Below are 144,179 nucleotides of genomic sequence, written 5' to 3'. Positions count from 1 at the left end.
CCATCTTTTTGGATTTCTGTAAATATTTCTTACTCAACCTTGGATTTTTACCCTGCCATATATATGAAGAAATTTTGGAATCAATACTATCAAAAAAAGATTTAGGAATAAAAATTGGTACTACCTGAAATAAATAAAGAAACTTAGGTAAAACTACCATCTTAATAGCATTGATTCGGCCAACTAATGATAAGGACATTGGAGACCATTTAGTTAATAATTGTTTAATATGATCAATTAAAGGTAAGAAATTAGCCTTAAATAGGTCCAGATTTTTCTAAGTAATTTTAACCCCTAAATACATAAAGTGATCTGTAGCCAATCTGAATGGCAGACTTCTGTAAATTAACGTTTGCGTATCTAATGGGAATAACTCACTCTTATCAAAACTTAATTTATAACCAGAAAAGCTACTAAATTGAACAAGTAATGATATTACTGAAGGAAGGGATTTCGCTGGATTAGAAATACATAATAACAAGTCATCTGCTTATAAATATACCTTATATGTTTTGTTGCCCCGCATAATGCCAAATAAATTTGGTGAATCTCAAAAAGTAATTGCCAGGGATTCTAAAGCAATGCCAAATAGTAAAGAACATAAAGGGTAGCCCTGCCTAGTACCACAAAAAACCCTAAAAAAGGGAGATCTCTGACTGTTTGTAACTACAGAGGCCAAAAGAGTGTGATATATCATTTTAATCCAAGATATAAACTTTGGACTAAAATTAAATTTCTCAAGTGTATAAAACAAATATTTCCATTCAATTCTGTCAAATACCTTCTCAGCGTCCAATGAAATAATACAATCTGGAATTTTAGGTGAGGAAGTATATATAATATTCAACAATCTCCTAACATTAAAGTATGAGTAATGATTTTTTTTATAAATCCTGTCTGATCTTAGAACCATAGAACCATAGAACATTACAGCACAGAAACAGGTCTTTTGGCCCTTCTTGGCTGTGCTGATCCATTTTCTGCCTAGTCCCACTGACCTGCACCCGGGCCATATCCCTCCAAACCCCTCTCATCAATGTACCTGTCCAAGTTTTTCTTAAATATCAAAAATGAGCCTGCATTCACCACTTCATCTGGCAGCTCATTCCACACTCCCACCACTCTCTGCATGAAGAAGCCCCCCCAATGTCCCTTTAAACTTTCCCCCCTTCACCCTTAACCCATGACCTCTGTTTTTTTCTCCCCTTGCCTCAGTGGAAAAAGCCTGCTTGCATTCACTCTATCTATACCCATCATAATTTTATACACCACTATCAAATCACCCCTCATTCTCCTACGCTCCAGGGAATAAAGTCCTAACCTATTCAACCTTTCTCTGTAACTCAGTTTCTCAAGTCCCAGTAACATCCTTGTAAACCTTCTCTGCACTCTTTCAACCTTATTGATATCCTTCCTGTAGTTACGTGACCGAAACTGCACACAATACTCCAAATTCGGTCTCACCAATGTCTTATACAACCACACCATTACATTCCAACTCTTATACTCAATACTTTGATTTATAAAGGCCAATGTACCAAAAGCTCTCTTTATAACCCTATCCACCTGTGACGCCACTTTTAGGGAATTATGAATCTGTACTCCCAGATCCCTCTGTTCTAATGCACTCCTCGGTGTCCTACCATTTACCTTGTATGTTCTACCTTGGTTTGACCTTCCAAAGTGCAATATCTCACACTTGTCCGCATTAAACTCCATCTGCCATTTTGCAGCCCATTCTTCCAACTGGTCCAAATCCCTCTGCAAGCTTTGAAAACCTTCCTCACTGTCCACTACACCTCCAATCTTTGTATCATCAGCAAATTTGCTGATCCAATTTGCCACATTATCATCCAGATCATTGATATAGATGACAAATAACAATGGACCCAGCACTGATCCCTGTGGCACACCACTAGTCACAGGCCTCCACTCAGAGTAGCAATCCTCCACTACCACTCTCTGGCTTCTTCCATTGAGCCAATGTCTAATCCAATTTACTACATCTCCATGTATACCTAGTGACTGAATCTTCCTAACTAACCTCCCATGCAGGACCTTGTCAAAGGTTTTACAACATCCACTGCCTTCCCTTCATCCACTTTCCTGCTAACTTCCTCAAAAAATTCTAATAAATTGGTTAATCATGACCTACCACACACAAAGCCATGCTGACTTTTTCTAATAAGTCCCTGTCTATCCAAATACTTGTAGATCCTATCTGTTAATATTCCTTCCAATAATTTACCTACTACCGATGTCAAATTTACTGGCCTATAATTTCCCGGCTTACTTTTTGAGCCTTTTTTAAATAACGGAACTACATGAGCTATCCTCCAATCCTCTGGCACCTGACCCGTGGATATCGACATTTTAAATATTTCTACCAGGGCCCCTGCAATTTCAACACTAGTCACCTTCAAGGTCCGAGGGAATACACTGTCAGGTCCTAGGGGTTTATCTACTCTGATTTGTCTCAAGACAGCAAGCACCTCCACCTCTTTAATCTGTGTAAGTTCCATGACCTCCTACTTGTTTGCCTCATTTCCATAGACTCCATTCCAGTTTCCTTAGTAAATACAGATGCAAAAAACCCATTTAATATCTCTCCCATTTCTTTTTGGTTCCATACATAGCCAACCACTGTGATCTTCAAGAGGACCAATTTTCTCCCTTACTATCCTTTTGCTCTTAACATACCTGTAGAAGCTCTTAGGATTATCCTTCACCCTGACTGCCAAAGCAACCTCATGTCTTCTTTTAGCTTTCCTGATTTCTTTCTTAAGTATTTTCTTACTCTTTTTATACTCCTCAAGCATCTTATTTCCTCCCTGTTGCCTATACATGTTATACATCTCTCTCCTCTTCTTTATCAGAGTTCCAATATCCCTCGAGAACGAAGGTTCCTTATTCTTGTTCGTTTTGCCTTTAACCCTGACAGGAACATACAAACTCTGCACTCTCAAAATTTCTCCTTTGAAGGCCTCCCACTTACCAATCACATCCTTGCCAGAGAACAACCTGTCCCAATCTACGTTTTTTATATCCTTTCTCATTTCTTCAAATTTGGCCTTTCTCCGGTTTAGTACTTCAACCCGAGGACCAGATCTATCTTTATCCATCATCAGGTTGAAACTAATTACGTTATGATCACTGGAACCAAAGTGTTCCCTACACACACTTCCGTCACCTGTCCTAACTCATTTCCTAAGAGGAGATCTAATATTGCATCCTCTCTAGTTGGTACATCTATATATTGATTTAGAAAACTTTCCTGAACACATTTCACAAACTCTAACCCATCTAGACCTTTAACAGTATGAGGCTCCCAATCAATGTGTGGAAAATTAAAATCACCTACAATCACAAATTTCTGTCTCCTGCAGTTGTCTGTTATCTCTCTGCAGATTTGCTGCTCCAATTCTCGCTGACTATTGGGTGGTCTATAATACAACCCTATTAATGTGGTCATACCTTTCCTTTTTCTCAGCTCCACCCATATGGCCTCAGTAGACAAGCCCTCTATCTGTCCTGACAAACCACTGCTGTAATATTTTCCCCGACTAGCAAAGCCACCCCACCCCCCTCACCCTTCATCCCTCTGCCTCTATCACGTCTGAAACATCAGAACCCTGGAACATTGAGCTGCCAGTCCTGCCCCTCCTGTAGCCAAGTTTCAGTAATGGCTATGATGTCATAATTCCATGTGCCAATCCAGGTCCTCAGATTGTCTGCCTTTCCCACAATACTTCTCGCTTTGAAATAGATACACCTCAGAAGATTATTACCACCACACACAACCTTACTATTTGTGAGTTTGCATGAATTACTAACATCATTTATTTTTACCCCCGTTCCACTATCTACTCTAGCACTCTGGTTCCCATCCCCCTGCAAAGCTAGTTTAAACCCTCCCCAATAACACTAGCAAATCTCCCTGCAAGTATATTGGTCCCCCTGTAGTTCAGGTGCAACCCATCTCTCTTGTACAGGTCCCAACTGCCCCAGAAGAGGTCCCAATGATCTAGAAATCTGAAACCTTCTGAAACAATTTTGGGTATGTTTCCCAATCTAATTGCCATTATTTTAGTGAGAATTTTAAAATCTACATTCATCAAAGATATTGGTCTGTATGAAGCACATGCAGTAGGGTCTCTATCTTTTTGAAGAATTAAGGAAATAGATGCTTCATAAAAGGATTGTGGTAGTTTACCTATTAATAACACATCTTTAAAAGTTCTACTTAACCAAGGAGAGAGTAAATCAGAAAAACATTTTAAAAATTCTACTTTAAATCCATCTGTACCAGGGGCTTTACCGGAGTTCATTAAAGAAATTGCTTTCTGTATTTCTTCTTCCATAATCAGTGTATCTAATAGTAAACTTTCATCAGATGATAGTTTGGGGACATTCAATTTCCCTAAGAATTCATGCATTGTAGTAGTATCATCAGGGAATTCTGATTGATATAAAGAGGTATAGAATTCATGAAAGGATTTATTAATCTCATCATGGTCAAATGTAAAGTTGCCATCCTGTTAAGAAACTTTAATAACCTGGTGTTTAGCCAAGACAGTTTTCAATTGATTGGCCAATAATTTCCCTGATTTATCACCATGGACATAAAATTCAGATTTAGTTTTAAGTAACTGGTTTTCAATGGGATATGTTAATAACAAACTATGTTGCATTTGAAGTTCAACTCTCTTTTTATAAAGCTCCAAATTAGTAGTAACTGAATATTCTTTATCAATTTCTTTAATCTTATCAACCAATATAGGCATTTCATTATTATTCCACTTTTTTAATCCAGCAGAATATGAAATAATTTCTCCATAAATATATGCTTTAAAAGTTTCCCATAATATCTCGCTGGAAAATCCTTCAGTAGACTTAGTTGAAAAGAAAAAAAAGTGATCTGTTCTTTAATGAAGCTAACAAACTTTAAGTCTTAAAGTAAGGTCGAGTTGAACCGCAATTGTCTAATTCTAAAACTTACATCAGCTAATTTAATTGATAATTCCAGAGGTGCATGATCAAAAATATTGATTGCATCGTAATCACAAGTGATGACCGATGGTATGAATTGGGAGTCAATAAAAAAGTAATCAATTCCAGAATAATTGTGATATACATGAGAGAAAAAAGAAAACCCTTTATCATTAGGGTGTAGAAGCTGCCAAATGTCTGATATTCCAGAGTCCACTAAAAAAGAATTAATAAAAAATACAGATTTATTTGGTAGAATTTGTTTAACTGAAGACCTATCCATCAAAGGATTCAAACAGAAATTAATGTCACCACCCATTATCAACTTATATTCATTTAAGTTAGGGAGTAATGCAAATAATTTCTTTTAAAAATTCAGGATAATCAATATTTGGAGCATAAATATTAACCATAATAAATTTTTGATTATAAAGTAAACTGGTGATCAACAAAAATCTACCAGTTGGGTCTGAAATTCTCTCATAATGAACAAATGGAATCGAAGAATCGATAAATATAGAAACACCTTTCACCTTTGCAGATGAGTTGGAATGAAACTGCATGCCTCTCCAAAATCTAAAAAAACCTTCATTGTCCTTCTTCCTCACATGAGTCTCCTGTGCAAAAATAATTTGAGCTCTCAGTCTATTAAATAATTTAAGTTATTTTTCCACTTAATTGGATAGTTCAAACCAATAGTATTCCATGAAATAAAATTAATAGTTTTATATAATGTATAAAGGGTTAGTCCTACTGTAGGGAAGTCATGTTCCCAATAAAAGGAAAACAAGTCAAAAGAGGAACCGGAAGTCACGACAGCCAGACATATTTGTAGTTTCAATCCAGACCAGAAAAAACAGAAAGAAAAAAGAAAACACCCCTCCCCCACCCCACAGAACCCAGAAGCTAACCAAAAGAAAGTTAGTAAGCAAACTACCCCAGATACTACCCCTATCTCTCTAGTGATAAAATTCCAAAATTTAAAAAAAGGATTCATACCACTCACATTTTGAGCATTCACCATTTTACTAGGTGTTTGTAAAAAGTCACAAAAAGCCAGTTTCAAAAAAAAAGAAGGAAAAAAGTGTTAATAGATTATTTATGTTTCACAAATTCAAAAGAGGACAATCAGTCCATTAGAACTCAAATCAAGCACAGTTATTTTAAATAGTCACAAGGGGAAAAATCAATAAAGAATGGCTTTATCATAAAGATATAATGAATACTCTTAATTCAAAGCTGAAATAACTTTTACTAAAGCTAGAAGAGAGAAAAAAATTCAAACAATGAAAGTCCAGATTTATAATTTTTTTAAACTTAAACTGAGTGTATGTGAAAACATAATAATAAGCAACATTAATCTTTATTCTGTAGAGGACTGCCATGTTTTAAATTTACACCAGTTTGAAATAGAAAGAATTCCTTCAAATAGACTAAACAAAGTAAAAAATAAGTGTGCAACAGATGATCGGCCATTTTAAACTTTTTAAAGAATATTTCAGAAAGCCATTTTAAAAGGCAAGAAATAATTATCTTAAAAATATGGCAAATACTTATAATTCAAAGCAGAAAACACATTTTACCAGAGCATAAATAAAATAAAACCTATGAGATCTACCATTAAACTGTAGACTGTAGCAAATTACCATTTTAGTTTAAACTACAGAAAGCAGTTTTTAATCATTGAAACCATTAGACAGTCACAGACTGTCGACTTTATTCACTAGGCAAATAAACTCTATCATTAAACTATGGAAAATTGTCATTTTCTATCGAGGACAATTTTAAATCCACATAACCGTTAAACTAGATCGAAACTATCGAACTTGCATTTAAATCCTCGAAAAACTTTTGAGCCTTTTCAACTGAAGTGAACTATTTGAGGGATCCATCAGATAGGATTGTTCTGCGATAGGCGGGGTATAATAACACAGGTCAGAATTTAACATGATACAAATCACTCATCACTGAATTAAACACCGATCTCTGAAGCATTACTTCGGGACTATAGTTCTCTACCATTCGAAATTTGTGGTTTCCATATTCCATAATTTTTTCTGACGGGCAAGTTGAATTAACTGTTCCTTAATATGTACATAATGAAATCGTAAAATGATATGCTTTGAGTTGGAACCCGATGCCCACCTCATTCTCGGAACCCTACATGCGTGATCGAGAATCAGTGACTTTGGGAACATTTCCGAGCCAAATACCTTCCTTAAAAATTGAGAGAAAAATTCAGTGGGGTCTTCTCCTTTTTCAATATCTTCAGGTAGGCCAATTATTCTAATATTTTGTCTGCAATTTTGACCATCCATATCAATCACCTTAATTTTCTGTTGCTCCAATGTTTGAATAGCTGAATACAGTTTCCTTTCCAGTGACTCGACTCTGCCTTCCATCTTCTTGTCTACTTCTTCAAGTTCAAAGACACGTCCCTGTAATGCCTTGGTCTCCTGTTTAAATGTTTCCATTGCATTATTAATCATCCTTAATGTCAAATCCACGGCATCAATTTTTTCTTCCAATTTCAAATCTCTCTGCTCGATTTTCTTGTTCAATAATTTTGAAATTTTCATTTCCAGTTTCAGATTTTTTTGTCGATTTTTTCATCCAGTAGTTTCAATATTGCATCCAGGGTAAGCTCGCACTATCCACTGCTTTCCACTAGTTTCTTTTGTTCTGTGGTACTTATTTTCTCTAAATAAGGATCAGAATTTAAGTGTGTATATATATATTTATGCTTTAGTATAAGCAAGTAATAGAAAAGTGGTAAAAGATTGAAAAGTTTAGGAGAAAGCTTCAACTCAACTCACTCCATCAGGTACCACCCAGAGACTCCAGCAGTGTTTAATAAATGTTTATTTGTTTATAAATCTGGACTCAATTCTATACTCATTGTTGATGTATCGTAACAATTGGGGGCTCGTCTTGACCTGAATCCATTTTTGTGCTTAAGTGCTTGTTTACTTACCAGTCTGATTTGGAAAAGGTAAATGCCTGATTCTTTAGTTTGATTGGTTTGTGGGTGGTATTCGGCAACAATGAATATTGATGACTTTCTGGCATTGCCAGACGTGGAGTTATTACTGAAGGTGAAAAAGAGTGATGTATCTGAGATTGCTAGCAGGTTGGAACTTAAAGATATTTAGAATGATACAACAAAGCCTGTAATTCAGAGGAAAATCACGGAACACTATATAGATTCAGATGTTTTGGATGAAGCGGGGTTAGATAGGTTCCCTGTGAGTAAAGCAGTGATCCAGTTACACCTGGGACAGGTAGCATTAGAAAAGCTTAGAACAGAAGCTGAGTTAAAACAGAAACAATTGGAAGCTGACTCGAAACTAAGTCGGTTAGAAGCTGAAAATAAAAAGAGAGAATTTGAACTTGCTATGGTGAAATTAAGGTTTGAGAATCAGTCCTCTGGTTCTAGGAAACAGTTTGCTGCTAGTCGAGAAGTTATATTAGCTCCTCCATTCAATGAAACAGAAGTGGATAAATATTTCCAACATTTCGAAACTGTTGCTCTGATTTCAAAGTGGCCGAAAGAGAAATGGCCAGTGATGTTACAGAGTGTAATTAAAGGCAAAGCACAACAAGTTTATCCAGCTTTAACTGCTGAGCAAGCACTTGATTATGATATTGTGAAGCAGAATGTACTGAAAATGTATGAACTGGTTCCAGAATCTTATAGAGAAAGATTCAGAAATTTGAAGAAATCTGTGGAAAAAACTTAAGTGGAATTTGCCTACGATAAAGCTGTGTGTTTTGAGAGATGGGTTTCCTCTAAAATTGTGAATGGGGAGTATAATAAATTGAAAGAGCTGATTTTAATCACAGAATTTAAAAAGAGCATCCCTGTTGAAGTAAGGACATACTTAAATGAGAGGGACACTGCTACATTGCAGGAATCTGCTAAATTAGCTGATGAGTATGCTTTAATTCACAAGAATAAATTTCCTCAGTGTAGAACTTTTAAAAGGAAAAATAGCACAGAGAGTCAATGTAAACCAGAAATTAAATCAGAAGTTAGTGAGAAAGGTAAGGATGAAGGAAAACCTGTGAAGGAAAGACAGTTTGGTCCCATTTGTAATTATTGTAAGAAACTTGGTCACGTAATAGCTAACTGTTTCCATTTGAAACAGAAGGAGAAGGAAGCAGTCCCAGATGCTTGTGTGCTACATACTGAAACACCTGTAAATCCACAGGGTTTGACAAATACAAATGAAGCTTCATTAGAGTCTGACCAAGTTAAGAGGAGATATGATCATTTTATAACTGAAGGATTTGTATCCTTGAAAGAGGGATTCACTTCAGTGCCAATAAAAATCCTTAGGGATACTGGAGCTTCTCAATCACTGATGTTAGACAGTGTGTTAAAGTTTAGTGATGAGTCTGACACTGGTGAGGTAAACTATATGCCAGGTGTTGAGACTGCCCTTATGCCTGTATATTTGCATAGAGTAAATTTAAGGTCAGGGTTAGTTACGGGACTTGTTAAATTCGGACTACAACCTAGCTTACCCGTGAATGATGTTTCTTTATTCTTACGAAATGACTTGGCAGATGGACAAGTTTTTCCTGAAGTGTATTTCACAATAAAATCAGAGGAACCACGAATGAATTCTAACACAGATTCCTCCTGTGTTGTAACTCGAGCTATGGCTAAAAAGGTTGATGTGCAGGATGAGGTTGTTACCCATGACTGTTCAACTCGGGATTCGAATTTTGAGGATGTGTCAGGAACTTTCTTACCTTGATTGTTTGAACAAGATTCTTGGAGTAAGTCTGACCCTGAAGATTTGTCTCTGTCTCAGAAGGAGATGTTAGCAGAGCAGAGTAGAGACCCTGAGATTATCAAATTAAAGGAACAAGCTCTTCCTGATAGTGAAATTGAGAAGGTGACAGTAGGATATTATTTTAAGAAATATTATTTTAATGAGGAAGTGGAGATCGCTTACAATTCCTGCAAGTGATGGATGGAAGGTTGTTCAGCAGGTAATAGTTCCTAAAGTTTATCAAAATGAGATTTTAAATTTAGCTCATAGTGTGGACATCAAGGGATGAAGAAAAGAGTGAACAAGGATTTTAAACATTTTTACTGACCTGGTTTGAGAAATGATGTGGCAACATTTTGCAGAAACTTGCTGAATTGTGGGTAAACCTAATCAAGTTACTCCAGTGGCCCCACTGCAACCAATTCCCACATTCGGTGAAATGTTTTCCAAAATTATTATAGATTGTGTAGGACCATTACCAAAAACAAAAACTGGCTATCAATACTTGTTGACCATCATGTGCACTGTGTCTAGATTTCGAGAGGCAATACCACTTAGGAATATAACAAGTAAAATTGTAATAAAGTCTCTTATAAAATTCTTTACTTATTTTGGGTTGCCTAAGGAAGTACAATCTGATCAAGGTTGTAATTTTATGTCTGGATTGTTCCAACAGATAGTTTATAAACTGGGAGCTAAGCAGATTACCTCATCTGCGTAACATCCAGAATCACAAGGAGCCTTGGAGAGGTTTCATTCTACCCTCAAGACTATGATTAGGACGTATTGTGTGGAAAATGAAAATGATTGGGATGAGGGCATACACTACTTCCATTTGCAGTATGGGAGTCAGTACAGGATTCATTAAGTTTTAGTTCATTTGAAATTGTGTTTGGGTATAGAGTAAAAGGACCTTTGGCCTTATTAAAAGAACAATGGATTAATAAAGAGGTACACACTACTTTGCTCGATTATGTTTTAAAATTTAAGGATAGATTACATAATGCTTGTAGCTTAGACAGGGAAAATTTAAAATCGGCTCAGGAGAAAATGCAAACCTGGTATAATAAAGAAGCTAGAATGAGGTCATTTAAGCCTGGAGATAAGGTGTTGGTTCCTTTCCTGGTGCATGAATGCTTTATAAGCTAAATTTAAGGTCCTTATGAAATTATGTCAAAAGTTAATGATGTGGATTATGTGATAAAAATTCCAGATTGAAGAAGGCCAGCATGACTTTGCCATATAAATATGATAAAACCATATTATGAGAAACAGTCTGCTACTATAACTGTTGTGGTCAATAATACTGAGTCTGATCTCACTAGCAACTTAATGGATGATTCATCTGAAACTCATTCTAAACCCAACATTGTTTTTGCCAGATTACCAAACTCAACTGTTCTGGAAAATATTAATGAGAAATTAGCTCATTTACAGCCAGAGCAGAAGCAGCAGATGAAGCAATTAATTTTTAAATACAAGGATTTATTTCCAGATGGTCCTAGCTCATCTAAGAACACAGCACAGTAGTAAGAACAGCACAGTAGCTTCACATAATGTAGATGTCGGGGATGCCAAACCCATAAAGCAACACCTATACAAGATGAACATGGAAAAATGTGAACTTACTGAGAAAGAAATTAAATATATGTTAGAGAACAATATTATTAGACCTTCTAATTCAAATTGGAGTTCACCTTGTGTCCATATATACCTAGCGACTGAGTCTTCCTAACTAACCTCCCATGCGGGACCTTGTCAAAGGCTTTACTGAAGTCCATGTATGCAACATCCACTTTCAACCTTATTAATATCCTTCCTGTAGTTAGGTGACCAAAACTGCACACAATACTCCAAATTCGGTCTCACAAATGTCTTATACAACCACACCATTACATTCCAACTCTTATACTCAATACTTTGATTTATAAAGGCCAATGTACCAAAAGCTGTCTTTATGACCCTATCCACCTGTGATGCCATTTTTAGGGAATTATGAATCTGTACTCCCAGATCCCTCTGTTCTAATGCACTCATCAGTGTCCTACCATTTACCTTGTATGTTCTACCTTGGTTTGACCTTCCGAAGTGCAATATCTCACACTTGTCCGCATTGAACTCCATCTGCCATTTTTCAGCCCACTCTTCCAACTGGTCCAAATCCCTCTGCAACCTTTGAAAACCTTCCTCACTGTCCACTACACCTCCAATCTTTGTATCATCAGCAAATTTGCTGATCCAATTTGCCACATTATCATCCAGATCATTGATATAGATGACAAATAACAATGGACCCAGCACTGATCCCTGTGGCACACCACTAGTCACAGACCTCCACTCAGAGTAGCAATCCTCCACTACCACTTTCTGGCTTCTTCCATTGAGCCAATGTCTAATCCAATTTACTACATCTCCATGTATACCTAGTGACTGAATCTTCCTAACTAACCTCCCATGCGGGACCCTGTCAAAGGTTTTACAACATCCACTGCCTTCCCTTCATCCACTTTCCTGCTAACTTCCTCGAAAAATTCTAATAGATTGTTTAACCATGACCTACCACACACAAAGCCATGCTGACTTTTTCTAATAAGTCCCTGTCTATCCAATTACTTGTAGATCCTATCTCTTAATATTCCTTCCAATAATTTACCTACTACCGATGTCAAATTTACTGGCCTATAATTTCCCAGCTTACTTTTTGAGCCTTTTTTAAACAACAGAACTACATGAGCTATCCTCCAATCCTCTGGCACCTGACCCGTGAATATCAACATTTTAAATATTTCTGCCAGGGCCCCTGCAATTTCAACACTAGTCTCCCTCAAGGTCTGAGGGAACACCCCGTCAGGTCCTGGGGATTTCTTCTTTGATATTAGTCGCCAGCTTCCTTTCATAATCCATCATTTCCTTCCTAATGAGCTTCTTAGTTTTCTTCTGCAAATCTTTAAAAGCTTCCCAATCCTCTATCTTCCCATTACCTCTGGATTCCTTGTATGCCATCTCTTTTGCTTTTAATCTGCCTTTGACTTCACTTGTCAGCCACAGTTTTGTCCTTACTCCATTCGACAACTTCTTCTTATTTGGAATATATCTGTCTTGTACTTCCCTCATTTTTCACAGAAACTCTAGCCATTTCTGCCCTGCTGTCCTTCCTACTAATGTCCCTGTCCAGTTAACCTTGGCAAGCTCCCCCCTCATGCCATTGTAATTTTCTTTATTCTACAGAAATTCGGACACATTGGAATTTATTTTCTCCTTCTCAAATTTGAAAGTGAACTCAATCATATTGTGATCACTGTTCCCTAAGGGTTCCTTAAACTTAAGCTCTCTTATTACAGCTAGATCATTGCACAACACCCAATCGAGCACAACAGATCCCCTAGTGGGCTCAACAGCAAGCTGTTCTAAAAAGCCATTCCTTAGACATTCTACACGCTCTCTCTCTTGAGGTCTAGCACTGGCCTGCTTTTCCCAATCCACCCTCATGTTAAAGTCCCCAACAATTATCATGACATTGCCCTTCTGACATGCCTTTTCTATCCTCTGCTGTAATTTGTAATCTACATCCTGGCTGCTGCTTGGAGGCCTGTATACAACTGTAATTAGGGTCCTTTTACCTTTGAGACTCTACAACTTCTGAACCTATGTCATCCCCTTCTAATTATTTAACATTATTTCTTATACACAGTGCCACACCACCTGCTCTGCCTACTGACCTATCTTTCCAATACACCATAAATCTTTGGACTTTCAGCTCCCAATGGCAGCCATCCTTTACCGAAGTTTCAGAGATGGTCACAATGTCATATTTGCCAATCTGTAGCTGAATTTCAAGATTGTCCATTTTATTCCTTATGCTGCGTGCATTCAAATATAACACTTCCAGTCCAGTATTTGTTGCTTTCTGTTTTAACTGCACCATGCCTCTATTACCCTGTAACTCATCCCACTGGTTGTGATTAAGCCTCATCTCCTGCCTGTACTTTCTATCATCTCTATTGCACACTATCTTCAATTTATTTCTGTTCTCCCCTTCCTCAGCCCTATCACCCCCGTTCCCATTCCCCTGCCAAATTAGTTTAAACCCTCCCTTGTACTATTTGTACTATGAACGGTAGAGCACAAGGAATGTAATGGAATAGAGGGATCTCGGAGTACAAGTGTATAGTTTGTTGAAGGTGGCATCACAGGTGGTCAGCTTGGTGAAGAAAGTATTTAGCCATCAGCCAGGACATTGAGTGTAAGAGTTGAGGAAGGATGTTCTACATGTGTAAATTATTGGTGAGACTTGGAGTATTGTGTACAGTTTAGGTCACTCTGTTAGCAGAAGGACGTTGCCAAGCTGGAGACAGTGCTGAAGAGATTTATGTGGATGCTGCCTGGATGAGAGGGCCTGAGTTACAGGGAGGTGTTGGCCACACTCGATCTTTATTCCCTGGAAAACTGGAGAATGAGTGGTCACCTCAAAGAAGTTTATAAAATCATGAAGAGTATTGATAATTTGGACAGTCCAGTCATTTCCCGAGAGTTGGGAAGTCCAAACCTTGAAGAGACGGGTACAAGATAAGAGGCATTAAAAGAGACCTGTGGGGTAACTTCTTCACACTAAGGGTACTTAGTACCTGGAACGAGATGTCAGAGGACGAGGTCAAGGTGGATCCAATTGCATCTTCTAAGCAGTTTCAGTTGGTGCTTGGAGGTTTATGGTCCAAACACAGGTAACTAGGACCAGCAGGAAGGATGCTGTAATCAGCATTGATCAGTCAGGCTGAAGGGTCTGTGTCTGTGCTGTATTACTCTGGCACTAATGCCAGAGACCCTAGTGAATGAAACCTTGGTTTCAAAAGATATTGAGGGCCTTGTTCAGAGAATAAAGGTTTATAGCAGGTATAGGCAGGTAGGAACACATGAGGTGCTTATGGTGCATAAGAAATGCAAGAGAACACTTAAGAAAGAAATCAGGAAGGCTAAAAGAAGGCATGAAGTTGCAGACAAGGTGAAGGAGAAGCCTAAGGGATTCTACAGGTATTTTATGTAGGGTAACTTTTCATGTTTTACAACATTGAACCACAGAGGATTTAATTTGGCTCTTTAGATGCTGGTCAATGGAAAAGACCTTTTCATTTCAAACTGAAAACAAAGATCTACAAATCAGCCTAAATTTATTGCAGTTAATAAACACAAAATAATTGATTGCATAATTACTCATTCCTTCAAGTCTGTATTTGCTAGATTGTGAGTGAACATCTCTTTTCAAGTCCAACCACAAAGGCTCGATTGGTTTGAGATCTGGACTCTGACTTGGTCACTCCACAATGTCAACTTTGTTGTTTTTAAGCCACTCCTACGTAGCTTTGGCTTGATGCTTAGTGTCATTGTTTTGCTGGAAAACTAGTCTTCTCCCAAGTTGCAGTTCTCCTACAGACTGCATCCTGTTTTCCTCCAGGATATCCTTGTATTTTGCTGCATTTGTTTTACCCTCTACCTTCACAAGCCTTGCAGGACCTGCTGCAGTGAAGCATCCCTAGAGCACGATGCAGACACCACCATGCATCATGGTAGGGATAGTGTGTTTTTGATGATGTGCTAAGTTTGGCTTATGCCAAACATAACACTTAGTCTGATGGCCAAAAATCTCAATTTTGATTTCATCAGGCCATAGAACCTTCCTCCAGCCGATTTCAGAGTCATTTATATGCCTTCTGGCAAACTCTGTCCAAGATTTTATGTGAGTTTTTTTCAACAGTGCCTTTCTCTTTGCCACTCTCCTATAAAGCTGCAACTAGTGAGGCACCCGGGCAACAGTTGTTGTTTGCGCAGTCTCTCCCGAATCAGCCACTGAAGCTTGTAACTCCTCCAGAGGTATCATAGGTCTCTTGGTGGCCTCGGTCACTAGTCACATTTTTGCATTGTCACTCAGTTTTTGAGGACAGCCTGCTCTAGGCCGGTGTACAGCTGTGCCATATTCTTCCCTTTTCTTAATGATTGATGTAACTGTACTCCAAGGGATATTCGATGACTTGGAAATGTTCTTGTATCCTTTTCAATAACCTTTTCATGGAGTTGCTTGGAGTGTTCTTTTGTTTTCATGGTGTAGTTTTTACCAGGATACTGATTCACCAGCAGCTGGACCTTTAGATACAGGTGTATTTTTACTATAATTGAAACAACTTGACTGCACACAGTAATCTCCATTTAACTAATTATGTTACTTCTGAAACCAATTAGCTGCACCAGTGCAGATGTGGTGTGTCATACTAATGGGGATAAATACTTATGCAATCAATTATTTTGTGCTTTACATTTGTAATTAATTTAGATCACTTTGTCCGCATCTGTTTTCACTTTGACACAAAAGAGTTTTTTTCTGTTGATCAGTGTCAAAAAACCCAAGTAAAATGCTCTGTGGCTCAATGTTGTAACACAATAAAGTATGAAAACTTCCAGCGGAGGTAAATAATTTTTATTGGTCCTGTATAAGAATTTGGATAGACATGGACTGATTCAGGATAGTCAGCATGGCTTTGTGCATGGTAGGTCATTTCTAACTAAACTCACAGTGTTTATTGAGGAAGTTAGCAGGAAAGTGGATGAAGACAAAGCAGTGGATGTTGTCTATATGGAAATTAGAAAGGCATTTGACAAGGTCCCACAAGAGGGTGACTGGGCAAAAAGGTTCAGTCATTTGGCATTCAGGATGGGGTAGTAAGGGCGTTGAGAATTGGCAGTATAAATGGTTTTGACATAGTCTAGGTGGGCTGAAGGACCTCCTTCTATGTGGTACTATGTGCTTCTATGACTCTATGACTGTTTCTTCTTTCTTTATCAATCTTTTTATTAATTAAAAAAGTACATATATATATAAACAAGAGAAGAATTATCTCAAATATCTACATTGAGAACAATTCATATAAAAGGTAAAATATACATTATCAAAATCATGTATAGTATTAATCTAAAAGTATACAATAAAAAATAAGATAATCGATTCTCCTCTTGTCATTCCATGAAAAGAAAAAAGATAAAGAAACTTTTATAATTTTTATATACATAAAAAAACCCCACTAATCAAAAAAAGAATAAGAAAAAGAGAAAAAAAAAGAACTGGGCATCTCATACTGAGAGGAAAAGCAAGTAATAAGAGAAATATTCTGATCAAATCCAACATTTTGAGAAAGTAACTGGAAGAGCAATGAATCAAACCATATGAAAATATTGAATAAAAGGTCACCAGGTTTCTTCAAATTTAAAGGATGTATCAAATGTTTGACTTCTTATTTTCTCTAAACTTAGACAGGACATAATGGAAGTAAGCCAATAAAAAGCAATAGGTGGATTAGAGTCCTTCCATTTAAGCAAAATGGCTCTCCTAGCCAATAAAGTTGTAAAAGCGATCATCCGTGGAGCAGAAACAGGAATATAACCTGCTTCCGGTGGAGTGATCCCAAAAAATTGTTGTAAGTAATTTTGGTTATAGGTCCAAATTCAAGACTTTTGATAAAGTTTTAAAGACGTCTTTTCAAAAATTAACTATCTTGATACAAGACCAAAATATATGTGTTAAAGTAGCCACCTCAATATTACATCTGTCACAAATAGGATTCATATTGGAATAGATACGAGCTAATTTATCCTTTGACATATGTGCCCCATCTACTACCTTGAACTGTATCAAGCAATGATGGGCACAAGTAGATGAAATATTTACCAAATGAAAAATTTTATCCCATTGATTATCTGAAAGTGACTCTCGAAATTCCATTTCCCCCGCAGCTTCAATTTTATTGTTAGATAACTTTCGCAAATTCAATAACCATTTATAAATGATAGCTATCAGTCCTTTTTGAAATGGTTTAACCTGAAAAAGAGTATCTATTCTATTGGGTGAATAAGCAGAAGGAAAATTTGGAAGTAAACTACGTAGAAAATTCCTAATTTGTAAATATCTAAAAAAGTGTGCATTAGATAGGTCATATTTGTCCTCTAACTGAGTGAAAGTCATTAAACAATCCCCCATAAACAAGTCTAAGAAAGTTATTATTCCTTTGGTTTTCCAAAATAAAAAGGACTGATCAGAAATTGATGGTTTAAAAAAATAATTAAGATGGATTTTACCAGAATGAACAAAATTATTCAACTCAAAGAATCTAGGAAACTGAAACCAAATTCTTAATGTATGTTTAATAATGGGATTGCAGTCTTGACTACCAATCTTAGAAAGCAAGAAAGGAAGAGGAGCTCCCAGTAAAGAGGCCAAAGAATATGCCTTCACCAAGTTTTTCTCCATATCCACCCATAAAGGACAGTCATGTATATCTGAGTAATGAATCCAAAAAGAAATACATCAAATATTAATTGCCCAGTAATACATTCTAAAATTTGGCAAAGCCATACCACCATACTTATTTAATTTCTGCAATAAAGGTTTACTCAATCTAGGATTTTTATTATTCCAAAGGTAAGATAGAATTTTAGAGTTTATTCTATCAAAAAACAGTTTAGGAACAAAGGAAGGGATTGCTTGGAATATATGTCAGAATGTCGGTAACACTATAATTTTAATAGCTTTAATTCGACCAATTAATGATAATCTCACAGGAGACCATTTAGAAAGTACTTGTTGCATGTATTCAATTAATAGAAGAAAGTTATATTTATACAGGGCCTTAAAATTTTTGGTAATTTTAATAGCAAGATAAGTAAAATTATTTTTAGCAATGCTAAAAGGAATTTCATCATATTGATCCAAGTAATTATTAATAGGAAATAACTCACTTTAGTGCAAATTTAATTTATATCCAGAAAAGCTAGTAAATTCAGAAAATTGAGATAACATAGCAGGAATAGATTTATTAGGATCTGAAATATAAACTAACAAGTCACCTACATACAACAAAGCCTCAAGCACTTTATCTCCTCTCTTAATACCTTGAACCTTGCTGGAGTCCCAAAGAGCAATAGCAAGAGGTTCTAAAGCCAGGTTGAATAACAGCGGACTAAGAGGACAACCCTTCCGGGTACCTCTGTATAGCCTAAAAGAAGGAGATTTTTGATTTCTAGCTATAACTGCCACCATAGAGGATTAATAGATCAGCTTAATCCAGGAAATAAAACCTGGACCAAAATTAAATCTTTCTAAAACTGTGAATAAATAGGACCATTCTACCCTATCAAAGGCTTTCTCTGCATCAAGGGAAACAACACATTTGGATTTTTTAAATGGAAAGGAGTGAATAATGTTCAATAATCTCTAATATTAAAATATGAATATCTATTCTTAATAAATCCAGTTTTATCCTTAGAAATAACCGTAGGTAAAAATTCTCAAGCCTGTTAGCCAAAATCTTAGAAAAAATATTAGAATCCACATTTAATAAGGAAATTGGTCTGTAAGATAAATCTTTTTCTTTTTTGGGAATTAATAAAATTGATGCCTCATAGAAAGTTTTTGGGAGGGTCCCAGAAGATATAGAATATAGAATCAGTGAAAATTTGGCATAAATAAGGTGTAGGTATTTCAGTAAATGTCTTAAAAAATTCTACAGTAAATCCAGCCGGTCCTGGAGTTTTACTTGATTGAAAAGAGGATATAGCCCTTGCTATTTTCTCTCATTTAATAGGTGCATCTAATGTTTTCATATCTTGAATAGAAAATTTGAGTATATTCAATCTTTGCAGGAATCTATTCATAAAAGTAGTGTTGTCTGGAAAATCAGATTGATAAAGGTTAGAGTAAAAATCCAGAAATACCTTATTAATTTCCTGACAATCTGATATTTCAGTTCTATCATTTCTTCGTATTTTCAAAATCTGCCTTCTAACCGTAGTTGCTTTAACTTGAGCGGCCAACAATTTACCTGACTTATTTCCATGTATATAAAATTGACTTTTAGATTTCAAAAGTTGCTGCTCAATGGGAAAAGTCAAAAGCAGATCATGCTGTGTTTGAAGTTGCACCCTTTCCTTATATAGATCTTCACTAGGTGTTACTGAATAAACTTTATCTATTTCTTTAATCCTGTTAGTAATTACTAAAAGCTCTGCTTTAGTTTTCCTTCTTAAAGCTACTGAATATGAAATTATCTGTCCTCTAAGAAAAGATTTCATTGCATCCCGAATAACCACATATCCTCAGTAGTATTTAATTCAAAAAATAAAGAAATTTGCACTTTAATAAAACTTACAATTGCTGAATTATGCAGCAGTGTAGCATTAAATCTCCACTGAGGTGCATTCCGAATATTATCAAGGAACGTCAGTACTAGTTTCGTGGGCGCATGATCCAACAGCGCAATAGCATCATATGCAGTCAGCAACAAAAGGCACTAATCATGTATCCAACAAAAAAATAACCAATTCTTCAATATTTATGATGCACACATGAAAAAAAGAAACATCCTTATTTTTAAGATCAAGAAATCTCCAAATATCGATCAAACTGTATTCTAGTAAAAAGGAATTAATACAGGACGCAGCCTTATTCAGAAGGCACGGATTGGTTGATGACCTAACAAACGAGGGATTGAGACAACAGTTAATGTCACCGCCCATAATCAACTTATATTCCTTTAAATTCGGCAATGCAGAAAATAACCTCTTAAAAAATTCAGGGCTACCTACGTTAGCAGCATACACACACACCAAAGCCACCTTTTGACCACAAAACAAACCAGTAACAATTAAGTATCTTCCAATTGAATCAGTGACAGTATTAAAATGTACAAAAGAGATTTTAAAATTAATAAAAATAGAAAATAAAAAAAATACCACTCTAATTTTAGTTACTGATGAAGAATGAAACTGAGAGCTCCTCCAAAATAATAAAAAAATGGTTTTCATCCTCCATACAGATATGGGTCTCTTGCGCAAAAATAATATCAGCTTGGAGTGTTTTTAACTTCTTAAAGATCTTTCTACATTTAATATTTTGGTTTAAAGCCATTCAGGTTCCAAGAAGTTATATTAATTTTATTAACATCCATAATAAGGTTTTAATTTAAGTTTTTATAAAATAAGTTAGTACTCCAACACAGACCAAACCCATAGTGAAGAACAAATTATGGATTTGATCAGAGAAAAAAACCCAACATGATTGATAGGGAAACCGCTCAGAACTGCCCAGTCAATAGAGCCTAAGCTATTAGTCCTACCCCTCTCCCCCAAGCCAGAAAAAAAACATCCACTAGTCGGACAGCATGCTAAACTAAACACCCTAAACCCTTTGTCTCTAATAGGCAGACTCTTTAAAAAAAATATTATATGCTGACACTGCTGACTAAAGACACAACAACAGATATGTAAAGAAATAAACAAATTCCAGATGTTTTAACATCTAACAGAGGCTAGAACGTAGTTAGCAGCGATCAACTTAAATTCATTTAATAAAAATTGAACATATATTCAAAAAAAGATAGATCCAACTAGATAATATGTTATGACTGGTGTTAAACTCTTACAAATCCTAAAGAAACAAAATAAAACAATTGGATGGTCTATAATATATTTCCATTCATGTGATCAGCCATTTCCTAATTGTCTTTCCACCCATATAGGTTTAGTAGATGAGTTTTCGCATCTGTCCTGACTGAGCAATGCCGTGTCATTTTCCTGACTAGTAATGTTATCCCACCCCCTTTAATCTTCCTCACTCTTTCACATCTAACTCTTTCACATCTAAAACAACAGAACCCCAGAACACTGAGCTGCCAGTCCTGCCCCTCCTGCAACAATCTCACTAATGGCCACAATATCACAATTCCACACACTGATCCATGCCCTGAGCTCATCTGCCTTTCCTACAATACTCCTTGCATTGGAATATGAGCAGCTCAGAACATTAGTCCCATCATGTTTGATTCCTTACTTTGCATGTGGGCATCGCAATATCATTCTCCGCAATCACTCCATTAGCTGCCCTGGCAGCCTGGTTCCCATCCACCTGCAACTCTAGATTGGATTGAAAACTGGCTTGGCCATAGAGGACAGGGAAGTGGTGAAGGGCTGGTTACTGTGACAAGTGGTTTCTGAAAGGGCCTCTATTGAGGCCTCGGTTTCTTAGTGATATTGTTTGAAAATAAATGTGGGCTGATATGTTAGTTTGCCGATGACACAAAAATAGAATTATGTGGCATTGTGGTTTGTTTAGAAGAGTGTCAATGGGTGCTGAGGGATCCAAGCTGCAGATTGCAGCTGAAGAATGGGAAAGAGAGATCAATCTGTACGAGCGTGAGTTGCTACACTTTGGGAGGTTAAATCTACGTGACAGTGTACGGTAACTGAATGGACCACTTGGTGTATTGGTGTACAGGGGAATCTCGTGGTACAGATTAATTGTTCCCTGAAAGTGGCAATACAGCCCTGAAGAAAGGTCTCAGCCTGAAACATGGACTCTTTATTCCTCTCCATAGATGCTCCCAGACCTGCCGAGTCCCTCTAGCATTGTGTGTGTGTGTTGCCCTGGATTTCCATTATCTGCAGAACCTCTTGTGTTTATGGTTGCAAGTAAAGAATGCATAAGGCTTGTTTGCCTCATTGTCAATGTGCTGATCATGGAGTCATGCAGCAGCTGGGTAAAGTTCTGCTTGGGAAACATTTCCTGTTCAGTTCTGGTTGCCTCATTACAGGGAGGTTGTGGAGCCTTTGGAGAGGAGGCAGAAGAGGTTCACTACGATGTGGCCTGGATTGCAGAGCTTTAGTTATATGGGAGTTCAGACTGACTTGGATTGCTTTCTCAGGTATTCAGAGTCTGAGCTGTGTCTCTGTAGTTAAGTAAAACATAGAAAGGGTCAATAGAGACACATGGGATTCTGCAGACCATAAAACTTGAGAAAGCCTGCAGATGCTGGAGTAACATATAAAATGCTGAAGGGTGTCAGCAAGTCAGGCAACATTTATGGAAATGAATACAGTAAACAGCTGATGTTTCGTGTAGAGACCCTTCATCAGGCCTGGCAAGGAAGGAGGAAGACGCCAGAATAAAAATATGGAGGGAGGGGAAGGAAGATATAGAAGGCAATAGGTGAAGCCAGATGGGTGGGGAAGATAACAGTGTAGAGAAGAAAGAATCTGATAGGAGAGGAAAGTGGACCATAGGAGAAGCGGAAGGAGGAGGGGACGCAGGGGGAGGTGATAGGCAGGTGAGAAGAGGGAAGAGGCCAGAGCGCACAATAGAAGAGGGGGGTAAAATCCTGCAGTCATTGAAAAAATAGTCTAAAATGCACAATACTGGGGGTGGGTTTAGCAGATCTGGCAGTATTTCTGACGAGCAAAAAAGTCTCAACATTTTGACCCAAGTCCTTTCATTAGGACCTCAGTCCAAAATGTTCACTCTTTCTTCCTCTCCATAGATCTTGTCTGATCTATTGAGTTCCTCCATCATTTTGTGAGTTTAGCTGGGTACAAATGTCAAATACTAGAGTGCATAGGTTTAAGATGAGAGGGAGAAATTTTATTGATGTTCTCCAATACTAACACATATTTTCTTAGATAAGGGGCCAAAATCTCCTCATAATACATTGTTTGAATCATGCCTTCAATCCAGTCTATGTCCTGCTTTATTCAGATGGTATCTGCAATTACGCTGGGTGCTTCTGTTTTTCAGCACCTGAGGCCATACAATGGTTGTCCCTCACCTTGCATTCATCTATTCACAGGACACAAACATCACTGGCAATACCAGCATTTATCCTCTTTCCCTGATTACCCCTGAATTCAAGAGCCAGTGAAGAGTCATCCACTTCATTTAGTAAAAAATCCATTTGGCCTACTCTTTATTCTGCAGCAGAAACTAATATTAACCAGTATTTCTATAAATCTAAAAACATGGTGTCATTGTTATTTGTACAAAAACATGACTCAAAATACAACCAACATGAATTACTCACTGGTCACATTCAGCTGGGTTCCCTTTCCAAAGACCTTCCCCCAAATGCCACAGATGTAAAGTTTAGAGTCGGTGATCCTCACGTTGCTGATGGTCAGTGAGTAGCTGTTAGTGCTGACATTCCTGGAAACCTGAAATCGATCAGAGATGCCATCTGACCTGTGAGCACGGCCAGAAATGTAAAGACTAACTACTCGTCCTTTAGCTGTCAGTTTATTGTGTGAGTTGTACCAGTGTACATCATATTTATCCACAGTGTAATCCACATTGTCACTCTCCAGGTCACACTGTATCAGCACCATTCCACCTTCACGCTCCTTCACAACTCCTGGTGATTGGATCAGGACTGTCTCTGCATTTACACCTGTGGGCAGTAAACAACTGAAGGTTAGGGCAGATAATGAACTCCAAAAACCATCATATTGTAATAATTTGAAATTCATAAAAAATATTTATGAATATTTTGTGCATTGAATATCAACTTGCAGTGCAACTGTTTCCATCCTGAGGCTCAGTTCTTTCACCTTGTTCTGAACTGTCCTACAATCTCCCGATTGCTGCAGCCAACACCAAAGTAGAAATATTGAACATGAATGCAGAAATCTTGGCCAATGTAAAATTTTATAGACTGCACTCAGAATTGCAAATGTCACTCCATTCTTCAAGAAGGGAGAGAGGCAGAAGAAAGGAAATTATAGTCCAGTAAGTTTGACCTCAGTGGCTAGGAAGATGTTGGCTTTGATTGTTAAGGATGTAGTTTCAGGGCATTTGGAGGCACATGCTAAAATAGGCAAAAGTCAGATGGTTTCCTGAGGGAAAATCTTGCCTGAGAAATCTGTTGGAATTCTTTGAAGCAAAAACAAGCAGGCTGGACAAAACAGAATCGGTGGATGTTGTGTACATGGATTTTTGAAGGCTTTGACAAGCTGCCACACATGAAGATGCTTAACAAGTTAAGAGCCCATGGTATTACAGGAAAGATACTAGCATGGATAGAGTTTTGGCAGGAGGAAAAGAGTGGGAATATAGGGAGGCTTTTCTGGTTGGCTGCCATTGACTAGTGGTGTTCCACAGGGGTCTGTGTTGGGACCAATCCTTTTTATGTTAAAAGTCAATGACATGAAAGATGGAATTGATAGTTTTGTTGTAAAGGTTGCAGACAGTATGAAGGTAGATGGAAAGGTGGGTAGTTTTAAGGAAGAAGAGAGGCTACAGAAGGACTTGGGCAGATTAGGAGAATGGGCAAAGAAGTGGCAGATGAAATACAGTGTCAGAAAGTGTATGATCATACACTTTGGTAGAAGAAATAAAAGGGTGGACCATTTTCTAAATGGAGAGAAAATTCAAAATCTGAGCTGCAAAGGGACTTGGGAGTTCTCATGCAGGATTCCCTAAAAGTTAATTTGCAAGATGAGTTGCTGATGAGGAAGGTCAAAGCGATGTTAGCATTAATTTAAAGAGGACCAGAATACAAAAGCAAAGCTGTAACGTTGAGGATTTATAAAGCACTGGTGAGGCCTCACTTGGAGTATTTGGAACCCTTATCTAAGGAAGCATGTGTTGATATTGGAGAGTCTTTAAAGGAGATTCATGAAAATGATTCTGAATTTGAATGGCTTCTCTTATGAAAGGTTTTGATGTCCCTGTCCCTGTATTCACTGGAATTCAGAAGAATGGGTGGTGACTTCATTTAAACCTATTGAAAGTAGAAAGGCCACAAAAGAGTAGATGTGGAGAGGGTGTTTCTTATAGTGGGAGAGTCTAAGATCAGAGAACACAGCCTCAGAATAGAGGGGCGTCCTTTTAAAATGGAGGTGCAGAGGAATTTCTTGAGCTAGAGAATGATGAATCTGTGGAATTTGTTGTCACTGGTAGCTGTGGAGGACTTCTTTATGTGTATTTATGGCAGAGGTTGATAGATTCTTGATTAGTTAGGGCATGAAGGGATAAAGGGAGAAGGCAGGAGATTTGGCCTGAAAGGAAAATAGATTAACCATATTTATATGGTGGAGTAGACCCAATGGGTCAAATGGCCTAATTCTGGTCCTACATCTGATGGTTTTATAGTCTTAATTGTGCATTATGTTACAGTAAATCAGAATCAGAATCAAGTTAAATATTGCTGACGTGTTGTGAATTTGTTGTTATGTTGCAGCAGTACATTGCAATACTGTATTTAATTATAAAAACTATGAATTACTGTAAGAAGTATATTGTTACGTACCTGTGACACGTGACAGTGGTACCCTTGTCACGTGACTGGGGTTGAAACTATACTGGACTTGAGGTAATGGTCTTGTGATGGTGGAGTGACGTCATTTTCCCACCAGTAGAGATCATGTGACAGGTTTTTTTTACAGGGTATAAAAGGAAGACCCCACCCTGTGAGGTGGGGCAGTTCGTGGCTGAATTTGCCAAGTTGACTACATGCCACTGCGTGATTTAATGTGATGACGCAGTTTAGTTGAAAAATGAAGTTTTATCTAATACCTAAAGTTTAAAAGGTCATTGCCAGCAGTTTCTTTACAATACTGCTAGTGGAGAGTGAAGATAGGAGTTCGGGTGTTAAAGATCGAGGAGAATCTATTTACGACGGGGAAACAGGTTCGACCTTATCTAATCCTTATTCAGAAGGATTTCATTGACTGTTCTCGTGTTAATCTCTGCGGGATAGCAGAAGATTGAGGACAGTGTGATAAAGGAAAGGTCAGTGCCTTTAAGCCGTTATGTTTCATAAAATTCTTCATAGGAAGAGTTTGACGCCGGGGATTGAAGGAAAACGACGTGGAAGAGATTTTAAATCGTCTTAAAAAGTCTCTCCTTTTAAATGGCCTGTGAGCATTTTGAACTTTTGGCAATATCGCTTTAAAGAACTGTTTTTGCAACATCGCTTTAAGAACTATCTGAGATGCATCGCTTTAAGAACTGTTAAGCTGCTGCACAGCAGCTGTTTTCCGGTTACGTTAGTGTTTGTTTACTTTTGGGGGGTTTGTTTTCAGTGTTTAATAAACGTGTTATTTGTTATAAAAACCCTTGCCTAACTCATCTGTTCATTGTTGACTGAATACGTAACAATATATATATCTTAAAATTAAGTTAAGCAGTACAAAAGGAAAAAGAAACAGTAGGAAGATCGTGTTCATGGGTTCCATGTCCATTCAGAAATTGGATGGCAGAGGGGAACAAACTGTTCCTGTATCACCGAGTGTGTGCTTTCAGTTTCCTGAACCCCATCCTTGATGGTAGCAATGAGAATGTGGGCAGAGGGGGTGGGGTGGCCCTGTTGGTGAGGAATGAGATTCAATTCTTTGCAAGGGGTGACATAGGATCAGGAGAAATAGAGTCTGTGTGGATAGAACTGAGGAACAGTAAAGGCAAAAGGTCCCTAATGGGTGTTGTCTACAGGCCACCAAACAGTAGCATGGATATTGGGTGCAAGTTGAATAGGGAGTTAACATTGGCATGTGGCAAAGGTAATGTCGCAGTAGTTATGGGGATTTCAACATGCAGGTGAATTGGGAGAATCAGTTTGGTGATGGACCCCAGGATAGGGAGTTTGTAGAGTGCTGAAGGGATGCATTCTTGGAACAGCTTGTACGAGAGCCAACCAGGGACAAGGCTATTCTGGATTTAGTGTTGTGTAATGAACAGGATTTGATAAGCGATCTTGAAGTAAAGGAGCCATTAGGAGGTAGTGACCATAATATAATAAGTTTTTATCTGTAATTTGAGAAGGATAAGGGCAGATCGGAGGTGTCAGTGTTGCAGTTGAACAAAGGAGACTATGGAGCCATGAGGGAGGAGCTGGCCAAAGTTGACTGGATGGATAGCCTAGCAGAAAATACAGTGGAACAGCAATGGCAGGTATTCTTGGGAGTAATGCACAAGGTGCAAAATCAGTTCATCCCCCAGAGAAGGAAGGATTCAAAGGGGGGAAAGGGGCTACAGTGGTTGACAAAGGAAGTCAGAGATTGCATAGCATTAAACAAAAAAAGAAGTATGACAGAGCTAAGGTGAGTGGGAGGACAGATGATTGGGAAACTTTTAAGGAACAACAGAACTTAACTAAAAAGGCAATACGGGGAGAAAAAATGAGGTACGAACGCAAGCTAGCCAGGAATATAAAGGAGGATAGCAAAAGCTTTCTTAAGTATGTGAAGAGAAAGAAGATAGTTAAGAACAATGTTGGGCCCTTGAAGAATGAATTGGGTGAAATTGTAATGGGAAACAGAGAAATGGCAGAAGAATTTAATAAGTACTTTAGATCTGTCTTCACTAAGGAAGACACAAGTAATCTCCCAGATGTATGGATGGGCCAAGGACATAGGGTAACAGATGAAATGAAACAGACTGCCATTAGGAAGGAAATGGTGATGAGTAGACTGATGGGACTGAGGGCTGACAAATCACCAGGTCCAGATGGTCTGCATCCTAGGGTACTAAAGGAGGTGGCTCTGGAAATTTCGGATGCATTGGTAATCATTTTCCAATGTTCCTTAGATTCAGGATCAGTTCCTGAGGTTTGGAGAATGGCTAATGTTATCCCACTTTTTAAGAAAGGTGGGAGGGAGAAAACAGAAAACTATCATCCTGTCAGCCTAACATCAGTAGTAGGGAAGATGCTAGAGTCCATTATTAAAAATGAAATAGTGGCATATCTAGATAGCAGTGATAGGATTGGGCCGAGCCAACATGGATTTACCAAGAGTAAATTATGCTTGACTAATCTATTGGAGTTTTTCGAGGATGTAACCAGGAAGTTAGACAAGGGAGATCCAGTGGATGTAGTGTACCTTGATATTCAGAAGGCATTTGATAAGGTCCCACATAGGAGATTGGTGGGTAAAATCAGAGCTCATGGCATTGGGGGGAAGATATTGACATGGATAGAAAACTGGTTGGCAGATAGAAAGCAAAGGGTAACGGTGAATGGGTGTTTCTCGGAATGGCAGGTGGTGACTAGTGGGGTGCCACAGGGCTTGGTATTGGGACCACAGCTGTTTACGATTTACATCAACGATTTAGATGAAGGCATTGAGAATAACATCAGCAAGTTTGCTGATGATACTAAACTGGGTGGCAGTGTGACATGTGATGAGGATGTTAGGAGAATACAGGGTGACTTGGATAGGCTGAGTGAGTGGGCAGATACTTGGCAGATGATGTTCAATGTGAATAAGTGTGAGGTTATCCACTTTGGGAGTAAGAACAGGAAGGCAGATTATTATCTGAACAGTGCAGAGTTAGGTAAGGGAGAACTACAAAGAGAACTAGGAGTCCTGGTTCATTAGTCACTGAAGGTGAATGAGCAAGTGCAGCAGGTAGTGAAGAAGGCTAATGGAATGTTGGCATTTATTACAAAGGGAATTGAGTACAAGAGGCAGGAAATCCTTTTGCATTTGTACAGGGCCCTGGTGAGACCACACCTGGAGTATTCTGTACAGTTTTGGTCTCCAGGGTTAAGGAAGGACATCCTGGTTGTTGAGGAAGTGCAGCGTAGATTCACAAGGTTAATTTCTGGGATGTCCGGATTGTCTTACGCAGAGAGGTTAGAGAGACTGGGCTTGTACACGCTGGAATTAAGGAGATTGAGAGGGGATCTGATTGCAACATATAATATTATTAAGGGATTGGACAAGATAGAGGCAGGAAATATGTTCCAGATGCTGGGAAAGTCCAGTACCAGAGGGCATGGTTTGAGAATAAGGGGTAGGTCATTTAGGACAGAGTTAAGGAAAAACTTCTTCTCCCAGAGAGTTGTGGGGGTCTGGAATGCGCTGCCTTGGAAGGCAGTGGAGGCCAATTCTCTGGATGCTTTCAAGAAGGAGCTAGATAGGTATCTTATGGATAGGGGAATCAAGGGATATGGGGACAAGGCAGCAACCGGGTATTGAGAGTAGATGATCAGCCATGATCTCAGAATGGCAGTGCAGGCTCGAAGGGCTGAATGGTCTACTTCTGCACCTATTGTCTATTGTCTATTGTCTATTGAGAAGAAGTTTTGTCTCAGCAGATGTGGGACCTTCATGAAGGATTCCACCTTGTTGTGACATTGCTCATTGAAGATGACCTGGATGCTGCAGAGGCAGAACATCCAGGACAAAGCTTTGCTCTGTATATCTTCCAGACAAATCTTTCCAAACACGGGCACATCAAGAAATTGCAGCAACTGCATTGCAGAAAATAGCATCAAAGTTACAGAGAAAGTTCAAGTTTCAAAGTTCAAATTGAGATTTATTATCAGAGTGCATAGACATCAGCACATATAACCCTGTGATTCTTCTTCCGTGGGCAGACTTAGCAAATCTATAGAACATTAACTGTGAACAGGATCAATGGACAACAAACTGTGCAGATGCAAATATAAATAAATCGCAATAAATAATGAGGATGAAATAACAAATAAAGAGTCCCTAAATGAGTATAATTATCCCCTGAGGAAGGAGAGATGCTGTTGTGCTTTCTTTGCAATTATATTTATGTGGTGTTTCCAGGATAGTTCTTCTGAGAAAGTGACACACTTGAATTTAAATTTACTGACAATCTTCACCTCTGATCCTCCAATGATTACTGGCTTATGGACCTCTGGTTTCCCTCGCCTGAAGACTACAACCAGTTCCTTGGTGTTACTGACATTGAGTGAGAAGTGCAGGGTAGGTAGGCATAAATGTGACATTAGAATGAGAGATCAAGGGTAAGTCTTTATTATACAAGAGGTCCACTCAAGAATTTTATCAAAGAATATAAATTGTGCTACACAGGTTTTTTATCCCCAGTATCTTTTTTCCTATCGGGACTGGGCAGACTATAAGTATGTCCAGGGTAGGAGGGGTTTTTGATTAAGTTGTCTGCAGTTCTTACTGAGTGCTGTGTACAATGTACTACCAACTCCAACAAACCTGCGGTACTGGGGAACAGAAGACCCTACGTGCCATCTGTGCCAGAAACCAGCCAACCTAGAGAATAATCTTTCTTCATGCCAGGTTGCCATTTCCCAAGAACGGTACAAATGCAAACACGATCAGGTTTTGAGAGCACTTGCCCACACTTTGGAGACAGAGAGGAAGAAGGACCACAAACAGGATAGCCAACCAAACTTCATCAACTTCATCAAGACCGGGGAACATGCTGCAGCAACAAACAAGCGCAGAGACAGTATCCTGAGAATGGCAAACGACTGGGAGATAAATGTCGATCTTTTTTTTTATTCGGAGCAAGAAGGCAGCGGGAGAGCACCTGAGGATTTCCAGCGGGAAGACATTTTGAGTTCTCAGGGGAAGAGAGAGGCCAGACTGTGTAGGAGCATGACATCAGCCAGCTGAGCATAAACAGTTTAAAAAGAAGACAGCCATATCCTGCGGGCAGCATTGGGAGCAGGTAACGGAGTGAGAGGCAGCAGAGTGAAAGGGCTTTGGCTCCACGGGTTTCAGCGGTAATGGGACGAGGTGAGTCAGTTGTTGATTGCAAAAGGAGGTAGTATGTGTGTGAGGACAGTTTTCTGTGGTCGGTGTCAGATATGGAGGTCCTGGATTCTCCTAGCGTCCCGGAGATGTCTGCACCCGGTGCATCGAGATGCAACTCCAGGACAAGTCTTAGAATTAGAGGATACCCATTTAAAACAGAGATGAGGAAATTTTTTTTTAGCCAGAGGGTCGCAGATTTATGGAATTCATTGCCACATACAGCTGTGGAGGCCCAGTTATTGAGGGTTTTTAAGGAGGAGATTGACAGGAATCTAATTAGTCAGGGTATCAAGGAAATTGGGAAAAAAGCTAGAAATTGGAACTGGACAGGAGAATAGTTTAGCTCATGTTGGAGTGGCGGAGCATACTCGATGGGCCGAATGGCCTACTTCTGCTCATTTGTCTTGTGTTCTTGTGATCTAAGGGACCGTGTTAGGGAACTGAAGCTGCAGCTGGATGACCTTCGTCTGGGCAGGGAGAGTGAGGAGGTGATAGAGAGGAGTTACAGACAGGTGGTCACTCCAGGGCCACGGGGGACAGAAAAATGGGTCACAGTCAAGAGAGGGAAGGTAAGAGTCAGGTACTAGAGAGTATCCCTGTGGCTGTACCCCTTGACAATAAGTACTCCTGTTTGAGTACTGTTCTGGGGGAAAGCCTACCTGGGGGAAGTGACAGTGGCCGTGCCTCTGGCACAGAGTCTGGCCCTGTGGCTCAGAAGGGTAGGGAAAGGAAGAGGAAGGCAGTAGTGATAGGGGACTCTATAGTCAGGGGTTCAGACAGGCAATTCTGTGGGCGCAGGAAAGAAACTCGGATGGTAGTTTTCCTCCCAGGTGCCAGGGTCCGGGATGTTTCTGATTGCGTCCAAGATATCCTGCGGTGGGAGGGAGAACAGCCAGAGGTCATGGTACATATTGGTCCCAATGACATAGGTAGGAAAAGGGAAGAGGTCCTGAAAGAAGACTACAGGGAGTTAGGAAGGAAGTTGAAAAGCAGGACCTCAAAGGTAGTAATCTCGGGATTACTGCCTGTGCCACGCGACAGTAATAGAATGAGGTGGAGGATAAATGCGTGGCTGAGGGATTGGAGCAGGGGGTAGGGATTCAGATTTCTGGATCATTGGGACCTCTTTTGGGGCGGGTGTGACCTGTACAAAAAGGACAGGTTGCACTTGAATCCCAGGGGAACAAATATCCTGGCAGGCAGGTTTGATAGAGCTGTTGGGGAGGAATTAAACTAGTTTGGCAGAGGGATGGGAATCAGAATGTGAGTGCAGGGATTAAGGTAGAAGACAAGAGCATGATGCTAAAAGTTCTGAGTTGATGAGGAAGGACAGGCAGGGGACAGAACATAATTGTAGCCAGTTAAACGGGTTGAAATGTGACTTTTTTTTTGTAATTCATTTTTTTATTGAAGTTCATCAAACAAACATTTCCATAAGATGTAAAAGGTACATAAATAATATTGATAACCCATGGGTGAAATTGACTCTTAAAATATGGGAAACTACTATAAAAGAATATAATCTAGAGGGAGATACTGCATTTCTTAAATGGTGTGCATATGACTCGGATTTTACACCAAATAAATTGGATGCTAGATTTAAGGACTGGACAGCTAAAGGAATAACAGTTCTTTGCAACATAATGAAAGAAGGAACACTGTTCAGTTTTGAAATGCCAAAAGAGAAACACATATTAGAAAAACAAGATCTTTATCAGTATTTACAGATGCGACAAAATGTTAATAAGATGCTTAAAAATGTAACCCAGGCAAATACATGCTTGATAGAACTCCTTAGAAAAGCATATAAATCAGATAATGGTAGTAGAATCATTTCAAACATGTATAAGGGGTTGTCAAATCTTCAAATACATTCGACTTCATACATTAAAACAAAATGGGAGAAGGAAGGAGGGATAATTATATCTGAGGAAGAATGGACAACAATATGGAGGTATCAATGGAAGTGTACCAGTTCACAGAAATGGAGGGAGTTTGGATGGAAAAACTTGATGATATTTTATTACACCCTCTCAGAAATCCCATTATGATAGAAATGTGACTATTTCAATGCTAGGAGTATTAGGAACAAGGAGGATGCCACTCCTGATGAAGGGTTTTGGCCTGAAACGTTGTCACTTCCTCCTCCCATAGATGCTGTCTGGCCTGCTGAGTTCTGCCAGCATTTTGTGTTTTTATTAGGATGAACTTACAGCATGGATTAATACATGGACTATGATGTTGTGGCCATTACTGAAACTTGCTTGGAGGAAGGACAGGATTGGATGATGCAGGTCCCGGGGTTCAGGTGTTTTAAAAGGAATAGAATGGGAGGTAGAAGAGGGGGGGAGTGGCATTGCTGCTCAGGGATAGTATCACGGCTATAGAAAGGGAGGACGCTGCAGAAGGAGTGTCCACGGAGTCAGTCTGGGTGGAAGTCAGAAATAGGAAGGGATCAATCACTGTGCTGGGAGTAGTCTATAGGCCCCCAAATAGCCCTCGGGACACCAAGGAGCAGATAAGCAGGCAGATTTTAGAATGGTGCAGGAAATACAGGGTAGTAGTTATGGGTAATTTCAACTTCCCTCATATTGACTGGCACCTCCTGAGTGCAAGGGGGATAGATGCGACTGAATTTGTCAGGTGTGTTCAAGAAGGATTCTTGACACAGTATGTGGACTGGCTGATGAGAGGAGAGGCTATACTGGATCTAGTTCTGGGTAATGAACCTGGTCAGGTGACAGACCTCGTGGTGGGGGAGCATTTTGGTGAGAGTGACCACATTTTCCTTAGCTTCAGCATAGCTATGGAAAGGGATAAAATCAGATGAAATGGTAAAGTGCTTAACTGGGGAAGGGCTAACTTTGAAGGGATGAGGCAGGAACTAGAGAGAGTAAATTGGAAACAGATGTTCAAAGGGGAAAGCACAGAAGTAATGTGGGAGAAGTTTAGGGACCACTTGAGCTGGGTTCAAGATAGGATTTTCCCACTGAGGCAAGGAAAAAAATGGTAGGAAAAGGGAACCGTGGCTGACGAAACACATGAGGCAACTCATCAAGAGGGAAAAGGAAGCATATGTTAGATATTAGAAGCAGGAAGTAGGAGGGGCTTATGAAAAATATAGGGTAGCCATGAAGGAGCTAAAGAAAGGACTTAGGAGAGCTCGAAGGGGGCATGAGCCGTCCTTGGCATGTAGGATTAAGGAGAACCCCAAGGTGTTCTATGCATATGTGAAGAATAGGAGGATGACGAGAATGAAGGTGGGACCACTAAAGGATAAAGAGGGCAACATGTGACTGGAAGCAGAGGAGGTTGGGGATGTCCTAAATGAATACTTTGCTTCAGTATTCACAAGTGAAAAGGATCTTGATCAGGATGAGGTCGAAGTAGAGTAGGCCTGTGGTGGTCAATGTAGAGATTAAGGAAGAAGAAGTGCTGGATCTTCTTAAAAACATTATGATTGATAAATCCCCAGGGCCGGATATGATACACCCCAGGTTGTTGTGGAAATTGAGAGAAGAGATTGCAGGAGCATTAGCTAGATCTTTGAATCCTCTTTGGCTGCAGGGGAAGTGCCAGAGTACTGGAGGATGGCAAATGTAGTTCCCTTGTTTAAAAAAAGTAATAGGGAGAAACCTGGGAACTATAGACCGGTGAGTCTTACGTTGGTGGTATGCAAACTACTGGAAAGGATTCTTAAGGATAGGATCTGTGAGCATTTGGTGAAGTACAGTCTACTCATGGATAGTCAACATGGCTTTGTGAAGGGAAGATCGTGCCTCACGAGCCTGATTGAGTTTTTTGAAGAGGTAACAAAAGAAATTGATGAGGGTAGGGCAGTGGATGTGGTCTACATGGACTTTAGCAAAGCATTTGACAAGGTCCCTCATGAGAGACTCATCCAGAAAGTCATGAGGCATGGGATATGTGGAACCTTGGCTGTTTGGATAAAAAATTGGCGTAAAGGAAGAAAGCAGAGGGTAGTTGTGGAAGGAAAGTATTCTGCCTGGATGTCAGTGACTAGTGGAGTGCCACAAGGATCTGTCCTGGGACCTCTGCTATTTCTGATTTGAATAAATGACCTGGATGAAGAGGTGGAAGGATGGGTGAGTAAGTTTGGGGATGGCACAAAGATTGGAGGAGTTGTGGATGGAGCTGTAGGTTGTTGAAGCTTACATAGGTTATGGGGTAGTGTGTGTTTAGTACTTTTTTTTAGGATTATATGCGTCGGCACAACATAGAGGGCTGAAGGGCCTGTACTGTACTGTAGTGTTCTATGGTTGTATGGTTAAAAGAAGCTGGAGTTCCCACCAATAGCAGAGACCACACTTCGACCAGATGTTTTACTATTGTCAGAGAGTGCAAAGAAGCTCATGGTGATAGAGCTAACAGTACCATGGGAGACCCAATGCCAAGAGGCCCACGAGAGGAAGCTGGTGAGGTATGAAGACCTGGTGAAGGCTGGCAGACGTGGAACTTCCCCGTTGAAGTGGGGGCAAGAGGATTTCCTGCCATGTCATGCTGGAAGATGATGGCAGCTTTAGGGATACAAGGGAGAACCAGGAAGAGAGCCGTTAACACCATGGCTCAAGCAGCAGAGAGAGCATTCATTTGGCTTTGACTGCCAAGGGACGATAGTAGCTGGAAGTCTGACCGTCGGGGGTAGATGACTGATCATCTTCTGCTGTCCCACCATCCCGAGGATGTTCCGCGTTAGGGGATGAAACGTCTAGAGACGGATGGACCCGGCTGATGTCTCGACGGTCCAGCAGCAGAAACATCACAGCTGTTTAAGGTAATTCTGCTCTCCCGAGGCATAGAGAATTGTATGGAGGAGGGTGGATTTTGCCAGCAACTGAGTTGTCTTCATAACTCTGCAATTTGAATACTGTCTTGGAGAGAGCAGTTGACGTATGAGTCTGTGATGCATCGAGGTTACATCAGGAAGGGGTCAATAACCCTACTTTTTTTTTATAGGCTGCCCAATAGTAACAGAGATATCGAGGAGCAGAAAGGGAAACAGATCCTGGAAAGGTGTAATCATAACAGAGTTGTCCGGCTGGGACAGATTAATTTCCCAAATATCGATTGGCATCTCCCTAGAGCAAGGGGTGGAGTTTGTTAGGTGTGTTCAGGAAGTTTTCTTGACACAATATGTAGATAAGCCTACAAGAGGAGAGACTGTACTTGATTTGGTATTGGGAAATGAACCTGGTCAGGTGTCAGATCTCTCAGTGGGGAGCATTTTGCAGACAGTGATCATTGCATTGGAGAGAGATAGGAACAGACAAGTTAGAAAATCTTTTAATTGGAGTAAGGGGAATTATAATGCTATCAGGCAGGAACTTGGAAACTTAAATTGGAAACAAATGTTCTCAGAGAAAGGTATGGAAGAAATGTGGCAAATGTTCAAGTGATATTTGTGTGGAGTTCTGCATAGGTACATTTCAATGATACAGGGAATTTGTGGTAGGGTACAGGAACCATGGTGTACAAAGGCTCCAGTAAATCTAGTCAAGAAGAAAGGAAAAGCTTATGAAAGTTTCAAAGAGCTAGGTAATGTTAGAGATCTGGAACATTATAAGGCCAACAATAAGAAGCTTAAGAAGGAAATTAGGAGATCCAGAAGGGGCCATGAGAAGGCCTTGGTGGGCAGGATTAAGAAAAACCCCAAGGGATTCTACAAGTATGTGAAGAGTAAGTGGATAAGACGTGAAAGAATAGAAGCTATCAACTGTGACAGTGGGAAAGTGTGTATGGAACCTGCGGAAGTAGCAGAGATAATTAATGAATATTTCATTATTCACTGGGGAAAAGGATTTTGGTGATTGTAGTGATGCCTTGCAGTGGACTGAAATGCTGAAAAGCTTGAGCATGTAGATATTAAGAAAGAGGATGTGCTGGAATTTTGGAGGGCATCAAGTTGGATAAGTCACCAGGACCAGATGAGACGTACCCCAGGCTACAGTGGGAGGCAAGGGAGGAGATTGCTGAGCCTTTTACAATTATCTTTGCATCATCATTGTGGATGGGACAGGTTCTGGTAACTGGAGCGTTCCAGATATTGTTCCCTTATTCAAGAAAGGGAGTAGAGATAGCTGAGGAAATTATGTACCAGTGAGTCTTACTTCAGTGGTTGGTAAGTTGATGGAGAAGATCCTGAGAGGCAGGATTTATGAACATTTGGAGAGGTATACTATAATTAGGAATAGTCAGCATGGCTTTGTCAAGGGCAGGTCGTGCCTTACGAGCCTGATTGAATTTTTTGAGGATGTGACTAAACACATTGATGAAGGAAGAGTAGTAGATGTAGCGTGTATGGATTTCAGCAAAACATTTGATAAGGTACTCCATGCAAGGCTTATTGAGAAAGTAAGGAGACATGGGATCCAAGAAGATATTGCTTTGTGGATCCAGAACTGGCTTGCCCACAGAAGGCAAAGAGTGGTTCTAGATGGGTCATATTCTGCATGGAGTTTGGTAACCAGTGGTGTGCCTCAGTGATCTGTTCTGGGATGCTTACTCTTTGTGATTTTTATAAATGACCTGGATGAGGAAGTGGAGGGATGGGTTAGTAAGTTTGCTGATGTCACAAAGGTTGGAGGTGTTGTGGATAGTGTGGAGGGCTGTCAGAGGTTACAGTGGGTCATTGATAGGATGCAAGACTGGACTGAGAAGTAGCAGATGGAGTTCACCCCAGATAAGTGTGAAGTGGTTCATTTTGGTACGTCAAATATGATGGCAGGATATAGTATTAATGGTAAGACACTTGCCAGTGTGGAGGATCAGAGGGATCTTGGGGTCCGAGTCCATAGGACACTCAAAGCATCTGTGCAGGTTGGCTCTGTGGTTAAGAAGGCATACGGTGTATTGGCCTTCATCATTGTGGAATTGAATTTAGGAGCTGAGATGTAATGTTGCAGCTATCTAGGACCCTGGTCAGACCCCACTTGGAGTACTGTGCTCAGTTCTGGTCATCTCACTACAGGAAGAGGTTTGAAAACTATAGAAAAGGTGCAGAGGAGATTTACAAGGATGTTGCCTGGATTGGGGAGCATGCCATATGAAACAGGTTGAGTGAACTCTGCCTTTTCTCCTTGGAGCAACAGAGGATGAGAGGTGACCTGATAGAGATATATAAAATGATGAGAGACATTGATCATGAGGATTGTCAGAGGCTTTTTTCCAGGGCTGAAATGGCTGCCACAAGAGGGCACAGGTTTAAGGTGCTTGGGTGCAGGTACAGAGGGGATGTCAGGGGTAGGTTTTTACGCAGAGAGTGGTGAATGCATGGAATGGGCTGCCAGCAACGGTGTTTGAGGCAGATATGTTAGGGGCTTTTAAGAGACTTTTGAATATGTACATGGAGCTTAGAGAAATAGAGGACTATGAGTAACCCTAGTAATTTCTAAGGTATGGACGTGTTTGGCACAACTTTTTGGGCCGAATGGCCTGTATTCTGCTGTAGGTTTTCTATGTTTCTATGAGACAGACTGCTCTGTATAAAAATTAGTGAGGGTCTTTGGGAATACGTCAGATTTCATTAGACTTCTGAGGAAGAAGACATGATAATGTACCTTCTTCAACATAGCATCTGTATGGTTGGTTCAGCGAGGCCTCTCGAAACTTAGAGCTAACCACCATCTTCACCTTGGCATCATTGATTCATGTGGGGATGTACACTGCATCTGTTTCCTCAATAATCAGTGCTTTCATTTTGCTCCCGCTGAGTAATGGTCATTGTCCTGACCCAATACCATTCAGCTTTCAACCTCCTTCCTGTCCTCTGTCTTGTCATTGCCTGAGATCTAGCCCACTATAGTGGAGTCATCTGCAAACTTGTGACTGAAGTTCTGTTGACACTGGCCATTTATAGTAAAGAATGGTGTCTCTATGAGTTTGAATTTTAAAGTGAGATTTTGACTGCAGAATCCTGTAATGCGTTGGATTGTTTCTGGTTTGTCTTGGCATTTTCTGCATTTATCATCTTGAAGTTGTTGATTTTTTATTATATATTTTATGTGTGTTAACCACCTGGTCATATTGCTATAAGGAATTCCTCTATTTTTCAGAAAAGGTCTCCAATGCTGAGCCAGATGTTCGATATTTCCTTGTCAACATCTAGTCTGATTACTTCATGGGGTTGTCTTGCATGGAAGATATACTCTTCCACTGCTTAACTTTTCTTCTCTAGTGATAATTTCTTCATTTTCTCTGGGTCGTGCTCTCAGTTAAGTTCAGTGATCAGAATTCCATTTGCTGTGTGGAGGACTGAATCCTATTTTCATTGATGAAAATATATACTTAGAAGTTTTAGTAATACACACAAAATGCTAGAGGAACTTAGCGGGCCAGACTGCTGCTCTGTAAGTTTTTTTATTTCTATTATTTTTCTTCCTTTTCCTGTCCATGGTAGTGTAAATCTAAGCATATTTTAGTGTATATTTTGCTTTCTAAAATCTTGTCATTTCAGTATGTAAATTATCCAGATGAATTTCAGACCAAGATATTCTGTCAAAAGAATACATTAATATGGGCACAGTGAAAGTGTTTATTGCCTTTGTTTTCCCTTTAACAGAGTTTGATCTTTTTTCTTTGCTTGTTGATATCCCAGATCGTTACTGTATATTCATCCATCGGTGTATTGTATCCTTCTTCTCTGTTTTGTATTCTACTAGTTTGATTACACCTCCCTTTATGTTTAATGTCCCGTACTTGTCCAGTCCAAAGTTCATGCTTATATCTTTAGAAAATTATGATGATATTTTTCCTTTGTATTTGCACAGTTTGTTGTCTTTGACGCACTAGTTGGTGTGGTCATTCATTGGTCCTATTATGTTTATTAGATTTATTGAGTATGCTCAGGAGAAGATGAATCCCAACATTGAATATGGTGACATATATGAACTTCATAATCAATTTACTTTGAATTTTGGGATTATGGTATTGAAGTTGCATTAGTGTTCAAAAATGGATGTATGTGTCTTTATTACCCAGATGTTCTGGAGAGGGTGTCTGGTGTGGACTTGTTTTGGCAGCAGGTGAATTGCAGTGTTTGAGTTTGTCTGGGAGGGTGGAGCTGATATGTGTAATGACCAGCCTCTGGATGCACTTCATGATGGTGGATATCAGAACCATTGGCTGGCACATTAGCTTATTTTTCTGAGGTACCAGGATGATTGTGATTTCTTTAAGTAAATCAAACTATCATATTGGAGGAGGGATAAGTTAAAGACACCTCCTCATACCTCCCCCTTGAGGAGGACACTCCTCCAGACCATCAGAAATTTCTCTCTGACACCATCACTGACCTCTTCTTCTCTGAGGAATTTCCATCCACTGCCACCAAATTCATAGATTCCTTACCCCGAAACTGCCCACTTCTATCTCCAACTGAAGATACACAAAGTGAACTGTAGGGCTATTCATTCTGTCTGTTCCTACCCCACTAAAGTCATATCCTCATACCTTGATTCCATTCTATTCCCCCTTGGTTCAATCCCTTCCCACTTACATCTGCGGCACTTCTGCCATCCGCGATCTCATCAGTGACTTTCAATTCCCTGGCCCAACAGCCTAATTTTCACCATGGATGTTCAGTCCCTGTACACTACTATCCCCCATCAAGAAGACCTCAAGTCTTTCTGCTTCTTTCTTGACAAAAGAACCAATCGATTCCCCTTCAACTCTACTCTCCTCTGCCTGGCAGGACTGCTCCTCATTCTCTACAAATTTTCCTTCAGCTCCTCACACTTTCTCTAAATTCAATAGGTAGCCATGGGCACCTGTATGGGCCCCAGGTATGTTGCCACTTTGTTGGCTACATAGAACAATCCATGTTCTGAGCCTTCCCAACAATACTTCCCAACTTTTCTTCTGCTAAACTGAGCACTGCATTGACAACTGCATTGGTGCTGCTTCGTGCACCCATGCTGAGCTTGTCAATTTCATCATTCTGGCCTCTAACTTCCACCCTGCCTTAAATTCACTTGGTCCATCTCTGACCTTTCCTCCCCTTTCTCAATCTCTGTCTTCATCTCTGGAGACAAGTTGTCAACTGACACCTTTTATAAACCTACTGATTCCATTAGTTAACTTGACTGTGCTATCACATGTAAAAATACAATTCTTGGCGCATGGCCAAGTGGTTAAGGCGTTTGTCTAGTAGATAGATAGATAGATAGATAGATAGATAGATAGATAGATAGATAGATAGATAGATAGATAGATAGATACTTTATTCATCCCCATGGGGAAATTCAACTTTTTTCCAATGTCCCAAACACAAACAAAGTAATCAGAAGTTTGCTAGTTTGAGCCTTGGCTGAGGCTGTGTGTGTGTCCTTGAGCAAGGCACTTAACCACACATTGCTCTGCAATGACTCTGGTGCCAAGCTGTATGGGTCCTAATGCCCTTCCCTTGGACAACGTCGGTGGCGTGGAGAGGGGAGACTTACAGCTTGGGCAAGTGCTGGTCTTCCATACAACCTGGCCCAGGCTTGCGCCCTGGAAACTTTCCAAGGCGCAAATCCATGGTCTCACGAGACTAATGGAGGCCTACAAAAAAAAAATACAATTCCTCTTTCCTCTGTTCCTTCACCTCTGCCACATCTGTTCCCAGGTCTCATCTTACCGATCCAGGACATCAGAGATGTCTTCCTTCTTCAAAGAATGGTGTTTTCCTTCCTCCACTATTGATGCTGCTGTCACCCACATCTCCTCCATTTCCCAAGCATCTGCTCTCCTCCCATCTCCCCACCACCTTAACAGTGATAAATTTCCTCGTCCTTGCCTACCACCCCATCGGTCTTCACATCCAACAGATCATGTTTGACACTAAACACTAGAATACTACAGCACAGTACAGGCCCTTCGGCACTCGATGTTGTGCCGACCCATATATTCCTTAAAAAAAGTACTAAACCCACACTACACCATAACCCTCTATTTTTCTGTCATCCATGTGCCTATCCAAGAGACTGTTAAATACCCCTAAATTTTTAGCCTCTACCACCATCCCTGGCAAGTCATTCCAGGCAACCACAACCCTCTGTGTAAAAAGTTACCCCTGATGTCTCCCCTGAACTCCCCTCCCTTAACTTTGTACTGCCCTCTGGTGTTTGCTATTGGTGCCCTGGGAAACAGGTACTGGCTATCCACCCTTTCTACTCCTCTCATAATCTTGTAGACCTCTATCAAGTCCCCTCTCATCCTTCTACGCTCCAAAGAGAAAAGTCCCAGCTCTGCTAACCTGGCCTCATAAGACTTGTTTTCCAATCCAGGCAACATCCTGGTAAATCTCTGCACTCTCTCCATAGCTTCCACATCCTTCCTATAATGAGGTGACCAGAACTGAACACAATACTCTAAGTGCGGTCTCACCAGAGATTTGTAGAGTTGCAAAATGACCTCTCTAATCTTGAACTCAATCCCCCTATTAATGAAGCCTAGCATCCCATAGGTCTTCTTAACTATCCCATCAACCTACACGGCAACCTTGAGGGATGTATGGATTTGAATCTCAAGGTCACTCTGTTCATTCACATTCTTAAGTAACTGACCATTAACCCTGTACTCAGCCTTCTGGTTTGTCATTCCAAATCCATCACCTCACACATCCAGATTGAACTCTATCTGCCACTTTTCTGCCCAACTCTGCATCCTGTCTATATCCTCTTGTAACTTTCAACAACCTACAGCTCCATCCACATGCCATTGGGAGCATCTAATAGGTAGTGGGAGCTTATCCCCATTATCATCCTCAGATATAGCAACCTTAAGGAAATATTGATTGTAAAAGGGAACTTTCTGTATTTGGGTAACAGGGGCAATGTACTTTTCAGTATTGCTGGAGTGACTGTAAGTGCTGTCTTTAGATGTGCCTAGCATTCTGAATACAGTGAACAACCTCATGGTGCAATTAGAGATTGATCAGTATGACGTTCTGGGCATCACGGAGTCATGGCTGAAAGAAGGCCATTGTGTGTGTGTGGCCTCCACTGGTCGTGGTCGATCATGGGTACTGCGCCTCTGGTAGTCACTGGTTTGTTGAGCAGCGTCAACTGTGGCTATTGAGGCCAATCCTGGAACAGTAGGCTCTGCCACAGTTGCTGCATGTGGAGGGCATCGTGGAATCATTGTCTGCTGTCCGCTGTGCTCTCCATTTAGCTCTCCGCTCCGCAAACTGACTCAGGATCACTCTTTCGCCTTGCTCTAGGTGTTGCTGAAGAGTACCTCACCATTTGTTGTGGTCATCTGCTGTATCCTCCCAGCACTCTGTGTTGATTTTTAAGGCTTTCATGTCACGCTTGCAGAGGTCCTTGAAGTGAAGGAGGGGTCTACCAACTTTCCGCTTGCCTGTTGCTAGTTCTCTGTAGAGGATGTCCTTTGGCAGTCTACCATTCTTCATACAATGGACATGGCCCAGCCAGTGCAGTCTGTGTTGTTTTAAAAGTGTGAACATTGTGGGAAGTCCAGTGCGGGGGAGGACCTCAGAGTTTGGGACTTTGTCTCTCCAGGTGATGCTGAGGATGCAGCGAAGGCTGCGCAGGTGAAAACTATTGAGTTTTCTCTCCTGTTTGAAGTAGATGGTCCAAGTCTCGCTAAAGTACAGGAGGGTGCTGATGACACACGCATTGTACATGGCAGTCTTGGTCTTTGTAATGAGTTTTGGATTCTCTCAGACCTGCGAGGAGAGTCAAGCAAGGTTCGATGTTGCTTTACCGATATGCCTATTGATTTCAGCATCGAGGGAGAGAGTGTCGCTAATGGTCAACCCCAAGTATGTGAACTCGTGGACAACTTCTAGATCATAATTGTAGTTGGTAAAGACTGGTGCCTCCACTATGTTCTGGGCAAGGACATTTGTTTTCTTTGGGCTGATGGTAAGCCCAAAGTCCTTGCATGTCTTAGGGAAGTGGTCCATGAGAATTTATAGTTGCTGTTTGGTGTGCGAGGTTATAACAGCATCATTGGCAAAGAGCATGTCACATATTAAGATCTTTCGCACCTTTGTTTTTGCTCTCAGGCATGCAGGGTTGAACAGCTGCCCATCAAACCTGGTGTGCATGTGCCAGTAGATGCCTTTTGTCGATGTCCCAAATGCGTGATTCAATAGCTTAGAGAAGAAGATGCCAAATAATGTTGGGGCCAACATGCATCCTATTTGACTCCACTACAAATAGCGAAGGCTTCTGATGAGCTGCCATTGTTCTGAACAGTAGCCCTCATGTCGTCATGGAATGCCTTGATGATACTTTGGAGTTTCGGGTACAGCCGATCTTGAGGAAATTCTGAAAGAGTCCATCCCTGCTGACAAAGTCAAATGCCTTGGTAAAGACAATGAAAGCAAGATAGAGGGGTTTCTGTTGTTCCCTGCATATCTTCTGGAATTGGTGGAGTGAGAAAATCATGTCGACAGTTGACCTCCTTGCGCGAAAACCACATTGGGACTCAAGGTAGACCCATTCTGCCAGAGTTTGTAGATGTGCCAGAGTTACATGAGCAAAGAGTTTGCCAACAATACTCAGGAGGGAGATACTTTCAGAGTCCTGAAAGAGGTTGCTGCAGAGATAATGGGTGCATTGGTCTTGATCTGTCAAGAATCACTCAATTCTGGCATGGTCCTGGTGGACTGGAAGATTGCAAATGCCATTGCATTCTGAAAGAAGGGAGGAAGGCAAAACAAAGGAACTGATAAGCCAGTTAGCCTAAATTCAGTGGTTTAGAAATTGTTGGAGCCTATTATGAAGGATATGGTTTCGGGGTACTTGGAGTCGAATGATAAAATAAGTCAAAGTCAGCATGGTTTCTGAGAAGGGAAATCTTGTGTGACAAATCTGTTAGAGTTCTTCAAGGAAGTAACAAGCAGGGTGGACAAAGAAGAGGCAGTTGATGTAATTGGATTTTCAGAAGGCATTTGATAAGGTGTCACACATGAGGCTGTTAATAAAGATAAAATCTTATGGTATTACAAGAAAGATACTTGCATGGATAGAGGAATAGCTGAAAGGCAGGTGGCAGTGAGAGGGAATAAAAGGTATTTTTCTAGTTGGCTGCCAACGATTAGTGATGTTCCTCAGGAGTCAATATTGGGACTGTTACTTCTCATGTTGTTAGTCAATGCTTTGGATAATGGAATTGATGGCTTTGTAGAAAGTTGCAGATGATATGAAGATAGGTAGAGGGGTTGGTAGTGCTAAGGAAGCAATACAATTGCAGCAGGACTTAGACAAATTGGAAGAATGAGCAAGAATGTGGCAGATTCAATACAGTGTTGGGAAATGTATGATAATGCATTTTGGTAAAAGGAACAATAGTGTGGAATATTATCTAAATAGGGAGAAGGTTCAAATATCAGAGGTGCAGAAGGACTTAGGAGTTCTTCTGTAAAACTCCCAGAAGGTTAATTTACAGGTTGAGTCTGTGGTAAAGAAGGTAAATGCAATGTTGGCATTTATTTCAAGGGGAATAGAATATAAAAGCAAGGAGATAATGCTGAGCCTGTATAAGACACTATTCAGGCTGCACCTGGAGTATTGTCAACAACATTGTGCCCCACATCTTAGAAAGGATGTACTGTCATTGTCCAGAGGAGATTCACGATGATGATTTCGGAAATGAAAGGGTTCCGACATGAGAAGCATTTAACAGCTTTGGGCCTGTACTCACTGGAATTTAACTGGAAGAATGTGTGGCAATCTCATTGAAACCAACTGAATGTTGTAAGGACTAGACTGGGTGGAAGTGGAGAGGATGTTTCTTATGGTGAACTAGAGGGCACAACCTCAGAATTGAGTGACAACTTTTTAGAACTGTTGCAAGGACATGGTTGGGGATGAACTCAGGTGCAGGACACAGGCACTGAGGCAGAGTTGTTAGGCATTAGCACCACTGCGAACGGATAGTCGGTATCTCTGGGAGTCTTTATACAGAGACAAGGTTCACGTGGAGAATCCAGAAGGCAATGCAGAACTTAGAACTAACAGTACTAAAAGACCATGAAACGAGATTACTCATACAAGAGTTGACCAACAAACTGACGAATTGTTGTGATTCCAGGGTTTTTGTCCTGCAGTTACTGATGGGAAGCAGGTGTGTATAATTTGCTGAACTGGGAATGATTGAAAATCAGGCAAGGTGGGTTAGGGCCCATTTAAAAAGGTAATGGGGAATTGCGAGACAGGACCATGACAAGAACACAGATAAGGAGGAACTTTTTCAGGCAGAGAGCAGTGAATCTAGCACAGACTGCAGTGGAGTCCAAGTCCATGGGTATATTTTTTTTTTTTTTTTTTATAAACTTTTTTTATTGTTTTCAAATTGTTACAGAATAAATGTGCATGAAAAAAAAAGTGTTACCCAGCCCCCTCCCCTTAACCCCTCCCCCCTAACATCCCTATTAAGAAAATAAGAAAGAGAAAAAAAAGGAAATGCCTGGATGTTGGAAGATCCCCACATGCTCCACGGAGTTCTCATTTTTTTTAAAATATATGTTAAAGTTCTTTTTCTTTTCAATCTATAATAATACCTAATCTTTCCACTTTCGTGGTATCCTGGGAAATCTTTATAAAAGTCTCCATGTTGCTATGTGTGTCCCCACCATTCATCCAGGCAAAAAGATAGAAAAAAATTAAAATATAAAGGAAAAAAAAAAATACCCCCCTACTAATGTTGTGGAAAAAAGACACAACATTACCCCCCTCTGCTGTACGGGTCATGGCAACCGCCATGATTACACACGTGAATCCCGCAGTAACCGATCCACAGCCTCCCAGCTCCCCCGCAACATAAAAAAGTATATGTATAAGAAGAGAAAAAAAAATACTATTCTCATTTAGTATTTCTAAAATTTTGCTTTTCTCTTCTGTAATATCCATAAATGTCCATCACTTCTGTTCCTTGGGTCTATCTACATCTTTAATCCATTACGTTTGGAAGCCTCTATGTGTAGTTAGCGAATAGATGGAAGTTCTTGTACAAACTCCTCCGCTTTTCGATAGTCGGAAAAAAAAAATTTTCTGTCCTCCAAAAAAATTATCAGTGTTGCTGAATGACGCATTGTAAATTTATAACCCTTTTCCCATAAGGCTTTTTTCGCTGGGTTAAATTCCTTCCTTCTCTTCAACAGGTTGTAACTTATATCAGGATAAAAAAGAATTGGTTTCCCTGCTATCATCAGTGGCCCGTTTCTATTTTTGGCACTTTGGGCAGCGGCCTTCAGGATCTTTTCTTTGTCTTGGTATCGTAAGCATTTTATCAAAATTGATCGTGGGTTTTGGTCAGCTCGAGGTCTTGACCTTAAAGATCTATGCGCCCATTCAATCTCAATTGGAGTTTCTCTTTCCATTTTCAATTTTTTAGGGATCCATTTTTGAAAAAAATTTATTGGATCTTCTCCTTCTATATCTTCTTTAAGTCCAACAATTTTAATATTATTTCGTCTACTGAGATTTTCAAGCTTATCAATTTTTTCCATAAATTGTTTTCTTTCTGATGTCCAAGCAGTATTTTCCTTTTCCATTTTGTCCATTCTTTCAACCATGTCTTCCGTTGTAGTTTCCAAGTCCGTAATTCTTTTTTCCATTTTTTCCTGTCTCTTTGTCATTTTATCAAGCATAGTCTCCATATTGGTCATTTTTTTTTCGAGTTTTTTTTGGTTATTTTTAATTACTTTTAATGTGTCTAATTTACGCATTATTTGCCTCAAAGTCTTTTCTATATTTCTAGAAGGACTTTTACCTCCTTCAGCTGATCCTTCCGAGAGATTTGATTCTCCCTCCGATTCGCTATCACTTTCAGTTGCAGTGGTAGCTGGGCTTTGTAGTTCTTTTTGTTCCTGTTTGCGCATGCTCCATCCTTCGCGTTTGCGCAGTTCACGATGGTTTTTTCCTTTGGAAGTGGCAAGCGTTGCCACCATCTCCTGTTCAGTATCACCGGCGATACAATGTACCTGAGATCGCGGCTCCTCGGTAGACGTGGGCCTCGCTCTTGTTCCAACTTGCGTAGTCTTCCCGGTATTAGTTTTCTTCATCTTCTTTCCTTGAGGCATAGCTTGACACAGTCCGGAGTCGTTTATAAGCAACTTTTAGAGAGTATTGACTAACTTTTCTTCATTTAAAAATTAATTTATTAACTTTTTACGGGAGAGCTGGGTCCCTGCGTCTCGATCCTACGTCATCACGTGATGTCCCCCCCCTTGTTCCCTTCTTAAGTAGAAGTACAACATCAGCCACTCGGTAGTCGTCCGAGACCTCAGCTGTGGCAAAGGAGGACATGGAGATACTGGTCAAGGTCCCAGCAATCTTGTCTCTTCCCTCTTTCAATAACCTGGGGTAAATCCCATCAGGCTCTAGAGATCGATCCACCTTAATACTCCGTAGGAGGCCCAACACTTCCTCCTCCTTGGACTCTAAATGCTATAACGTATTCATACACTCACCACTGATCTCTTGATCCTCTATTTCCTTTTCCTTGGTAAATACTGAAGCAAAGTTCTCATTAAGTACCTGACTCACTTTTTCTGCATCCAAGCAAATGTTCTCCCTGTATCTTTGAGTGGTTCCAACCTCTCCCCTGTTATCCTCTAACTCTTGATACCTTGGTCTCACCTTAATCAAACTTGCCACTGACATTTCATGACATCTGCTAGCTTTCCTAATTCCCCTTTTTAGTTCTATTCTGGCTTCTTTCTACTCCAGTGCTTTCTATGATCCCAACTTCCGAAGCTTTACAAACTTTTCTTTTTACTTCTTGATGAAGTTCATCACCTCTCTGGACATCCAAGGTTCTTTTGTCTTTCCATAGCCATCCTTCCTTCCAACAGAAACATACCTTCCTTGTACTCTGTGCAATTGATCTTTAAACATCCTCCACATGTCTGATGATGACTTGCTGGTATCATAAGGTGGGTGTTGAGAGCAGACCCAAATGCAAGACACAGACACTGAAGTATGAGGAACAGGACTAGGTGTGTCAAGAAAGCAAGGGGAATGGGGAAGAAACTACGCTGGACAAGACACAGGCCTTGGACGAGACTAGGGCACCGGGCCTGGGCTAGGACTAGACTAGGAAAGTGGGACCTGGACTAGGAACTAGGAACTTGGAACCTGGACAAGGACTCCAAGCCAGAGACTGGACAGGGAACCGCAACCTGGGTCTTGACTCAGGCTCAGACTCCAGACCTAGGTGAGGACAAGACACGACAAGGCAACAGGACTAGAAGTGGGGGCTGGACACGGGACTCCTGGGCTGGATGAGGACATGAAGCTCAGACTTGGTCCTGAGAGACAGGAATGCAGAACACAGAGCCTTGGTCCTGGGAGACAGGAACATGGAACACAGAGCCGGGACCCCTCCTTGGGAACAGGACGTAGGGCGGGGACTCATACACAGAAAGCTGAACACAACGAGACAGTTCTCAACACTAGGTAGCGGCAAACGGCCAGACTCACCTAGTGAAGGCGAATACACAAAGAGACAGTTCCAAACAATGAAAGGTGGTTCCTTATCTAGACACAGCAAGGCTCCGGTCTTGGTCCGGCGGTAGAACTTGACAGCGAGAATAGGCGAGGACAGAGGTGAGGCTCCAGGCGAAAGGTAGCAGGCAAGGCTTCAAACAAGGGCTACAGAAAGAAGGGGAAGGAAAGGGAGCAGTCCAGCCTCAGGGTAACAGCAAAGACAGCATGCCTTACCCAACAGAGGCAAGGACAGGAAGGGACAGATCCAACCACAGGGTAACAGCAAAGACAGCCTGGCTTACTCAACAGAGGCAAGGACAGGATACTTACAAGACAAACCAGCACCCACACTCGAACCCAGGGCCACTTATATTCCCAGCCGTAAGACGGAATCCCTGACCCTGAGGTACTTACCAAAGTGGGCCTGCTCTGTATCTACACCATCCTGGTGCAGTCCCCGTTACACTTGGCAGGCCATGTAGCTCATATGCCAGACCATCAACTGCCTAAGAGATTGCGTTATGACGAATTACAGAAAGGAAGGTGTTCCTGTGGACGCCAAAGGAAACACTGCAAAGACCCCCTGAAAACATCACTAAAAGCCTTTGGCATTAACCCAGAGATGGGAACATATCGCTCAGGATCAGGGTGTGTGGCACTCCTCACTCCATAACGGTGCAGAAAGGTCGATGGCAGCAGAGAGACGTAGGCTGGCCAGGGAAGCCGGGCCTGCAACCACAACTGTCTGGAAGGACTGTTTGGGGCCCTGAATGGTGGCAAGGGAGGAGGTGTAAGAGCAGGTGAGGCACTTGTCTTGTTTTCAGGGATAAGTGCCAGGAGGGAGGGAGATCAGTGGAGAAGTTCAAGTGGACAATAGACTCACATAGAGAACGATCCTTATCGAAAACAGGGATTTTGAGGGCTTTTAGAAGGAGAGATGTGTTTAGGTGGGATCCCTTTGTAAATGGTAGAAGTTATTGGGAATGATGAGCTGGATACTGAGGTTTGTGAGCTGGTAGGTAAGGACAAGAGGAACCCTATCCCTGTTATGGCAGCAGAAGAATGGTGTGATGACAGATATGCAGGAAATAGAGGAGATGCTGTAGAGGGGAGCATCGATGGTGGATCGTTCTTTAAAAAAGGAGTAAATCTCAGATGATCTACAATGAGAAATCTCACCCTGAGCAGATCCAATGGAGTCAGAGGAACTGAGAGAACAGAATCGTATTTTTACAAGTGACTGGGTGGGTGGAAGCAAAGTCAAGATATCAGTGAGAGTCGGTAGGTTGATAAAAGATATCAGTAGATGGTCTGTTTCCAGAGATGGAGACAGAGAAATGGGCATTCCACATACGGCCTCACTAGAATTATATAAAGCTGCAACATAAATTCCTGATCCTTGATTAATAATGGCAAGCATGTCATATGCCTTCCATTCCAAGTCAATAGCTTCCTGGAATTGGGTACACAGGTTGTGGCAAAGAAAGTATTGTGCAGCATTTTCCTGGTTTCCTTCTTGAACAAAGGAACTACATTAGGAACTTGTCAGTTCGCCAGGGCCTCACCGGTGGCTGCAGAGGATAGAAAGATCTTGGTTAATGTCCCAACAATTTTATCTCTTGCCTCCCTCAATAACCTGTGCTATATCCCATCATGTCCTGGGGACTTACTTTTCTTTAAGAGACCTTTTTGTTATATCAGAATGTCCCAAATGAATTTCATTCTCCTGCACAATTTTTCCTTAGTAAATACTCATGCAACTTACTCATTTCGGAATGTCTGACTATCCAACACCAGATCCAATTTGGCAAGTCCTCTATCACTTACCATCAACATCTCCAGGGTTTCAGCCACGATGCAGCAATCTCACTTGCTCCAGTGATGCCTGGGCCTTTAAATTTCTCTAATGTCCTCTCTTTCCTACCTATACTTCACAACTTAGTATTACTTCCTAACTGCCTTTCAGAGAATCAACATCTCTTCCTTCTGACTTCCGGTTATGTCTGAGGGGAGAAGTCAGGAGTTGATGTGAGATGTCATTTTACCCTGTTTGTTTCACAATCAGTCTCTCTGTCCTCTGAGACTCAGTGCTCCAATGATTTAAGCAGTTATTTCACTCTCCCAGTCTTTTTCCCTCTTGCTACATTAACTCTGTCACGATGCCTTTGCTAGGAAGATCTGCTTGTCCAAAACACTATGCCTTTTGTGCGTTCTCAAAGTCAAAGTGGAGTTTATTGTCATATGATCAAGTCCATGAGTGCACAGGTGAAATGAAAAACTTAATTATTAATTTGTCAAAAGCAGATCGTGCTTTACAAGCCTGATTGAATTTTTTGAGGATGTGACTAAACACATTGATGAAGGAAGAGCAGTAGATGCAGTGTATATGGATTTCAGCAAGGTATTTGATAAGGTACCCCATGTAGGGCTTATTGAGAAAGTAAGGAGGCATGGGATCCAAGGGGACATTGCTTTGTGGATCCAGAACTGGCTTGCCCACAGAAGGCAAAGAGTGATTGCAGAAGGGTCATATTCTGCATGGAGGTTTATCACCAGTGGAGTGCCTCAGGGATCTGTTCTGGGACCCTTACTCTTCATGATTTTTATAAATGACCTGGATGAGGAAGTGGAGGAATGGGTTAGTAAGTTTGCTGATGACACAAAGGTTGGAGGTGTTGTGGATAGTGTGGAAGGTCGTCAGTGTTTACAGCGGGACATCGATAGGATGCAAAACTGGGCTGAGAAATGGCAGATGGAGTTCAACCCAGATAATTGTGAAGTGGTTCATTTTGGTAGGTCAAATATGATGGCGGAATATAGTAAAAATGGTAAGACTCTTGGCAGTGTGGAGGATCAGAGGGATCTTGGAGCCCGAGTTCATAGGACGCTCAAAGTAGCTGCGCATGTTGACTCTGTGGTTAAGAAGATGTACAGTGTATTGGCCTTCATCAAATATGAAATTGAGTTTAGGAGCCGAGAGGTAGTATTGCAGCTATATGGGACCCTGGTCAGACCCCACTTGGAGTACTGTGCTCAGTTCTGGTTGCCTCACTACAGGAAGGATGTGGAAGCCATAGAAAGGGTGCAGAGGAGATTTACAAGGATGTTGCCTGGATTGGGGAGCTTGCCTTATGAGAATAGCTTGAGTGAACTCGGCCTTTTCTCCTTGGAGAGACAGAAGATTTGGGATGACCTGATAGAGGTGTATCAGATGATGAGAGGCATTGATTATGTGGATATTCAGAGGCTTTTTCCCAGGGCTGAAATGGTTGCCACAAGAGGACACAGGTTTAAGGTGCTGGGGAGAGGAGATGTCAGGGGTAAGTTTTTACCTCAGAGAGTGGTGAGTGTGTGGAATGGGCTGTCAGCAATGGTGGTGGAGGCAGATATGATACGGTCTTTTAAGAGACTTTTAGATAATTACATGGAGCATTGTAAGATAGAGGGCTATATGTAAGCCTAGTAATTACTAAGGTAGGGACATGTTCGGCACAGCTTTGTGGGCTGAAGGGCATGTATTGTGCTGTAGGTTTTATATGTTTCTATGTTTCTAACAGCAATGATGCCATTGCAGAATGTCATTTGGGGCAATTGGCAGTGTTTTTGTGTGTGCAGTTGAGGTTTTCCTTTGACCGCCATGGTTTATTTTTGCTTTGTGGCTCTCTTGAGAAGATGAGTCTCAGAACTGCATACTGCAAACATACATACATAATGAAATTAAATTTTGAACCTTTTCTCATATTACCAACATTCACAGGAAAGCATAAAACATGCATGTTTTACAAGAAGGAACACAATTAGAAATCAACACAAAACAATGTTTATTTAAAGAGGTCCCAGTGTTGCTAAACTGTTGTGGTTAGTGTTATTGCTAAACTGTTGTGGTTAATGGTTCAACAACTGAAAGGCTTAGAGGAAGTGACTATTAATAAACATGGTGGTGTGAGACTTTAACCTTCTGTACTCCTGCCTTTCACTATTTCTCTACTGCCGGTCGCTGTACGAAGGTCACATGACTCTGAAAGTGCGGATCTTTGATGGTGGATGCTAGCTCTTGAGGCAGTGACTCCTGTAGACACTACTAATGATGTATAGAGATATGCCTGTGAGGTAGGTGACCAAAACCACACACAATACTCCAAATTATGCCCCACCAATATCTTATACATCTTTAACATTACATCCCATCTCCTGCACTCAGTACTTCGATTTACAAATGTGCCAAAATCTTTCTTTACAAAACTATTTACCTACGCTGCAACTTCTCATGAATTATGGACCCGTGTTCCAAGATCCCTTTGATCTCCTGCACTCCTGAGTGACCCTGCCATTCACTGTGCAACACCTACCCTGGATGGTCCTCTCAAACTGCAAAACCTCACACTTGTCTCTATTAAATTCCATCTGCCATTTTACCTGCTTGCTCATCTCTAATAGTCTTCCTCGCTGTCAACTACGACCCCAATCTTGGTATCATCCTCAAATTTGCTGATCCAGTTAGCCACATTATCATCCATCTCATTGATAGAGATGAAAACCATCAAAGGACCCAGCACCGATCCCTGTGAAACACCACTAATCACAGGACTCCAGTCAGAAAGGCAATCATCTACTACCACTCTTCTTCTTCTTCCACAGAACCAACGTCTAATCCTGGTTACCACCTCACCTTGAATGCCAAGTGACCGAATGTGCTTGATAAACCTTCCATGCGGGACCTTGTCAAATAGCCTGTAGAAAACGTCCACTGCCTTGCCTTGATCAGCTTTCCTGATCAAAAATCCCTACAAAACTGGTTAGACATAACCCCGCACACACAAAGCCAAGTTGATGATCTCTAATCAGTCCCTGTCTATCCAAATACACATATATCTAATTTTGCAGGGAACTGGGAACTGGACAATGCGGTCAATAAGGGAAGGATTGGACTGGAAGGTAGATGTCAGGGAAACTCTAGAAAGGTAAAACTGAAACAACAGTTTTGATGGGTCAGATAATTTGAATCAGCTACATTTTAATGCTAGGATGGGTAAGGATCGGGAGCGGGAGCATGGAACTATGATGTTGTAGGCACTACTGAAACTCGGTTGAGAGAGCATCATCAGTGGCTGCTTAATGCACTAGATTTTCAAAGTTTTAAAAAGATTGAGTAGGAGGTAAAAGAGTAGGGTGGAGAGTGTGTTTCACTAATAATCAGGGACGAGATATTCAGGGGACAGACACTGAGTACATCTGGGTGGAACTCAGGAACAGGAAGTGTGTGATCACACTGATGGGATTATACAACAAACCCCTAATAGCCACTGGGACATTGTGGAACCAAAATCTAATCAGATTAAGGAAATGTGTAACAATAATAAGGAGGTTCTCTTGAAGATTTCAACGTCACTAATAAAAACTGGGACCTTCTTAATTCAAGGGGTTTTAATGGGGCAGAATTTGTTAACCGTATTCTGGAAGGTTTCTTAAATCAATATGTGGATGGCCCAATGAGAGGAGGAGCTGTACTGGACATGACGTTGGGTAATGAGCCTGGCCAGGTGATTGACCTTATAGTGGATGAGGACTTAGGGAACAGTGACCAGAAATCCTTACCTTTCAGGATAGTAATTGATAAGGGTAAGGATTGGAGTAGGGCAAATTATGAATGCATTAGGCAGGAACTAAAAAGTATTAATTGGGAACATATCTGACATGTGGAGAGAGTTTAAAGAACAATTGCACAGAGTAGAGGAAAGGTATGCTCCTGTTATAAGGAAGGATGGGGATTTAGAGATAAGAGAACATTGGATGTCCAGAGAAGTGATGTATTTAGTCATGAAGTAAAAGAAAAAGTATGCATAACTTTGGAAGTTAGGATCAAGGGGAGCACAGGAGGAGTATAAAGAATCCAGAAAAGAACTACAGAAAGGAATTAGGAAAGCCAGGAGGGAACGTGAATTCCCATCAACAATCAGTATACCGTTTTGGATACTGTTGGTGGGGATGACTTACCAGGGACAAGTTGCAGTGGTTGCGTCTCCGGCACCGAGACTGGACCCTCAGCTCAGAAGGGAAGGAGGGAAAAGAGGCAGCTGTAGTGATAGGAGATTTGATAGTTAGGGGGACAGATAGGAGGTTCTGTGGAAGAGATCGAGAATCCCGGATGGTCTGTTGCCTCCCTGGTGCCAGGGTCCACGATATCTTGGATTGACTTCTCAGTATTCTCAAGAGAGAGTGTGAGCAGTCAGATGTTGTGGTCCATTTAGGGACCAATGACGTGGGTAGGAAGAAGGAGGAGGTCCTTAAAGGTGAGTTTAGGGAGCTAGGTGCCAAGTTAAAGGACAGGACCTCCAGGATAGCAATCTCAGGATTACTACCAGTGCCACGTGCAGGTGGGTTTAGAAATAGTAAGGTAGTGCAGATCACCATGTGACAGGAAGGAGGGCTTCAGATTTATAGATAATTGGGCAGTTTTCCAGGGAAGGTGGGACCTGTTCTGGTGGGACAGTTTAAAACTGAACTGGAGGGGGACAAATATTCTTGCAGGGAGGTTTGCTAGAGAGGCTCCAGTGGATTTAAACTAGATACGAGGGGGGAGGGGAACCAGAGTGTAGGAACAGATGTATGGGAGAAGGAAGAAAAAAAAGACAGTAAAGTTCTTTGTACTGTTAGAGATAAACAGAGAGGTGGAGGTGGAGAATTTCTTAAATGCATTTATTTTAATGCTCGGAGCATTGTAAGAATGGTGGATGAACTTAGAGCATGGATTGATACCTGGAAATATGATGTTGTAGCTATTAGTGAAACATGGTTGAAGGAGGGGTATGATTGGCAACTAAATATTCCTGGATTTCATTGTTTCAGGTGTGATAGAATCGGAGGGACAAGAGGGGGAGATGTTGCGTTGCTTGTCAGAGAAAATATTACAGCGGTGCTCTGGCAGGATAGATTAGAGGGCTCATCTAGGGAGGCTAATTGGGTGGAATTGAAGAATGGGAAAGGTGTAGTAACGCTTATAGGGGTGTATTATAGACCACCTAATGGGGAGCAAGAAGTGGAGGAGCAAATTTGCAAGGAGATAGCAGATATTTGTAGTAAGCACAGGGTTGTGATTGTGGGAGATTTTAATTTTCCACACATAGACTGGGAAGCCCATACTGTAAAAGGGATGGATGGTTTGGAGTTTGTAAAATGTGTGCAGGATAGTTTTCTGCATTAATACATAGAGGAACCAACTAGAGAAGGGGCAGTGTTGGATCTTCTGTTAGGGAATGAAATAGGTCAGGTAACAGAGGTATGTGTTGGGGAGCACTTCGGGTCCAGTGATCACAATGCCATTAGCTTCAATATAATTATGGAGAAGGTTAGGACTGGACCTAGGATTGAGATGTTTGATTGGAGAAAGGCTAACTTTGAGGAGATGTGAAAGGATTTAGAAGGAGTGGATTGGGACAGTTTGTTTTATGGGAAGGATGTAATAGAGAAATGGTGGTAATTTAAAGGTGAAATTTTGAGGGTACAAAATCTTTATGTTCCTGTTAGGTTGAAAGGAAAGGTTAATAGTTTGAGAGAGCCATGGTTTTCAAGGGATATTGGAAACTTGGTTAGGAAAAATAGAAATATCTATAATAAATATTGGCAGCATGGAGTAAATGAGGTGCTTGAGGATTATAAAGAATGTAAGAACAATCTTAAGAAAGAAATTAGGAAAGCTAAAAGAAGATATGAGGTTGCTTTGGCAAGTAAGGTGAAAATAAATCCAAAGGGTTTCTGCAGTTATATTAATAGCAAAAGGATAGTGAGGGATAAAATTGGTCCCTTAGAGAATCAGAGTGGACAGCTATGTGTGGAACCGAAAGAGATGGGGGAGATTTTGAACAATTTCTTTTCTTTGGTATTCACTAAGGAGAAGGATATTGAATTGTGCAAGGTAAGGGAAACAAATAGGGAAGTTACAGAAACTATGACAATTAAAGAGGAGGAAGTACTAGTGCTTTTAAGGAATATAAAAGTGGATAAATCTCTGGGTCCAGACAGGATCTTCCCTAGGACCTTGAGGGAAGTTAGTGTAGAAATAGCAGGGGCTCTGACAGAAATATTTCAAATATCATTAGAAACAGGGATGGTGGTAGAGGTTTGGCATATTGCTCATGTGGTTCCATTGTTTAAAAAGGATTCTAAGAGTAAACCTAGCAATTATAGGCTTGTCAGATTGATGTCAGTGGTGGGTAAATTAATGGAAAGTATTCTTAGAGATGGCATATATAATTATCCGGATAGACAGGGTCTGATTAGGAACAGTCAGCATGGATTTGTGCGTGGAAGGTCATGTTTGAAAAATCTTATTGAATTTTTTGAAGAGGTTATGAGGAAAGTTGACGAGGGTAAAGCAGTGGATGTTGTCTATATGGACTTCAGTAAGACCTTTGACAAGATTCCGCACAGAAAGTTAGTTAGGAAGGTTCAATCGTTATGTATTAATATTGAAGTAGTAAAATGGATTCAACAGTGGCTGGATGGGAGATGCCAGAGAGTAGTGGTGGATAACTGTTTGTCAGGTTGGAGGCCGGTGACTAGTGGTGCGCCTCAAGGATCTGTACTGGGTCCAATGTAGTTTCTCATTTACATTAATGATCTGGATGATGGGGTGGTAAATTGGATTATTAAGTATGCAGATGATACTAAGGAAGTTGGCATTGTGGATAATGAAGCAGGTTTTCAATGCTTGCAGAGAGATTTAGGCCAGTTAGAAGAGTGGGCTGAATGATGGCAGATGGAGTTTAATGCTGATAAGTGTGAGGTGCTACATTTTGGTAGGAATAATCCAAATAGGACATACATGGTAAATGGTAGGGCATTGAAGAATGCAGTAAAACAGAGTGATCTAGGAATAATGGTGCAGTTCCCTGAAGGTGGAATCTCATGTGGATAGGGTGGTGAAGAAAGCTTTTGGTATGCTGGCCTTTATAAATCAAAGCATTGAGTATAGGAATTGGGATGTAATGTTAAAATTGTACAAGGCCAAGTTTGGAGTATTGTGTACAGTTCTGGTCACCGAATTTTAGGAAAGATATCAACAAAATAGAGAGAGTACAGAGAAGATTTACTAGAATGTTACCTGGGTTTCAGCACCTAAGCTACAGGGAAAGGTTGAACAAGTAAGGTCTTTATACTTTGGAGTGTAGAAGGCTGAGGGGGGACTTGATAGAGGTATTTAAAATTATGAGGGGGATAGATAGAGTTGACGTGGTTAGGCTTTTTCCATTGAGAGTATGGGAGATTCAAACAAGAGGATTTGAGTTGAGAGTTAGGGGGCAAAGGTTTAGTGGTAACATGAGGGGGATCTTCTTTACTCAGAGAGTGGTAGCTGTGTGGAACGAGCTTCCAGTAGAAGTGGAAGAGGCAGGTTCGGTATTGTCATTTAAAGTAAAATTGGATAGGTATATGGACAGGAAAGGAATGGAGGGTTATGGACTGAGTCCAGGTAGGTGGGACTAGGTGAGAGTAAGCATTCGGCATGGACTAGAAGGGCCAAGATGGCCTGTTTCCGTGCTGTAGTTGTTATATGGTTATATGAATAGTCCTTGGCAAACAGGGTTAAGGTGAAACCCCGGCATTCTAGAAAAAGAGGATAACCAGGGAGCGGGTGGGACGCTCAAAGATAAAGTGGAGGGGCATTTGCTTGGATGTAGAGAATGTGAGTGAGGTACTTAATGAGTACTTTGCTTCTGTATTACCAAGGAAAAGGATATGGAGGACCAATAGGTCTGTGCTGAGTGTATAAATACCGTATATTATGGTGTTTAGAAGTCAAGGAGGAGTAAGTGTTGGTCCTCCAAATGAGTATTAAGATGGATAAATTCCCAGGGCCTGAAGGTATTTACCCCAGGTTTTGAAGGAGGCAAGGGACAAGATTGCTGGGCCCTTGGATCAGTATATTGATGTCTTCTTTTGCCACCAGCGAGGTCCCAGAGGACGGGCATGTGGCTAATGTTGTGCTTCTATTTAAGAAGGGAACAAGGGAAAATCCCGGGAACTGTAGACCGGTGAGTTTCAGGTCAGTTGTAGGGAAATTGCTGGAGAAAATACTTAGGGATAGGATATATGAGCATTTGGAAGCCCACGGCCTGATTAGGGAGAGCCAGCTTGGCTTTGTGCAATGCAGGTTGCACCTTACCAACTTGATTCAGTTTTTCTACCAGGCAACAAAAGATATTGATGAGGGTAGGGCAGTGGATGTTGTCCACATGGATTTTAGTGTGGCATCTGACAAAGTCCCTCTAGAAAATTAAGGTGCATGGGGTCTGCGGCATTTTGACTGTTTGTTTTCAGAACTAGCTTGTGCATGCAAGACAGAGGGTTACAGTTAGGGACTTACTCCAGATGGAGGTCTGTAATTAGTGGTGTTCTGCAGGGATCTGTGCTGGGATCTCTGCTATTTGTGATGTATATAAATGGCTGGGATGAAAATGTAGATGCATGGGATAGTAAGTTTGCAGATGTTACCAAGATTGGTGGAGTTGTGGATAGAATGGTGGACTGCCTTAGGGACTCCTGCTTGGGACTCTAAGTAATTCAATGTGACGTGTAATGAATTGATCTGTATGAACAGTTTGCAAGACAAGATTTTCATTGTACCTTAGTACTTATGACAGTAATAAACTAATCAAATTCATTCAGCACACCATTGTGAGCTGTGTTCAGTGTCTCTGTAGTGTGCAGTTTTTCATTGACTCTATTGTGTTTCTTTCTATTTGTAATGAATGCCCACAAGCAAATGAAACTCTGGGTGGTATATGGTGACATTGTTCATCCGTTATGTGCCGTGCATATGACACGGGTGATCATGGTCTCATTACCATAATTGTTCTTGGCACATTTTTCCAGAGAAGCAGAGAATGCCATTGCCTTCTTCTGGGCAGTGTCTTTGCAAGACGGGGGACCCCAACCATTGTCAATACTCTTCAGACATTGTCAGCCTGGTGTCAGTGGTCACATAATGAGGACCATTGATATACATCTGTGGCTCATACAACCATCCACCACCTGCTCCCATGACTTCACGCCACTCTGATCAAGGGGGAGGGGCTAAGTAGGTGTTACACCTTGCCCATGGGTGACCTGCAGGCTAGCGGAGGAAACCCATATATACTTTAGATCATAAATTTACTTTGAACAGTAAGTGTAATACTGTCATATAGGTAAACATCTGTTTTGCCTGTTGTTGGGCCTGTCTTTACAGCTGTAATGCCTGGTTCATAAAGTTCATATTTTTTCTCTATTATGCTGCTCTGTTCTGTGTATGCTGCTGGTTTGGTTACTGTTGAAGATAAGAGATAGGAGAACTGTATCCCAACCAATTAGGATGGACAGACTTAAGGGAGGTTTCTCCAGTTAGGGACACTAAGATTGGGCTTGAGGCTTTGTTGGGGGAGAAGGGAGAAGGTGCCGGAGAGATGAGGTCATAAAAGTCGATCCGGAGCGGGTCCGTGATCCATGAAGCCCGGGGAGATTGAAGGAGGATCAGCAAACGGGAAACGGTGATCTCCAACTAATGCACATTAGAATGTTTCACTAAAATGGACCCTTTTCTTTTTTTCCTTTTTCTTCATTAACCCTTTCATTAAATTAAGAATTATAAAGTGAAATCTTTTAATTATATGCAGTGTACTGTCTGTTATTTCGTGGCACTGATTTGTAATGGGGTAACAAATCACACAGCATCCGCACAAACAGGGGGATTTGGGGCTCACACTTCAATCTCCCTCTGTCATCCCCTAGACTTCCACAGCTGACAGAGCCAGAGTGTTTCACATCCTTACCATGAGGAGCCATACTGTTAGGAAGGGGAAACAGTGTGTTAGCCTACGTAGACACCGCTGGAAGAACTCAGCAGGTCAGGCAGCATCCGTGAGAAAAGAGTAGCCAACGTTTCGGGCTGAGACCCTTCATCAGGAATGGGGGGGGGAAGAGAGGACCGAAGCCCAGTAATAGAGATAGGGGAGGGGGTAGGGCCTAGAGGCGCCAGGTGGAAAACCAATCAGAGGAAAGATAAAGGGTGGAGGGGGAGGGGATAAGCATGAAAGAACTGTAGAGATAAAGAAGCAGAAAGTTGAAAGGGGAGAGAGGCAGAGAGGGACCTGGGATAGGGGAAGGGGGATGGGTAGGGAATTACCGGAAATTGGAGAATTCAATGTTCATACCACCAGGCTGGAGGCTACCCAGACGATAGATGAGGTGTTGCTCCTCCAACCTGAGGTTGGCCTCATCATGGCAGTAGAGGAGGCTATGTATGGACATATCTAGATGGGAATGAGAGGCAGAGTTGAAGTGGGTGGCAACCGGGAAGCCCTGTCTATTGTGACGGACGGAGCGTAGGTGCTCGCCGAAGCGGTCCCCCAATCTGCGTCGGGTCTCGCCGATGTAGAGGAGGCCGCAGCGGGAGCACCGGATGCAATAGACGACTCCAGCAGACTCGCAGGTGAAGTGTTGCCTCACCTGGATCGACTGTCTGGGGCCCGGAATGGTGGTAAGGGGGGAGGTGTGGGGACAGGTGTAGCATTTGTGCTTGCAGGGATAAGTGCCAGGTGGGAGTTCAGTGGGGAGGGACGTGTGGCCCAGGTAGTCGTGGAGGGAACGATCCCTGCGAAAAGCTGAGAGGGGTGGGGAGGGAAAGATGTGCTCGGTGGTGGGGTCCTGTTGAAGGTGGCAGAAGTTGCAGAGGATAATATGTTGGATATGGAGGAGCAACACCTCATCTGTCAACTGGGTAGCCTCCAGCCTGGTGGTATGAACATTGAATTCTGAAATTTCTGGTAATTCCCTCCACGCCCCCCTTCCCTATTCCAGGTCCCTCTCTGCCTCTCTCCCCTTTCAACTTTCTGCTTCTTTATCTCTACAGTTCTTTCATGCTTATCCCCTCCCCCTCCCCCCTTTATCTTTCCTCTGATTGGTTTTCCACCTGGTGCCTCTAGGCCCTACCTCCTCCCCTATCTCTATTACTGGGCTTCAGCCCTCTCCCCCCCCCCCCCCCCATTCGGGTCTTGGCCCGAAACGTTGGCTACTCTTTTCTCACGGATGCTGCCTGACCTGCTGAGTTCTTCCAGCATATTCTTTGATCCATAGCATCTGCAGTTGTATTTTAGTGTGCTAGCCTTATTTCTCATGTTTGAATCTGATAATGGTGTGTGGGCATAAGGAGTGAGTTTCAGTGACAGACATGTAAATGTGGATAAAAACATTCAGCTACTCTGCAATTTGTTGGTATTTTTTCAGCAGTTTCCGCAGGGCTGCCTACTTTCCCTCATCACTTCCTCTTTACACCCCGTGCCTTTGTGCTGAAATAAGCATGTGGGGAAATCAAAAGGCAATCAGTCACTTGTGAAATACCGATGGGGAACATCACATTCCAATGAGCAGAAATTTAGCTTTTGAAAAACAAGCGAGAAGAAATGTTTGCAGCGATAATCACAACCCTGACTCTGTCCGTCTGTGCAGTGGGTGAGTAAATTCCCAGCATGGAGTCACCCAGTCTGAGACTGGTTTCATCTGCCTTTGAGTTTAATTGACCAGTTGTGGGCAGTGGTAATGTGTACAGTTTTGATCATCCTGTGATAGGAAGGATGTTATTAAACTAGAAAGATTTCAGAAACTATCCACCAGGATGTTGTCTGGTCCTGGGGGTTTGTGTCATAAGGAGATTGGGAACTGTACTTCCCTCAATCGCAGGAGTCTGCAAAGAGTGGTGCGGACAGCCCAACGCATCTGTAGGTGTGAACTTCCCACTATTCAGGACATTTAAAAGACAGGTGTGTAAAGAGGGTCTGAAGGGTCATTGGGGACCCGAGTCACCACAACCACAATCTACTCCATCTGCTACCTTCCATGAAATGGTGCTGCTACATAATAGCCAGGACTAACAGGCTCCAGAACAGCTTCTCGCACCAGGCCATCAGACTGATTAATTCATGCTTATACAATTGTATTTCTATGTTATATTGACTGTCCTATTGTACAGAATATTTATTCTAAATTACCCGTAGATTTCGCACTACAGAGCGCACCTGATTAAAAGCTGCTGGCTCTAATTTTAGAAAGAAAATCAATTTTGTACTTGTACAAGCCGCACCGGATTTTAGGCCGCAGGTGTCCCACGTTGTAATATGAGATATTTACACAGAAAGATATTACACGTGAGGATTTTTTAACTTTTAATTAAATCCATATGGTAACAAACAAATACATATTGCAAATGCTTTTTTTCGAACCGTGCCTGTAATACGGCTACTTTTAAATATACATACGTATTGGTAACACACAAATTACGTTGCGTATACTTTTTTACTGAACAGTGCACGAACAACATTCCAATATCTCCTAGCGACTGGTAAAAATATATATACTGCAGCCTACCAGGAAAAGTTATTGATCGCCTTTAACTTAAAAGCAGCGTTTTCGCTCGGGTCTAATGCCGCTCCCCCCACCTTCCCTTTTATCGCAAACCGGTATTTCCCACAAGACGCGGCAAAACCAGATGTGACGTCTAGCATTCCGGGCTGTAGTACAGAAAACATACTAACAAATGAATTACTAAGTGAAAATATTATAAACTAAATAACTGCCATAAAGGTAGCACAATGCTTTTCTTCGAGTGTTTTCCATGTTGATGAGGGTGAGTACAAATGACTGATTTACAATAATTTAATTGTGAAAGTGCGCTTGATTTATCGTACAATTTCATTGGAAAATGTTTTTGGCGGCATGAAAAAAAATCATGCATTAGCTGCACCGTAGTAAAGGCCGCAGTGGTCAAAGCTGTTCAAAATGTGGGAAAAAAGTAGCGGCTTAAAATCCGGAATCTACGGTACTGTAAATTGCACATTTAGACAGATGTAATGTAAAGATTTTTCCTTCTCATTTATATAAAGGATGTAAGTAATAAAGCCAATTCAATTCAATTCTGATTGCACACACTAGGAACTTCCATCTTGAATATACCCATGGTCTTGGACTCCACCACAGTGTGTGATAGAATCACTACTCTCTGGCTAAAAGTATTCCTCCTTATCTGTGTTCTATAAGGTCACCACTCAATTTTGAGCTTGTGACCTCTAGTTCTGGAAACACCCACCAAAGGAAACATTCTCTCTACATCCACCCCAATCTAGTCCTTTCAACATTCAGTAGGGTTCTACAAGATCCCCATTCGCTCTTCTAAATTCCAGTGAGTACAGGCCCAAAGCTGCCAAACACTCCCCATATCTTAACCCTTTAATTCTCGATATCATTCTCGTGAACCTCCTCAGGACTCTCGCCAATGACAACATATCCTTTCTGAGATGTGGAGCCCAAAACTGTTGACAATACTCCAACTGTGGCCTGATTAGTGTCTTTTAAAGGCTCAGAATTATCTCCTTGCTTTCATATTTTATGTCCCTTGAGATAAATGCCATCATTGCATGTGCCTTCTTTAACACAGACTCAACCTGTAAATTAAAATTCTGGGAGTCATGCACGAGGACTCCTAAGTCCCTCTGCACTTCTGATGTTTGAACCTTCTCCCCATTTAGATAATTTTGCACTATTGATCTTTTTACCAAAATGCATTTTCATACATTTCCCAACTCTGTATTGTATCTGCCACTTTTTTGCTCATCGTTCCAACTTGTCTAAGTCCTGCTGCAATTGCATTGTTTCCTCAGCACTACCTACCCCTCTACCTTTCTTTGTATCATCTGAAAACTTTCCAGAAAGCCATCAATTCCACGATCCAAATTACAGACAAACAATGTGATAATTAAGACGTACAAAAAAGCTGGATGAACTCAGCAGGTCGGGCAGCATTCCAGCTTTTTTGTACGTCTTGATATGACCACAGCATCGGCAGTGTACTTTGTGTTTACAATGTGAGAATTAGCGGTCCCAATACTGACCCCTGAGGAACACCACTAGTCACTGGAAGCCAACTAGAAAAGGCCACTTTTATTCCCACTCACTGCCTCCTGCCTGTCAGCCATTCCTCTATCCATGCCAGTAGTAATGCCGTAGGATTTTATCTTGTTAAGCAGCCTCATGTGCGGCACTTTATCAAATGCCTTCTGAAAATCGAAGTAAATGACATCAGCTGCTTCTCCTTTGTCCCACCCTGCTTGTTACTTCTTCAAAAAACAGATATGTCAGGCAAGATTTCTCTTCACAGAAACCATGCTGACTTTGATTATTTCATCATTAGTCTCCAATTATTTCAAAACCTTAATAGAAGACATCATAATAGACTTCAACATTTCCTAAACCACTGAAGTTAGACTAATTGGCCTAAAATTTCTTTTCTTTAGCCTTCCTCCATTCTTAAAGAGTGGAGAGGCATTTGCAATCTTCCAGTCTGCCAGGACCATGCCAGAATCAAGTGATTCCTGAAAGATCATGACCAATGCATCTGTTATCTCTTAAACAGCCTATTTCAGGACTTTGGGATGTAGTCCATCTGGTCCAGATGACTGATCCACCTTAAGACCTTTGAGTTTGCCTTGTACTATTTCCTTTCTAATTGCAATGGCACTCACTCTTGCTCCCTGACAGTCACAGACCTCTGGCACAATGGGAGTGTCTTCTACAATGAACTATCCAAATTCCCACTCACTTTTGATACTTATATGCTCTTTCTTTGGCTTTTTTGCAGTACTTAACTTCCCTTGCCAGTTATGGTTGCCTACCCCTGCCATTTGAGAACTTCTTCCTCTGAGGAACATATCTATCCTGCACCTTGTGAACTACCCCCAGAAACTTCAGCCATCTCTGTTCTGCTATCATCCTGGCAGTGCCTTCTCCAATCCACCTGGGCAAGCTCCTCTTTCATGCCTCTGTCATTCTCTTTAATTCCATTGTGATACTGATACAAGTGACTTATGCTTCTCCCTCTTAAACTACAGCATGAATTCACTCATATTAAGATCACCTTCTCCTAAGTGTTCCTTTACGTTACACTCCCTAATAAGATTTGGGTTATTACACAACTTCCAATCTATGATAACCTTTCCCTGATTAGGCTCAAACACAAGATGCTCTAAAAAGCCATCTCATCAGCATTCAACAAATTCCCTCTCTTGAGATCAGACACCAATCTACTTGCATATTCAAGTCCTCCATTTCAGTTATGTCATTACCCTTATTACATGCTTTCTCCAGTTCCCTTTGCAATATCACCCCAACATCTTAGCTACTATTGGGATGACTATACATTATTCCTATGATGGTTTTTTCACATTTGCAGTTTCTTAACTCCACCCACAAAGATTCAACATTTTTTGACGCAATGTCACTTGTTTCTAAAGATGTAATTCCATCTCTTACCAACAGAGCCATGCCACCCTCTCCCTATCCTTTCGAGCTCCCAATTATGGCCTTCTTTCAGCCACAACTCAATGATGCCCAGAATGGCATACCACTTCCATCTTAGCCAGGTCAGTAGCTACTCCAATGCACGAGATTATATGCCCGACATAGGTTGTCAAGCCGAGGAGTGGTAGTGGGGATAAGCTCCCACTACCTAAAGGTGCTCTTCACAGCATGCACCTCAGATAGCCTCTGACAACCAAGTACAACACCTGGCCTTCTCGTGTGGCTTAGCCTCGAAGCCCGGCGGAACTGTTTCTACTGACAGGAGAAGAGCCGAAGGCGTCCTGGCACCTTAAAACCAGTGCTTTGGGTAGATGGAGCTCGTCAACCTGGGAAGGCAGTCCATCCAAGAGAGGGAAAACTGATTTCAAACCTCCGCTGCTTTGCGGCCATACCCACTCATGGGAAAGGATTCGGGAGTAAACCCTGAGGACAAATCCAGAGCTGGAGTCCCTAAGGCAGTCCGACGTTGCCTTCAACCTTGTTCTGGCAACTTCTGCGATGTCACCGGTGCCAAGCTGTTTCGGCCCTTGCCCTTCCCTCGGGCAGCATCGGTGGCATGGAGAGGGGAGACGCTGCATGTGCAACTGCTGGTGTTCTATACAATTTTGCCCAGGTCTGCGCCCTGGAAACCATTCCAGGCACAGATCCATGGTCTCACATGTCTAATGGATACCACCATATATTATTCCTATAATGGTTTTTACAAACTTGCAGTTACTTAACTCCACCCACAAAAATTCAGCATTTTTTGAGGCAATGTCACCTGTTTCTAAAGATGTAGTTCCATCTCTTACCCACAGAGCCATACCAACATCTGCCCATCCTTTTGTTACAAAGTATATCCTTTGATGTTAAGCTCCCAACTATGGTCTTCTTTCAGCCACAACTCAGTGATGCCCAGAACGTCATACTGATCAATCTCTAATTGTGCCATGAGTTTCTTCACTGTATTCAGAATGCTAGGCACATTTAAATACAACACGTTCAGTCCTGCATTCTTTGCCATTTTGAATTTTGCCTCTATGGTGCAAATTAAATTTAAGCAAGGAGGCTGCAAATGGAATGTCTAAGGATATCCGAAGCGTCAGCCAGTACAGCGGGAAAAGTTGAAAAAGAAAACCGTCATATCCAGCGGGCTGCGGAGTGAGAGGGCAGCAGAGAGATAGGGCTTCGGCTCAACGGGCTTTGGCAGTAACGGGACGTGGGGAAGTAGGTTTACCTGTGTTAATTGTGGAAAGGAAGTATGTGTGTCAGGCCGGTGTTCCATGCTCGGTGTCAGATGTGGGAAGTCCTGGAGTTGCTCAGCCTCCCAGACGGCCATATCTGCATCCGATGTGTCGAGATGGAGCTCCTGAGGGACTGTGTTAGGGAACTGGAGCTGCAGCTCGATGACCTTCGTCTGGTCAGGGAGAGCGACAAGGTGATAGAAATGAGTTATAGGCAGGTGTTCACACCAGGGCCACGGGAGACAGACAAGTGGGTAACAATCAGGCGAGGGAAGGGGAAGAGTCAGGTACTAGAGAGTATCCCTGTGGCTGTACCCCTGAACAATAAGTACTGCTGTTTGAGTACTGTTGGGGTGGGACAGCCTGCCTGGCGGAATCAACAGTGACCGTGCTACTGGCAAAGAGTCTGGCCCTGTGGCTCAGAATGGGTAGGGAAAGGAAGAGACTGGCAGTAGTGATTGGGGACTCTATAGTTAGGGGGTCAGACAGGCAATTCTGTGGACGCAGGAAAGAAACTCGGATGGTAGTTTGCCACACAGGTGCCAGGGTCCGGGATGTTTCAGATCGCGTCCACGATATCCTGACGTGGGAGGGAGAACAGCCAGAGGTCATGGTATATATCTGAACGAACGACATAGGTAGGAAAAGGGAAGAGGTCCTGAAAACAGACTTCAGGGAGTTAGGAAGGAAGTTGAGAAGCAGGACTGTAAAGGTAGTAATCTCGGGATCACTGCCTATGCCATGTGACAGTGAGTATAGGAATAGAATGAAGTGGAGGATAAATGCATGGCTGAGGGATTGGAGCAGGGGGCAGGGATTCCGATTTCTGGATCACCGGGACCTCCTTTGGGGCAGGTGTAACCTGTACAAAAAGGACGGGTTGCACTTGAATCCCAGGGGGTCCAAAATCCTGGAGGGGAGGTTTGCAAAGGCTACTAGGGAGAGTTTAAACTAGAATTGTTGGGGGGTGGGAACCGAACTGAAGAAACTGGGGAAGAGGCAGTTGGTTCACAGATAGAGAAGGCTTGGAGACTGAGGGTGGAGAGGCAGGTAATAGAAGGGATGCGTTCAGACTGACAGTTTGAGATGTGTCTATTTTAATGCAAGGAGTATTGTGAATAAAGCGGATGAGCTTAGAGCGTGGATCAGTACTTGGAGCTATAATGTTGTGGCCTTAACAGAGACTTGGATGGCTCAGGGACAGGAATCGTTACTTCAAGTTTGGGTTTTACAAGTTTCAGAAAGGACAGGGAGGGAGGCAAAAGAGGTGAGGGCGTGGCACTGTTGATCAGCGGTAGTGTCTCGGCTGCAGAAAAGTTGAACGTCATGGAGGGAATGTCTACAAAGTCTCTGTGGGTGGAGGTTAGAACAGGAAGGGGTCAATAACTTTACTGGGTGTTTTTTATAGGCCGCCCAATAGTAACAGGGATAGAGGAGCAGATAGGGAAACAGATCCTAGAAAGGTGTAATAATAACAGAGTTGTGTGGTGGGAGATTTTAATTTCCCAAATATCAATTGGCATCTCCCTGGAGCAAGGGATTTGGATGGGGTGGAGTTTGTTAGGTGTTCAGGAAGATTTCTTGACACAATATGTAGATAAGCCTTCAAGAGGAGAGACCGTACTTGATTTGGTATTGGGAAATGAACCTGGTCAGGTGTCATATCTCTCAGTGGGAGTGCATTTTGTGGATAGTGATCATAATTCTATCTCCTACAATAGCATTGGAGAGAGATAGGAACAGATAAGTTAGAAAAGTGTTTAATTGGAGTAAAGGGAAATATGAAGCTATCAGGCAGGAAATTGGAAGCTTAAATTGGGAACAGATCTTTACAGGGAAAAGTATGGAAGAAATATGGGAAATGTTCATGGGACATTTGTGTGGAGTACATTCCAATGAGACAGGGAAGTTATGGTAGGGCACAGGAACTGTGGTGTACAAAGGCTGTAATAAATCTAGTCAAGAAGAAAAGCTTACAAAAGGCTCAGAGAGCTAGGTAATGTTAGAGATCTAGAAGATTATAAGGCTAACAGGAAGGAGCTTTAAAAGGAAATTAAGAGAGCCAGAAGGGGCCATGAAAAGGCCTTGGCAGGCAGGATTGAGGAAAACCCCAAGACATTTTACAAGTATGTGAAGAGCAAGAGGATAAGACGTGAAAGAATAGGACCTATCAAGTGTGACAGTGGGAAAGTGTGTATGGAACTGGAGAAAACAGCAGAGGTACTTAATGAATACTTTACTTCAGTATTCACTATCGAAAAGGATCTTGGTGATTGTAGTGATGACTTGCAGTGGATTGAAAAGCTTGAGCATGTAGATATTAAGAATGAGGATGTGCTGGAGTTTTTGGAATGCATCAAGGTGGATAAGTCACTGGGACCAGATGAGATGTACCCCAGGCTACTGTGAGAGGTGAGGGAGCAGATTGCTGAGCCTCTGGTGACGACCTTTGAATCATCAAAGGGGACAGGAATAGTTCCGGAGGATGGGAGGGTTGCGGATGTTGTTGCTTTATTCAGAAAAGGGTGTAGAGATATCCCAGGAAATTGTAGACCAGTGAGTCTTACTTCAGTGGTTGATAAGTTGATGGAGAAGATCCTGAGAAGGAGGATTTATGAACATTTGGAGAAGCATAATATGATTAGGAATAGTCAACATAGCTTTGTCAAGGGCTGGTTGTGCCTTACAAGCCTGATTAAATTTTTTAAGATGTGACTAAACATTGATGAAGGAAGAGCAGTAGATGTAGTGTATATGGATTTCAGGGGTAAGTTTTTTTTTTATTAACGCAGAGTGGTGAGTGAGTGGAATGGGCTGTCAGCAACGGTGCTGGAGATGGATACGATAGGGTCTTTTAAGAGACTTTTCCATAAGTACATGGAGCTTAGAAAAATAGAGGGCTATAGGCAAGCCTAGTAATTTCTAAGGTAGGGACATGTTCGGCACAACTTTGTGGGCCAAAGGGCCTCTATTGTGCTGTAGGTTTTCTATGTTCTTAAATTTGAAAGATGGGTAAAGAAACTAAAGAGAGAGAAAGTGTCCGATATCAGCAATGTATCTAAGGAGGTAAACCTCAGGGGCCTCAGATGTATTTTAGTGACCAGATGCAGAAATGAGGAGTTGCATATAAAAGCAAAATCCTGCAGCAGCTGCAGTTCTGAAAGAAAAGCCAAAACACTCCAAGCATTCAGCAGGTCTGAGAGCAACAGAGTGGAGAGAAACTGAGTTCATGGTTCACACAGAAAACCTAATGATGCTCACACAGGTTTGCAGATATATTGAGTAAGGAGGGAACATTGGCAGTGCAAGTTACAATGATCAAACTACGTAAGTTGGAAATGGTTGAAGGAAAATCTCAAGATATTCAATAAATTCAAATGACCACATCTTCTTCATGCATTTTATGTTTAAGGGTCATAGGATCACAGAGTACTACAGCAGAGAAACAGGCTGTTCTTCCCATCTATTCCATATCAACCTGATCTTCTACCTAGCCCCATTTACTTGCACCTGGACCATATCTCTCCATAACCCTGTCATCCACGGACATATTCAAACTTCCCTTAAATGTTACAATTGAACCCATATCCACCACTTCCACTGACAGCTTGTTCCATACAGTCACCACCCTCTGAGTGAAGAATTCTCCTCTCAAGTTCCTCTTAAATATTTCACCTTTCACTCTAAACCTGTGATCTCTCGTTCCAGATACAGTCAACCTGAAGTGAAAAGGCCTGCATGCATTTACCCTACCTATACCCCTCATAAGTCTGTATGCCTCTATCCAATCTCCCCATTCTCCCACACTCCAGTGAAAAAAATACCTGAAATGGTTCAATCTTTCACTATAACTCAGATCCTCAAGTATCTTTATAAATTTTCCCTGCAGCTTTACAATCTTATTGATATCTTTCCTGCAGGTAGGTAACCACAGTAGGTACCATTGCACTCAATTCTCTAAATTCAGCCTCCACAATGTCTTACAAAATTTCAACATAATATCCCTATTGTACCCTATACTCTGATTTATGAAAAAACAATGTGCTAATAGCTCGCTTTATAATATTATCTGAGAATTCACTTTCAAGGATTTATGGACTTGTATTTCCAAATCCCTCTGTTCTACCACATCCCTCTGTGCCCTACTGTTCACAGTATTAGTCCAGTCCTGGTTTGTCCTCCCAAAGTGCAACATCACATGTCTGCCATTTTTCAGCCTATTTTCTCCTCCCAATGAGGCCCCTGCTGCTTCCTTTTCTTCCATGGTCCACTGCCCTTTCCTATCAGATCCTACATATTTTACCTCTACTACCTATCCCTATCCAGCTACTTGCCTCATCTTCTTTTGCCACTCACCTATCTTCCTCCTCACCTGGGAACCAATCACCTGCCAGCTCATATTCCTTCCTCCCTACTCACCATCTTATTTTAGCCTCTTTCCAGGCCTGATGAAGGGTCTCTGTCCAAAATACTAACTGTTTATTCCCCTCCAGAGATGCAGCCCGACTTGCTGAATCCCCCCTGCATTCAGTGTCTGATGACCAAAATTTCTTCTGTTTCTCCAACAATTCTGAAAAGTGCATTGTCCCCATTACACAAGTCCAGAAAGTTCATTTTCACAATCTATATTTCCTTAAGGTTACTATAACCGAGGGTTATAATGGGGACAAACTCCCACTACCTGTTAAATTCTCCCAATGGCTTGTGCCTCAAAGACCCTCTGGCTACCAAGTCCAGCTCCTGTCCTTCATGTGTGGCTTAGCTACTGAGCACGGAGAAACCATTTCTACTGACAGGAGAAGGGGCACAGGTGGGTTACCAGCACCTTAAAACCTGTCACTTTGGGCAAATGTTGCTCGTCAGCCATGCTCAGCACTGAGAGTAAACCTCGAAGGAAAAACATGGAGCTGGATTCCCAAAGGCAGTTCTCTGTTGAGTTGAACGCTGACTGGCAACTCCTGCAATGATGTTGATGTCAATCTGTATCAGTCTCTGCTGTTCCTTTGAGTTCATCAGATGAATGGAGAGGGAGAGCCTGCTGCATGAACAACAGCTTGCTCTCCATATTATACAGCCTTGGCTTGCGTTTTGACTTTGATACTAGTATACAGCATCCACGGTCATCCCTGATGATGAGGGACTCTTTCTCTCATTTTCAAACTGGTTTAAAATGGTGTTCCTTATGGCTTGAATAAACTGTCAGTAATGGATGAATATGACTAACAGGTCCGAGAGAACCTTGATGGCAGCTGTAATGAGAAATTCCTTGTTCTGCTGAGACCAAATTGTGTTACTTTTACAACATTATACCCAATGAGTCTCCTTTCGGTGTGATGAGATGGATAAAGATGAATGGAGATGAAACGTGAGTCTCAAGATGGCGCTCATGGAGTAAACCGCATCTAGGCTTTGCTCCAAACCTTTTACGTTTTTTTTAACCTACAAACACCCCTTAAACTTATTTTAAAGGGGTCTAAACATATAGAATTTTTTTAAAAACTATTTGAATTACTCTCAACCCGCTGAAATGTCTAGAGCAAAAGAACCGAAACAGACGAAAGAACCGTTAACTTTAGAAGTTGTTGTGAAGTTTATAGACGCTAGATTTGATGAATTGGAGAAAAAATTACTTGGAAGATTTGCACAGTATGACAATCGTTTGAGATCACTCGAAGAAAAGTTCCTGACCTTTTCACGGGAATCAAATGAACAACAAGCAAGCATTTTGGCTCTTGAAGAAGCTGCTCGTAAGAAGGATCGTATAATCGAAAAAATGCAAGAAGAGCAAACTTCGACGACCCAACAGATGGAACGCTATAAAGCTAAAATTACTGATTTGGAAAATCGTTCTCGAAGACAAAATCTTCGGTTAATTGGAATCCCGGAAAAATTTGAAAGCGGTGATCTGACCGTTTTCTTCTCCAAATTTCTAGTGGATGTCCTGGGCGAAGATGTCCTGGATAACCCCCCATTAATCGATCGGGCTCACAGAGTCTCTAGATATCGGGCAGATTCAAATCTGAAACCACGGCACATAATTCTCAGGATCCATTATCCTCACATCAAAGAACGACTGATTCGTGCGGCTCGTAAAAAAGGTATGATAACCTATCAAAATTTTAATTTTCGCATTCTGGAGGACTATAGCCCCGAAGTACTACGGGCTAGGCTGGCTTTCAGATCGGTTATGTCGAATTTTCACCAGAAAGGCTACAAGCAAGCGTTGCTGTTTCCAGCACACCTGAGAGTCACCCTTCAAGATGGATCTTTTCGGCTGTTTAAATCGCCAGCGGATGCTCAAGGTTTCCTGGAACAATGACATTTGATCGGGCTGATCAATGTAATCTAGCCTATAGATTTGGATCTGGTATAGATTGACGTTTGGGTTCTTTTTTGATACGGTTCATATATATTTCTTATATATGATTAAAGCTCTCTTTTTTTCTACCGGGTTTATTCCGATTTCATATTTTTATATATTACTAACCGATTAATGTTGAAGATGACCTATTAGGGTTATTTTTTTTTCTTTTTTTAATCGATATACGCTCTTTTTTTATATTTTTAGCATTTGAATATTAAGATTTGGAAGAATAAAATGGCGTTTCTTCTTCCCGACAGACTCCAGTGTCTATAGCGTCATAACTGTTTTGATTTGTTCGAAAGTGTTAAACCTTCATTTATTATTTTAATTTTTTTAACCCTTTTGATAATATACATTTATAACACTAATTTTATATTTTAATTTTTCCTATATCAACCCTTTTTTTATAATGTGGGTTGTTTGTATTTTTTTTAACTTTGTTACGTCTGAGTTGCCGTCTTGAGACAAGGGGGTAATTTTAGTATTAGATCGCTCGCTTGCCTCTGTTTGGCTTTTTTCCTGGGGTTTTGAGGGTGGTGGGAGGGAGATTTTTCTTTTTTTTCTTTTTTTTGCTTGCTTTTTGCTTAGTTTTACTTCATGGGCTTATATGAAACTACTAAAATGGCTGCGGTGCTGTGACTTCCGGCTTCCCTTTGAACTTACTTTCCCCTTCCGAGTTCATGAGTTCACTTTTCTTTTAAACCTATATGTTAACTGTAATATATATTGTCAATATGGATAAGACTATTAACTTTGTTTCTTGGAATACTAATGGTTTAAATCATCCGATTAAACGGAAAAAAGTATTCAAAGTATTCCATAGAATGAATGCGAATGTTATTTTTGTACAAGAGACTCATGTTAGGAAGGTGGATAGTCAGAGGTTGTTTAGGTTTTGGAAGGGCCAACAGTATCACTCAAATTCGCAAGCCAAAGTGAGAGGTGTTTCTATTTTTATAGACTCATCAACTGCTTTTATACATCATGAAACAATTTCAGACCCGCAAGGTAGATTTTTGCTTATTACTGGGTTGCTTTTTAATCAAAAAGTTGTTTTAGTTAATGTTTATGCTCCAAATACTGACTGTCCTGAATTTTTTAAATGTTTATTTACATCCTTTCCTAATTTGAATCAATACAGATTGATAATGGGCGGGGATTTCAATTGTTGTTTAAACCCTTTGATGGTTTGATAGATCCAAACCCATTCAAACTCTTCCGAACAAATCGGCTTCTCTTATTAATTCTTTCATGATTGATTCAGCTATCTGTGAAATCTGGCGTTTTCTACACCCTAATGATAAAGAGTTCTCATACTTTTCCCATGTGCATCATAATTATTCAAGGATTGACTACTTTTTCATTGATCAGCACTTCCTTACAGATGTCATGGATTGCAAATACGACTCTATTGTTATATCTGATCATGCACCTTTGAAGTTATCTATTAAGGTGACGGATTCACATATTAGTACTAAAAGTTGGAGGTTTAATTCTGTTTTACTGCAGGACTCTGACTTTATTAACTTTATTAAACAGCAAATTGATTTGTTTTTCTCAATAAATTCCACAGTAGACATCTCTAGTGGAACTCTCTGGGATACTTTTAAGGCATATATTCGTGGACAGATTATTTCATATTCTGCCGGAGTTAGGAAACGAACTAACTCTAAAATATCAACATTAGTTGATAAAATTAAGGCAATTGATAAGATTTATGCATTGACCCCTAGTAAAGAACTTTATAAAGAAAGGGTGGAACTTCAAATGGAGCATAGTTTATTGTTAACCTCTTCGATTGAAAGTCAGTTAATTAAATCGAAAGCTCAATTTTATACATATGGAGATAAGTCTGGTAAATTACTAGCTAACCAATTGAAAATTGTTTCGGATAAGCGACAAATTACTAAGATTCGTAAACAAGATGGTACTCTGACGATTGATCACAAAGAGATAAATACAGCCTTTCAAGATTTTTATAATTCTTTATATCAATCAGAATGTACTAAAGACTCTTCTATAATGAGTGAATTTTTAAGGAAATTGAATATTCCAAAAGTAACTGCTGAGGATAGTGTAATTTTGGATACACCTATTACGGAGTCTGAAATAGAAAAGGCCATTTTTTTAATGAACTCGGGTAAAGCTTCGGGCCCAGATGGTTTTTCTGCAGAATTTTTTAAATCCTTTTCTTCTATACTTTCTCCTTGGCTTTGTAAAATTTTTAAAGATGCATTAAGTATAGGTAAACTACCACAATCTTTTTATGAAGCTTCTATTTCTTTAATTCTTAAAAAAGATAAAGATCCCACTGAATGTGCATCTTATCGGCCTATATCTTTGCTGAATATGGACTTTAAGATTTTTAGTAAAATCCTGGCTGTTAGATTAGAAAATATATTGCCTCGGATTATTTCTGAGGATCAGACTGGATTTATTAAAAATCGTTATTCATCTTTTAATATTAGAAAATTAATTAATATTGCTTATACTTCTTCATCTAAAATCCCAGAATGTGTCATCTCCTTAGATGCCGAAAAAGCATTTGATAGAGTCGAATGGTCATATTTATTTAATACTTTGCAACATTTTAATTTTAGTTCAAAATTTATATCATGGATTAAATTAATATATCAGAAACCTTTAGCTTCGGTTTTCACTAATAATCAAAGATCCCCTTTTTTTCAACTATTTCGGGGTACAAGGCAAGGTTGTCCTTTAAGCCCTTTATTATTTGACATTGCTTTGGAACCCTTGGCTATAGCTATTCGTGAATCACCCAATATTTTAGGTATTACCCGCGGGGAGACGATGTATAAGGTATCATTATATGCAGATGATTTGTTATTATATATATCTGATCCTGAAAGATCTATTCCTGCTATTTCTTCTTTGCTTGCTCAATTTAGTAACTTCTCTGGGTATAAATTGAATTTTAATAAGAGTGAACTTTTTCCATTAAATATGCATACTCCAATTTATAATCGGGTACCATATAGAATTGTTACAGACTATTTCACTTATTTAGGAATTAAAATTACTAAAAAACATAAAGATTTATTTAAAACTAATTTTTTGCCTTTAATAGATCAAATTAAGCAACTTGCTAATAGGTGGTCCCCACTATCTATGTCTTTGGTAGGTAGAATTAATGCCATTAAGATGATGATACTACCTAAATTTTTATACCTATTTCAAGCATTACCAATTTTTATTCCTAAATCTTTTTTTGATACAGTTGATTCTAAAATATCGTCGTATTTGTGGCAGAACAAAAATCCTAGGTTAGCTAAAAAATATTTACAGAAGCCTAAGAAGGAGGGCGGTTTGGCTCTACCAAACTTAAGATTTTACTATTGGGCAGTTAATATACGGTATTTGATATTTTGGACACAAGAATCGACTACAGTTGCTGGCCCACAATGGGTAAATTTGGAATGTAAATCTGTGCAAGATTTCTCATTGATTTCAATCTTAGGATCTTCACTTCCCTTTTCGTTATTTAAAATGAATAAACAGATAACTAATCCTATAGTCAAATATACATTACGAATCTGGTTTCAATTTCGTAAATTTTTTGGTTTGAATAAGTTTATACTGTCAAGCCCTATAACAGCTAATTACTTTTTTCGACCATCTTCCATAGATCAAGCCTTTTATTTATGGAAAACAAAAGGTATAACATGTTTTCGTGATCTGTTTTTGGATGATAACATTATGTCCTTCGAACAATTATCTAATAAATATAATTTATCTAAAACCCATTTTTTTAGATATCTACAAATTAGAAATTTTTTATATAATGAACTAAAGTCTTTTTCGAAAGAATGTCCATTGGACATTACAGAAAGAATTTTAGCTCTTAATCCTTGTCAAAAGGGTCTTGTTGCTATCATTTATAATATGATTATGAATCTACAACCAGATATATCTGAAAAAATTAAGAAGGAATGGCAGGAAGAACTGCATTGCCCTATTTCTACTGAGCAATGGGAAAAAATTTTATTATTGGTAAACTCATCCTCTATATGTGCTAAACATACTCTAATACAATTTAAGGTCGTACACAGAGCTCATATGTCTAAAGATAAACTTGCTCGATTTTACTCGTATGTTAATTCAACCTGTGATAGATGTCATTCTGATATAGCTTCATTGACTCATATGTTTTGGTCCTGTCCTTGCTTACATAACTATTGGAAAGATATTTTTAATATTATTTCAAGAGTTTTAAATATTAATCTCCAACCACACCCTTTTACTGCAATTTTTGGCCTACCAATGATGGATAATAAGTGTTTATCCGCTTCATTCCAACGAATGATTGCATTTATTACACTAATGGCTAGAAGATCCATTTTACTGAATTGGAAAGAAGCCAATCCTCCAACAGTATCTCAGTGGTTTTCCCAAACTATTTCCTGTTTAAGTTTAGAAAAAATTAGAAGTGTGGTTTTCGATCCTTCAGTTAAATTTGAGGAAACTTGGAGACCATTTATCCAGCATTTTCATATGAATTATACGGTCTGATCCTGAACCTTATTGTCACTATCCTGAATTGTGTGGATGGAGGTTGGGAGTCATAGGCACTACTGTATATATATAACATTATGCGATTGCCCATGTTGGTTAGTTTTCTTTTTCTATTTAGTTGTTGTTTTTTTTTTTTTGTTTTGGGGGGGGTTTTTCTTAATCATTTATATTATTATATGAGTTTGAGAGATTCTATGTATGGATCAATATATATTTGAATGTTTATCAATCTATTATGTACTCTCAAATGTCTTGTAACAATATTTTTCTTCTGTTTTTTTCAAAAAACTAATAAAAAGATTTGAAAAGAAAGAAAGAGATGAAACGTTTTCTTGGTACTCATTAGTAAATGTGAGATAATAAATTGGAGCTGCCTAGATCTCTCAGCAATTAGCAAGTATTTAATGAATATATTGGGAACTGCTGACATAATTACCATCAGGGCAGCAAGTGCCTGTATTTTTATCGACAAACAATCTGTTGGTGACAGAGGGAGAAGGTGAATGGGCAGGTGTATCACAGGCTGCTTGCAGATACAAGTGCTTGAAAGGAGATTAATGAGGAGGGACAAATGGACAAGGGAATCTCAGATGGTGTGATCCTTGTGGTAAGTAGGGGGCTGGGAGGAGGCAAAGAAATGTTCAGTGGATGATCTGTTGGGACATGGCAGTAGTTACAGAAGGTGATCTGTTGGATGTGGAGACCGATGGGGTGGCAGGCAAGGACAAGAGGAACTGCTAAGGTGGTGGGAAGATGGGAAAAGCACGGATTTTTGTGAACTGGACAAGACGTGGGTGATGGCAGCATCAATAGTGGAGGAAGAAAACCCCATTCTTTGAAGAAGGAAGACATCTCTGATGTCCTGAATGGTAAGCTGAGTCCTGGGAACAGATTACACAAAGCTGGGTGGCAGTGTGAAATGTGAGGAGGATGTTAGGAGAATGCAGGATGACTTGGACAGGTTGGGTGAGTGGGCAGATGCATGGCAGATGCAGTTTAATGTGGATAAATGTGAGGTTATTCACTTTGGTGGCAAGAACAGGAAGGCAGATTACTATCTGAATGGAGTCAAGTTAGGAAAAGGGGAAGTACAATGAGATCTAGGAGTCCTTGTTCATCAGTCACTGAAAGTAAGCATGCAGGTACAGTAGGCAGTGAAGAAAGCTAATGGCATGTTGGCCTTCATAACAAGGGGAGTTGAGTATAGGAGCAAAGAGGTCCTTCTGCAGTTGTACAGGGCCCTGGGGAGACCATACCTGGAGTATTGTGTTCAGTTTTGGTCTCTAAATTTGAGGAATAACATTCTTGCTATTGAGGGAGTGCAGCGTAGGTTCACAAGGTTAATTCCTGGGATGGTGGTACCATCATATGTTGAAAGATTGGAGCAACTGGGCTTGTATACACCGGAATTTAGAGGGATGAGAGGGTATCTGATTGAAACAAATAAGATTATTAAGGGATTGGACACACTACAGGCAGGAAGCATGTTCCCGATGTTGGGGGGAGTCCAGAACCAGAGGCCACAGTTTAAGAATAAATGGTAGGCCATTTAGAACGGAGTTCAGAAAAACTTTTTCACCCAGAGAGTTGTGGATCTATGGAATGCTCTGCCTCAGAAGGCAGTGGAGGCCAATTCTCTGGATGTTTTCAAGAAAGAGTTAGATAGAGCTCTTAAAGATAGCGGAGTCAAGGGATATGGGGAGAAGGCAGGAATGGGGTATTGATTGTGGATGATCAGCCATGATCACATTGAATGGCTGTGCTGGCTCAAAGGGCCGAATGGCCTACCCCTGCACTTATTGTCTATTGTATAATGTGGCAGAGGTGAAAGAACAGAGGAAAGAGAATAGTACTTTTACAGGAGATAGCACAGTCAAGATAACCAATGGAATTGGAAGGTTTATAAGAGGTATCAGTTGACAGTTTTTCTCCAAAGATGGAGACAGGGATATTGAGAAAGAGGAAGAAGGTGTCAGTGATAGGCCGTGAATTTAAGGCAGGGTGGAAATTAGTGGCTAATTTGATGAAACTCATCAGCTCAGCATGCAGACGTGAAGCAGCACCAATACAGTCCTCAATTTAGCAGAAGGGTTGGGGAGTATTGCTAGGGAATGCTCAAAACATGGATTGTTCGATGTAGTCAACAAAGTGGCAAGCATACCTGGGGCCCATACGGGTGCCCATGGCTACCTCTTGAGTTTGGAGAAAGTGGGAGGAGCTGAAGGAAAATTGGTAGAGTATGAGGAGCAGTTCTGCCAGACTGAGGAGGGTGGTGTTGGAGGGGAATTGATTGGTTCTTTTGTCAAAAAAGAAACAGAAAGGTTTGAGGCCTTTTTAATGGGTGGTAGTACTGTATAGGGACTGAACATCCATGGTGAAAATGAGGTTGTCGGGGCCAGGGATTTGAAAGTCACTGATGAGATTGCAGACATTGGAAGTGCCACAGATGTAGGAGGAAAGGGATTGGACAAAGGGGGAATAGAATAGGATCAAGGTGTGAGGACACGGGTTTAGTGGGGCAGGAACAAGAAGAGTCAATAGGCTTACAGTCCAGTTTGTGGATTCGGAGTAGGAAGTAGAAGTGGGCAGTGACATGCTAAGGGAACTATGAATTTGGTGGCAGCTTCTAGAAGCTAGTGATTACACACATCAACTCCAACTTCCCAGACAAACTCAGCCACTGCAATTCACCTACTGCCAAAACAAGTCCACACTAGATACCCTTTCTGGAACATCAGGGTAACAAAGACACCTACATCTATTTCTTGAACTCAGATGTAACTTCAATACCAAGATCCCAAAGTTCAAAGATCAGAGATCAAAGTAAATTTATTATCAAAGTACACATATGTCACCATATTCGACCCTGAGATTCATCTTCTCATGGGCATACTCAATAAATCCAATAACCGTAATAGGATCAACGAATGACCACAGCAACAGAGTGAACACCCAGTGTGTAAAAGGCAACAAATTGTAAATACAGAAGAAAAAAATCACAATAATTTCTAAAGATATAAACATGATTGTTGGACTAAATAAGTACAGAACATTAAATATAAAGAGAGGTGTAATCCAGCTAGTAGAATCGAGCTCGAAGGATACAATACACCGATGGATGAATATACTGTAACAATCTGGAATATCAACAAGAAAAGAAAAAGATCGAACTCTGTTAAAGAGAAAACTTTCGACATAATTTACTTCAAGGCTTAAGAAAATCTGCTGAACAGAGCTCATCATTAAAAATATAACAAAGGCAATCATATTAACGTATTTTCTTGACATAATATCTTGGTCTGAAACCAACCTGGAAAATTTAAAAATATACTGTACACTGAACATTTACTCAGTGTCAGTAAAACAAAAGAGCTGGTGATCGAGGAAGCAGGTTGAGTGTACATCCCCACATGAATCAATGGTGCCAAGGTGAAGATGGTGGTTAGCTCCAAGTTCCGAGAGGCCTGTCTGAAACAATCATGTAGATGTTATGTTGAAGGTGGTACACCATCATGTCTTCCTCCTCAGGAAGTCTAAGGAAATCTAGTATATTCCCAAAGACCCTCACTAATTTTTAAACAGAGAGCAGTCTATCTCAATGCATCACAGACTCGTATGGCAACTGCTCTGCCCAAGATTGCATTAAAATTACAGAATTGTGAACACAACCCAGTCCATAGCCTAATCCACCCTCCCTCCATACTCTTCAGTACCTTGGGAAAGCAGACTACATCATCAAAAACCCCTACTACCCTGGACATAGTTATGTTCTCCCCAATTCTAATGGGAAAAAGATATTAGGGATAAAAATATGCAGCACAATTTCTGTTCTATTATAAAATTCTTGAATGGACTTCTTGTATAATAAAGATGAACCCTTGATCTCTCACTATAATGTCACATTAATGCCTACCTAGCCTGCACTTCTCACTCAATGTCAATAGATAGATAGATAGATAGATACTTTATTCATCCCCATGGAGAAATTCAACCTTTTTTCCAATGTCCCATACACTTGTTGTAGCAAAACTAATTACATACAATACTTAACTCAGTAAAAAATATGATATGCATCTAAATCGCTATCTCAAAAAGCATTAATAATAGCTTTTAAAAAGTTCTTAAGTCCTGGCGGTTGAATTGTAAAGCCTAATGGCATTGGGGAGTATTGACCTCTTCATCCTGTCTGAGGAGCATTGCATCGATAGTAATCTGTCGCTGAAACTGCTTCTCTGTCTCTGGATGGTGCTATGTAGAGGATGTTCAGAGTTTTCCATAATTGACCGTAGCCTACTCAGTCAAGGGAAACCAGAGGTCCATAGGCCAGTAATCAGCGGGGGATCAGAGCTGGTGTGTCAGTAAATTTAAATTCCAGGGAGTCACTATCTCAGAGGACCTGTCCTGGACCCATTATATAAATATAATTGTGAAGAAAGCACAACAGCATCTCTACTTTCTTAGGATATAACAACAAATATTTGTAACATGTTGTAGGGTATTACTGCTGTGTAATATGCTGAAGGTTTCACTGATAATGTAATGGTTTCTCTGTAGCAGCAATGTTTGGGTTATGACTAGATATAACAAGGTTAGGAATGCTGTTGTCCTTTCTTGTGAGCTGGAAGAGAGATTTAAGTGGTCTTTTGCTGGGGAGAGATAAGGAGAGAAGACGCGAATGGAGAGAGTTGGTAGACCGCCGGACGGGGTGGACTTGCAGCAAGGGTCTGAAGGACAGCGATGATCGGAGGAGGTCAATGGAGGACCTCCTTGTATTTGTGAGCTCCAACATTGTGCAACAGACTGTTTAATAAGATAGAGCCCTTTTTTTCTTTTTTTTAATTTCTTTTTTCATTTCTTTACTAACCGAATAGTCAAAGTAAGAATTATAAAGCTTAATCATTTAACCGCATGTTGTGTATTTTTTGTTCTTTAGGGGTATTGATTCGTAACAGGGGACACATCGCGCAGCATCCACCCAAACAAGATTTTTTAAGTTTGGCTGGGCCTGTGGCTATCACCCCCTATATTAAGCTGCTAGCCAAAGCGAGTGTTACACATTTAAGGACTCTTTATTTGTTATTTCATCCTCATTATTTACTGCCATTTCTTTACATAGAAACATAGAAACACAGAAAACCTGCAGCACAATACAGGCCCTTTGGCCCACAAAGTTGTGCCGAACCTATCCCTGCCTTAGAAATCACCAGGCTTACTTCTATTTTACTAAGCTCCATGTACCTAACTAAATGTCTCTTAAAAGACCATATTGTATCTGCCTCCACCACTGTTGTCAGCAGCCCATTCCATACAGTCACCACTCTCTGCGCAAAAAACTTACCCCTGACATCTCATTTGTACCTGCTCCCAAGCACCTTAAACCTGTGCCCTCTTGTGGCAACCATTTCTGCCCTGGGAAAAAGCCTCTGACTATCCACATGATCAATGCCTATCATCTTATACACCTCTATCTGTTACAAGGTGGGGGCGAGGGTGCTGGGAGAGGACCCACAAGCAGGACACAAACGCGTCTCTCTCAGGTTCAATAAAATAGCATTTATTGCTCGCTACACAGAGAACCGGGAAATTGAGGAGGACAAGGGGAACACGAACATCGGACTAGCAGACTAGGGACTGGGACCGCAGTAGACAGCGGACCTGGAAACTGGGAACTTGGATCACCGCGGCCATGTCTGTGACCCTGGGGACTGGAACCGCCACGGACCTTGGACTTGGAGACAGGGAACTTGGATCACTGCAGACCTTGGGCCTGGAAACTAGGGCCTTGAATCACCGCTGCCAGAACATGGACACCATGGATCGCCACAGCCGGAATGTGGACACTTGGACTTGACACACCGAGCCAGGACACTGCCTCAGGTCAGGCACCAAGTCGGGACTCTTCTTTGAGGAATAGACACAGAACTAGACATGAACATCGAGCCAGGACTCTGCCTTCCTCTCACCCCTGGCAGACTGACCTTGCCCGGACCCACTCTGGCGAAGGAAGGCGAATTGATGGCACTCCGATGTGGGGCTGGATAACTCTGGCTTGTGGCAGCGACGGTGACTTGCTAATCCTTCCTAACACTCTCGCACTGAACGGCTAAAGCCAGGGGCTTATAAGCTGCTGGTTCGGGTTGAGAGTAAATTACCTTAATGGCCAAGCTCAAGGGAGATGTGAAACGGGATTAGAAGAGAACAAAGTGTCACTGGTTTGGATCATAATGCAACCTAACTAAATTTAAAGGGGAACCGATCCGGACCATGACACTATCAGGTAACCTCTCATCCTCCATTGCTCCAGGGAGAAAAGACTGAGTTAACTCTACCTGTTTTCATAAGGCATGCCCCCCAATCCAGGTAACATTCTTGTAAATTTCCTCTGCACCCTTTCTATGGCTTCCACATCCTTCCTGTAGTGAGGCGACCAGAACTGAGCACAGTACTCCAAGTGGGGTCTGACCAGGGTCCTATATAGCTCCAATATTACCTCTCGGCTCCTAAATTCAATTCCACAATTAATGAAGACCAATACACGGTACGCCTTCTCAACCACAGAGTCAACCTGTGCAGCTGCTTTGAGCGTCCTAAGGACTTGGACCCCAAGATTCCTCTGATCCTCCACACTGCCAAGAGTCTTACCATTAATACTATATTCTGCCATCAAATTTGACATACCAAAATTAACCACTTCACACTTATCTGTGTTGAACTCCATCTGCTACTTCTCAGCCAGGTTTTGCATCCTATCAATGTCCCGCTGTAACCTCTGACAGCCCTCCACACTATCCACAACATCTCCAACCTTTGTGTCATCAGCAAACTTACTAACCCATCCCTCCACTTCCTCATCCAAGTCATTTATAAAAATCACGAAGAGTAAGGGTCCCAGAACAGATCCCTGTTGCTCTCCACTGGTGACTGAGCTCTATGCAGAATATGGTCCATCTAGAACCACTCTTTGACTTCTGTGGGCAAGCCACTCTGGATCCACAAAGCAATGTCCCCTTGGATCCCATGCCTCTTTACCTTCTCAATAAGCCTTGCATGTGGTACCTAATCAACTGCCTTGCTGAAATCCATAGACACTACATCTGCTGCTCTACCTTCATCAATGAATTTATATTTGCATTTGCACAGTTTGTTGTCCATTGATTCTGTTCACAGTTAATTTTCTATAGATTTGTTAAGTATGCCCACAGAAATAGAATCTCAGGATCGTATGTGCTGACCTCTATGCACTCTGATAACAAATCTCAATTTGAACTTTGAAACTTGAACTTTCTCTGTAAATTTGATGCTGCTTTCTGCAATTAGTTTTTGCATTTTCTTGATATTCCCGTGTTTGGAAAGATCTCTCTGGAAGATAGGCAGAGCAAAGTTTTGTTCCGGATGCTGGGCACTAGCCTCTGTAGCATTCAGAACATCTTCAGTGAGCAATGTTACAACAAGGTGGAATCCATCATTAAGGTCCCCCATCTGCCAGGACAAGCCCTCTTCTCACTCTTCCCATCAAGGATGAGGTTCAGGAGCCTGAATGCGCACAGTCAGTTATTCAGGAACTGCTTCTTCCACTCTGCCATTTGATTTCTGATGGACATTGAAACCATGAACACGACCTCACTACTGTTTCTTTCTCTTTTTGCACTACTTAATTTAATTTTTAAAATATATATACTTTTTACAGTAATTCATAGTTTTTATAATTATATATGGCAATGTACTGCTGTCACATAATGACAAATTTCATAACATATGTCAGCAATATTAAACTTGATTCTGATTCTGATTTACTGTATCTTGATTCAGAATTAAGACCATAAGACCAGAATTAGGCCAATTGGCCCATTGGGTCTGTTCCACCTTATAAGCATGGCTGATTTATTTTCCTCTCAGCCCAAATCTCCTGCTTTCTCCCCTTATTGCTTCATGCCCTGACTAATCATGAATCTATCAACCTCTGCCATAAAGAAACAAAAGACATCCTCCACTCCTGCCGGTGGCAACAAATTCCACAGATTCACCATTCTCTGGCTAAAGTAATTCCGCCACACCTCCATTCTAAAAGGACAACCCCCTATTCTGAGGCTGTGTCACAGAAACATAGAAACACAAACAGAAAAGCTACAGCATGATACAGGCCCTTCAGCCCACAAAGTTGTGATGAACATGTCACCACCTCAGAAATTATTAGGATACATATTTTACTTAGCTCCATGTACCTATCTAAAAGCCTCTTAAAAGACCCTATCGTATCCACCCCAACGGTGCCTCCACCACCGTTGTTGGCAGCCCATTCCAGGCACTCACCACTCTGAGTAAAAAACTTACCCCTGACATCTCCTCTGTACCTACTCCCCAGCACCTTAAACCTGTGTCCTCTTGTCGCAACCATTCATCCCTGGGAAAAAGCCTCTGAATATCCACATGATCAATCTCATCATCTTGTACACCTCTATCAGGACACCTCTCATCCTTCTTCACTCCAAGGAGAAAAGGCCAAGTTCACTCAACCTGGCACATCCTTCCTGTAGTGAGGCGACGAGAACTGAGCACAGTACTCAAAGTGGAGTCTGTCCAGGGTCCTATATAGCTTCAACATTACCTCTCGGCTCCTAAATTCAATTCCACGATTGATGAAGGCCAATACACCATACGCCTTCTTAACCACAGAGTCAACCTGTGCAGCTGCTTTGAGCATCCTATGGACTTGGACCCCAAGATCCCACAGATCCTCCACACTGCCAAGAATCTTACCATTAGTACTATTCTCTTCCATCATATTTGACCTACCAAAATGATCCACTTCACATTTATCTGTGATGAACTTCATCTACCACTTCTCAGCCCAGTTTTGCTTAACCCGCTGTAACCTCTGACAGCCCTCCACACTATGCACAACACCTGCAACCTTTGTGTCATCAGCAAACTTACTAACCCATCCCTCCAATTCCTCATCCAGGTCCTTTATAAAAATCACGAAGAGTAAGGGTCCCAGAACAGATCCCTGAGGCATTCCACTGGTGACCGAACTCCATGCAGAATATAACCCGTCTACAATCACACTTTGCCTTCTGTGGGCAAGCCAGTTCTGGATCTACAAATCACTGACCCCTTGGATCCCATGTTTCTTTACTTTCAGAATAAGCCTTGCATGGGGTACCTTATTATATGCCTTGCTGAAATCCATATATACTACATCTACTACTCTTCTTCATCAATGTGATTAGTCACCTCCTCAAAAAATTCAATCAGGTTCGTAAGGCACGAGCTGCCCTTGACAAAGCCATGCTGATCACTTCTAATGATATTATACCTCTCCAAATGTTTATAAATCTTGCCTCTCAGGATCTACTTCATCAGCTTACCAACCACTGAAGTAAGACTCACTTGTCTATAATTTCCTGGGCTATCTCTACTCCCATTCTTGACCAAACCCTCCAATGCTCCGGAACCTCTCCTGTCCCCATTGATGATGTAAAAATCATTGTCAGAGGCTCAGCAATCTCTTCCCTCACCTCCCACAGTAGCCTGGGGTACATTTTGTTCAGTCCCAGCGACTTATTCAACTTGATGCTTTCCAAAAGATCCCGCACATCCTCTTTCTAAATATCTACATGCTCAAGCTTTTCAGTCTGCTGCAAGTCATCACCACAATCACCAAGATCCTTTTCCATAGTGAATGCTGAAGTATTCATTAAGTACCTCTCCTATTTCCTCCAGTTCCAGACACACTGTCCCACTGTCACACTTGATACGTCTTATTCTTTCACATCTTATCCTCTTGCTCATCACATACTTGTAGAATTCCTTGGGGTTCTCCTTAATTCTGCCCGCCAAGGCCTTCTCATGGCCCCTTCCGGCTCTCCTAATTTCCTTCTTAAATTCCTTCCTATTAGCCTTATAATCTTCTAGATCTCTAACATTACCTAGCTCTCTGAACCTTTTGTAAGCTTTTCTTTTCTTCTTGTCTAGATTTATTACAGCCTTTGTACACTACAGTTCCTGTACCCTACCACAACTCCCGTCTCATTGGAACGTACCTATACAGAACTCTACACAAATATCCCCTGAATATTTGCCCCATTTCTTCCGCACTTTTCCCTGAGAACATCTGTTTCTAATTTCCTGCCTGATAGCCTCATAATTCCCCATAGTCCAATTAAAGGCTTTTCTAACTTGTCTTTTCCTCTCTCTCTCTCTCTCTCTCTCTCTCTCCCCAATGCTATTGTAAAGGAGACAGAATTATGATCACTATCTCCAAAATGCTGTCCCACTGAGAGATCGGACACCTGACCAGGTTCCTTGCCCAATACCAAATCAAGTACAGCCTCTCCTCTTGTAGGCTTATCTACATACTGCATCAAGAATCCTTCCTGAACACATCTAACAAACTCCACCCCATCTAAACCCCTTGCTCTTGGGAGATGTCAATCGATCTTTGGGAAATTAAAATCTCCCGCCACGACAACTGTTATTACACCTTTCCAGGATCTGTTTCCCTATCCACTCCTTGATATCCCTGTTACTATTGGGAGGCCAATAAAAAACACCCAGTAAAGTTATTGACCCCTTCCTGTTCCTAACCTCCATCCACAGAGACTCCGTAGACAATCCCTCCATGGCGTCCAACTTTTCTGCAGCCCTGACACTATCTCTGATCAAAAGTCCTATGCCCCCACCTATTTTACCTCCCTCCTTGTCCTTTCTGAAACATCTAAAACCCAGCACTTGAAGTAATCAATCCTGTCCCTGAGCCGTCGAAGTCTCGGTAATGGCCACCACATCATATCTCCAAGTACTGATCCATGCTCCAAGATCATCTGCTTTGTTCACAACACTCTTAGATTTAGACTCTCCAACTGTCTGAAACATCCTCTCCACATTTACTCTTTTGACGCTTTTCAACATTCAATAGGTTTCAATGAAGTCATCGCTCATTCTTCTGAATTCCATTCTATGGTCCACTCTCCTCTCATATCAGATTCTTTCTTCACCTGACTTTTATCTTTCCCACACAGCTGGCTTCATCTCTCACATTCTACATCTTCCTTCCCCTCCCTCAGAATTTTATTACGCCGCCTGACCTGCTGAGTTCCTTCAGTATTTTGTATGCTATTCTAAAACTCCAGCATCTTCAGGCTTTCTCGTGTCTCTGGTCTGCAAAATTCCTTGTGTTTCTCTGTCTCCTCTTTCTATGTTCGATATGACTTTAGAATCGCAGCTTAGCCTTCAATTTTCTGGAGAAAGCAATACAAGTCTGTCCAAAGTCCCCTTATACTGTAACTAAAGCACTGTAATCCAGGCCACATCGTGGTGAACCTCTTCTGCCTCCTCTCCAAAGGCTCCACAACCTCCCTGTAATGGGGCAAACAGAACTGTACAAGAAATGTTCCCAAAGCAGAACTTTACACAGCTGCTACATGACTCCTTGTGCATATGCATTCTTCACTTGCAATCATAAACAAGAGATTCTGCAGATAATGGAAATCCAGAGAAACACACACCGACAATGCTGGAGGGACTCGGCAGGTCAGGCAGCATCTATGGAGAGGAATAAAGAGTCAATGTTTCCAGCTGAGATCATTCATCAGAGCTGCATTGTCACTTTCAGCTAACAATTGATTTGTACCACAAGATCCCCCTATACACGAATGCTCCAAATAGTCCATCCAGTTATTGTATACTGTCACGTATATTTAACCTCCCAAATTGCAGTTTAATGTGCTTTTCTGAAACATGGCTGACGGCTAACATCCCGGATGTAAACGTAGAATTACCTGGTTTTACTACGGTAAGATTTGACAGAGATGCCAAAAAGTGTGGGAAGAAAAAAGGAGGGGGACTTACTGTCTACATTAACGTAAGATGGTGTAACCCCGGGCATGTGAGTACAAAGATCTCCATTTGTGAAAGAGATATTGAGCTGATCGCCATGAGTATGAGGCCATATTATCTGCCGCGAGAATTCACAAACGTCATTGTGGTGAATGTGTATGTCCCGCCGCGTGCCGACGCAACGATAGCGTGTGACGTCATCAGCTCTGCTGTTGCTAGGCTTCAGACACAGCACCCTGAGGCACTGGTGTTAGTTACAGGGGACTTCAAGCATGTGACTTTGGACAAGACACTACCTGCTTTCTCCCAGTACGTGGATTGTTACACCAGGGGTAATAGGACTATTGACCTACTGTATGCAAACGTAGAGGATGCATATAGTGCATCCCCGCTGCCTTCACTGGGGAAAGCTGATCACAACCTGGTTTTGTTACAGCCCAGATATAAATCAATTGTGATGAGGCATCCCACTACCACACGCTCTTTTAGAAAGTGGACTCCTGAAGCTGAACAGGCCCTGAGAGACTGTTTCGGTACTACTAACTGGGATGTACTGCAAAGGTGGGCTCTGTGGGGGCGTTGAGGAAGTCACTGAATGCACAACGGACTATATTAACTTTTGTGTGGATGCCGTTGTTCTTGTTAGAACTGTTCACTTCTATCCCAATAATAAGCCCTGGATCACTAGTCACATCAAAGGCCTCCTAAACCAGAAGAAGAGGGCCTTTAAAGATGGTGATCGGTTGGAGCTTAAAAGAGTTCAGAAAGAACTCAGAGTACGGATAAGGGGGGCAAAGGAGCAGTATAGGAGGAAGCTAGAACAAAAGCTGCAGAAAAAAAGCATGAAGGAGGTGTGGGATGGGATGAAGATCATCACCGGATGCGGTGCAAAGCGGGGGGCGAACATAAGTGGAGATGTGGAGAAAGCGAACCAGCTGAACAACTTCTTCAATAGGTTCGACAGCACAATCTCATCCTCACCGCAGAACTCCACACCAGGCTTGACTTTCTACTCGTCCTCCCTCTTACTTCCCTCACAGGAAAATAGCCACTCACAGGAGACCTTGCCCACGCCCAGGATTACGGCTGCACAGGTGGAAGGTCAACTGAGGAAGATCTGTACCAGCAAGGCGGCTGGACCGGATGGAGTTTCCCCACGACTACTGGGGGCCTGTGCGACTGAGCTGGGAGAACCACTACAGCGCATCTTCAACATGAGCCTGGAGCAGAGAAGAGTACCCAGACAGTGGACAACATCCTGTATTGTCCCGGTACTGAAGAAACCACAACAAAAGGAGTTGAATGACTTCAGACCTGTTGCCTTGACGTCGCACGTGATGAAGACCACAGAGTGGCTGATAATACAGAATCTGAGGCCACAAACCAGGCACGCCTGGGATCCTCTTCAGTTTGCGTATAAGGAGAAGGTGGGAGTGGAGGATGCTATCACGTATTTGCTGCACAAATCACTCTCTCACCTAGATGGGGTCAGTGGTGCTGTGAGGATTACATTCCTGGACTTCTCTAGTGCCTTTAACACCATCCAGCCCAAGATCTTAAGGCACAAACTAACGGAGATGGGAGTAGAATCTCACATGGTGGATTGGATAGTGGACTACTTGACAGATAGACCTCAGTATGTGCGGTTGGGAGACTGTAGGTCTGACACAGTGGTCAGCAGCACAGGAGCGCCGCAGGGGACCGTGCTCTCTCCGGTCCTGTTCACCCTGTACACATCAGACTTCCAATACAACTCGGAGTCCTGCCATGTGCAGAAGTTCGCTGATGACACGGCCATAGTGGGGTGTGTCAGGAATGGACAGGAGGAAGAGTATAGGAAACTGATACAGGACTTTGTGATATGGTGCAACTCAAACTACCTGCGTCTCAATATCACCAAGACCAAGGAGATGGTGGTGGACTTTAGGAGATCTAGGCCTGATATGGAGCCAGTGATCATTAATGGAGAATGTGTGGAGCAGGTTAAGACCTACAAGTATCTGGGAGTACAGTTAGACGAGAAGCTAGACTGGACTGCCAACACAGATGCCTTGTGCAGGAAGGCACAGAGTCGACTGTACTTTCTTAGAAGGTTGGCGTCATTCAATGTCTGTAGTGAGATGCTGAAGATGTTCTATAGGTCAGTTGTGGAGAGCGCCCTCTTCTTTGTGGTGGCATGTTGGGGAGGCAGAATTAAGAAGAGGGACGCCTCACGTCTTAATAAGCTGGTAAGGAAGGCGGGCTCTGTCGTGGGCAAAGTACTGGAGAGTATAACATCGGTAGCAGAGCGAAGGGCGCTGAGTAGGCTACAGTCAATTATGGAAAACCCTGAACATCCTCTACATAGCACCATCCAGAGACAGAGAAGCAGTTTCAGCGACAGGTTGCTATCGATGCAATGCTCCTCAGACAGGATGAAGAGGTCAATACTCCCCAATGCCATTCGGCTTTACAATTCAACCACCAGGAGTAAGATATGTTAAAGTGCCGGGGTTAGGACTCAATGTATTAAGTAAACTACTTAAGAACTTTTTAAAAGCTATTATTAATGCTTTTTGAGAGAGTGATTTGAATGCATATCATATTTTTACTGAGTTAAGTATTGTATGTAATTAGTTTTGCTATAACAAGTGTATGGGACATTGGAAAAAATGTTGAATTTCCCCATAGGGATGAATAAAGTATCTATCTATCTATCTATCTATCTTTACACTAATCCAGATTAATTTTTCTTTCCCAATCTTCAGCCCAGATCTGCAACATGGATTCCTCAGTACACATTGACACTCTTAAAAAACCCACAATGCCACACATTTCTATTTTTGTGTCATCTGCAAACTAATACATTAGCCCACATAAATCTTCAACTAATATCATAAAAAAGCAGATCCCAATATGGTTCCTTTCAGAAACCACTAGTCACAGTAGCATGCAGAGTAACAGCCCTTCACCACTCTCATGTCTTCTCTGGCCAGTTTTGAATCCAAACTAGAATTGCAGGTTTCTGGAGACCAAACTGCCAGGACAGATAGTGGAGTTATTGTGGAGAATGATATCATGAAGCCTTCGTACCAATCAAATTTTCAAGCATGGTGGGACTAATGTTTTGAGCTTTTCATATTCCAATGCAAGGAGTATTGTAGGAAAGGTAGATGAGCTCAGGGCATGGATCAGTGTGTAGAATTGTGATATTGTGGCCATTAGTGAGATTGTTGCAGGAGGGGCAGGACTAGCAACTCAAAGTTCTGGGGTTCTGTTGTTTTAGTCATGACAGCGAGAGAGATCATAGGGGGAGGGGGTAACATTACTAGTCATGGAAAATGTTACAGCACTGCTCAGTCAGGACAGATGGGAGAGTACATTTACTGAAGCTACATGGGTGGAAAGACAAATGGGAAATGAATGATCACATTAATGAGATTATATTATAGACCACCCAATTGTTAGAGGGAGTTAGAGAAATATATTTGAAGCAAGATCGCAGACTGTTGCAAGAAACACAAGATTGTGATAGCAGATGATATTAACTTTCCACATATTGACTGGGAATCCCATACCGTAAAAGGGCTGGATGAAAGTTTGTCAAATGTGTTCTGGAAAGTTTTCTTCATCAATGTATAGAGGTTCCACTGAGAGAGAGAGAGAGTGATACTGCATCTTTCATTGAAGTTCAAAGTAAATTTCTTATCACAGTACATACATGTCACCATAAATGAACTTGGAATCCATTTTCCTGTGCGTATTCACAGTAAGTACAAAGAAACACAATTCAATCACTGAAAAATCACACACAAGACAAACAAAATACAACAAACTGTGCAGATACAAAAAGATAAAAAAAGAGAAAACAATAAATATCAAGATCACGAGATGAAGAGTCTTTGAAAGTTGTAGAAACAGTTCACTGATGGGGTGAGTGAAGTTGACTGAAGTTATCCTCTCTGGTTGAAGAACCTGATGGTTGAGTGGTGATAACTGTTCCTAAATCTGGTGGTGTGGGTCTGAGGCTCTTTTACCTCCTTCCTGATAGCAGCAGTGAGAAAAGAGCATGGTCTGGATGGGAACAAGACAGGGCAGGTGACAGTGGTGTGTGTGGAGATGACATTGGATCTAGTGATTGTATTTCCATTAGTTTCAAGATAATTATGGAGAAGGACAAGTCTGGTTCATGGGTTGAGATTCTAAATTTGAAACAGACCAATTTTAATGGTATCATAAAGAATATGGCAAGAGTGGAAGGGGCAGGTTTTTCCTGGTAAAGGTGTTCTTGGAAAATGCCTCAATTTATGGCACATGACTTCAGCCACACAAAATCTGTGGAATCCCCTGCCCAATGAAGCAGTGGAGGCTACCTAAGTAAATATATTTAAGACAAGGTTGGATAGATTTTTGCATAGTTGAAGAATTAAGGTTTATGGGGAAAAGGCAGGTAGGTGGAGATGAGTCCATGGCCAGATCAACCATGTTCTTATTGAATGGCGGAACAGGCTCAATGGGCCAGGTAGCTTCCTCCTGCTCCTATTTCTATGTTCATATATTCCTATGTAAAATCATGCTGACGGTCTCTATTAAATCTATGTAAGATCCCTTTGCGAAGAATCTTCTCCAGTCATTTCTCTACCTCAAATGTAAAGCTCACCAGCCTATAATTTCCGGGTATTCCTCTGATGCCCTTCTTAAAAAGAGGAACAAATTGTCCTCTCTTCAGTCCCATAGGATCCTCTAAAGAGGATACAAAGATTTCCTCTTTTGTCTCTCTCAATAACCTGAGACAGATACCATCAGGCCCTGGAAACTTACCCAGCTTAATGTTCCTCAAGAGACCTGACAACTCTTCCTCCTGAATATCAACAGGACCTAAATCGTGGGTTCCTAACCGGGGTCCACGGACCTCTTGGTTAATGGAAGGCCCTGTGGCATAAAAAGGTTGGGAATCCCAGCCTAAAAGCAGCACACCCTTTCCTCATACCTCTGTCTGAGGTAGAGAATACCACATTCACTAGACCTTATGAAAAATAGTTAACTTAACCTCAGGTCAAAACAGCCAACAGATTACACTGTGGCTCTATATCCAATTAGAGTTATACAATTATAGAGAAGTACCAAAAAGGAGGCCATTAGGCCCATCTAGTCTATGCCAAAACCATTCTTGACTCTGCTAATTCTTGACGACCTGCACTGGGATCATAGACATCCATATCCATACTATCCATTTACCTATCCAAATGTCTCTTAAACCTTGAAATCTAGCTTGAAGGCTCCATGTGTGCTGCCAGCTCATTCCACACGCTCATGAACTTCTGAGCAAAGAAGTTTTCCCTCATGTTCCCCTTAAATTTTTCACTTATCACCCTTAATCCATTGTTACGTACCCGTGACACGTGACAGTGGTACCCTTGTCACGTGACTGGGGTTGAAGCTATACTGGACTTGAGGTAATGGTCTTGTGATGGTGGAGTGACGTCATTTTCCCGCCAGTAGAGATCATGTGACAGGTTTTTTTTTACAGGGTATAAAAGGAAGACCCCACCCTGTGGGGAGGGGCAGTTCGTGGCTGGATTTGCCATGTTGACTTCATGCCACTGCATGATTTAATGTTATGACGCAGTTTAGTTGAAAGATGAAGTTTTATCTAATGCCTAAAGTTTAAAAGGTCATTGCCAGCAGTTTCTTTACAATACTGCTAGTGGAGAGTGAAGATAAGAGTTCGGGAGTTAAAGATCGAGGAGAATCGATTTTCGATGGTGGAATGGGTTCGACCTTGTGTGATCCTCATTTGGAAGGATTTTGTTGACTGTTCTCGTGTTAATCTCTGCGGGATAGCAGGAGATTGAGGACAGTGTGATAAAGGAGAGGTCAGTGCCTTTAAGCCGTTACGTTTCATAAAATTTCTTCGTGGGAAGAGTTCGACGCCGGGGATCGAAGGAAAACAATGTGGAAGAGAATTTAAATCACCTTAAAAAGTCTCTCCTTTTAAATGGACTGAGCATTTTGAACTTTTGGCAATACCGCTTTAAACAACTGTTTTTGCAACATCGCTTTAAGAACTGTTAGAGCTGCATCACTTTAAGAACGGTTAAGCTGCCGCACAGCAGCTGTTTTCCGGTTACGTTAGTGTTTGTTTACTTTTGGGGGGTTTGTTTTCAGTGTTTAATAAACGTGTTATTTGTTATAAAAACCCTTGCCTAACTCACATATATTTATTGTTGCCTGAATACGTAACACCATGATCTCTGGTTGTAATGTGCCAAAAGCTTTCTTTACGACCATATCAACCTGTGATGCCACTTTCAATGAATTATGGACCTGTATTCCCAGATCACTTTCTTCCACAAGACTCCTCAATGCCATACCCTGGACAGTCCTACTGAAGTGCAAAACCTCACACTTGTCTGCATTAAATTTTATCAGCCATTTTCCAGCCCATTTTTCTACCTAATGTGGATCTCTCTGCAAGCTTTGATTACCTTGTATCTAAATGCACATAGTACAAGAAATAAGGAGGCTGATCTTGCTGCAATATAACAGATTGCCAGGTATGATGTTGTGGCCATCACTGAATCGTGGCTGAGGGATGATTGTAGTTGGGAGTTGAATCTCCAAGGTTACATGTCATATCAGAGGGACAGGAAGGCAGGCAGAGGAGGTGGTGTGGCTCTACTGGTAATGAATGGCAGCAAATCAATAGAAAGATGTGACACAGAATCAGAAAATATTGTATCCTTGTGGATTGAGTAAAGAAACTACAAGGGTAAAAAGACATTGATGGCAGTTATATACAGACCTCCCAACAGTGGCTGGGAGGTGGACCACAGGTTACAACAGGAAATAGAAAATGTGAGTCAAAAGGGCAATGTTATGGTAGTCATGGGAGATTTTAACATGCAGGTCAATTGGGAATGTCAGATTAGCAATGGAGCTCAAGAGAGTGAGTTTGTTGAATGCCTAAGAGATAGCTTTTTACAGCAGTTTGTCGTTGAGTCTACTTGAGGATTGGAGATCAACTACACTGGAATGTGTGTTATGTAATAAACTGGAGGTGATTAGGGAGCTTAAGGCAAAATAACCCTTAGGAACCAGTGATCACAACATGACTGTGTTCAACTTGAATTTTGATAGGGAGAAATAAAGTCTGATGTAGCAGTATTTCAGTGGAGTAAGGGAAATTACAGTGGTATGACAGAGGAGTTGGCCAGAGTAAATTGGAAGAAGCTGTGGCAGGGAGGTCAGCAGAGCAGCAATGGTGGCATTTCTGGAAAAAATGAGAAAGGTGCAGGACAGGTGCATTCCCAAAATGAAGAAATACTCAAATGGTAAAATAGTGCAACCATGGCTGACAAGGAAAGTCAAAGCTATTGTAAAAGAAAAAGGAAGGGCATAAAACAAAGCAAAAATTAGTGGGAAGATAGAGGATTGGGAAGTTTTTGAAAACCTACAGAGAGCAAGTAAAATATCATTAGAAAGGAAAAGATGAAATATGAAAGCAAGCTAGCAAATAATATCAAAGTGGATAGTAAAAGTTTTTTTTCAAATACTGGATATAGGTCCAGTAGAAAATGAGGGAGAAGAAATGCAGACGAAGATAATGGGGGCAAGGAGATGGCTGCTGAACTAAATGAGTATTTTGCATCAGTGTTCACTGTGGAAGACACTAGCAGTATGCCTGATATTGTAGTGTGTGAGGGAAGAGAAGTGAATTCAGCTACTGTTACATGAGAGAAGGTGCTCAAAAAGCTGAAAGACATAAAGGTACGTAAGTCACCCAGACCAGAGGAACTGCACCTGGGTTCTGAAAGAGATCGCATGAGTGATTGTGGTGGTGTCAATGGAAATTATTGTCATAGGGTGGGCATTGGGAGTGGACCCAAATGCAAGACACAGACACTGAAGTACCAGGAACAGGACTAGGCATGAGAAGGAAGCAAGGAAAATGGGGAAGAAAAGACACTGGACATGACACATGCCCCAGACGAGACAAGGATTCCCTGCCTGGGCTAGGACTTGACAAGGACAGCGGAACCAGGACATGGAACTGGGAACTAGAAGCCTGGGCTTGGACTCAGAGCCAGAGACTGGACTAGGAGCCAGAACCTGGGTCTTGACTCAGGCTCAGACTCCAGAACCAGGCGAAGACAAGACGAGACTACAGGATGAGGAGAGGCACAAGACGGGATGAGAGTCTCCTGGATGGGACAAGGGAACATCAGCACAGGACGAGGGAATCCCAGCACTGGGCTGGGCAAGGTACTCCTGGGCAAGGCACATGGACATGACGAGAACCCGAGCCTTGGTCAAGGGAGAGACATCAAGACTGGATGTGAGACTCCTGGACAAGGGAACATCAGCATCAGGCTGGGCAAGGTAGATGGACATGATGAGAACCCAGAGCCTTGGTCGAGGGAGAGACATGAACCTGGAACACCGAGCCAGGACCCCTCCTTGGCTATAGGATGCAGGGCCAGGACTCATTACACAGAACACTGAACACGACGAGACAGTTCCCAATGCTAGGTAGCGGCAAAACTGCCAGACCTACCTAGTGAATACGTGGACACAGACAGACAGTTTCAAACAGGGCGAGGCTCCAGGCGGAGGCAGAGGCGTGGCGAGGCAGGAATCCAGGTGGAGGCAGAGGCAGAGGCAGAGGCGAGACGAGGCGAGGTGAGGCAGGGCTCCGGGTAGGGGCAGAGGCGAGGCGAGGCAGGGCTCTGGGCAGGGGCAGAGGCGAGGCGAGGCAAGGCAAGGCAGGGCTCCGGGCAGGGGCAGAGGTGAGGCAAGGCAGGGCTCTGGGCAGGAGCAGAGGCAAGGCGAGGCAAGGCAGGGCTCCAGGCAGGGGCAGAGGTGAGGCGAGGTGAGGCAGGGCTCCAGGTAGGGGCAGAGGTAAGGTGAGGTGAGGCTCCAGGCAGGGGCAAGGCAGGGGCAGGAAGGTGAAGGGAAGGGATACAGATAGGGAGTTAGGACAGAAACAATCCAGCAGCCAGAGGCTAAATCCTGAAGCTATTTATGAAGCCAGTCCAAACAAGAATCAGCTGCCTCAACAGAAACTGGGGAAAACCGGAAAACCTGGAATAAGGAACATGGACCGGACCGTGAACCAGAATGCAGATTTCATGGACTGGACCATGACAATTATCTTTTAAAAATCTAAGATATTACAATCTTAAGATGCTGTGAGAATTGGGAGTCCTTGTGCAGAAAACCCTGAAGGTTAACTTGCAGGCTTAGTTGGTGGGTGAGGAAGGCAATTGACTCCAATTCATGTTGTAGATGTATAAATCTTTAGTCTGATCCACCTGGAGTGTTGCATACAGTTCCCATTGCCCTGGTGTAGTGAGGATGTGAAGACTGTGGAAAGACTGAGACGAGGTTCACTGGGATGCTGCCTGGATTAGAGGGAATGAAATACAAGGAAAGCTCGGTCAATCTCGTGTTGTTCTCCCTCGTGGTAGAAATGTCAAACAGCAAACATGGTTTTAAGTTTCGAGCAGGGGACAGTTTAAAGGTGATGTGAGGGGTGAGTTTATATGTACTGTACATAGGCAATGAGTAAAAGAGTTCTGAATTGTCTTACTGCTTATTTCTCATCAACTATCAGTGACAAAATCACTGCTTTTTGAACAAAAGCACATGCTTTGATGCTATTTAAAAACAAAGCAGTGTTGTGTAACGACCTTACAAGTGCACGCTACTGACTCTCGTTAGAAACTGTTCAGCAACAACCTCCTGTCCCAATTAAGCGACATAGTGTTCCAAATAAACAAAGTGAATCCTGGCTATTTTCTCAATTCATTTTTGCTATTTATCAGATGTCCCAAATGAGCAGCTCGCTGATTAACTGATGGCTCAATGAACCAGAATCTACTGTATCTGCCTGGAATAGGTTACTGGGTAGTAGTGGAGCAGGGAGTTTGTTTGACTTTAAGAGGATTTTAGATAGACACGTGAATACAAAGGGAATGGAGGGACATGAATGATACATAGGAGGAGGATATTTAACATAAATGAGCATCAAGGTCGGCACAACATCAAGACCAGATGTCCTGTCCAGTTCTGTACTGTTCCACATTCAATTCAAAGTGGGTGGTGATTACTTGAAGCACATATTTATCACCCATCATTGATCTCGCCTGAACTCTGTAAACTCGGAAACAGCTGGAACATTATATTAATATCAGAAGCAATAAAGTGTTTGTACTTTCACAAGAGGTCATGTAACAAAAGATGTCTGCTTCAAGCTGGGGTTGAAGTGACGATATTCTCCCTTACAGGTGCAGACGTTCCTGTCCTTATCCAGTCCCCGAGCATACAGCGTGTCACTGAGGGTCACACGGCGTGGTTATGGTGTACCATGAGCAAAGCCAGGCTAGAAGACACTGATCTCCACTGGTATCAAAAACTGGACAAGCAGCAGCAGGACAAGCTGGTTTTTACACACAGGAAAGAAGGCAGCTCAGTGAGGGGATGGGGTTTCACTGAGAGGTTCCAGTCTTACAGGGACACGTCCAACAGCAGCTACACCCTGACAGTCACAGACGTGGTGCACAGTGATTCTGCCGTCTATTACTGCAGATTGTGGGGAAGCATCAATGGGAAAGGCACCCAGCTCATCGTAACCAGTGAGTACAAGTTCTATTTATTCAGCAGTGTGTCCCTGCATTGGGAGTTATTCCACCACCACTCACTTCCCGTGGCTGGGCACATTGTAGTGAAGAACACACAGTGTAATACTGGAGCCCCGTCACTGGGACACGATCCAGAGCACTGTGGCCCCTAACTCATGGGTGGGGAGCACTAACATGGTGACTGACCGTCTGCTCTGTGTGTCGAGTTGGATATTTGAAAATCAATTTCAATGTGGAGTGTGTCATCACAGGAGAGAAAAGGAGAAAATGATCAAAGTTCGGAGTCATAGATCAGCGTCTCTTAAATCAAAACCACCTCTTCCAAAAGCTCCGAACCTGTGGAATTCAAAACCTAAAACAATAAGGGATGTAAAACCAGTTAACACTTTTAACTGCCAATTATTTATTTCACAATTAACATACTTTCAAAGATCAAAGTAAATTTATTGTCAAAGTCCATATATGTCACTATGTTCAAACCTGTGATTCATTTTCTTGAGGGCATACTCAATAAATCCAGAACAGAATAATCACCATTGTAGAATCAATGAAAGACTGTAACAACTTGGTCTTGGATGCAAGATGGTGTCAGAGAATCACGGTGACGTTCTCCAGGCTACATTCATGTTTTTGTCATAAATTTTAATACTTATTTCTATTTTTTCATTTTATTTTCATGTTTGCCCTTTCACTCTTTTTAAAGTGCTTTGAACTACCCGTCTGTATGAAATGTGCTCAATGAATAAGTTATTATTATTATTACAGCTCAGCACTGTACAAAACTGCCTGACTAAAAGTCTTGGCTGGAGAGATATTAAATGGTTTTTTTGCATCTGTACTTACTAAGGAAACTGGAATGGAGTCTATAGAAACAAGGCAAACAAGTAGGGAGGTCATGGAACTTATACAGATTAAAGAGGAGGAGGTGCTTGCTGTCTTGAGGCAAGTCAGAGTAGATAAATCCCCAGGACCTGACAGGGTATTCCTTGGACCTTGAGGGAGACTAGTGTTGAAATTGCAGGGACCCTGGCAGAAATATTTAAAATGTCGATATCCACGGGTCAGGTGCCGGAGGATTGGAGGATAGCTCATGTAGTTCTGTTGTTCAAAAAAGGCTCAAAAAGAAAGCTGGGAAATTATAGGCCGTTAAGTTTGACATCCTAGTAGGTAAATTATTGGAAGGAATACTAAGTGATAGGATCTACAAGTATTTGGATAGACAGGGACTTATTAGAAATAGTCAGCATGGCTTTGTGCATGGTAGGTCATGTTTAAGCAATCTATTAGAGTTTTTCGAGGAAGTTACCAAGAAAGTGGATGAAGGGAAGGCAGTGGATGTTGTCTACATGGACTTCAGTAAGGCCTTTGACAAGCTCCCACATGGGAGGTTAGTTAGGAAGATTCATTCGCTGGGTATACATGGAGAGGGAGTAAATTGCATTAGACATTGGCTCAATGGAAGAAGTCAGAGAGTGGTAGTGGAGGATTGCTACTCTGAGTGGAGGCCTGTGACTAATGGTGTGCCACAGGGATCAGTGCTGGGTCCATTGTTATTTATCATCTATATCAATGATCTGGATGATAATGTGGCAAATTGGATCAGCAAATTTGCTGATGATACAAAGATTGGAGGTGTAGTGGACAGCCAGGAAGGTTTTCAAAGCTTGCAGAGGGATTTGGACCAGTTGGAGGAATGGACAGAAAAATGGCAGATGGAGTTTAATGCGGACAAATGTGAGGTTTAGCACTTTGGAAGGTCAAACCAAGGTAGAACATACAAGGTAAATGGTAGGACACTGAGGAGTGCAGTAGAACAGAGGGATCTGGGAGTACAGATACATAATTCCCTAAAAGTGGTGTCACAAGTAGATAGGGTTGTAAAGAGAGCATTTGGTATATTGGCCTTTATAAATCAAAGTATTGAGTATATGAGTTGGAATGTAATGGTGAGTTTGTATAAGACATTGATAAGACCGAATTTGGAGTATTGTGTGCAGTTTTGGTCACCTAATTACAGGAAGTATATTAATAAGGTTGAAAGAGCACAGAGAAGGTTTACAAGGATGTTGCCGGGACTTGAGAACTGAGTTACAGAGAAAGGTTGAATAGATTAGGACTTTATTCCCTGGAGCGTAGGAGAATGAGGGGTGATTTGATAGAGGTGTATAAAATTATGATGGGTATAGATAGAGTGAATGCAAGCAGGCTTTTTCCACTGAGGCCAGGGGAGAAAAAAACCAGAGGGCATGGGTTAAGGGTTAAGGGGGATAAGTTTAAAGGGAACATTGGGGGGGCTTCTTCACGCAGAGTGGTGGGAGTGTGGAATGGGATGCCAGATGAAGTGGAGAATGCGGGCTCACTTTTGACATTTAAGAAAAACTTGGACAGGTACATGGATGAGAGGTATATGGAGGGATATGGGCCAGGTGCAGGTCAGTGGGACTAGGCAGAAAAATGGTTCGGCACAGCCAAGAAGGGCCAAAAGGCCTGTTTCTGCGCTGTAATGTTCTATGGTTCTATGGAAGGATTTACATGAATCGGATCAATTTAAGACAAGGTTGGACAGATTTTTGCATAGTAGGGGAATTAAAGGTTATGGGGGAAATAGCAGGTAGGTGACGATGAGTCCATGGCCAGATCAGCCATGATCTTATTGAACGGCAGAGCGAGTTTGGTGGGTTAGATGACCAACTCGTACTCCTTTTTCTTCTGTTTTTGTGTTAATTCTCCCTCCTCATTCAAACTTATTGATAATTCTACCACTCACTGAACAGAAATCTGGAAGTTGTTTAGGGACCACTTCCATGGGGTTCTGGATAGCTTTGTCCCACTGAGTCAGGGAAAGGAGGGCAGGGTGAAGGAACCATGGTTGACAAGAGAAGTGGAACATCTGGTCAAGAGGAAGAAGGATGTACACTTAAAGTTTATGAAGTAAAACATCAGATGGGGCACTTCAGAGTTATAAGGAAGGATCTTCGGTTGGGACTTGGGAGAGCTGGAAGGATTCTTGGGGAGTAGGAATAAGGAAACCCTCAAGACATTCTACACATACTTGAGGAACAGGAGAATGGCTAGACAGAGGGTAGGACCGATCAGGGATAAAGGGAGAAATATTATCAACTGATGCAACATGGTCTTCAGAACTCTCTCCAAACTATAACAGATCCCATGACTGTAGGGCAGCCAAAACATCAGAACCAACCAGATATAACTGACTTCAGTAAAGAGACTGAAAATTGTTCTTGTTGTTAACATTTATTTAAATTTTAGAAATTGTTAAATGCTGGGAAAATATACTGCCTTGTATTGATCTCCATAAATACACATTAATGTATCCATATCCAACACACAGATCGCACAGATGATCCCGTCCTTGTGCAGTATCCACCAGTCAGCAAGGTGCCAGAGGGTGTAACTGTCCAGCTCCACTGTGCCTTGTATAATGCCAGTGTGAATGTCACCGACGTCCACTGGTACCACCAGCGGCCTGGGAACAAGATTGAGTGGGCGTTGAGTCACTTTGTGAATGACTCGGTGAGCAGGTCCGGGGGTATCTCTGATCGTTTTCAGTCTTACAGGAATGTTGTGAGTAACAGTTACATTCTGACCATCGGCAACACATCTATTAGTGACACTGCAGTGTACAACTGCAGTGTGTGGAATTACATCTACGGAAGAGGAACGCAGCTCAATGTAACTGGTAAGTCAACGTCAGTTTACACTGACAATAACAGCATCTCAGTATCCAACCTTCACACGATGACTGTCAGACACAGGGGGTTCTGTAATGTCCCCAGTAGAACAGAGAGTCGGATGGTTTCCCCTGGAGTGTAAACTGGTAACAGTTGGGAAATGGAAAAGAGGGAAAGGACAAGTATTCTGGAATAATATAGAAAATCTTGGCAAATCATTTTGTGGGTGAACAGGTTTTTCTCTGTACCTCAGTATGTGTGACAATAATAAGCCAATTTACTGAGAGCTCTCCCTGTGGGTGTGAGTTGTCAGAACTGGACGATGTTACCAATCGGAAAAACAGTCAGAACAAATGGACAGGAGAAGAGGATAAAATGTTGTGTGTAAAAGAAACAGACTGGCCATTAAATTCAAAGTAAGTACGAGAATACAACTAATGGCAGAAGGAACATTATTAGTGTCATCAAGTCATAGAAAAGTACAGTAGGCCCTTCAGCACATCTAGTCTGTGCTGAACGTTTTAAACTGCTTACTCCAATCGACCTGCACTGAGACTTCAATACCCCGATCAGCCATGTACATATCCAAACTTCTCGTAAAACTTCAAATCAAGCTTGCATGCACCACTTGTGCTGGCAGCTCATTCCACACTCTCACCACCTTCTGAGTGAAGAAGATTCACTTCATGCTCCCCTTAAACTTTTCACCTTTCACTCTCAATCCATGTCATCCAGTGGTAGTCCCACCCAACCTCAGTGGAAAAAGCCTGTATGCATTTATCCTATCTATACCCCCCAACAATTTTGTATCCCTCTATTAAATCTCCCTTCAATTTTCTACATTCTAAGGAATGAAGATCTAACCTGTTAAATCTTTCCTTAGAGCTCAAGTCCTCTAGTCCTGATGACATCCTTGAAAATCTTTTCTGTCCTCTTTCAACCTTATTTACATCTTTCCAAAACTACGAGGGGTGATTGATAAGTTTGTGGCCTATGGTAGAAGGAGATGAGTTATACAGCTCTTGTTACAGACATGTGTAGTTCAACTCTTTGAGTGATTATGTAGAAAGTTTGAAGTTAATAACTTTTGTGGAATCCCTGTTTCAGATACTTGAAAATTGCTAGGTTTTCTAAAATTGACTCCTTCTACCTTGGGCCACAAACTGTACTGTTTGTACAGTACTCCAAATTATGCCTCACTGACATCTTATACAACTTCAACATAACATCCCATCTCCTGTACTCAGTACTATGATTTATGAATACCAATGAGCCAAAAGTTTACTTTCTGACCCTATCTGCCTGTGACAACTTCCAATGATTGCAGCAGTTCTGTCCGTAGCTGATAATGATCCTGCTTGGTTTCAGTCTGCAGGAGTAGATCAACATATTGTACCAAGCACTTGGGTTCTGAAAGCCATTTTAACCCTTCACCTAAGCATTGGTGAAATATAGATGGGGAAATATGGAACCCCTGTGGTAGGGCAGTCCATGTATACTGTTGTTCTAGTAAGGTACACTTGTATTGACACTCTTGTTTTAGTGGAATAGACCAAAGTCCATTATTTATGTCTAAAACTGCGAACCATTGTTCTCTTTCATTCTGTTTGACCACCCGTCTCCTGGCAAGTTGCTACAGTTGGGGCTGTTAATAGAGTTACTTTATTCAGCTCTCAGTAGTCTATTTGTCAACCTCCACCCAATCTGGTTTCCTCACTGGCCACATAGGTGAGTTATTAGTGGAGACTACGGGCCTCAGTACTCCTTGTTGTATCAAACTCTGTATTACCTTACCTACATCTTCCTCTTATTTTTTGGAAACCCATATTGCTTTTGGGGTTTGGGGTCTGGACCTTGTATGCACATACTGCCAGCCATCTTTCCAGTTATGTTTGTGCCTTGCAAGTGCCTCCGAGTTCTGTGCAATAATTTGCTGCACCTTCTGGTCATTGCTCATCTCTTCCGGTTTTATCCACATTTCACCCATTGTGCATATTCTATCCTGATATTCTCCAACTGGGATCTGCATGTGGTCCAGTTGGCATCGGCCAAATCATACAATTAACTGGGTCAAAACAAAGCCCTGCTTTGGCCATGTAATCACTCCCCAGTATATGTTCCTGCTTCCTGAGTAATTCCACCAACAAAACTGAATGTTTCAATGTTATATCTCCTGTTTTAGCTTCCAAAGGTACACTCACATGTCCCACTTGTGAATGTCCTGTGAATCCACCTAGGATAATTTTACCTCATATCTCCCAATTTACATTATTCATATTAGTGGTATTGATGGTGTCTTGGGATACTCCAGTGTCCCATAAAAAGGTAACAAGGCGGCCTCTGATCCTGCCACTCACTAGAGGTTAAAACCCACCTTGTGTCACACCCATGTTGGTGAGGCCTGACACTGCCATTGAAGCTCAGGGTACAATACCCTGGATGGTGGTGTCTCCACCATGTCATTTTGTGGACTCAGTCTTTCTGGCCCCTCCAATGGCAAACCGCATTGCTCTGCTCTTTCTCGTCTCAGGTTTGGAAATTCTCTCTTAACGTGCCCCTCTTGACCACAATTATAGCATTTAATTACTCCACCTTGATTTCTCCCTGTCCCTGGCCCTGTTCCATTTTCTCTGCCCCTCTTTGCCCCTTGATGGTGTGGCAGGGAAGTCCCCAGGGTGTGCCCCTTACCCTAATTTCTCCAGGCAGGTGCTTGACTTTTAACAGGCATCACCTGCCCATTAGAGAGTTTAGATGGTCTTTGTATCTCCTTTTCCCACGCTCTACACATTTTCCTCAGTACCCATGCCTCAGTATGTGTGGGTTCAGAAGAATCAAACTTTTCCAGTGCCTTTTTTTAGATTCATAGGTACAGTGAGACTCCAGTGTTCTCAACCATCTATTAGAGGCCTCTGGTCCTAAATGGTCCTGCTCTAATTCTGTCCCATAAACCCCTTGGAACACAGTCCGTAAATGGGATGCAAACGTAGTGGGATGTTCGCCTCTCTTTGGTAACATCTGGTCAGCACCTCTACCAGGTCTCCTCTGTTAACTCACATAACAGTCGTTATTGTGTTTTTCAGTTCCTCACTTGTTCCCCCACCATGTCCTTGTATATCTGGCAAAGCTGAGTGTATATTTGTGTGTAAACACATTATAATCAATTTCCTTTCCTCAGAGTTGTCTAGGCCATGTACTATTCTCTGATGACTAGTTGCTTGGAAAAGCTCTCGAGGATTGTTTCCGAGCACACATGTCCTCATCTCCTTAGCAATACCTTTAAGGTGCTCTACCCTGAACAATGTGGTGTATGTTATATTCTGATTTTGATTTGCTCCCCCCTCTCTGTTAGTAACTATGGGTGCCAATCGTACAGACGGTAGCACCAGCTGTCGTTGGTAGAATGTCGATGAGAGTTCCTTGGGAAATGGTGTTTCTTAATTATCGTTACTGTTTCCTTAACTTCATCAGCTAAATCAAGCCAGTCAATATCTCTCTTCACATTCCTCCCCCTTTTCAGATCCAAAAGTACATATTAAACCTTGCTGTGTAGCAAGTTGGTCCTGGAGCTTTTGAATATGCTTTAAACACTTTGCATGATCACCACTGTTACTATTCCTTTCCTGTGCAGATTTCTGAATCACATTCATAGCCATCTTTAAGTCACTGTTTCCTTAATCCTTCCACTTCATCCTTCACTAGTTCAGCTGCTTCCTCTAGCTTACTTTTTTCCTGTAAGCAATTTCTCACACTTGAACTGAAAATGGTTCATATGTATCAAGCCCATACCTCTCTGACCCTGTAAATTAGCAACCCTTTCTCTTTAGGTTTCTACCTCCTTTTGGAGCCTTTTGTGTTCTCTTTCTAACCTCTTTCGCTGGGCCTCAGCTTTTTGTCAGTTTTCTATGATTTCCTGTTGTAACCTATCTCGCTGGGCTTCTGCTTTTTGCCAACATTCATTTTCCAATTCCAATCTATGCCATTCCGCTATAGCATTTTGTCGTAATTCTAATAAATCCTCAATTAAACACCCAACTGCTACTGTTTTTTTGTAATTGTTTAAACTTCCTGCTCGACAGCTTCACTTGGGTGATTTTCCTTAATCACCAGCAGTTTTCCCTTCACAATCAAGGTCACTGACAAACTCCTTATATGTGTTCCCAACACATACTTCTGGAGGTATCCCCTCCAATAAAAACAATCCAAGTCCTTTTGACTTTCAGGATTTCCTGAATTTATTATCCTGGGTTAGTTACTACTAACTACCCAGCCCCAGATCAATGTAATTCACCCACGTAGAAGAAAGTTTATCCTTGAGCCCACCCAGGGACTGCAATTCTGTTACAAGAATCACCACTTGTAATAATGATCGGTGAGGCACAGAGAATCTGTAGTTAATGACAATTAACTTATTATTTCAACTACAAAGCACATGGGTTCACACTCTTAACTACTTGTGTGCTCCTTACTAGAATTCCCTGAGACTCCATGAACAGTGAATGAAGAGGAAAGGTATTACTTGGGAAAGGAGTCTACGCTGGCCAGGCGTTCCTCATGCTCCAAAACTCCACGTGTCTGTGGGGTCCTCCTTATCTGCAATGGTTGCTCTCTGGCTGCTGGGAATCATCACCCCTGCGTGTATGGGTCTCCTGAGTCTTACACTGTTCCTCATCAATTGAACCATTGGATCTCCATCCCATTGGCTCAAGGTCACGTGACCTAACTGGGTCATTGTGCAGAGCTACAACCAACATTGTTTCATGGTTCTGCCCAGCCCAGCCTTGTATATTTGCACCTTTACACTCTGACTGGTCCAAACCAGATAAATGAGGCAACATAGAGAGAGTCTAACGAGATTACAGATAGCTTCTTTGGTAGGTCTGGCATTTTACATAACAAGTAGCTACTCTTCTGAGAATGGTGTCAGGTTTAATGCTCTGATTAGATTGTCCTAGAATCAAGAATGAATTCAGAGTCCACACCCTTTACGTAACAAATAGAGAACGGTCTCAGTTTTAGCAGATCATTACCTGAAGCTTCCTGTGTCCACATTATTGTTCTGATTAGATTATCCAAGAGCAATAAACTTTTCCGAGTCCACAAAATGGGGGAAAACAAAGATATCTAGCTTGTCTGCTTCCCCTGTCCTTGATCAGACTGAAGTTTCTTCTGGCCAACACAATAATAAACCAATTTACTGAGAGCTCTCCCTGTGGGTGTGAGTTGTCAGAACTGGACGATGTTACCAATCAGAAAAACAGTCAGAACAAGTGGACAGGAGAAGAGGATAAAATGAATTGTGTAAAAGAAATTGACTGGCCATTAAATTCAAAGTAGGTATGAGAATACAATTAATGGCAGAAGCAACATTATTAGAGTCACTAAGTCATAGAAAATATAGCACTGAAACAGGCCTTCAGCCCAATTGTCTCTGCATACCACCAATCATCCAAACCTATCCAAACTTCTCTTAAATGTTGACATCGAACTCGCATGCACCTCTTGCACTGGCAACTCATTCTACACTCTCACGACCCTCTGAGTGAAGGACATATCCCTCATGTTTTCCTTAAACTTTTCACCTTTCACCCTCAATCCATGTCATCCAGTAGCAGTCCCACCCAACCTCAGTGGAAAAAGCCTGTTTGCATTTATCCTATCTATACCCCCCACAATTATGTATACCTCTATCAAATCTCCCTCAATCTTTTACATTCTATGGAATGAAGACCAAACCCATTAAATCTTTCCTTGAAGTTCAGGTCTTCTAGTCCTGATGACATCCTTAAAAATTTTCTCTGTACTCTTTCAAACTTATTTACATCTTTCCTACAGGTAAGGAACTGAAATTACACGCAATACTCCAAATTACGCCTCACTGACATCTTATACAACTTCAACATAACATCCCATCTCCTGTACTCAATACTTTGATTTATGAATACCAATGTGCCAAAAGGTTTCTTTATGACCCGAACTACCTGTGATGCCTTCCAATGAATTATAGACCTGTATTCCCAGATCCATTTGTTCTACCACAAAGTTCACAATGTAAGATCTACCCTGTTTGGTTCAACTGAATTGTAACACCTTGCACTTGTCTGCATTGGATATCATCTGCCATGTTTCAGCCCACTAGTCACAGGCCTCCAGTCAGAGAGGCAACCATCTACTACCACTCTCTGTCTTCTCCCAAAAAGCTAAGGTTGAATACAACTTCAAATGCAGGAAGTCAAAATTAACATACACAAAATGCTGGAGGAACTCAGCAGGCCAGGCAGTAAATATGGAAAATAGTAAGCAGTTGACATAGGAGGGCTGATTGATAAGTTTGTGGCCTAAGGTAGAAGGAGATGAGTTATACAGCTCTCGTTACTTGCATGTGCAGTTCAAGTCTTTGATTAATTATACAGAAAGTTTAAAGTTAATAACTTTTGTGGTGTTTCTGTTTCAGACAACTGAAAATTGCTATGTTTTCTAGAATTGACTCCTTCTACCATAGGCCACAAACTAATCAATCACCCCTCGTAAACAAGGGAAAATCTGCAGATGCTGGAAATCTGAGCTACACACACAAAATGCTGGAGGATCTGAGCAGGCCAGGCAGCATTTATGGCGAAGAGTACAATCTGTGTGTGACTCCTCACAGGAATTTCCTCTCGACCCTCTCCAATGGCACAACATTCTTTCTTGGCCCAAAAATGCCACTTCACTCTTTAAGAAGGGAGGGAAGCAAAACAAAGGAAATTATAGGCCAGTTAGCCTGACTTCAGTGGTTGGGAAGATGTTGGAGCCCATTATTAAGGACGAGGTTTTGGCGTACTTGGAGGCACAGGATAAGATAGGGTAAAGTCAGCACGGTTTCCTTAAGGGGATATCCTGCCTGACAAATCTGACGAATTCTTTGAGGAAATAGCAGGCAGGGTAGAGAAAGGAGAATTGGTGTATATTGAGCCCTCAGATTTTCAGAAGGCCTTTGACAAGTCCACATGAGGCTGTTTTACAAGATAAGAGCCCATGGTATTACAGGGAAGATACTAGCATGGGTAGAGAATTGACTGACTGGCAGGAGGCAAAGAGTGGGAATAAATGGAGTGACATTTACAATTTCACAGTCTTTCAGAACCATTTCAGAATCCAGTGAATCTTAAAAGATCATTACTAATGCCTCTGCAATCTCTTCAGCCATCATTTTCAGAACTCTCGGGTGTTGACCATGTGGTCCAGATGACTTATCTAATTTCATAGATTTCAGCATCACAAGCACCTTTGCCTTAGTAATAGTTCAAGTTTATTGTGATTTGATAAAAAACATATACTGTATACAAGCTCATGACACAATGTTCCTCCAGACCATGATGCACCTTCAAAACATTTACCACACAGAGTGGAGATTTGGCTCTTACCCTTGGCTTTCAGAGGCATTCTGTAGACAGGGCTTGTTCTCTCCACCTCTGTGTCTCAGTAACACTGTTCAAGACCACATTCCCCACACAGCAACTCCATCCAAACACTCCTCAAGCTGTGTTTGAAGTGACGATATTCTCCCTTACAGGTGCAGACATTCCTGTCCTTATCCAGTCCCCGAGCATACAGCATGTCACTGAGGGTCACACGGTGTGGTTATGGTGTACCATGAGCAAAGCCAGGCTGGAACACACTGATGTCCACTGGTATTGGTAACTACCTGGGCAGGACATGGAGTGGGTTCTAACACACAGGGCAGGAGGCAGCCCAGAGTGGGGACGGGGTTTCACTGAGAGATTCCAGCCCTACAGAGACACGTCCAACAACAGCGTCACCCTGACAGTCACAGACGTGGTGCACAGTGATTCTGTCGTCTATTACTGCAGAGTGTCACGTCTCATCAGCTTGACTGAGTTTTCTGAGGAGGTGATGAAGATAATGGAGGGTTGGGAAGTGGATGTTGTCTATATTAACATTAGTAAATCTTTCAATCATGTAACGTGGTAGTGTAGTGATTAGCATAACGATTTACAATGCCGGTGATCAAGGTTCAAATTCCACAAAATGCTGGAGGAACTCAGCAGGCCAGGCAGCATCTATGGAAATGAGCACAGTCCAGAGAACAAGGAATGGGAAGAGAGGGTGATTGTCCAGCTGGAAGACTGTCAGTAGTGACTGGGATCAGGGCTGGGCCGCTGCTTTAACAATCTGTATCAATGAGGGGACCAAGTGTATCCAAGCCTGTCGGGGATGCAGAGGAGGTGGCAATGAGATTGGTCAGGAGGGTGCAGAGACGTACGGGGATGTAGACACACTGAGTGAATGTGCAAGGTGAAGACAGTTGGAATATCATGTGGACAAATGTGAGATCATTCTGTGGGCAGGAAAAATAGAAACAAAGAGTAATTTCTGAATCGAGACAAACTGAGGGACGTTCATGTCTTGGGGAATCTGGGTGGCCTTGTACACAAAGATCAAACCCAGCAGGCAGGTACAGCTGGTGATTCGGAAAGAAACTCCCTTGTCCATTATTGTGGGACAGATTTGAGTACAAGAGTAACGATGCCTTACTGGAATTCTGGTCTCCAGTGAGACGGCAACGAGGAACAGGATGACTCTGAGGGTTGTGCTTTATTCAGTCACCCACTGGGTCAGTTGGTGCAGCAGGTGGAACAACATCATTCCTTCAGGGATTGGGTAAATACTTGTAAAGAACTTTTCACAGGACTCTGGGGAATGAGGGGACTGGGGTCAGTGAGCCTCTTTTTCAAAGAGCTGGCACAGGAAGATGAACTGAATAGATTCTTTCTACATTGACAGTGAGCTTCCCAGATGTTTACCCACTGATGTGATTTCCTTTCCGTTCCTCAAACAGAGATGTCCCGAGCCCCATCGTACCTGGCCTGGCTCATTCTGGCTGTCGTGCTGGGAGTTCTCGCTGTCACTGGAGGCATTTTCCTCATCAGACGCAGAGCGTTTAGAAACCCATCCGGTACATGTGACTAAATGATTCATTCTGATCCTATTGTTGTGTGGAGTTATTAAAATGTAAAGGTCGGGGACTGATTGTGAAAGAGCCTGTCGTTGTGTTGTGACACAATGTGGGACTCAGCTCTGAGACGGATGTTAATGATACTTTATACTCTATTTCACAGACCCACCCACAGCAACTGATCACCGGAGCCCAGGGGCAGATTATGAAAATGCTTCCGTTGCCAGGGGTGTCCCGGTGAGTTCTGATGCTTTTCTCAGACAAGTAGAATTGTGTGGGGATCGCACTGGTATGTTCATGGCTTCTTACATCAGGGATATTCCCCAGTGACATTGTGGTTCATTGAATATTTCTGCAATGCCTGAATGATTTGCAACTGTATGTGGTGTAGCTGTTCCTGGATATTGACCACAGACCGTACAGCTCTACAGCACAGGAACAGGCCCTTCTGCCTATCATGGCTGTGCCAACCCGAATGCCAGATGAAACAAATCCTGAGCAACACAGACAAAATGCTGGAGAAACTCCACAGGTCAGGCAGTATCTATGGAAAGATAGAGGCTTCGGACCAAATCCCTTCATCAGGCCTTGAAAGGATGGACACAGTAGCCAGAATGAGAAGCTGCAGGGTGATGGGTAGGAATACAAGCTAGAAGGTGAGAGGTGGATTCAGATGGGTGTGGGGGGGGGGGGGTGCTGAAGAAAGAAGCTGGGTGGTGATAGGTGGCAAGATAAAGGGCTGAAGAACAAAGAATCTGATAGGAAAGGAGAGCAGACCATTGGGGGGAAGCAGGGAAGAGGGCAACATGGGGAGGTGACTGGCAGGTGAGGAGAAGAGAATAGCTGAGAGGAGAGCCAGAGTAAGGAAAGCAGTGACTGACTGGCAGGAAGCAAAGAGTGGGAATAAATGGGAGCCTTTCTTGGTTTGCTGCCAATGTTTGAATTGGTCAATGTTGCCAAAGTGTTGCGGGATACTGAGAGAAACACAGAGACAGCAGGTGGTGTGCGTTGTTGATGGAAGAAGGCCCCTGCACACTCTGTCAGTCATTGATTCTATGGACTCAGAGAACTGACACAGCAGATTGTAACATCGAAGCAGTGAGTGGTTTCCTGCTCCCGTTTGTTGCATGAGTGATATCCCTCTCAGCCTTGCGACTGAGAGAGAGTCTGTCTGAGTTGTGTGAAGGTAACTTGTCCTTCGCATTTCCCTTAAGCTTCCCCCTCTCATCTTAAAGCCAGTGTTGACAATGTTTAGACCCATGTAATGGTTCAATTGTTCTGTTGTAGGGTTCTGGAGGTCACCAGGTTGATTCAAACGACACCTACATGGTAAGGAAGGTCACCTCTGGAACATTGAAACTTTTCCCACAGCATGGGCTGTCAAGCTGCTGTTCACACCATTTCTGTGTTCTCTACTAGGCTCTGCAACGTCCCACTCAGTCCATCTACGGTCATCTCCAAGGTACGTAGCAACATCTTTGGACATGCCGGCTAAACCATATCAACTGCTGTGGAAGTGGTGAGAATGTGGAGAAGTCTTTAGACAGGAACACCCAGTGAGCAATGAGCCCACTGTGGTAATGGGTCAGTGGGAGCTCAGTCTGATGACCAATGGGACCAGGATGTGAATTCACACCTTTTACTGAATTAGGTCACTCAGCCGTGTACACACATCCTCACAGTCCTGGCAAAACTGAGTATCTAAAAGACCCAGTGTTGTTCATCACCTCCATTGGTTTCAAGGCTGAGCAAGTACTGTCCCTGATATGTCCAACAGGAGCTGTTACAAGAGTTGCTGGAATTTGGAAGGTGATGACCGAGGCAAAACTCCCACTCACACTCCCCGTCCTCATCTGGACCCATCAGTAACTCCTCATGGAGACTTTGGGGAAAGGACATCAATCCCTGAGCAAGCTCACAGTGTCATCTGAACCAGATCTACTGGCGAGATGAGGCAAGGTTCAATGTTCCCAGCCATTTGCACAATTGGATTGCAGTGCTCTCAGTTTAGACAGTTTAGAAGAGTTAATTTTCAAGTGCAAGTTTCTTCAAGCTGATCAATGGTGTAGTGGTATCAGTACCAGACTTCAATCAATTGGTCCCAGGTTTGAATCTTGCTGGTTCCTTGCACACTTCCTTTCCGTGCTCACTGGAGTGCTCAGCTGTCAACCCAACCTCATGAAAAACAGATAAATGTTAACAAAATGGCTATATTGCCACCAAAAAGGGCCACAAGGCACAGAGAGAAACCACAACCCGGTGTGTTCAAGACCCCGATGGCAGTGGGGAAGAAGCTGTTGTTGCACCTCGATGTGTGTAATTTCAGGTTCCTGTACCTGCTGCCTGAAGACAGCATTAAGTAGAGGATACGGCCGGATGGTGGGGTTCTCTGATGGATTGCACCTTCCTGAGACATCATCTCTTGTCGATGTTCTCAGTGATGAGGAGAGTTGTACTCATGATGGAATTGGTTGAGTCCTGTTCCCTCTGTGTTCCTGTACACTGGAGATCACACACCAGAAAATGGTACAACTAGGTGTGACCTCACTGATCCCCTTGTGTTCCTCTGTACTGGAGATCTCACCAAGAATGTGATACGAGAGGATTAGTCAATGTCAATGGAGTCCATTCTGATGGATGTAGAGAAACCATTTGTTCTCATGCGGAATCCAGAACGTGCGGCAACTGTACAATATCACTGTAGCCCAGCTGCTCTGGAAACACACTGGTGTTGCCATGGAGATGTGCAACCCTCTCCCAACACAGGTGGGAATTCCTGGTTGGAACCAACTAGAATTTACTGGTTTTGGACTGTGAAAGTTGAGTAGGGCTAAAACCCATCGGCCACTATCTGATCAAGTGACAGAACGGATTGGAGGGACTGAGTGCTCTGTTCTCCACATCCACTTTGCATGGTCTGTTCAGGGCCCCCGATATGAGTCCAGCATTAGAACAGCAACATTGTGTTGCTGATCGAGTCCCCCACCCATGGGTGCTTCTGCCCTCAGCACCCTGCATCCAGCAGTAACCTGGGATGATGGTCAGAACCGTCCATGTTGACCAATTCATTTTCCCTGGCCACAGGTCCACGCTCAGGGCCAGCAGAGGTGACTCAAACCTGAGACCCCAAATCCACGATGGTCAGAGACTCGAGAAAACCACTCAGGCAGTGTCTGCCACTGAGTTTAACTCTCCCATTCTTCACCGGCTCACCTCACACAGCTCGTTGTTGTTTTTGTTTCAGCCGACAATAAACCACCGTCTACCAGCTGAACCACAGTGGGAATCGTCTGTGTGACCACCGGTGGGGAGGAACCCCGGATGGATTTCTGCACAGACACACTCATCAGACGTGAAAAGGTTGAAGGCCCAGACATTCTACTCATTTGACGTGTGAGACCAGAACTTCACCAGAGACAGCATTTGGGATTTTCTAGGGGAAACCAATCCTGGTGGGAGGTTGAGATCGAGGGGGTGAAATGTAATCAGAATCTAGATGTTGGAACATAGAACAGTACATCACTGGACAGGCCATTCAGCCCACAATGCTGTGCTGATCTTGGTGACAATTTGTACTAAATGTCCTCCTCCTGTATATCTTCCATATCCCTCCATTCCCTTCAATGTCATTTTGAACATCAGACACAGAACAATACTGCCCTGGACAGACCCCTTGGACTTGATGTGTCAAAATAATTAAAATTCACAATCAAATGCCCAGTGAAACTAATAATTTCAACCCACACAATGTCCATATCCTTCCACTTCCTGCCAATTCATGTCTCTATCCAAGGACCTCTTGAACATCTCTGTCATATTTGTCTCCATCACCACCCCAGCAGTGAATTCCAGACTCTCTCCCTTCTCTGTTTCAGAAACTTGCCCCTCATCTCTCCTTTGAAATTACCCTCTCTCACTTTCAATGCCTGCCCTCTGGGACGAGACATTTCACCGGTGGGGAAAAGACACTGGCATCTATCTGTGCCCCACATAATATTATATGTATTAATATATTTGGGCACCGTGGTTGGATAACGGTTAGTGTGATGCTATTTCAGCTTGTGACGTTGGAGTTCAGAGTTCAATCCCATCATCCTCTCTGAGGGTTTTGCATGTCCACCCTGTGGAACATGTGAGTTTTCAAGTCAAGTCAAGTCAAGTCACTTTTTATTATCATTTCAACCATAACTGCTGGTACAGTACATAGTAAAAATAAGACTACATTTTTCAGGACCATGGCGTCACATGAAACAGTAAAAAAGCTAGACTGAACTATGTCAAAAACAACACAGAAAGAAACTGCACTAGACTACAGACCTACCCAGGACTGCATAAAGTGCACAAAACAGTGCAGACATTACAATAAGTAATAAACAATACAATAGGGCAGTAAACAACAACACACACAAAATGCTGGTGGAACACAGCAGGCCAGGCAGCATCTATAGGGAGAAGCGATGTCGATGTTTCGGGCCGAGACCCTTCGTCAGGACTAACTGAAAGGAAAGATAGTAAGAGATTTGAAAGTAGAGGGGGGAGGGGGAAATGCGAAATGATAGGAGTAGACCGGAGGGGGTGGGATGAAGCTAAGAGATGGAAAGGTGATTGGCGAAAGTGATACAGAGCTGGAGAAGGGAAAGGATCATGGGACGGGAGGCCTCAGGAGAAAGTAAGGGGGGGAGCACCAGAGGGAGATGGAGAACAGGCAAACAACTAAATATGTCAGGGATGGGGTAAAAAGGGAAGGAGGGGCATTAACAGAAGTTACAGAAATCAATGTTCATGCCATTAGGTTGGAGGCTACCCAGCCGATATATAAGGTGTTGTTCCTCCAACCTGAGTTTGGATTCATTTTGACAATAGAGGAGGCCATGGGTAGACATATCAGAATGGGAATGGGACGTGGAATTAAAATGTGTGGCCACTGGGAGATCCTGCTTTTTCTGGCAGACCGAGCATAGGTGTTCCATGAAACGGTCTCCCAGTCTGCGTTGGATCTCGCCAATATATAAAAGGCCACACTGGGAGCACCGAACACAGTATACCACACCAGCCGACTCACAGGTGAAGTGTCGCCTCACCTGGAAGGATTGTCTGGGGCCCTGAATGGTGGTGAGGGAGGAAGTGTAAGGGCAGGTGTAGCGCTTGTTCCGTTTACAAGGATAAGTGCCAGGAGGGAGATTGGTGGGAAAGGATGGGGGGGACGAGTGGACAAGGGAATCGCGTAGGGAGCGATTCCTGCAAAAAGCAGAAAGACGGGGGGGAGGGAAAAATGCGTTTAGTAGTGGGATCCCATTGGAGGTGGCGGAAGTTATGGAGAATTATATGTTGGACCTGGAGGCTGGTGGGGTGGTAGGTAAGGACAAGCGGAACCCTATCCCGAGTGGGGTGGCAGGTGGATGGGGTGAGGGCAGATGTGCGGGAAATGGGAGCGATGCGTTTGAGAGCAGAGTTGATGGTGGACGAAGGGAAGCCCCTTTGCTTAAAAAAGGAAGACATCTTCTTCGTCCTGGAAAGAAAAGCTTCATCCTGAGAGCAGATGTGGCGGAGACGGAGGAATTGTGAGAAGGGGAAAGCCTTTTTGCAAGAGACAGGGTGGGAAGAGGAATAGTCCAGGTAGCTGTGAGAGTCTGTAGGTTTATAGTAGATATCAGTAGATAAGTTGGTGTCAGTCCAGGCTCTGGGTATTGAGGAGTCTGATAGCTTAGGGGAAGAAACTGTTACCTAGTCTAGTTGTGAGAGCCTGAATGCTATGGTGCCTTTTCCCAGATGGCAGGAGGCAGAAGAGGGGTGTGTGGGGTCCTTCATAATAAGATTGTTAGCTGGTGCGAGTTGGAAGATGTACTGGTGCAGTATGCCTGTGTAGTGAGCGGAGGGTAGAAACCTCGGAGCTGGCGGCCGCACCTAACTCCCTGGTGGGAGTGGCCGAGAGGCCACGGCTGAAGCTGGGGGTGTTCTCTGGAGCCAAGCCTACCCCGGGCGGGGAGGTGGATTATGAGACCTGGATCGAGCATACGTCCTTGATGTTAGAGGAGTGGCCAGGCTCGGAGGAGGAGAAGATGACGACTCAGATGAGTGGCCGCTGCTCCCATTTGCTGGTGTTTCAGTACCAGAAGAGGAGACTCCTGGCCCTTCCCCTACTGAGTTGGGCGAGAGGAGGGAAGGTGTTGATGGTCAGATGGACAGGCAGCCAGCATTGGGCGGAGAGAGGGTGGAACCTGAACATGAGCCAGAGAGTTCTCAGGTGAGGGGGGAACCCCGTGAGGGAGGGGGTGAGGGTCTGTCAGGTAGACCTGGGGTGTCTGAGGCAGAGGGTTCGCAGGTGAAGAGGGAGCCCAGTGAGGCGGAAGGGTCAGCAGAAGGGGTACGGAGATCTCAGAGAAGTAGGCGCCCCCCGGAGCGGTTGACATATGTGGTACCAGGAGAACCGAGTGTGATTTCTACTGCTCCGGGTAGTTATGTCGCTGCTTTCTGCACCTGGGTTGGGTTTTGTGTGTTGCAAGAAGCTTTGGGGAACTCTGGTAATGTCATGAGGGCATGACATTTGCTGGTGGGGGGAGAATGTACAATGTACTGTGTATGTTACTCAAAATGGCTTCTTTGGTTTGTTAAGACTTTATGTCTGATAAGTGTTTTTTTCTCGCAGTTGTTTAGCTTTAGACTTGCTGATATGGGGATTGTATTCATTTGTTGACCAATGGGGAATGTTATTTTGTCTTGTGGGGCTGGGAGCTTGGGGGGTTTCGTGGTCTTTTCAGGGGAGGTGGGAAGGAGAGGTCGAGGAAGGTGGACGTGCGCTGCACTGCTTGGTCGACCATCGGGGGTGGTCCCAGGTGCGAGGACGTGGAGGTTGGAGGAAAGTGACGAGGGGTCGAATGGTTTGATGGCTGAGCTCCAACTATGTGCACTAAACTGACAGAACTTTGATAAGTTGGCTCCTTTTACTTTTTCTTTTCTTTCATATATATTGTATTGCATAGTACTCTTTTAGTTTTAGTAAAATCTTTAAAGTGTATTCCATAACGGTATCTGGTGTGAGTTTGATATAGTGTGTGTGCGTGTGGCATAAACTTCATTCTCACAGCACCTGCGTGTACGGGAGGTGGGGGTGGTGAGTGGCTGGATCTCCTTTTCCTCTAGACATATACCAGCCTGTTGGGTAAGTGTTACAGCTGTTTGCTTTGCGGATGCAGATGCAGCATTCCCTGGGTGCTTTGGTTTCCACCCACAGTCCAAAGTCCAAAGACGTATCAGATAAGTTGATAGGTCATTGGAAATTGTTCTGTGATTAGGTTAGGGTTAAATCAGGGCTGTTGGTGTTTGCTAGTCAGGACGGGTCAATGGGATGGAAGGGCCGACTCCACACTGTATCTGTAAATAAACAAACAAACTTCTAACAAACCCTAGTTATGCACTTTACCAAGATCCAGGTCCCATCACGGTTCAGGTGGAGGAACTCAGCAGGCCAGGCATCATCTGTGGATAAAAGCACAGTCAACGTTTTGGGCTCGGATTTCCAGCTTCTGTCGCAACCACGGATTCGGCAGCGCAGCAGATTCGGCAATTGCGCTTGCGAAAATGCACGTGTCAGCTTTTTATCATTTTATTTTGATAGTATTTAGCTCCATTCATTCCATCGCAGTTTTTGTTGAGACTTGGACATAGCTACGCTTTGTCATCTGCATTCCGCCTTGCCTGAGAAACTGGACTGTCGAGTCAACTGTCTCTGAAGACTAGCAGTATTCGTTTAATTCTTAGTTGTTCTTTTCAGCCGCAGTGTAGACTTTGCTTTCCATTTGAGAGTGTGGTAACTTCTACTTTGAAAAAGGACCACTCGACAACTGCATGCCCAAAGGAACAACTTTATCTGGATGGCAAAACCAATACTTACATACAGAGGCTTTCACTGAACTATACTGCATGGCAGAGAAGCTATACACATGCACACCGGACAAGAAAGTGGAAGTGAAACCTCTCCAAACCCAGAACCAGCCTCTCTTTACAAACAGCATCCCCTAGTGGGAGTATCGCTATATTACCATTATCCTGATTTGTATTGACTTATTTTTATAATGATTACGTTACAACAAAGAGTTTTAGTTAATGGCCCTGTTTGGCCTAGTGTTTATTGCTTTCTTTCCCTTTAACACTGTTTGCATTAAAGTCTGTGAACTATCGACCTGCTTCAGTGTCTCTCACTCTGCACTTGGTCCATGTCCGAACCAGATGACAGCATCTGCAGGTTTTCTTTTGTTCATGGTTCAGGTGGAGCCCATTGCAATGGAACAGCTCCCTCCTTCCCCAGTACTGGTGCCAGTTCTCCATTAATTCAAACCCACTTCTCCTACACCAATCCTAGAGTCATGCATTTAACTCTCTAATCTTCTTCACCCTGTGCTAATTTGCATATGGCTCAGGTAATAAACCAGAGATTACCACTTTTTGGCTCAGGTGAGCGAACACCATCTCCTCTGTAATCTGTAAGGGTCCATGAAGTTGATGCTGCTTTGCCTCACTTCTCTAGACTCTGTGTCCGGCTCCTGGTTAAATACAGATGCAAAAATTTATTCAAGATTTATTTTCTGGTTGCAGCTCAGTGACAAATTGCTGGTGGCAAATAAAACAAAAAAAAGCAGTTGGAACTGAAGTCTCAGAGGTGTAGGACGGTAGTGGCCTGGTGAGTACGGGCCAAATCGAGACAGTGGGGTCCGGGTGAGAGAGCCGAGAATGAGCCAGTGTATGGCTATTGCTTGTGCGGACATGGAGCCAACTTCCTTTGGCAGAAGCGAAGCGGGACAGGTGGGGGAGATGCACAGTCAAGGCAGTTGGGACAGGACCCAGGCCCGAGAGCGAAGAATAACCTGAGGTTTTATCAATTTAAACACGGAGCTGAATTCAGGCAGTTGGGCAACAGCCCAAGAGCGTATCGAAGCAGGAGGAATGACCTGAGGTTTGGACAATTCAAGTGCTTGGCCAGATCGAAAAGGTCAGTGTGTTGGGGCCTGAGGCGAGGGAGAAGTCAGTTCAGATTACTGCCCTGCAAGGTTTACTCATCTCTGTACTGAACTGAGACCATGGCCTGCATCTGAGTGTTGATGGGTGGAAATCCCCCCATGACCACAACCCACTTACCTTTACACCTTTCCCTATCTGTTTAAATATCTGTTCCTCAATGTCCTCCAGTTATTAGCGGTCTGTATAACAGTCCCATCAGTGTGATTGCACCCTTCCTATTCCTGAGTTCTACCCACATGGGCTCTGTCCCTGACCCCTCCATTCTGTCTCCCCTGAGTGCACCTGTGATATTGTCCCTGGTTAGTTGTGCAATTCTAAATTCTCTTTGACCTCCTCCTCCATCTTTTCTTAAACTTTGAAAACCTGCTACATTAATCCCCCATTCCTGCTCTTTCCTCAGCCAAGTTTCAGTAATGGCTCCAACATTGTAGTTCTACGTACTTATCCACGCTCTAAGTTAATCACCCTTACCCATAATACCCCTAATATTAAAATATACACACTTCAAACTGTCTGACCTATCATACCTTGTTATCTTGATTTTGCTTTTCAATGCCTTCCCTCCCTTCTGATCCAATCCTTCCCTTACTGATCTGGGGCTCCAGTTCCCAGCCTCCAGCAAAACTAGTTCAAACTCTCCAGAGCAGCATTAGCAAACTTCCCAGGAAGGACATTTGTTTCCCTGCAGTTTAGCTGCAACCCATCCCTTTTGTGCAGGTCACCCCTTCCCCAGAAAAGATTCCAATGATTCAAGAACTTGAAACTCTGTACCCTGCACCATCTCCACAGCCACTCGTTACCACCATTCGTACCTGCACTAGCCCGTGGCACAGGGAGTAATCCAGAGATTACAACCTTGGAGACCCTTCTCTTCAGCCTCTTTCTCTGCTCTATATACTTACTGTGTTGAACCTCTTCCCTTTTTCTGCCCATCATTAAGTCAATATGCATCACAACCCCTGGCTGTCCCCTTCCCACTACATGCTGGTTCAGGAAACTTTCCTAATCACACTTGACAAACTCTATAGCATCTGGTCCTTTTACAGCATGGTTGTCCCAATCAATATCAAGAATGTTAAAATAACCTACTATCACAAAGTTATATTGAAACAATCTGCAAACTCTACAAATCTCTTCCTCTAAATCCCTCTGACTGTCAGGTGGTCAATAAAATAGCCCCATTAATGATGTCATGGGTTTTTTTATTTCTCATTTCCAGCCATAATGCCTCACTAGATGAGTTCTCCCATCTGTCCTGACTGTGCACTGCTGAAACATTTTCCCTGGCTTGTAACATCACCTGTCCTTTACACCCTCCGATTCTGTCATGTCTAAAACTACAGAACCCCAGAATATTGAACTGCCAGTCCTGCCCCTCCTGGAACCAAGTCTCACTAATGGCTACAAAGTCATAATTCCAGGTGTTTATTCATAATCAACCTTTCATACAATACTTCACACTTTGAAATATACACAGTTCAGGACACTAGTCTCACCATGCTCAACTTTTTGATTCCTGACTTGACTGAGGTCTTCCTAATATCTGTCTCCACAAATTCTCCACTAACTCTTCTGGCACTCTGGTACGCATGCAGTTCCAGCTTAAACCTCACTGTACAGCATTAGCAAACCTTCCCACTAGGCTATTAGGCCCCCTCCAGTTCAGGTGCAATCGTCTCTTCTGTACAGGACCCTCCTTTCCTGGAGGAGCACCCAACGATTCAAAACTCTTATGCCCTCCCTCCTACATCGACTCTTTGGCCACGGGTTAAACTGTATAATCTTCCTAGTTCTGGCCTCAGTTGCATTTAGCACAGGTAACAATCCTGAGATCACAACCCTGGACTTGAGGTGCCAGCCCATTAGGCATCAGTAATCCCTCATGCGTGTGCGTGGCGCCTGGTATGAGAGTGTTGTGAAGAGTATGTGTAGGGCTTGGTGTGCGCGGTGTCTCGTGGGTATATACATCGGTGGGTACGGGGTTCAGAGTCACCGTGGAGTGTTCCAGGTAGGGGTCTGGTGCTCCTGCAGGTGCCAGGTCGCGGACGGAGACCGTGTCCTCCTGCCCATCAGGTAAGACCACGTAGGCATACTGGGGGTTCGCATGAAGTAGGTGAACCCTCTCGACCAGCGGGGAGTATTTATTGCTCCCGCATGTTTCCGGAGCAGCACTGGCCCTGGGGACATCAGCCAAGCCGGTAGGGTGGTCCCAGTGGCAGACTTCCGGGGAAAAGAAAAGAGGCGCTCATGAGGGGTGGCATTGGTGGACGTGCATAACAGGGAGTGGATGGAGTGGAGTGCCTCAGGGAGGACCTCCTGCCAGCGAGAGACAGGCAATCCCTTTGACCTAAGGGCTAAGAGTGTGGCCTTCCACACAGTGGCATTCTCCCTCTCCACCTGTCCATTTCCCCAGGGATTATAGCTCGTGGTCCTTCTAGTAGCAATACCCCTAGCCAGCAGGTACTGGGGCAGCTCGTCACTCATAAACAAGGACCCTCTGTCACTCTGGATATAGCAGGGATATCCGAACAGAGTGAAGAGCTGGCGCAGGGCTTTTATGACGGACGTGGAAGTGGTATTGGGGCAGGGGATGGCAAAGAGGAACTGCGAGTATATGTCAATTATGTTGAGAAAGTAGACATTGTGGTCGGTGGAGGGAAGGGGGCCCTTAAAGTCGACACTCAGTCGCTCAAAGGGGTGGGTGACCTTGATAAGTTGTGCCTGTTTGGGACAGTAGAAGTGCAGTTTGCACTCAGCGCAGACTTGACAGTCCCTGGCCATTGTCCTGATTTCCTCAAGGGAGTAAGGCAGGTTCCGGGCTTTCACGAAATGGTAAAGTCGGGTGACCCCCGGGTGGCAAAGATCTGCATGGAGGGCGTATAGCCGGTCGAGTTGCGTGCTGGCACACGCTCACAATGATAGGGCATCAGGGGGCTCATTGAGCCTTCCAGGCCGGTACAGGATGTCATAGTTGTAGGTGGAGAGTTCTATTCTCCACCGCAAAATTTTATCTTTTTTGATTTTGCCCCGCTGTTGGTTGCAAAACATGAATGCAACTGAGTGCTGGTCAGTCAGCAAAGTGAACCTTTTGCCGGCAAGATAGTGCCTCCAGTGCCTAATAGCTTCCACTATGGCCTGGGCTTCTTTCTTCACTGCGGACTGCTGAATTTCAGGGCCCTGAAGGGTACGAGAGAAGAATGCTACCGGCCTTCCTGCCTGATTGAGGGTAGAAGCCAGCGTGAAGTCGGAGGCGTCACTCTCTACTTGGAAGGGAATGGTCTCATCCACCGCATGCATCGTTGCTTTGGCAATGTCCCCTTTAATGCGGCTGAAGGCCGCGCGGGCCTCGGCAGAGAGGGGAAATGCGGTGAACTTGACCAGGGGGCAGGCCTTGTCCACGTAATGAGGGACCCATTGGGCGTAATAGGAAAAGAAGCCCAGACACCGTCTGAGGACTCTGAGGGTGGTGGGAAGAGGGAGTCCCAACAGGGGGCGCATACGGTCAGGGTCAGGGCCAATGACCTCGTTCTCCACGACATACCCAAGGATAGCAAGTCGGGTGGTTCCGAACACACACTTGTCCCTGTTATAAGTAAGGTTAAGAGCTTTGGCAGCTTGGAAAAAGCGTTGGAGGTTGGTGTTGTGATCCTGCCAGTTGTGACTGCAGATGGTGATGTTATCCAGATATGGAAATGTGGCCTTCAGTTGGCACTGGTCCACCATCCGGTCCATTTCCCTCTGGAAGACAGAGATACCATTCGTGACACCGAAGGGGACGTGCAGCAAGTGATAGAGTCTGCCGCCCGCCTCGAAGGCGGTGTAGGGGCAGTCCTCCGGGCGGGTGGGGAGCTGATGGTAAACAGATTTCAGGTCTATGGTCGAGTACACCTTGGACTGAGCTATCTGATTGACCATATCCGCAATGCGGGGTAGGGATTACGCATCAAGCTACATGAACCTATTGATGGTCTCGCTATAGTCCACAACCATCCTATTTTTCTGCCCGGTCCGAACAACAACCACCTGGGCCCTCCAAGGACTTGTGCTTGGCTCAATGATCCCCTCTCTGAGCAGCCGCTTCACCTCCGACTTAATGAAGGCCCTGTCTCCTGCGCTGTACCTCCTGCTTTTAGTTGCCACAGGTTTACAGTTGGGGGTCAGGTTGGTGAACAGCGGTGGGGGAGGGATCTTGAGGGTGGAGAAGCTACAAGTGGTGTCAGTAGCGCAGCTGTGGGCATGGTGCTGGGTGGGATGCGCGTGTCGGTGTGTGGGGGTGGTCAGTAGCGGGATATGTGACGAATTCCCACAGAACTGAGGATTTCTGACAGTGATTGGTGGGAGGGGCCCGTCATATTCCATTGTCACACTTTTCAGGTGGCTCTCGAAGTTGAGCCCCAATAGCACAGGGGCACACATTTGAGGCATGACCAGTAATGCAAAGTCCCGATATTCTGTGCCCTGCACCAACAATGTCGCTACACAACCCCCCCGGATGTCTGTGGAATGCGATCCAGATGCCATGGTGACCCTCTGGCTTACCGGCCGTGTCACGAGTCCGCAGCGTTGCATCGTGTCCGGGTGAATAAAACTCTTAGTGCTGCCCATGTCAAACAGGCAGCTAGTCCTGTGCCCCTCCACCAGGATGTCCATCATTGACCTTGCCAGCTGCTGTGGAGCGCTTTTGTCGAGGATCACGGAGGCCAGAGTTGCATTGCTGTTTTGGTGCCCGGTAAGCACCCATGGGTCGGAGGCGGGGCGAGGTGGCGCCGACAAAGATGGCCGCCCCCATGCCTCGCACGCGGCGGGCAGGCAAGATGGCTGCGACCAAGGTGGCGACCCCCATGCCTCGCACGCGGCGGGCAGGCAAGATGGCTGCGACCAAGGTGGCGACCCCCATGCCTCGCACGCGGCGGGCAGGCAAGATGGCTGCGACCAAGTTGGCGACCCCCATGTCTCGCACGCGGCGCTGCTTGACCCCGCTCGTGGTTTAGACTTACAGGCCTTGGCGAAGTGGCCCTTCTTTCTGCAGCTGGAGCAGGTCGCTTCTCGGACCGGGCAGCGTTTTCGGAGGCGCTTTTCGAGTCTGCAGAAGTAACACTGCGCAGACTTGCGACTGGCAGCAGCCGAGGTCGATTCGCCGGCGGGTTGCGGGGACTTCACGGACTCGCGACTGACAGCAGCCGAGGTCGATTTGCCAGCGGGCTGCGGGGTCTGCAGCATCCATGGAGCCAGTGGGAGATCGCGCACCTGGACAGCATCAGCATTGTGCAGAGCGGCCTCCAGCGTGTCAGCCAGCTCGATCGCCGAATGTAAGGTAAGATCGGCGTGTTCCAGCAGCCGCTGGCGCAAGTACACTGACCTGATCCCCATAACGAAGGCGTCTCGTACCAGGAGCTCTGCATGCTGTTCCGCCATCAGTCCCCTGCAGTTGTAGGCCCGCACGAGTGTCTGTAGGGCCCAGACAAACTCAGTGCTCGACTCTCCGGCTCACTGCTGCCGTGTCGCTAAGTGATGTCTTGCGTAGACGGTGTTCACCGACCGCCAGTATTGTCTTTTGAGGGCATCCATCGCACCCTGGTAGTCCGTTTGGTCTCTGATCATGGAGTAGACCCTTGCACTGATACTGGAGAGGAGAACCCTGCGCATCGTGGCAGGGTTGGTCACATGAATCTCCTCCAGGTACGATCGAAGCATGCTAGCCAGAGTTCGAAAGCGTCGCGGGCTTCCTGGGATTGAGGGTCGAGATCCAATCTGTCTGGTCGTAAAATGCTCTCCATGTTTTAAAATTGCTGCTAATAAAATTAGCCTGATGTTGGGAGCCGGAGATGGAGATGGAGATGTCGAAAGTGATGTGCGAGGAAACAGAAGCGAGGCAAACAGACAGGGGTCCGTGCCAGGCTAAAAGCAAACCCTCGCCGGCCGGCTCTCCCATCCATTCTGCTCTCCAATGTCCGCTCCCTGGACAACAAAATGGACTACATCCGACTCCAACGTAATACTCGGCGGGAGTACAGAGTTTGCTCTGCGTACGTCTTCACAGAGACATAGCTCACTGATGGGATTTCGGACGCTGCCATCCAGCGAGACGGGCTAGCTTTGTTTCGTTCGGACAGAGATGCAGCTGTCTCCGGTAAGGTCTGCGGTGGCAGTGTCTGTGTTTACATCCACACGGAATGGTGTAAGAACTCTGTGCTGGTTTCCAGACACTGCTCATCGTTAGTGGAGTTTGTGGCAGTTTGATGCAGACCATTTTATTTGCCACGGGAATTCACCTCTGTCCTTATATTCGGTTCCTACATTCCCCCCAGCGCTAATGCTAAGGAGGCACTCTGTGAACTGTACAGGGCTATTAGCGAACTGCAGAACGCACATCCTGATGGACTGTTTATTGTCGTCGGTAATTTTAACCACGCGAACCTTAAGTTAGTGCTCCCCAAATTCCATCAGTATGTGGACTTTGCAATGAGGGGGGAGAACGCATCGGACCTGGTTTAGACAAACATTCCCGACGCATACTGGGCAGAGCCTTGCCCCCACCTCGGATACTCAGACCACATCTCTGTTATGCTAATCCAGCATACAGACCGCTCATCAGGCGCTCCAGACCAGTTCAGGAGCAAGTGAAAACCTGGCCAGCAGGAGCCATCTCTTCTCTTCAAGACTGCTTTGAGCACACTGACTGGCACATGTTCAGGGAGGCTGCAACTGATGGCAACTCTACCAATTTAGAGGAGTACACGGCATCAGTGACCAGCTACATCAGCAAGTGCATTGATGATGTTACTCTGTCCAAGACCATCACTATACGTGCCAACCAGAAGCCGTGGATGACCGCAGAGGTGCGTGCGCTGCTGACTGTGCAGGTGATGCCTCCCTTCCAAATGCGCCGAATAAATTCTACGCCCGTTTTGAGGTGGAAAATGACATGGCAGTGAGGAAGTCCACCCCTCCTGCGAATGACCAGGTGCTGTGTTTCTCCGTGGCCGATATGAGAAGAACCCTGTGCAGGGTCAACCCACGGGAGGCTGCTGGACCAGACAACAGCCCTGGTAGAGTGCTCAGAGGATGTGCAGACCAGCTAGCAGATGATCTCACTGACATTTTCAACATCTCCCTGAGCAGCACCACGTTCCAACGTGTTTCAAGGCCGTCACCATCGAACCCGTGCCAAAGAAGGCTTCAGTGTCCTGCCTAAATGACTACTGTCCTGTTGCACTTACATCCATCATCATGAAGCGTTTCAAGAGGCTCGTCATGAGGCATATCAAGACCCTGCTGCCCCCCTCACTGGACCCCCTACATTTTGCATACCGTCCCATCTGCTCAACAGATGACGCCATTGCCACCACCCTCCACCTGGCCCTAACCCACCTGGACAAAAAAGACACATTCGGATGTTGTTCATAGACTTCAGTTCAGCATTCAACACAATCATCCCTCAGAAACTGATTGGAAAGCTGAGCCTATTGGGCCTGAACACCTCCCTCTGCAACTGGATCCTAGACTTCCTGTCTGGGAGATCTCAGTCAGTCCGGATCGGGAGCAGCATCTCCAACATCATCACACTGAGCACGGGGGCTCCCCATGTCTGTGTGCTCAGTCCACTGCTGTTCACTCTGCTGACCCACGACTGTGCTGCAACACACAGCTCGAACCACATCATCAAGTTCTCCGATGACACCACCGTGGTGGGTCTCATCAGCAAGAATGATGAGTCAGCTTACAGAGAGGAGGTGCAGCGGCTAACGGACTGGTGCAGAGCCAACAACCTGTCTCTTAATGTGTACAAAACAAAAGAGATGGTTGTTGACTTCAGGAGGGCACGGAGCAACCACTCCCCGTTGAACATCGACGGCTCCTCGGTAGAGATTGTAAAGAGCACCAAATTTCTTGGTGTTCACCTGACGGAGAATCTCACCTGGTCCCTCAACACCAACTCCATAGCAAAGAAAGCCCAGCAGCGTCTCTACTTTTTGCGAAGGCTGAGGAAAATCCATCTCCCACCCCCCCATCCTCATCACATTCTACAGGGGTTGTATTGAGAGCATCCTGAGCAGCTGCATCACTGCCTGGTTTGGAAATTGCACCATCTCGGATCACAAGACCCTGCAGCGGATAGTGAGGTCAGCTGAGAAGATCATCGGGGTCTCTCTTCCCGCCATCACGGACATTTACGCTACATACTGCATCCAAAAAGGAAACAGCATTATGAAGGACCCCATGCACCCCTCATAAAATCACTTCTCCCTCCTGCCATCTGGGAAAAGGCTCCGAAGCATTCGGGCTCTTACGACCAGACTGTATAACAGTTTCTTCCCCCAAGCTATCAGACTCCTCAATACCCGAAGCCTGGACTGACACCTTGCCTGCTGTCCTGTTTATTACTTATTGTAATGCCAGTACTGTTTTTGTGCACTTTATGCAGTCCAGTGTAGGTCTGTAGTCTAGTGTCGCTTTCTCTGTGTTTTTTTTTATTACGTAGTTCTGTCTAGTTTTTTGTACTGCGTCATGTAAACCATGGTACTGAAAAACGTTGTCTCATTTTTACTATGCACTGTACCAGCAGTTATGGTTGAAATGACAATAAAAGTTGACTTGACTTGACTTGACTTGGAGGTCATGCACTTTAGTAGTAGTAGTATTAGTAGTCTCTTGAAATCTGAGGAAGAAAAATGTGTGGCGCAGTCAATGTCTGTGGGCACGCATGTGACTTCTGAGGCCGAAGTCTGAAGCACACATACGGTTGCAGATGGGGCAAGGAACACCACCTGTTGGGGCAGGAGCAGATGCCTTCCTGTGTCTTCCTTGACTCGCCTTGAGGCACTGCATGCGCCAGTTGGCTTGGAAGTTGTTTGCTGCCTTGGAGCACAGATTGTGCCACTTGGACCAATCAGCAGCAGTGTGTTCGAGATCGCGGGGCTGGAGTTTGGTCTACTTAAGGTTTGACTTGAGGTTGTCCTTTCACCTCTTCCTTGGGCGACCTTGGGCACAGCTGCCCTGCTCCAGTTCTCCATAGAACAACTGACACAGCATTCTGGACTCCTCCATGCGGATCACATGGCCGGTCCATCTGAGCTGAGCCTTCAAAACCTTGGCTTCAATGCTTGTGGAATTGGCTCGGTCCAGGACTGTCAGGCTAGAGATACGGTCTTGCCAGCGGAATTGCATGATTGATCGCAGAGCACGATTGTGGAATTGTTCAAGCTGTTTGACATGTCTGTGTTACAGTGTCCAGGTTTCACAGCCATATAGAAGTGATGAAACCACAACAGCATTGTAAACCTTCCGTTTAGTGGAGAGGTGAATGTCTTTGTGCTGCAGAACTTTGACCCGGAGCCTTCCGAGTGCCTGGCTTGTTTTCTGGATCCTTGACGTGATTTCTTTATCAAGGGCACCGTCGCTGGAGATGGTACTCCCCAGGTATTTGAAGTTGACAATGTTCCGTAGTTGTGTGTCATCAATGGTGATGCATGGCTGTGACGGGGCGTTGTTAGGTGCAGGCTGCAGGAGGACCTCTGTTTTACCGAGGCTGATTGTCAATCCGAACAATTTAGATGCGGCGGAGAATCTCCTGACCATTATTTGTAGGTGGTCCTCTTGATGCAACATGAGTGCGCAATCATCTGCAAAGAGCACTTCCATGAACAGCTTTCAGAGGGTCTTTGTGTGTGCTGCAAGGCGACGTAGGTCAAAGAGTGACCCGTCCAGGCGGTATTTGATATAAATGCCCAGGTTTAGGTCTTTGATGGCATGCATTAGTACTTGAGTGAAGAAAAGGTTGAAAAGTACTGGTGCAAGAACACAGCCCTGCTTAACGCAGTTGGAGATGTCAAATTTCTTGCTAGGTTCATCAACTGAGAGAATCTCTCCAGTCATGTTATCATGGAAGAGGCGTATGAGGTTGATGAACTTTGGAGGGCAGCCAAGTTTCCCGAGGATGATCCACAAGACTTCTCTGTTGACAGTATTAAACGCTTTAGTCAGATCAATGAAGACAAAGTGCAAGTTCATGTTCTGCTCCAGGCATTTTTCTTGCATTTGTTGAACAGTGAAGATCATATCCACAGTACAGCGTTTAGGCCGAAAGCCGCATTGTGATTCTGGAAGGTTTCCTGCGGATACTGTTGAAATAAGTGTATTGAGGATGATGCGAGCTAGGATTTTGCCGGCGATGGAAAGTAGGGTGATGCCCCGGTAGTTCCCACAGTCTGTGCGTGGGCCTTTGTTTTTGTATAGGGCGACTATTGCAGCATCCTGAAGGTCAAGTGGCATTACTTCCTCTTCCCAGATACTGACCAGGATGTCCTGGAATGCTTCGAGTGACTCCTGGTTGAGGGCTTTGAACAGTTCTGCAGGAATGCCATCCTTGCCTGGTGCTTTGCCACAGCTCATCTGTTTGATGGCTGTGCTGACCTCGGTCAGGGAGGGGGGGTTTGTTGAGGTGCTCATGGACTGGGCTCTGGGGAATCTGGTCGAGTTGGTCGACAGTGGAGGGGTGGTTCAGGAGCTGACTGAAGTGTTCCTTCCACCTGGTGTTGATGCCCTTTTTGTCCTTGATAAGCGAGGATCCATCTGCAGAAAGCAGAGGAGCTATGTTTGACTTTGAGGGACCAAAGACAGACTTGATGGCATTGAAGAACTGCTTGGTGTTGTTTGTGTCAGCATAGTGCTGAACCTCATCCGCCTTCTTGTTCCACCATGTGTTGCTCATTATACGGATTTCCCTTTAAGCGAGTGCCTGATAGGACTTGAATCTGTCCTTTTTACAGGTGGAGTTCGGGTCATCCTGCCATTCCTTGAATGCCTTGTTCTTCTTGGAGAGTAGGTCATTGATGGTGGTGCTATTCTCATCGAACCAATCCTGGTGAGTGCACTTTCTATGGACTAGGATTGATTTTGCTGTTTCAGATATAGCATTTTTGAAGTGGCTCCATTTCTGGATTGGGTTACCCGTGAGTGGCTGTTTTGTTGGTAGTTTCTGTTTAAGAGTATTTTGAAATTGCGTAGACATGGAGGGTGCTGAAGTTTGGAGGTGTTAAAGGATGGCCGTACTGCCTTTGGATGCTTTTTGTGAGATTGAACGATGTGTAGTTTGAGGGTGGTGCGGAGGAGTCTATGGACCGTCCAACACTCTGCTCCTCACATGGCTCGTGTGATGACTACGTCTCGGATGTTACGTTGACGGACAATAACATAATCGATCAGATGGCATTGTTTGGATTTAGGGTGCATCTTTGTTGTCTTGAATATGTTGGCCATTCTGAACAGTGTATTCGTGATAGTGAGGTCATACTCTTCACATTTGCTGAGAAGCAGAAGGCCACTGCTGTCCATCTTCCTGGCTCCGTGTCTGCCGAGCACTCCACTCCACTGATCATGGTCTTGGCCGACTCGGGCATTAAAATCTCCCGGGAAGATCAGCTTATCACTGGCCAGCGCTGAGCGCAGGATGGAGTCAAGGTCGGCGTAAAACTGTTCTATGATTTTGGTAGGGCTGGTTAGGGTGGGGGCATAGGCACTAATGATAGTTGCATGTCGGTTTTGGCTGAGGGGCAGACGTAGCTTCAGCAATCTTTCACTGATGCCAACAGGCAGGTTGGGGAGCTGTTTCATCAGGGTACTCCTTATAGCGAAGCCCACTCCGTGGATCCTGACTTTGTTCTGCACCCTTCCTCTCCAGAAGAAATCGTAGCCACTGGCAAGCTCAATGATGGATCCCTCATCTGCAACCCTGGTTTTGCTCAGCACTGCGATGTCAATGTTGTAGCAAGCAAGTTCTTTACCAATGAGAGCTGTTCTCCTTTCAGGTCTTGTAGTGTTTTCCTTATCCATTAAGGTGCAAACGTTCCATGCTCCTGGATGGAGAATCTTTTTCTTTTGATTTTGATTTCGACCGCAATGATTAGGTGATCTGTCAGTCGCGGCTAACTGGCCAGATGATCTAGGGCAGGCAATGTTTAGGCCACCTTTTCTAGGCCCCTCCCTGATTACAGGTTGGGCAGCACTATCCTAAAAAGGGCTGCCCAGTCACCCTGGATGCTGCCAGACTCCCCTACTGCCCCGGGTTCAGAGGAGAATGACCATCTGTCCAAGGGCCGCCTACGTGCAGGTTTGCAACTACAACTCAGTGGTCACCTCCACTTGTTGGTTCACTGGCCTCCCATCGCTGTAGGACTTTTGAAGAGAGAAAGAAGACAAAGATGCACAACACAAGGACCTGTGGGTGAAGGATGTTATAGTGAAAAAGCCTTAGCATGGAGACAGTCCCACTCTCTCGGCCTCGGAGGTCAGGATCCACTGGCACGAAAATCGTTACACATGATGGCTCTTCAGCTGCAGGAGTTGCCTGACAATAGATTGATTAAGTCCTCCCTATTGACTGCCTATGGGACTCCGGCTCCAGATTTCTTCTCAGGGTTTACTTCCATAGCCTTTCCTATGACTGAGTGTGGCCGCAAGGCTGCAGCGTTTTTAAAATCAGAGTAGACCTTCTCCTAGGTGGGCAGTCAACCACGACTAATGAGCCCCACCTGCCCTAAGCATCTGGTTTTGAGGCGCCAGAGACCCACCTTTGCCCCTTCTCCCGTTGGTAGGAACAGTTCCGCCACGTGAAGGCCGGGAGCTGGACTTGATTGACAGAGGCTATTTGAGACTCAAGCCATGTGGAAGCACTTTATAGATAGTGGCAGCTTATCCTTATTACCACCTCCGGCTATGTCAACCTTGGAACCTGCCCTTTAACTTAGCACCTAACTACCTGAACTCCCTTTGCAGGAACTCATCTCTCATCCTATCCATCTCATTGACAACTGTATGGACCATGACTTCTGACTGTTCACCCTGCCACCTCAGAAAGCTGAAGACTCAATCCGAGGTGTCCTGGACTCTGATACCTGGGAGGAAACATTATCCAGGAATCTCGTTCTCACCCACAGAACCTCCTTTCCATTCTCCTTTCTAATGATTCCCCTATTGCCACAGCTTGTCTCTTCTTATCACTTCTCTTTTGAGTCACAGAGCCAAACACAGTTGATGCACCATCAATAACTCTCGGAGACAGGAGGCAAACAATAGGCTTTTATTAGCAGCAAAACGGAGCACGACATCTCGGAGACTGAGGGGGGAGCAGCGCCTCCAATCGCCTTTATACAGGGGTCTGTGGGAGGAGCCACAGGAGCAGTCAGCAGAGGGGCGTGTCCAGACAGGTATACATAGTTTACCACAACAGTGTGATTTTCCTCTGCTAGGTCGCTCCCTTGAACAGCATGCAGACTGATAACCTGTTGTTGAGGGGGATGGCAACAGAAAGCCACTCTGTATCTCTAAATACATGAAGATCCATCTGAACATTTTCTCTCACATTGCGCTCCATTGTTCTATCATATATGTGCCTCTAAAAGGTCCCTAATGTTTCTGCCTCTACCACCACCCCGGGCAAAGCATTGCACACACGCACTACTCCCTGAGGAAAAATACCTCTGACACCTCCCCCCTCCCCCCCATACATTCCTCCAATCAACCTAAAATTATGCCTCTTTCTATTAGCCATTTGCACCCTGGGAAGAAGTTTCTGGCCATCTATTCAATATATGACTTATCACCTTGTATACCTCTCATCTTCCTTCTCTGCAGAGAAACAATCGCAGGCTTGCTCAACGTATCCTCATATGAAATTCTCTCTAATCGAGGCAGTGTCCTGGAAAATCTCCTCTGCATCCTCTCAAAAGCTTCCACATCCTTGCTATAATGGTGTGACGAACTGAACACAATATTCCAAGTGTGGTCCAACTAGAGTCTTATAGAGCTGCCATATTATCTTTCATCTTTGAACTCAATCCTCTGACTAATGAAGAGCAAGAGATGCAAGTATTTTCTGGAATATTCCATTTCATTGAAGAAACATCAGCCCAATAATGAAAGTTTTACTGAACCACCACAAATCCAAAATATTAAAATTATTTTTATTAATATCTATTTTCATTAAAATGCAGCACTGATAACAGCTTGGTGCAGAGAGTGGTCCTGGGGTTCAGTGTGTGGGGGCACAGGTACCCTACTGGAGTGTGTTATCCTAGCTCCATCATCCTCCTACCTTTAGATCATTCCAGCCAGCCACAGGAGCAGGAAGAGTCCAATAGTTCCCTACAGACAAGCAATGATGAATATCCAGAGAAAGAGCTGGTCAATCACCATGGCAACATACTTCCAGGCTAATTTTACCTGAACGGGTGAAGGAGAATGAGGAAAAATCAGGTGAAATTGGGAAAATGGAATGTGCAGCAATTTTGGGATATCTGCTGTTCTCCATCTGAAAAGAAATCTTCGAACTTTGAAATTTGAACTTCTCCAGCGTCAGGTCTAGAAATTCCAGGTCTACTAGATATTCAGTGCAAAGTGTGCCATGCACCTAGAAATGAGTGTGTGAGAGAGAGAGAGAGAGAGAGAGAGAGAGAGAGAGAGAGAGAGAGAGAGAGTAGCAAGAGCCTGCAACTTTTTGAGCAGCATAACAAACCTCTGGATTCTCCAAAATTCTTGGGGGAATTAAGATTAATCACCTGAGCTCTGCTCTCACGAAAATTTGGGAGCACATTCTTCAGGCATTTTTGTCACATTTGGAGCCATGAGAGACTGCTGACAGTACATGAAGGACTGAGGTATAGAGAGAAGTTGGACTTTATTCATTAAACCGTAGGAAACTGAAGGGTGATCTGAAAGAGAAGCATGGGTAGGGTGGGTACAGAAAACCATAGGAACAGAATTGGGCCTCTTGGCCTACTGAGTCAGATGTGCTTCTTTATTAGGACTGATTTACAATCCCACTCAGCCCTGTTCTTCTCCCTTCCCTGTGTAACATTTAACATCCAAGCTAATCAAAACCTATCAACCTCCACTATAAATATACCCAATGACTTAGAGTCAGGGCCATCTGTGGCAATGAATTCCACAATTTTGCCATCCAATGGCTAAAGAAACTTCTTGTCATTTTTGTTCTAAAGAGATAAAACTATTCTAAGGCTGTGCTCCCTCCTCCAAGACTCGCACTTTATTGGAAACATCCTCTCCACATCGACTCTATCTGGGCCTTTTGATATTCGATAAGTTTCAATGAGATCCCCGCTAATTCTTCTAAACTCCAGTGGCTACAGAACCAAAACCACCAAGCACTCCCGGAATCATTCTTGTGAATCTCCTCCAGTCCCTTCCAATTCCAGCACATCTTTACTTAGATAAGGGACCCAGAACTGCTTACAATTCTCCAAGTGTGGTCTGGTCGATGCGTTATAAAGCCTCAGTCACTCAGTCTTTTTCCCAGAGCTGTGGAATTACAAACTGGTAAATTAAGGAGAGTGAGAGGAGAGATTTGAATAAAATTTGTGTTGCAGGGAGACTCCGCCTACTGTCTAATGGAGTGACACACAGATCTGTGTGGCTGCAATTAATTCTTCCTTTTCCCCAGTTTAAACTTTGAATTTTTAACTTTTATTTGTCTGATCTTAGAGGGGTATAGTTGTTACTATGTCACAATCTTTAAGAAGTGGAAAGCAGCTTCCTGAATCCAGCAATAGAAAGGGGAAAAAGTCTGAGGAAACACCAGCCTGGGATGAACGTTTAGAAAATTCGCTAATGGGTCTTGATAAGAAGATGGACAACAGCACGGTAAAACTTGATGCTACCTCTTCTGAGATGAAGTTGTTATGAAAGAGTTTTCAATTTGTGCAGGAAAACATTATTTTTCTGAATTTTGAACTTAAAGAGCTGAAACGGCAAATTGCAGAAATATCAGCACATTTGGAGAAGTCACAGCAGAAGATTATTGATTTGGAAGCAAGATCTCATTGGAATAATATTCAACTTGTTGGATTGAAGGAAGGATCTGAGACTGGAGATTTATTAGACTACTTTGCTAACCTGTTTCAATCTCTGTTTCTGGATATTTTATCTCAACCTCCCAACGTTGAAAGAGCACATGGAAATTTTACTATGGCATCTCACCAAGATAGACCAAGGTCAGTTTTGGTCTCCTTTCTTCATTTTAAAGTTAAAGACTGAATCATAAAATATGCAAGGAAACAAAAAGTTTTTAAATTTAAAGGTTACGAGCTTCGTTTTTATGAAGATTATCTACCGGAGGATATAGCTCTGCGGTCTAAATTCGTTCCAACCATGAAAATAGCCTATGATAAGGGATTATTCCCATCACTTCAATATCCAGCTCAATTAAAATTATTTCCCAAAGCTTCGACTCCACATGTTTTTCTGGACCCCAAAGAGGCATTGGACTATGTTAACTCTATTCTGGCTGTAGCCGAGGTTTGAATGGTTTTAGGTCTGCCAAATAATCATTCTTTCAGAAAGAAGATAAACTTTGAATATTTTTGATTTGCTTAAGATGTCCTTTGATTGATTGACCATTTAAAGAAGATGTGAACCTTTCGATGTGAATGATGAATGACTTTTCGAAATCTGTTTGGCCTACTAAGGGAATTAAGACAACGGATAGACTGTTTGATTATCTGTTTTATTATTTGTTTTATTCTCCTTTTTTCATTAATTAAGTGATAATTTCCATAGTTGATAAGGTTTTTTTTTTCTTTATATATATAGTTGGGAGTGCTTAGTCGATAGATAATTAGTTTTTTCAAAAAAAAGGTTTTTCATTGGGTGTATCAGTTAAATGGAAAATAGTGCTGATTTCTCTTCACTAGAGATTACATAGGTATTTCTATCTTTGTTTAATGTTATCGTTTTGGCATCCTTGGAGATTGTTTTGCATTCCCCAGCATGTTTTTAAGGATTAAGTATAAACATTTTTTTCTCTGAACTTTTATGTTGGATATGGGGAGCTAGATGTTGTAGAGAAAAACGGAACAGTGCTGGCTTTTTGGCCCATATTGTTCTGCTTACCTTTCTATTTATTTTATAATTAATTTAATGCTTCTGTCCTGTAGAGAATTCTATTCATCTTTCACTATGAGCCTATTTAAGAGTCTTTTAAATGTCCTTGTTGGGTCTGCCTCTGTGACTACCCATGGTAGATCTTTCCACGTACCCATTGGTCTAGGAAAAAAACATCTCTGAGATCCCTATACTTTCTTCTGATCACCATAAAATTGTGTCCTCTTGTATTAATTATTTCAGCTGGGAATCTGTTCCATGTCTTAATGATTACCTAGCCTTACCAGCGTCCATTATTTCAGTACAATAATACTCTCTAAAGTAATGGAAGGCTTTAAAGTAAATTGATATTTAAATCGCATATATATCAGTTAGAAGTAAGGTCTGTAAGTGGGCAGAAGATCCAGTTAACATGACTTGATATGGTGTTGTGTTGCTTTGTAGTGTTAGGCTTTTTATATTTAGCAAAATATTTTTTTCTTTGCAGGGCTTTTTTATTTTAGGGCTGTATCTTGTCTTTTTTGCAACTGGGGGAGGAATTAAGGAAAGCTTTTTAAAACCACTATTATAAAATGGGCAGCTTGCGGAGTCTCTCTCTTTTATTCTCTATGGGGAGGCATTTTGGCTTTTTTTTGCCAAATTTCAGGCTTTTTGGGTTGGTGGGAGGATTGGGGTTAGTTTTGATTAACAGGATTAATTGTAAGATTAATTTTAGTTTTCCTTTTGGTATTTGTTTCCCATTACAGAGTTCCAGAGCATGCATATTTTGTGTATGGTTGTACTTATCATCACCAGTTTTGATTAGCCTGCGCTGGCATGCATACATTTATGTGTTAAATAAAATAAATGTTTATGGCAATTAAACAGATAAATGTTATAAGTTGGAATGTACATGGTTGGAATCATCCTATTAAGCAAAAGAAGACTTATAAAATCATTAATCGATTCCAACCCGATATAATTTTTGTTCAAGAAACACATATCAAAACAGGCGATCAAAATAGATTTTTTTAAATGTGGAAGGGCCTTCAATTTCATGCTACGTGTCAAAATAAAACAAAGAGAGTATCTATTTTTATTAAATCTAATATTTTATTTATCCAAGAGGATATTGTGTCAGATATTAATAGTAGATTTTTAATTGTTAAAGGAGCAATTTATAATAGAAAAATTCTTCTGGTTAACCTATATGGACCTAATGTAGATGATCTTTCTTTTTTAAAAATGTATTTGCTTTATTGCCAGACTTAAATGAATATATGTTGCTAATGGGTGGTGTTTTTAATTGTTGTTTAAACCCTTTGATTGACAAGAGTACAACTAATCAATGGCTTCCGAGTTGTTCTGCATCACTTATTAACTCTTTTCTAATTGATTTTGGCCTGGTTGAAATTTGGAGACATTGACATTCTAATGATAGAGATTTTTTTTTCACACATTCACATAAAATATTTGAGAATCGATTGCTTTATAGTCAATCATCGAAGTCCAGAAATGTGAATATGATTCTATAGTTCTTTTGGATCATGCACCTTTAAGCTTAGCTTTTGAATTGAAAGATGTCGCTATTGCAAATTTGCCTTGGCTTTTTACAGAAAATTTATTACAGACTTATTACAGATTTATTACAGACTTTGTCAAATTTATTGAGACTCAGATAAAAGATTTTTTTCTTTTTAACAATATGGGAGATGTATCGAAGTTGATTATATGGGATACATTTAAATCATATTTGCGTGGTCAGATAATTTCCTATTCAGCTAAGCTGAAGAAACAGACAAAAACAGAGTTAGATAAAATTTCCAAACAAATTAAGGACTTAGATAATATTTATGCACTCTCCTAACATTGATTTATTTAAACAAAGAGTTCAACTCCAATCACAATATAATTTATTATTAACTTATCCTTTTGAAAGAAATTTACTTAAATTGAAAAGTCAATTTTATGTGTTTGGAGATAAAAGTAATAAGCTATTAGCATCTCAATTAAAAGCAGCTAGAGCTATAAAGAAAAAAAAATAAATTCATAAGGGAGATGGTAGTTTAGCATGTAGTTATGAAGATATTAATAACATTTTTCAAGACTCTTATATTGAACTTTATAAATCTTAGTTTCCAGTTGATTCTTATAAAATGAATGCCTTTTTACAAAAGATTGATTTTCCTCAAATTTCTTCTGAAGATCAAAAAACTCTTGATGCTCCTATTACTGAAAGCAAAATTCAGAAAGTTATTTTTTCAATGCAGTCTGGTAAAGCTACTGAACTCGATGGTTATTATGTAGGATTTTATAAAATGATTGAAAAGTTGCTGTTCTCATATATGTTGGAAACGCTTAAAGATTCTCTTTTGATAGGAGCGTTATCTCCCACATTTTATCAAGCTTCCATTTCTTTAATTCTTAAGAAAGATAAAGATTCTACTGACTGTGCTTCATATAGAGCTATTTAATTATTAAATGTGGATGCTAAAATTCTCTCAGAAATAATGGCTAATCAGCTGGAGAATGTTGGGCTAAAATTATTTCTCAAGATCAAACAGGTTTTGCAAAGGACCGTTACTCCTTTTCTAATGTTCAGAGACTGTTAAATGATATATATTCATCCTTTTCTAAGGCTCCCCAATGTGTTAGCTCTTTTGATGATGAAAAGGCATTTGACAGAGTTGAATGGAAATACTCATTTAATGTTTTAGAGAAATTCGGCTTTGGTATTAATTTTAATAAGTGGATTGGAATGATGTATAAAAGCTCAATTGCTACTGTTATTACTAACAATTGCAGATCTCCTTTTTATCGGCTTTCACGGGGGTACCGAGTCAAGGATGTCCGTTAAGTCCTTTGTTATTTAATTTGGTGCTGGAACCCTTGGCTATTCCACTTTATGAAGCAAAAGATATTCATAGAATTTTTATAAATGGGACTGTTCATAAGATCTCTCTTTATGCTGATGATCCTTTAGTTTATATTTCAAATCCTGAATAATCCGTTCCTAGTTTATTGAAACTATCAAATGATTTTCGAAAGTGTTCGAGATATAAGCTCAACCTTCATAAAAGTAAATTATTTTCCCTGATTCTGCTTCTATATATGATGACATTCCTTTTAGGGTTACGGACTCATTTAAATATTTAGGCATTATTATCACTAAAAATTGTAAAGACCTTTATAAAGCTAATTTGGTTCCTTTAGTGGATTTTATAAAGCAATTATTTTGTAGATGGAATCCACTTACACTTTTGTTAATCAGTCGAATTCATGCGTTAAAATGATAATTTTACCAAAAAATTGTATATGTACTTCAAATTATCCCTATTTTTTCAAACTAAGAATTTCTTCAATCAGGTTGACTCCATAATTTCATCTTCTGTTTGGAATAATAAAAGACCAAGAATTGCTAAATATCATTTACAAAACTTAGAAAAGATGGAGGTCTTGCATTGCCTAATTTAATAATGTATTATTGGGCTGTTAATATACGTTATATATGCTTTTGGTTATATTGGGCTGATAGAGATGAATGACCACCTTGGGCTGATTTGGAATTTAATGCTGTGAAACAGTTTCACTTAACCTCATTATTAGGAGCTTCTCTGCCTGTACAACCGGCCAAAATTACTAATTTAAATTTATATCCTGTGATTAAGCAGTCATTACAAATTTGGTTCCAGTTTCATAATTTTTTTAATCTTTAAAAATTTAAACTTTTTAGTTTAATTTATCAAAATTATTTATTTAAACCTTCAGTAAGTGATCCTACTTTTCTTCTTTGGAGGAATAAAGGGGTTTATTCCTTCACAGATTTGTTCCAAGATGGCCGACTGATGTCTTTTGAGAAGTTAGTAACTAAATACTCTCTCTCATATTCACATTTCCTGCAATATCATTAGGTCAGACACTTCTTACAAAAATATTTAAGTAGTTTTCCATACATACAAGATTCTGACCTGTTAGATATTACTTTTAAAATGAATCCTTTAGTGAAGGGTTTTATTGGGAAAATTTATAATTTATTGTTACAGCAGCACAATTACCCTTCACTTAAGATTAAGCAAGATTGGGAGAGAGAGCTTAACATGACT

At 42.5% G+C, this 144,179-nt stretch overlaps 1 protein-coding gene across 4 annotated transcripts; it reads left to right on the top strand.

Moving 5' to 3' along the window:
* The first annotated feature begins 62,946 nt into the window (after positions 1–62,946).
* On the top strand, positions 62,947–122,363 carry LOC140730220 (uncharacterized). 4 transcript variants are annotated; one of them, XR_012099542.1, is made up of 9 exons: positions 62,947–63,058; positions 101,185–101,532; positions 104,891–105,072; positions 114,070–114,186; positions 114,350–114,423; positions 115,474–115,515; positions 115,606–115,648; positions 117,431–117,546; positions 121,611–122,363. XR_012099542.1 is itself a non-coding variant. In XM_073050384.1 (8 exons), exons 1-8 carry the CDS (start codon positions 63,010–63,012, stop codon positions 117,482–117,484), a joined length of 909 nt encoding a protein of 302 aa, XP_072906485.1. In that variant the 5' UTR covers positions 62,947–63,009; the 3' UTR covers positions 117,485–122,363. The 4 variants fall into 4 exon arrangements, 2 of the variants coding, with proteins under 2 accessions (XP_072906485.1, XP_072906484.1); XR_012099541.1 differs by having other exon boundaries at positions 104,891–105,238; XM_073050384.1 differs by having other exon boundaries at positions 117,431–122,363.
* Positions 122,364–144,179: the final 21,816 nt, after the last annotated feature.

The sequence above is a fragment of the Hemitrygon akajei genome, chromosome 7, assembly GCF_048418815.1.
Source record: "Hemitrygon akajei chromosome 7, sHemAka1.3, whole genome shotgun sequence".
In the NCBI taxonomy this organism is placed as follows: Eukaryota; Metazoa; Chordata; class Chondrichthyes; order Myliobatiformes; family Dasyatidae; genus Hemitrygon; species Hemitrygon akajei.
This window is presented reverse-complemented; position numbering and strand designations above follow the sequence as displayed.

Coding starts and splice junctions, on each gene's coding strand:
- LOC140730220 (XM_073050383.1), top strand. CDS start 63,010: ATGTTTGCAGCGATAATCACAACCCTGACTCTGTCCGTCTGTGCAGTG. Junction 101,533..104,890: donor CACCCAGCTCATCGTAACCA/GTGAGTACAAGT, acceptor TCCAACACACAG/ATCGCACAGATGATCCCGTC. Junction 105,239..114,069: donor AACGCAGCTCAATGTAACTG/GTAAGTCAACGT, acceptor TTCCTCAAACAG/AGATGTCCCGAGCCCCATCG.